General features: G+C 54.7%; 8 protein-coding genes across 12 annotated transcripts; 7 read left to right on the top strand and 1 right to left on the bottom strand.

The window, feature by feature from the left end:
• Positions 1-24,097: 24,097 nt before the first annotated feature.
• On the top strand, positions 24,098-30,367 carry Siglec10 (sialic acid binding Ig like lectin 10). 3 transcript variants are annotated; one of them, XM_047529432.1, is made up of 11 exons: positions 24,098-24,408; positions 24,485-24,865; positions 24,996-25,286; positions 25,525-25,572; positions 25,684-25,947; positions 26,169-26,216; positions 26,298-26,555; positions 26,627-26,911; positions 27,002-27,092; positions 27,173-27,281; positions 27,495-29,489. In XM_047529432.1, the coding sequence occupies exons 1-11, from the start codon at positions 24,327-24,329 to the stop codon at positions 27,534-27,536; spliced, it is 1,899 nt and encodes a 632-aa protein (XP_047385388.1). In that variant the 5' UTR covers positions 24,098-24,326; the 3' UTR covers positions 27,537-29,489. The 3 variants fall into 3 exon arrangements, with proteins under 3 accessions (XP_047385388.1, XP_047385386.1, XP_047385387.1); XM_047529430.1 differs by lacking the exon at positions 27,495-29,489 and adding an exon at positions 29,527-30,367 and having other exon boundaries at positions 24,100-24,408; XM_047529431.1 differs by lacking the exon at positions 27,495-29,489 and adding an exon at positions 29,527-30,366 and having other exon boundaries at positions 24,100-24,408; positions 24,996-25,280.
• Positions 30,368-41,767: 11,400 nt separating this feature from the next.
• C16H19orf84 (chromosome 16 C19orf84 homolog) lies at positions 41,768-43,601 on the top strand. Of its 2 annotated transcripts, none has more exons than XM_047529454.1 (2): positions 41,768-41,864; positions 42,583-43,601. In XM_047529454.1, exons 1-2 carry the CDS (start codon positions 41,827-41,829, stop codon positions 43,082-43,084), a joined length of 540 nt encoding a protein of 179 aa, XP_047385410.1. In that variant the 5' UTR covers positions 41,768-41,826; the 3' UTR covers positions 43,085-43,601. The 2 variants fall into 2 exon arrangements, with proteins under 2 accessions (XP_047385410.1, XP_047385408.1); XM_047529452.1 differs by having other exon boundaries at positions 41,782-41,864; positions 42,577-43,601.
• A 263-nt stretch (positions 43,602-43,864) lies between these two features.
• Lim2 (lens intrinsic membrane protein 2) lies at positions 43,865-48,167 on the top strand. Its single transcript, XM_047529455.1, has 5 exons — positions 43,865-43,958; positions 44,204-44,384; positions 46,314-46,463; positions 47,534-47,668; positions 47,875-48,167. Exons 2-5 carry the CDS (start codon positions 44,210-44,212, stop codon positions 47,934-47,936), a joined length of 522 nt encoding a protein of 173 aa, XP_047385411.1. The 5' UTR covers positions 43,865-43,958; positions 44,204-44,209; the 3' UTR covers positions 47,937-48,167.
• A 3,503-nt stretch (positions 48,168-51,670) lies between these two features.
• Nkg7 (natural killer cell granule protein 7) lies at positions 51,671-52,782 on the top strand. The gene is made up of 4 exons (XM_047529456.1): positions 51,671-52,053; positions 52,127-52,273; positions 52,356-52,490; positions 52,588-52,782. Exons 1-4 carry the CDS (start codon positions 51,897-51,899, stop codon positions 52,644-52,646), a joined length of 498 nt encoding a protein of 165 aa, XP_047385412.1. The 5' UTR covers positions 51,671-51,896; the 3' UTR covers positions 52,647-52,782.
• Positions 52,783-55,040: 2,258 nt separating this feature from the next.
• Cldnd2 (claudin domain containing 2) lies at positions 55,041-56,414 on the top strand. Its single transcript, XM_047529457.1, has 4 exons — positions 55,041-55,209; positions 55,572-55,712; positions 55,954-56,073; positions 56,315-56,414. Exons 1-4 carry the CDS (start codon positions 55,041-55,043, stop codon positions 56,386-56,388), a joined length of 504 nt encoding a protein of 167 aa, XP_047385413.1. The 3' UTR covers positions 56,389-56,414.
• A 638-nt stretch (positions 56,415-57,052) lies between these two features.
• Etfb (electron transfer flavoprotein subunit beta) lies at positions 57,053-68,774 on the top strand. The gene is made up of 6 exons (XM_047529451.1): positions 57,053-57,200; positions 63,578-63,736; positions 63,846-64,004; positions 65,840-65,902; positions 67,653-67,811; positions 68,562-68,774. The coding sequence occupies exons 1-6, from the start codon at positions 57,144-57,146 to the stop codon at positions 68,730-68,732; spliced, it is 768 nt and encodes a 255-aa protein (XP_047385407.1). The 5' UTR covers positions 57,053-57,143; the 3' UTR covers positions 68,733-68,774.
• Positions 68,775-70,709: 1,935 nt separating this feature from the next.
• On the top strand, positions 70,710-79,266 carry Vsig10l (V-set and immunoglobulin domain containing 10 like). Of its 2 annotated transcripts, none has more exons than XM_047529428.1 (11): positions 70,710-70,969; positions 71,371-71,510; positions 71,596-72,453; positions 72,869-73,162; positions 73,292-73,576; positions 74,215-74,469; positions 75,123-75,401; positions 75,749-76,045; positions 77,661-77,774; positions 78,001-78,155; positions 78,631-79,266. In XM_047529428.1, exons 2-11 carry the CDS (start codon positions 71,471-71,473, stop codon positions 78,700-78,702), a joined length of 2,649 nt encoding a protein of 882 aa, XP_047385384.1. In that variant the 5' UTR covers positions 70,710-70,969; positions 71,371-71,470; the 3' UTR covers positions 78,703-79,266. The 2 variants fall into 2 exon arrangements, with proteins under 2 accessions (XP_047385384.1, XP_047385385.1); XM_047529429.1 differs by having other exon boundaries at positions 70,710-71,115.
• Positions 79,267-80,069: 803 nt separating this feature from the next.
• Positions 80,070-98,985, bottom strand: Iglon5 (IgLON family member 5). Its single transcript, XM_047529450.1, has 8 exons — positions 98,799-98,985; positions 91,004-91,082; positions 87,089-87,321; positions 85,164-85,283; positions 83,752-83,886; positions 83,443-83,563; positions 82,782-82,936; positions 80,070-81,540 (listed from the first exon to the last, which is right to left on the bottom strand). The coding sequence occupies exons 1-8, from the start codon at positions 98,875-98,877 to the stop codon at positions 81,452-81,454; spliced, it is 1,011 nt and encodes a 336-aa protein (XP_047385406.1). The 5' UTR covers positions 98,878-98,985; the 3' UTR covers positions 80,070-81,451.
• Positions 98,986-105,668: the final 6,683 nt, after the last annotated feature.

The following is a 105,668-nucleotide window of genomic DNA, read 5'->3' as shown; positions in this document are numbered from 1 at the left end:
GGGCCTCCATGTCCGTGCCCGGGACTCCCTTCCAGCGCCGTCCTCTCCCTGCCTCTGGAGACTCACCTCACCCTCTGGGCCAGGCTGCTGGCACCTGGGACTTCACAGGTACAGACCCTGCTCCTGACAGGCAGCTCCACCCCTTCCTGCCTCTGCAAGTCCTGGTCATCCTTCAGCTGCATCTAGAGTCTGGCTCGTGTGTGTGTGTGTGTGTGTGTGTGTGTGTGTGAGTGTGTGTATGTGTGTGTGTGTATGTGTGTGTATGTGTGTGTATGTGTGTGTGTGTGTATGTGTGTGTATGTGTGTGTGTCTGTGTGTGTGTATGTGTGTATGTGTGTGTGTATGTGTGTGTATGTGTGTATGTGTGTGTGTGTATGTGTGTGTATGTGTGTGTATTTGTGTGTGTGTATGTGTGTGTATGTGTGTGTGTGTCTGTGTGTGTGTATTTGTGTATGTGTGTGTGTGTATGTGTGTGTATGTGTGTATGTGTGTGTGTATGTGTGTGTGTGTGTGTGTGTGTGTGTGTATGTGTGTTGTCTGTGGTTCCTGTGAGGTTTCGTGGGGTAGTGTTCACACTGCTCATGGGCCTGGGTAACAGGTTGAGCTCCACCTGCCCCAGGGTTTCCGTGGAGGCTGAGCACACTGGCATCCCAACCTGCCCCCAGCAGCTGTCCTTCTAGAGGTGGCAGCAACAGAAACAAAGAGAGAGATCTAGTAAGGTGGGCACGTTGGTACTGATGCGTGTTTGTGGGAGGCCTGTGCAGGGAGAGGAGCTGGTGGCTGGGAGCCGGCTCTGCTGCCGAGGCCTGTGGGGTGGTGTTGGGGCAAAGACGGCCGTGGGCGAGGAAGCAGGCCAGTGTTCTGAGGAAGGGACCCGGGACGGGGGACAGGGAGCGGGGCTGCCCCGGCTGGGAGGCAGAGGCCACCCCTGTGCTCTGTGACGTGACTGGAGCAGAGGAGGCGGGAGGTGCCCTGCAGGCCGAGGCCAGGACCCAGGGCCTGTGAGGACAGCAGGGCCCGGGACACCTTGACTCTAGCAGGACCCCAGGCTGCCCTGGTCAGCATGAGCCAGAGCGGGTCCTGCTGCAACAGCAAAGGGAAGGGGCCACTGCAGCCTCCTATGGGGAGCTGAGGGAGGCGGGCCAGGCAGGGGCGTCTGGGGTTCGCTGGGGAGCACAGGAAGGTCCAGCAGATGCTGTCAGTGGGGAGAAGGGCAGGGACTTGGCAGAGCGCTTCCCTGAGCCACCGAGGGGTGCGGCCTGGCCCACAGAGGAGCAGGGCTGTGGGAGAAGCTGGGTTCTGAGACGCGCCCTGGCCCTGGAAGGGATGCGGAAGGGAGCCGTCCACACCCGGGGACAGAGGACAGAATCCAGCCCATGGATGTCACAGTGTGTCGCTGGGAACAGCAGGTCACCCAGGCAGGGGGAGAGGAAGCACAGTCGCCATGGTGACCTCCTCAGCAGCAGCGCTGTGTGACAGCTCTCATCATTTATGCGGATGCCTTTGACATTTTCAAGAAATGCTTCCAGCTTCATGAGGCCCAATTGACAAATAAAACTGGTAGAGACTCCCGTCCGACGTGGCTTCTGTGAACTTCCGCCTCTGTGCTTTCTGATGTCACCGTGACTGATGTTACTATTTATGGACAATAGCAGTCGTCTGCTGGCCGCGGTCAGCACTGAGCTTGCACACACTGCACGTGGCGTCTGAGCCAGGGACGCGCCTGAGCTGCCTCGGCAGCACCCGCCCCTCTGGGCATCCAGCTGCACATCTGTGCTCGTGCACAGCCTGCCTTGGACCCGCCGCGTCTGCCGGGTGTGCCTGGGGTGGAGCACCGCGAGGGCCTCTCCTCCAGCGTGGGAACACGCCGCACGTGCTGCTGACTGGTCCCCGGGCACCCCAGCTCAGGACTCCTTCCAACAACCGCAGCCCTGCCCCTCGGACAGCCTCTCGCCTGCCGCCCCCAGCCCTGGCCACCACCCTGCCCTCTTGCATCTGAGTGTGAATTTGTCACATCACATGTACAAGGACACATGGGATGATTGGCTCCTATTTCTGGCTTATTTCACTTAACACCACGTCATCCAAGCTTGTGCCTGTTTTTGAAAATGGCAGGTTTCCTTCCTTTCCCAGGCTGTATAGGATCATGCTGAGTGTCGTGTGCCTGTGTGTGAGTATGTGTGTGTTTGCATGAGCATGTGTGTACATATCTGTGCGCATGTGCACATGTACAGGTGTGTGCATGTTTGTCCTGTGTGCGTGTGCAGGCATGCAAGTGTGCATGTTTGTGCATGTGTGTGCCTGTATGTTTGTGTGTGTATGCATGTGTGTGCACATGTATGTCAGTGTACATGTGTGTATGTTCATGTGCATGCACGTGTGTGCACATGTGCCTCTCTGCACGTGTGTGCGATTGTGTGTGTGCATGTGTGTGTGTGTGTGTGCGCGTGTGCTTCACTTCTCTGCAAACGCCCGCCCACTGGTGGCCATCCAGGCTGGTTCCGTGCCTCGGCTATGGTGGACAGTGCAGCGATGGAGGTGGGGCGCGGGCGTCTCTGACACGCTGGTTCCTTTGCTGTGGCCCTTGACCCCCAGCAGAGGGACTGAATGCTGCGGTGGCTCCAGCCTCAGCGCTGGCGCTGTGCCCTGCACCACGACGGCTCTCCTGAGTGACACTGCCACAGACAGGCTCCTCCCTCCGTGTCTGCACCTACACTGGGCTCTTTCTTTCTGACACTGGCTGTCCTAGCAGGGGTGTGGGGACAACGCGCTGTGCCTTTGATTTGCGTTTTCCTGAGGATCAGTGACGTGGACTGCTTAAACACGTCTGCAGTTCCCCTGAATCCTCTTCAGTGAACTGTCTTCAGTCTGTCCATCTTGAACAGGTGGTTTCTGGCTGGAGCCTCTGTGTTCCTCATGTACTCTGGATGTTAAGCCCTGATCCAAGATGTGTGCACGTTCCTCCGTATGTGACCCTCCCCTTCCCTCCTCGTCGTCACCTGCCTGGTAACTTCCTTGGTGGTGCAGAGACTCCTCACTGTGCTGCAAGCCCATCTCTCCTTCTCAGTTTCTGTCCATGCTTTTGGGGTCACCCAGGAAACAATCCCACCGCCAGGGCCAAGGTCATGGAGCTGTCCCTGTACTTCCTCCGGTGTTGTTCACAGCTCAGGCCTCCCATTGGGCCTTTCCTCTGTCTGATGCCCTTCTTCATGTGCAGGATCCTGAGTGTCAGCACTTTGAGTGGAGCGTTGGGGAAGGTGTGGAGACCTCACTGGAGAGAGTTCAGGAACTCCTGGAGGGAGGGAGCGGCGTGGGAGTGCAAGGCATCCTTGGAGAAGTTTGGTTGGAAGCGGGACAGAAATGGCTCTGGGAACGGACGGCTTTGCTTGGCTCCTTCTCCACACCCTCCAGAGCAGCCCATTGGTCTGAGATGGCCAGGGGCCCAATTCCCACCTGTCTCTGCAGAGCTCGGGTGGGGTTCACCCCCTGCTTGTCCCAGGTTGTCAGTCTGGACCCCTGAGTGCTGCACCCAGTCTCTGCCTCTGGGTGCATGGCCTCCTCCCCACCATGTGTGCCTCATCTCCCACAGAGAGACCCTGGAGACTGGGTTAGGAACCCACTGGACAATCCTGATGACCCCACTACTCACCACCTTCCCTGAGTCACGGCTGCACACCCCTCACCTAGCAGGGTGACATCTACAGATTCAGTGGCCAAGGCCTGGGACTCTTGGGAGGCTCCCTCAGTCCACAGCCCTGTCCTGTGACCATCTGTCCCTGAGGAGGCCCCGTCTGTCCCCTGAGCTTGGCCCTGCTCGTCACCTTGGCTGGGTTCTTCCTACCCCAACACACCAGTGTGCTCCTGGTGTGCACCTCGTGCTGGGGAAGAGGGACCCGCTGTGCTGGAGGGCACATTCCAGGGGACAGGAAAAGTGACACGAGAGGAAACACCTGGACTAGGGTGTCTTGTGTCCAGAACAGACCAAGGAAGACACTGGGGGCTGGGCTGTGGCTCAGTGTGGCTCAGGAGGGTAGCATAACACGGGTGGGACACTGGGGGCTGGCCTCAAGGAAGGACCCAGAAACAAAGTCACCTGCAAAGAGACCAAGGAGCAAAGCAGGTCCCCACGTGACTGAAACACGGTCACTCCAGGAGGAAGGACCACACGGCTGCATTGACACAATGGGGAGAGCACTCGGCACGTTTCTCCAGGATGTACAAATGGTGGCTGAGCACGTGGGCACACGCAGCAGCAGCTGTCACCAGGGAAATGCCACCCAATCCTCCCACGGAGCGTCACACTGCCCCTGTTAGATGTGTGCCCCAGAAAGACACAACGAGAGATGCTGCTGCTCATTCCGAGGGTTCCTGTTCTAAAAATGGGAAATGCACGTGAGGAGGAGGACGTGGGGACCTGGAGGGCTTGTGCCCTGCTGCCGAGGAGGAGGAAGGGAGAAGCTGCAAGGAGAGCAGTGTGGGTTCCTCAAAAGAAGCCACAGCGGATGCCATCGCCCAGCGGGTCCACCTCTGGCCCCACACTGAGGCCCCACAAAACCTGCATCCTCCACGGTCAGCCCAGCAGCCCTCACAACAGCTAAGGAGGAAGCAGCTCAAGTGTCCATCAACCAGCACAGGGACAGACCCGCCCTAGACCTGCAGAGGAGGGCGGCTCAGCTCACGCCTCAGCTGGGTGCACCCTGCACGCAGGACGCCAGTCACAGAGGACAAGCACCGTCCTCCTCTGAGGTGGGGCGCCTGGAGCGGGAGAGTCACAGACAAAGGAGCAGCGGTGTTTCCCGGGCAGGGCCAGGAAAGGCGCCTCTCATGGGCACAGAGCCCCAGGTCCTGGGGAGAGGGAAGCATCCTGGGATCACGGTGTGGATGGATGACCCCGTGTCACCTCCTGGTGCACCTACAGTGATCTCGCAGCCCGTTTCCCTGTGTGTTTTACCATAAGAGTGAAGAGGGGCGGGCGCGTGGCCAGCCGCCTCACTGGAGGAGAAAATGCAGCGGCCAGTCAACGCGGGAACCCCTGCTCCACAGCCTTCGCCTTGTGAAGCTCCAGAGGCAGCCAGGTGTGTGCAGTGCCATTCCACGGGAAAAAGGAGGGACAGTGGAGCAGGAAGGGAACGAAGGGATCGAGTCATGCTGTGCATCTCCATGAAAACAGCACCTGAATTCCACGTTCATGGGCATCAACAAGATTCCCCTTAAAAGAACAGGAAGTGGACAGAAGCCCAGGGGGGAGAGGGAGGGCTCAGGGGAGGAGGAGGAGGGAGGGACACAGCACTGGGAACTGAAATGGAGCCGACAGCATCCTGCACAGACCACCGTGTGCAGGTGAACCCCGCTCTCAGGCACAACCGTGACGCACTAACACACACCTCACAAAGGAAAGAAGAAAGGTAAAAAGGAAGTGATTTTAAGACCATCCTGACCACACCCAATGTGAAGGGGATCTGAGGCAAGCAGAGCTCACTGAGGCGTCAGTGGGGAAACCAGAGGTCCCACCACGCTGGGGAGGAGTCTGGACCTGTCACCTGAAGGTGAACTCACACTCGCCACGGGATCAGGAGAACAGCTCCTAAGTCCTTACCCGAGTGAAGTGTGAACTCACCTCCACACAAACAGTGGCACGTCCATGTGTTTTGTGTTTCCAGCAGCTTCCTTTCATAGTCACAGAGCCTGACCACTGGTGTCACCTGGTGTCACTGTCACCTGGAGGATGTGTAGAAGAGGCGTCCATGGGAGTGCGGGGGCTGGTCCGTGATGACAGGAGCAGGCATGGACACATGGCCAAGCCGCCATGACGCTGGAACACGTGCTGCCAGGAAGTGAAGCCAGATTGGAGCCCCGGCTGGGTGAGGAGGAGGCCACGCCAGCCGGGCCATGTCACCTTGTGCGTGTGATCCACTGGGCTGTCTGAAAACCTGACGTCCCTCGAGGACCCTTACCACTGAGGTGCAGACTAATGTGGAAGGGCCAATGTGCGTGACAGCACGTCCCCAAATCACCCAGTGCACGCCCAACAGGCAGCACTCTTGGGAGAAGCTCCTTCCTGCTGGTTGAGAAGCCCTGCTCCCTCTCTGTGCCACCTGAGGTCACCTCAGGCTTCCTGTCCTAGATGCTGGGCACAACTCTGTGCTCACCTTGTTAAACATACCCATCATGCTACCAAGACACCTGGCAGACTCACCAGCACCCACAGCTCTGGAGCCGGCAGCCTGAGGCCTAGGGCTCCTGCATGGGTGTCCCAGGAGGGATCCAGGTGGCCTGCCTCTTGTGATCTCTCCGCAGTGCAGAGCGCTCCCTGCGGGTTTGCACAGTGAATGAGTCCATAAGTGGATAGATGCCACCTTCACTCCTCCTAGGACCCCTGTTCAGTCCCAGACTCTTCCAGGCCCTAGGAACCCTATATCTGTTATGGTGCCAGGGCAGGTGTCCCCCATGGAGCCACGGGTCCAGGTTCTGGCACCCCGCGAAGAACTGAGCAAGAACTGAGAGGCTGGCAGGCGAGGCGGAGGCGCGATGAAAGGCACACTCACACCCTGGGCGAGCAGAGAGGGCTGAGCTGTAAGTAGCTCAAGGTCCTGCCTACACAGTGGCACTTGCTTTTATTGGGCTGTGCTAGCGTGCCTCTGGGGTTCATCTTGATTGACAGCTAAATTTTAAATAGTTTCTTTTTCAATTGCCCAGATGTAAGTTTCTTCATCCCCTAAAATGCTAATGATATGTCAACAAGCAACAATTTAACTTTAGATCAGTCCCTTGGGCTAGCGCCTTGCCAACAGTCAGGGACTTTCCCTTCAAGGTCTTGAATTCCCTTTGCAAGAGTTCACCCTCGCCCTTTAACCACAAGATGGCCCACTTCCCTCCCAGGAAGGGGCTTAGGTGGAGTGCCAAGAGGGCTCTGGGAGGAGCTGAGAGCCCTAAAGGGTGGTCCTTCCCCTTAGGATCTTCTGCCTAACATTTCTTATGGGGGAAGCTGAGGGGCTGGAGATCTCTTCTTCCATATTTGCTTCCAGCTGACAGTGGGACACTGTCCCTACCTGGTTGGGATTCATGAAACTCCCTCCCTCACTGGTTTAGTGTACTGGGGACGGGATCTGTAGCTTGTTGTTCCAGAGGTTTGTATCTGGTATCCCATGTGGACTATCATTTGTGGGGAGCACTGTTGACGTGGGAAGAAATGCATTTTCTTAGTGATTTTAATAGTATCCAAACAACAAACTCAGAAGGAGCATGGAAAGGGGTCCTGCCAAGGGTAACAACCAATACACCCAGTTCTACATTTTTGACCATGAAATCCCCATGACTCCAAAGCCGCTGTTGGATTCTGCAGACACCATCTGGTGCTTTCTTGCTGTATCTCTAACAAGCCCAGATTGGTGTGCATAAAAGCAGCATTCTTCCTCCAAGAAGACACATCATCTGTCTCATTTTGAAGGATAGTTATGCTCTGTGCTATTTCCTATAGACTACCAGAGAGATCTTTGGACAAACCCTGAGGATGAGAGAGAGAGAGGTAGCCAGTCCTCCCATCCCTGTGCCCACCCCAGTGGCTGCCCTCAGTGCTACTAGGAGAGGAATTGGTTGTAGAGCCCCTTCTGCTCTAAGGATGCTATTAAAGGTGAGACTGATTATTAGGGGCTCTGTTCATATCTGGTCTAGATATACTAGCACAAAACAAAAATGCAGATTAAGTCTATTCACATAAAAGAGGTTAGGAAAATTTGTAGGTCTGTAAGATTAGGCGCAAATTGACTCAGGACAGACTGTGACTCTGTTAGAGTCCTTTGTGGTAGTTATTAGCAGCCTCTCCCACGGAAGCCACTGTCATCATGACAACCTCCCAGAGTGATTCCCTCTTGGGAGGGCTGAACGCATACATCTCAATTCACTCAGAAGAACCACTGTCTTTTCTTTCAAATGTCCATTATGACTGTGTCTTGGTTACACTTTCCTTCTGGGTGTTTAAGACCAAGTGGTCAAAAATAGACCTTTTCCTATCTCCTATTAGGTCAGCTGAAATTCCTCAGGGTCACTATTGGGAACACCATAAATGGCCTCTTGGATCCTTTAGTTTTTTTTTTCTACCAATCTGTGCCATCTGCCGGGGTAGGTCAGGTTTTTTCTGACCACATGTGGCTTCTCTTGGAAGCATCAGGGACATTTCCCTAACCAGAATGTACACTGGTTGGCTTTCTGTTCTCCGGGGTCCTCATGATTCCCCTGATCAAGAGGAGGTTGAGTGACTCACTGGAGCTGCAGGCCCTTAGAGAGGCCCGGTCATTCACTGGATCCTGGTTGACCTTACAGGGTAAGGGCCAAAATATTGGCTGCTTTTTCTTGGGCCCTTTTACTTCATTGGCTTTGGTCTCCAAGTTTTGGTTTTAAACATCCAGTAGGCCAGTTTCACCAGTCTTGAAGTGGAGTGATGGTTTTGACTTCAAGGTTTATAATCGCAGTTACCATCTAACTATGGCTAGTACTAGGCTCATGGAAGTCAGCACTATAGCCTATCTGTCCTACAGGTGATGGCTTATTATCTTACAGGCAAGAGTTTCAAAGTGAAAGTAACGAAAGCAAGAACTTATCTAGTTTGTATAATAGCTTTAAATCCAGAAATATAATTTTCATAATATTGAAGCCAGAACTGGGGACAGGCAGTTAGTGTAGAAATAGGGGGTCGGGTCAAATCGAGGAAATGAAGCCATGAAAGCCATCTGCCTCTGGAAGTTGGAGATTGCCCCTGGGAGAATGGAATGTCAAGGATCTCTGGAGATCGTTGATTACCAAATTTACCTGCCCTTATCAAGGACTGCAAGCAAGGAGCTGCTAATTAATGCCCCCTGGGTCCTTGCCTGGCTGAATCACTTTGGCCCTCCCCTGCCCCATCCACTTCTCACTTTTTACATCTCACCTGCAAAACCAGGCCTAGTCATGTAGGCAGGAAGGAGAGATAAAGGGAGTAGAGAACTGGAGAACAAAAGAGACCTTAACCTATGAAAGATAGGGTGTGCTCACTTCTTGGGACTTTAGAACATCAGCCATGGCCCCCTTCTCCCTCCTAGGAGAAGTCTATACTATTACCTTTAAATAAAGCCTTGGCGTGCTTCTCTAGTGTTCAAACTTCAACATTAGAGGGAGCAGAACTCATCACCAGTAAATGGTGGTATCAATATTACTAATGTAATTTTGGTTTCTATTTAGCCTCTGTAAAGACTCATAAATTTATCAACTCAATCACATATGAAATCCTTTATAAATTGAGAAAACAGGGTTAATGATCAGAAATAGATTTATTATCTGATGCTAAGACTAAATAGCTTTCATGTTCATAACTTTCAAATAATGCTTGGACAAACCCATTTAGTTCTCAGATGTATACATATCTCTAGTCATGTATGCTTAGGGCATCAATAACCTAAAATAATAGTTGTTTGTTTAATCAAAGTTATAAAGAAATCATTTAAAAATTCAAAGTAGCTATGATTCCCTAATTCCTTTGAGACTTAGTTACCCTAAGTCATAACACCTAATACACACAAGAATTTATCTTGATAGACAGGAGAGATTGATGTTCTAAGAGATCTTCATTGTTTTAAGAGGAATATATTTTGGTTTTTATACCAGTACATCAAAATTTGATCTCAGAAAAATCCTTAAATAACTTTAAATGTGAAAACAGTTGAAACCTTTGGCACTTCTTACACAGAATCACATTTGTTAGAGTCTGAACTGTGAATAACCCTGCTTTGAGTGAAGACCCAGAAACAGAGCAATCAAAATGGTCAAAATGGTTTTTCATTTACCAACAATATATAAAACACATTTAGAAGAACCAAATATTTCTTTTGGAGTTTAAGAATCCAGAACGCTTGAATTTATATTTAGCAATTGATGCTCTGTATTTTAACTTTACAAATTAATCAGATGTCTCCTTTAACAAACAGATTTATAAAGATCAATCTCATTTATATTAAATCTAATTTGCCCATTTTTAACTGTTAACTTTAGGTTACTAATGAAAACCAAAATATCAGTTTAGACTTGTTAACATTTGTTAACATTTTTCCTGATGAAAACAAACCTTAAAAGCAATGGACATTATAAACATTTTATAGAAACCAACACACTCTTGCTTGGTTGACCACCTAGAAAAACTTGGGTTAGTAATTTCAAAGACATCTATTTTTAACTTTTTAGCCAATTTAAATTAACCTTCTTATGAAGGGCTGTATTTGAGTCATAAAAGTCACCTGGATCAAGTTCTTTGAATTTATGAGGATTCATTTACTTATAAGCCAATTTGGGGGCCATGAAAATGATACACAGTTTGTAGACAGAACATGCAATACACAGGTGTGCACAACTGTGCCAAAAAGCAGACAGGAGATATTACATGAACTGTCAGATTTGACTCCCTGTGAATTAAAACAGAGCATGTCACAGATGTCCTCTGTGTGAGGATAGATTATAGAGTAGAGGACATGGACCAGGGAAGCCTGGACAGTTGGGGAGGGCTGAGGCAGGGTCTACCCATCATGGCTGGACACTGAATCAATGGTGTAGGTGGTCACTTGTCCACCCACAAGGCAGATCCATGTCAACAAAAAGGGATGATTTCTTTCCTTTTCCAGTGTATTTGAGAATTAACCCTTGATTAATTGACCTCTGAATAAAAATGGTAGGGGAAAAAATAGGGCCTAAAAAATTCCGGTTAGACAAAATGAAACAAATCAGAACCAACAAAGTACCAGTTCATCTGAAGATGAATTCACTAGAAAAACCATGAGCTCACAAAAGACAGGCATTTTTTTGTTTGTTTAAGAAATGGTCATAATGATTCTAGTAAAGGAGCATATAGAACATCTGTATCAGACCAGAGTGCACTTCGAATCAGACTAGGGTCAACCCAGATATCTAAAGAATGTGGGAGCACATTAGGTCCGGGGAGAGGGTGGATCTCAGGAAAATGTGCTGAAGGAAAAGAAAACTCCTTCTCTGTGCAGTTATCATTGAGAGAGGAACTGAGAGAGAGAGAGAGAGAGAGAGAGAGAGCGCACAGAGTGCAGAGTCCCAGGTACAGGAAAGGAGAAAACAGGCATGTCACACAGTGGCTTGGACTTGAAAGTGACACTTTTTCCTCTGGTGGGTGATATGGACAGGGCTATTGGTATCCCCAAGAGACAAGAGAGCATCCATAATATCTGGATTTGGGGTGGTTGCTCAGCCCCCAAGAGGTCCTGTCTGCATAGAGGTGGGGTTTGGCATAAAGCCATGAAGGTTTGGACGTAGGAGACGTCTGACCACTTGTTCTGTTGATACCGCCGTTTACCGGTGACAAGTTCTGCTCCTTCTAATGTTGAAGATTGAACACTAGAGAAGCACGCCAAGGCAAGCACATTAAGCAGGTTTTATTTAAAGGTAATAATACAGACTTCTCCCTGCAGGAAGAAGGGGGCCATGGCTGATGTTCTAAAGTTCCAAGAAGTGAGCGCACCCTACATCTTTTATAGGTTAAAGTCTCTTTTGTTCTCCAGTTCTCTCCCCCCTTATCTCTCCTTACTGCCTACACGACTAGGCCTGGTTTTGCATTAAGTGAGAAGCCATGGGCAAGGGGAGGGCCAAGGTGATTCAGGCAGGTAAGGGCCCAGGGGGCATTAATTAGCAGCTCCTTGCTTGCAGTCCTTGATAAGGGCAGGTAAATTTGGTAATCAATGGGCTCCAGAGATCCTTGACATTCCATTCTCCCAGGTGCAGTCTCCAACTTCCAGAGGCAGATGGCTTCATGGCTTCATTTCCTCGAATTGACCTGATTCCCTATTTCTACACTAACTACCTGTCCTTAATTCTGGCTTCACTGTCTCCCACAGAAGAGGTCTAGCTGCAGGACGGTGTGATAATTTTGACTTCCACTCAGGGGCTATTATTCTGAATTCCCTAGCTTGTATTGGGGCCGTTCAATGGCATCCCAGTCACCCAGATCCTGTTTTGGAAACAACTACAGTTAATATTCCCCATTCCTTACAGGGAAAGAATTTTGGGTGAACATCACAGAAGGGACAGTAGGTGTTTTGGAGGTGATACCCACAAGCAAGGCCAGGGGAGACTGGCAGAGAGGGAGTGAAGGCTTGCAGAAGGCAGTAGAAGGAGGCTGAGAAGGGAGTGGGGGTCCTGCAGGGAGGCCCCAAGCAGGCAGAGTGACAGGGTTCAGCTAATTTCCTTTTAGAAAAACCGAGGGGTGGGGGCGATTGGACGATTGTACAACGTGTAGGCGTTGGTGAGCTTCCTCTTATTTCCGGCGCAGATTAAGTCTGTGACTCACGACCAGGAGTGGCTGAGAAGTGGAGACTCATCAGGAGGTAAAAAGGAAAACACAATGAAACTCAAAATCCCAAGTCAGGCAAACGCGCAGCAGAGAATGAACTTACCAATCTTGGCTGGTACCTCTGCTCGCCTCCTGGCTGGCTTGCCAGTAATATTACTGGCTCACGGGTAGGGAAACCCAGGTGGTCCCAGGTCCAAGTTCTTGGTGTCCAAAGCAAAGAATTGAGGGGTATTGAGAGGCTGGCAGGTCAGGCAGAAGTTTATTACAAGTGAAAGTGACACTCTGGGAGGGCAGGCGGGCTGAGCTGAGAAGTTCAAAGCGCCATCCGCACTGTGGAGCTCGCTTTTATTGGGCTGAGCTAATTCCCCGCCTTCTCCCCTGGATGGATCTGGTGTTGATTGGCACCTTGACTGACAACTGAATTTCACACAATTTCTTTTCCTCTGCCCACACGTAAGTTTCTTTCCCCACGGGAAAATGCACAGAGCTGGAGAAAACCTCAGTGCTAATGATTTTAGTTTAAAAAGTTAACTTTGTCAGTTCCTTGGGCTACTGCGCATGCCCAAGATTGGGGACTCTTCCTTTCACGGTCTTGAATTCCTCTTTAGGCGGTCCAGCTTCCTCCTTTTAACTGCGAAATGACCTCATTTCCTCTCACAGGAAGGGGCTTCAGATGGAGTGTGGTGAGGGTCCTGAGTGGAGCTGAGAGCCCTAAAGGGTGGTCCTTACCCATGCCTGATCTCCCACCAACCCACAGGGGTACAGATGAGGCTGTACCTCTCTCCAGTAGGCAGGAGGTAACCCACCTGGTACAAACAATGGTGCACAGAAACACACCTCAGAACGGGAGAACCTCAGAACCTGTGTCCAGCTACTCCAGAAATGCACCCAAGACAGAGGCAGGACGAAGCCTCTGTGCCTTCTCTGCTCAGGCTTAGGGTTTCCAACAGCTGGAGTCCTGGCCATGAGATTCCCAGCCCCTCTGTGCACAGGGGATAGGTACAAGTGGATATGAGTCTGAGGTTCCTTTCCTGAGAACAGGCAAGGAATCTGGCTCCTCCCCAACTGCCTTGGGTCCTGTCAGCTTCCCCTACAATGCCTGCTACTTCACTCTGAGGTTACTAGGGGACAAGGATAGCGGGTCAGCTTTGGATCATTTAGTTTGCACTAGTGGACACGTCCTTTAACTCGCCCTACAAACTGGCTCTCTGGGAGAGGCATTGTCTCTGTGGTCTGCAAGGCGCTGACGTCAGAACCTCAGAAGTGCATGGCTAACACTCCTAAACACCCTTCATCTGGGGCTTCTCCATCTCTCTGATGGCACCCCTGTCTCCACAGCCCAACCAGAGACCGGGCCCTTTTCCACCCGCGTCCCCCATCCCTCCTCCTCAGCCCATAAGCACCAGAGTGTGTCCGTTCTTCTAAATCAGCCTGAGGCCCCCACTCCCTGGGAGCCAGCTCCGCTCCCCCTCCTGTCCTGCCACAGCCCATGCCTCACAGGCCTCCTCCCAGCACATCAGCATGACCCGCACACAACGTCATCGTCCCACCACCCAAGGTTGAAAAGCACTGCTTCTCCAGGCTGCGGAAGAGGAGCCTCCAAGCAGCGTGGCCTGGCCTTGGGGGCAGGAAAGACAGGGCCACCTTCAGTGCTGCACTCCACCACGCTGGCCCTTCCCTGTCCTCAAGTCCACCAAACCTTCTGTGCCTCAGAATTCAGCTCGGCGGCCCTGACAGAGACAGACCCCATCAACCTGCCCAGCCCTGCTCCTCCTTTCAGCCCTGACCGCCAGTGGCTGAAGTGGACGCCACCATGAGGGTTTGCCCACAGGGTCAGCCGCCGCCTGTGACATCACCCGTCCCTTCAAGTTCTCGGTGCTTGACCTCCTCTGCGTTTTCACAGCTTTGAAGTTGACATGAATTCATCCCAATTCTCGTCCATTTGCAGCAGAAGAGGGGCATGAACTGAAACCTACTTTCGCGGACTGCAGTGCCAAGAGGGCCTGCGCAGGGCGTGGGAGAGGAGGCCACGCAAGGGGCAGCACAGGTGCAGGGACGCCCTGGGGGGAGCTGGGCTCAGGGCCTCCAGAAGCAGCAGGTTTGCTAAGGGTGGCACTCTGCACGCCCGGCGGCCCCAGCACAGAGCTACCCGCCTCCCGCTCACAGGTGAGTGGACACTGAAGATGACTGACTCCCAGACGTCACAGCCACCCACAGGTGTCATAGGTGACACCACTGTGGTTCCCTGGGAAACCTCAGAAATGAATTGCCAGGGACTGAAACAGCCAACTCTGCATTTTCAAGCGAGGACACACCCTCATTTTGGCTTCTGGAGGTTTGTCTTTGGTGCCTCTGAGGCGGCCAGGTGGAGACGGGAAGTGCCTGGTGAGAGGCTGGAGCTCGGGCGAGGGGTCCAGTGGACATAGAGTCAGGTCCGAGAGGGACGAAGCCAAAAGAAGAGAAGCGGCGACAGGAAAGCCCTGGAGCCCTGTGCCCGGGAGTGGGGACATGAGGTGGAAGCAGCAAGCGGCGCGGAGGTAGCTCCCGGGGGAGCAGCGGAAGGAGCGCAGAGCCAGGAGCGCAGCGCCGGGAGGCGGAGCTTCGAGAAGGGGCGGAGAAGGGGGCGTGGGCGCGGCCAGGTCCAGTGAATGTCCGGGTCTGAGAAAGCGCCTCTAACCTGGGGCTTCACAGCGCCTCTGGACAAAGCAGGTCGCAGCCTGCGGGGGAGGAAACCGCTGTGGACTGGAAAGCGTCCAGCGGGGAAGGGAGGAGAGGAAGTGGGGACCGTGGGTGTCCAGGGCGCTTCTGAGAAAGGCTGCTGGGAGTCCAGAGCCCAGAACTCGGCCTGCAGCAGAGGAAGGCTGCGTCTGCAAGCCTCTGCCTCCCCGGAGCACCGCTGAGTCTCCCAGGCCGCATGGGCTCCTCACACCTGGCGGTAGCTGCATTCCCACGGCCTCCCCATCTGAGCTCCACAAGGACAGGACTCCTGTGGTCCCCCTGTCCCCTGTCCTCTGCAGGTGTCTCCATTGACAATCACGTGCTTATTAGAAATCCGTGTTCGTCCCCCTCAGACTCTGACGCCACAGGCTCACCCCTGCGTTGCCCGCTCCTGTGCTCTCAGTGCTGGGCACAGAGGGTCCAGGGATCTGGGTTGCCTTCGTGATCGGTGGATGCACCTCTCTGAGTTAGTTTCTCTGTACGATGGGCAGAACAGTGGGGTCTCCACAAGGTCTTGTGAATGCCGAGCAGCATTGGAAAGCAGCTAGGGATTCCTGTGTCTCCAGGCATTAGGCAACCTCAGGGAGGGAAGGAAGGGCACGGGAGGGTCCTGCCAGCCCCTCCACCTCCTGCAGCCCTGCCCTGCTGTGACCCTCTCTCCTCTCCACACAGGGGTGCCGGCAGGAGCCCCAGCTGCCTCGCCCTGCTGAGTCCTCAAGCTACTCAGAAGTGGCCTCCAGCTTGGTGTTGGAGCCAGAACCCAATTATGCCTCCCTCAGCTTTCACCGGGCCTCCCTTGGCCTTCAAGGGCCGAATCCTCCGGAGGACACCTCCACCCAGTACTCAGAGATCAGGATCCGGTGAGGAACCCACAGGATGCATATCCTTCTGGGGACCCAGAGGCTGATGACGGGAGACTTGACACCCCAGAGGCAGTGGGTTTGTAAACCGCCCATTTGAGTTTCCTGCTGTAATTACATTTTCTGAGACTTTGCCACCAGAGACCTGGATCAATTCTGTGTTCCCTCCTTGACTAACAGTGTGACACAGACAAGCCACTTTGTCCCTCCAGGTATCAGCTTCCAGGTCTGCAAGTGGTGTAACAGTGGCAGACACCTGTGGGAGCCCATGAATGTGCCTCCTGGTCCTTCCCAGCGGCATTGGTCCAGAGGCCCTGTGAGCACAGACACTGGGTCAGCAGCACAGCCTCCCTCGCTGTCCCCGCCCTGCCAGGGTTGCTCGCCCCACTTGACCTGCACCAATTCCCTCCCCTCCAAAAACTACCTTCTCCCCATCTCCCCTCTCCTACTAGGATTTCCCAAATCATTTATGTCCTGCTACAGGCACAATTGCATGCTAGCGTTTAGAGAACTTTCTAGAACTCAGAGCTGACCATAGGCAGCCGAAAACCTTGCCCTTCAGAATGAGCTCAAAGGCAGAGAAGATGGAAGCAGGAGCTCCTGTCCTTCTAAAAATCCCAGTTATAACAATGAGAGCTAGTTTAAGACCCAACAGCCCCAAATTCACCAAGCAGCACCCAAGCCATGACAGGGTAAAGCTTCATGCCATAAATTCATAAGAACCATTGAATAAGTGGTGGATGCTGGTGGTGTGTGAAAAGCACCCGCTGCCTAGGCGCCACTCCCCGGTCCTCAGAAGGGGCAGCGGGTCAGGCTTCTGATCGGGCTGAGGCAGCCTGTGACCAGCGTGACTTCACTGCTGGAAAACTGGAAGGGGCTGTGAGACCTCTGCTCCCGAGAAGTTGGCGTCGACCCTTTTCCCCCTGCTCCTCCCGCTGTAGAGCAGCCATGAACCTGGAAATGGTGCAAGAGACAGAAGAGCTCTGGGAAGTGGGGAGAGGCCAGCTGGCTTGGAACCCCAGGCTGGAGGAGCAACATGGGAGCAGAGCATCTTCTGCTTTCCAGCCGCCACCACCCAACGGTGAGGGTGAGGGTGGGTTAGCCAGGGACATCTCCAGTGACCGGGTGGGAGTGGCATGCTGTCTTGGGACACCCTTGGTAGGAAGCATTCATCACTCACAGTGGCCTTTAGAGCACTTGCAAGACCTTGGGAGGAATAAGTTCCACTGTCAGTGAGCAGCCCCATCGCCGCGGAGAACACCCGCGGGGCTTCCTCCTCTCTCTCCATCTGAGTTTATGTCCACTTTTCCCCTCAGAGGTGTCCCCTCTCTGTGTTCTCTCACATTTCTTTGGAGATCCCCAGTCCCTTGCTAGGTGGTCTCAAACACCACAAGGCTCCACCCCAGTGTCTGCCCAGATGCTTCCTGCACTTTCTCTCTAGCCCAGGCCGTCCTGAGTCCCGGGGTCCTGAAGGGGCAGGAAGTCTGGTGCTGCTGACAGGACTCTGAGACCTGGATACGGGAACACGTGCCCACCTCCCCCCATGTGCACCTCTCTCTCTGGTCCTCGCCTGCTTGGGGCGCCCACACGGGGCCAGCTTCCCCCTCACCCCTGGCCTCTCCGGATCTGCTGCACCAGGAGGCTGGGCACTGTCCCTGATGTCAGAGCACAGCTCAGACCAGGCAACGGGCACATGCACAGAGGCACACGTGGGTTTCCTCATTTATTCTATCAAAGGACGATGTTCCCCCAAGATGGGTAACATCATGACTGTCACACAGAGAGAAAGGTAACACATTGAAGATTTTATTTCACCCACTGCTGAGAGAACCACAAAGAACAGAAAGAACACAAAATTTTCGATAGGAGTTGTGAATGAATTATGAAACCAGTTCACTGTGGGATCCAAGAACCTCCAAGAGACAGAGTGTAGCAGCATGTTCTGGGCAGGAATGGTTTGCTTTCCTGTTATCTCTACATTACAGCATCATAAAATAGACAAAGGCACAAAATGCTAGAATCAGATCACTGTGGAAGGGGATGCTCTGTAGAAAACGTACTCTTCCCATCTTATTTTGCATTTCTAAATTTCCTTATGATTCTTAAAGTACCTATTGAGCATCTAATGTATACCACACATTTTTTTCTTGGAATGATTCAGCACTAAGTTGATCAAATGTTATTCTGGTTGGTGACAAGAAGGTTGGAGTAAAACAAAATAGGAAATATATTACGGGGAATGAGGGATGGACTGGACTCTTCAACCAGTTGTCCATGGATCTCATCCCTGAGCAACTAATATTTTCAAAGCACACACATAACACAGCAATCATGCAGATGCATACACAGTCCACACAAGCACACACGCACAGACCACAGACAGACACACAATTCAGATATGCACATACAGAGACCCTATAGCACACACCTCAAAGATACATACACACACATAAACGGGTACACCTCAAAATTCACACTTATTCCTCATGCACACACACACATACACAGACTGGGAGGGGACGGCCCAGGGCCAGGGCCTCCCCTGGCACCACTGCTTCACAAGCCGGCTCTCGGGCCTGGTCTGAGGAGTTCACAGAAGAGATCCTGGGGAAGGGAGGCCGTGGGTTAGGGAACCAGGGCCACCTGGCCACAGCAGTTCCTCTCCTGTGGTCGTTCAGCCTTCTGAGCTCGTTCCCGCCTTGCTGTGGTGCTTCCCCTCAAGGCGTCCTCCCTTCTGTGCCCACCTCCACGATGCTGCAGCTGCTGCGCTGCTGTGGGCAGGTGAGTGGGTGCGGGAGAGAAGCTGTGGGCTGTGCAGAAACTCCCTCTTTTCTCCAAGGATCCCTGGCTCAGGACCCCAGATACCTGCTGGGAGTACCGGTCAGGGACGGTGCAGAAGGGTCTGTGTCCCCGTGCCCTGCAGGTCCTCCTACCCCTGGTCATCTTCAAGGACTACCTCTGTCACTGGATGCTGGTTCCATGCAGGGACTGATACAAACCAGGACTCTCCAGCGGCCACAAACAACCCAGGGGGCCGAGTATAGGAGGCGGCCCAGGGTCGATGCCACCTGCTCAGGGTCCTGCAGACCAACAACTGCCCCCTGGACTCAGGGACACACAGAGGCGCCATGGTGGTTCATGCTTCCTTTGGGGGGAGAAGGGGTACACTGTGAGATACGGTTACAAAGAGAACCATCTCTCTGTGCATGTGGTGGTTAAGGAATGAGGTCACTTGGGGGGACGTGAGTGTCCCCATGGAGGACTGGATCCTCTGCTCCTCATCCTGAGGGAGACCGAGGGTTCGAGAGGGTGGGGGTTGTCTGTAGGAGGCTGACGGGCCTGGGGCAGAGGCTTTGGGGGACACTTGGGGTCCCCGCCAGGGCTTGGGTGTCTCTCTCTCTCCTGCCAAGCTCTGATACAGACCCCTGATAGCCACATCCCAGGGACCCTGAAATCTGGCTACCCCTGGAACATAACCTGTGCAGTGCCACGGGTCTGTAGGAGGGGGACACCCCACCTTCTCCTGGATCAGGGTGACCCTCACTTCTCCTTGGGCCTGAGGACGCCCCACTCCCCGGTGCTCAGCCACACATCAGGGCCACATGACCACAGCACCAACCTCACCTGTCATGTGATCTCCCTGGAGCTGAGGTGATGGTGGAGAGAACTGTCCAGCTAAATGTGTCCTGTGAGCACCAGGCCAGGAGGCCCAGGCCCCTGGAGGCAGGGCTGTCTGGGTAAGGGGACATAGAGCCTGGGATATGGGGGGACTGTTCCTGGAGGCCGGGCTGGGTCCCGTGGCCTTCTGATGACCACCCAACATGCTGAAGGTGGTCAGTTACTACTCCCTGTTCCAGACACTCCACAGAACTGTCCCCCTGTGTGTTCTGGGGCAGCAGCACAGATAGGAGAGGCCTCATCCCCCGGGGGCTGTGAATTCCTAGCTGACAGTTCCCTTTCCCCTCCAGTTGCTGGCTCTGCTCACCTCCTCCTCTCCCTCTCTGTGGCTTTCTCTTTCCCTGCGCCCGCCCCTTGCCATCCCCTCTCCCAGAAATGTACAAGCTCCCACAGCTGGGCCTGGGTCCCTGTCTGCTGTCTGCATGACCCTGCCCCACAGGGGCAGCTCTGGCCAGTGCAGTCTGCTCTGAGCACACCCTTGTCTGTCCCGGGAGTCACCCGCGTGAGTGCCCTGAGTCAGTATCCTGGAAATCTCTTGAGACATCCCTATCTCACCAAATGGTTACTGTCAATCAGTCTGTTTCGCAAACTTGACTTCTGGGAAAAGTCTCAAGCTTCCCCTTCCTCCATCCACATGTCCACGGCCCCACGGAGGCCTCGGGCCTCTCTTATCTGGACCAGCACCAGCCTCCTCTCTGGCCTGCTACCCCTTATTTGCCACTCTCCAGCCGGTCAACATTTGGACACCATGGGGATCTCTCTCTAACCCAGATATGACCCTGTTTCTTCCCTACTTGGAACCCTCCATGGCTCCCAGTGCCCCTCAGGAAAGGGGTCAATGGCACCACCTATCTCTGTATCGCCCCCTGGTCAGACTTGCGTCGGTAACTCCACTCCATGGTTGTGGACTTCAACATCCTCTCCTGGACCCCACACCCCTGTCATGTTTTGCAGGGTACTGGGGATTGACCCCAGGGGCACTTAACCACTGAACTACATCCCCAGTCCTTTTTATCTTTTATTTTGAGACAGGGTCTTACTAAGTTGCTGAGGCTGGCCTTGAACTTGCAACCCTCCTGCCTCCGCCTCCAGAGTCGCTGGGATCACAGGCAGGCACCTCTCGCCTGGCCTCCCCTCCTGCCTTGCTGCAGCCCCTCCACATACTTCCCTGCCCCTACCCAGGGTCTGCATGCAGCCTCCTCGCCCCTCACCAGGTCTTCTCCCTGCTTGCCCTCGCAGTGCTGGCACAGAGGGGCTGCTTTCCATTCCTGCCTCCGAGGGAGCGAAGGGCCCCTCAGCCCTGCCCCTTTCTCAGTCTCCCTAGTCCCAGAGGTCCTGGGCGATGCCACCACATTGCGAGTCAGTTGGGCCAGTCCCTGTGCCTGGTCTGCGCAGCCGACAGCAACTCCCCACCGTGCTGAGCTGGACCTGGGGAGGCCTCACCCTGAGCACCTCTCAGCCCTTGGATCCTGGGGTCCTGAACAGCCTGCCCCAGGGGGTCATAGGCGATGAATTCACCTGCTGCACCCACTGGGCTCCCACCACATGTCCCTGAGCCGGGCTGTGCAGGGTGAGCATAAGTGGGAGACCCGCATTCAGAGGTGGGGCACAGGCAGGGCTGAGGTGTGGACCAGGAGCCTCAGGCCTCTGTGCCCCTCCCCTGGTCCCTCCTGTTCCTGCCCCCAAATCTCGGGGGAGCAGCAGGGTTCCTGGCCTCTAATCCTCACCCTGCTCAGGGGGTCCTCATGGCAGTTGGCTTCACTTGGATCCACTACACCAGGTGAGCAGACACTTCTCAAGCTGTCCTGGGGCTTCGGGGTGTCCCTGGGTGTTTTCCCAGAGCAAACCTTCCACAGCACCAGTCTCTTGTCTCAGAATGACTTCCTCACAGGTTCTGGGGTTCCCAGGGAAGCAGGAGAGACTGAGGTCTGGCTGCAGAGCCCCAATGGGTGGAGAGGATCCACCAGGCCACCACGTCCCAAGACGCCCCTGCCCAGCTCTGTGGAGCTTGGAGCTCTTGTGTGACTTGGCCCTGAGTCCTCTCCAGAGACAGCACCTCCTCACCCTCACCTCGGGCCACAGGAATCGTCCTCACGGTTCTGAAGGAAAGGCTGGGGGATGTGGCTCAGTGGTAGAGCACCAGCCTCGCTGGGCGAGACCCTGGTTCCAACCCCAGCACTGCCAAAAATAAAGAAATGGGAGGGGAGTAAGGACACAGTTGTGTTTTTTAACTAATGTGATTTAGAGTCCACATATAATTTTGCTTCTCAATATTTGATGTGGTTTTGATAAGCCCACAGTGCGAGTCCATATATTTATCTATCCCAGAATATCTTGTTTTGATTGTAACCATCAAGTTTTAAAGAGTATTTTAGAAAATAAAAAATAAATTTCCGTTTGCTTATCCACACAGTAACCATTCTGACTGCTCTTCATTCACTGCGTACACCCAAACGCCTCCAACGAACGCCTCGTCTTCCTTTTGCCTGAAGGTCCTGTGTTATTTCCTATAGCGCAGGTATGCTGCGGTGAACGCTCTCAGCCGTAGTTTCACAGGAAGTGTGCCCACTTACATTTGCTATGGAAAGACATTTTTATTGGAATTGAAATGTATTTGGAATAGTAGGCTAGCAGTTTTTCCATTCATACCTTAAATTCTTTTGACCCGACTGAAGTCCCATGAGAATTCTGCTGTAACCTTCCATCTTTTCTTGTGTGTGTGTGTGTGTGTGTGTGTGTGTGTGTGTGTGGTGTTGGGGATTGAAGTCAGGACCTTGAACCTGCTAAGAAAGCACTCAAGCATCTCCAGCTCTGCTTGTTTTTTTGTTTTTTTTGTTTTGTTTTGTTTTGGTTTTTTTTGAGAGTTTCACTATGTTGCTGAGGCTAGCCTTGGACTTGTGATCCTCCTGCCTCGGCCTCCTGAGTAGTTGGAATCACAGACGTGTGCCACGAGGTCCAGTTAATTTGTTCTCTACTTCTTCTCTGCTTGTAGTTTCTCTTTTTCTCTCACTGGTTTTAATATTTTCTCTTTATCACTGAAGTTCAATTAGTTGATTTCAATTATTTGATGTGTCTGTATGGGGAGGCGTGTGTGTGAGAGAGAGATAAAAGAGACAGGTTATCCCGTTTAGAATTAATCAAATGTCTTAGGCCTGTGGGCTTATGGTTTTCAGATTTGTGGAAACTGAAGGCAGCACTTATGTAAATGTATTCTTCTGTTCCTCTTCTCTCTGAATGTCCTACACTGGGAGTTTGTTGTGACTGCCTGCTTGGTTTTGTCATATTCCTTTAAAGAGCACTGGTCTTTTTTCTTGAAGGCAGTGAAGTTACTTGCATGACAGACTGGTCTTTTAAGTTTCGTTAATTTTTAGCTTTTCTTATGATAGATCTGATCATCTTATTCTAGGGCTAATGTACGCCCTTCTGGACTTTCTCTTGAATCTGTATGTTCAAGAGGTATTCTCATTGAGTCCAGAAATAAACCCATAAGCTTAAGATCTACTGATTTTCAATAAGGGTACAAATTTCATGGAAAATAATAATCTCTTCTAAAAAATAGTGCTGGGACAACTGGACAGACACATGAATAAGAATAAAGTTAGAGCCAGGTGCAGCAGCACACGTGTAGTCCCCGTGACTCTGGAGACTGAGGCAGGAGGATCACACGTTCGAGGCCAGTCTCAGCAACTTAGTGAGGCTCTAAGAAACTTGACAAGACCCGGCCTCAAAATAAAAAATAGAAAGGGCTGAGCATATGGCTCAGTATTAAAGCACCCCTGGGTTCAATCCCAGAAGGAGGAAGAGGAGGAGGAGAGGGAAGAGGAAGAATAAGAATTACTTTTGTTCAGCAGATCCTTGTGGGGTTTCCCCTGTGCACCCACAGGCGGCACAGTGCCTGGTGCACGAGGGCTGGGTGGATGGGCATTGAGTCTCCACGTGACCCAAACAGGGCGGTGGGACAGCTCCAGGAGTGTTCCTTCCACTGGCTCAGCCCCCTGCCCTGTGCCCCTGTGTTGACCAGTGCCCCCAGCATGGGCCCAGCTCTGGGTCTGGGAGCTCTAATCACAATGGGGATTACCCATTGGTGACAACTGTCTGCCAGAAGAGGAAGGGGAGATGGGGAAGTGGACAGAAGCCCGGTGGGGGCAGGAGGGTCAGTGGTCACCCGGGAGGATAAAGGGGAGGACTGACATCAGTCCAGGGTTGCAAGATTGAAGAAACCCCAAAAAGCAAGACGTCTAGTCAGATTTGAATTTCAGATAGGCCCAAAAGAAAAAATCAGCATAAGTAGATATATTCTTATACAAAAAAATTAAAAAGATTATTCATATTCTAGCCGGAAAGTCAATTTACCAGGTGTCTGTCTTATCTGGCGGGACCAGCCCCCTCCTCCTCTGCACCCCACCACCAGGACCCCTAGGACAGCTGCTCACCAAGCACTTTCACTTCTGCTTGCTCAGTGACCCAGGGCCCAATGGGGCACCTCCACTCCCCTGACACACCTACAGCCAGGCCCCAGCCAGACATGGCCTTGCCCTCCCCCATCCCGCGGGCCCCCAGGTCAGACAGATCCCCACCAAAGATGAGACGAGTGGGCAAGGTAGGAGGGGGACGGAGGAGCTGAGCCCCACGGCCGCCCTGGTAATGGGCTGCTCGTTTCACGCTTCAATCCCCAGCTGAGCTTCCGCCCGAGCTTCCCCTTCTGCTCTACGCGGATAGCACAGCACCAGGGGAGAATGAGCCACCTCAGGCAGGTCCCAGGGCCTCCCAAGGCCAAGATGCTCCTCCTGCTGTCCCTGCCGTCCTTGCTGTTGGGTGGTGAGTGGCAGGGGACCCGAGGGACCCGGTTGGGGTTGGGGCTGGGGTTACAAGTTGAGCCTCTGTCTCCCCTCAGGGTCCCAGGCTCAGCAAAAGTACTGGCTGCGGGTGCCTGAGTCGGTCACGGTGCAGCGGGGCCTGTGCGCGCTGGTGTCCTGCTCCTTCTCCTACCCCCGGGACAGTCGCTGGACTGCCTCTTTCTCAGTTCATGGATACTGGTTCAGAGAAGGGGCCAACACAGACAGACAGGATCCAGTGGCCACAAGCAAGCCGGGTCAGAGGGTGCAGAGTAGGACCCGGGACCGCTTCCAGCTCGTGGGGGATCCCAGCAAAGACGACTGTTCCCTGATGATCACGGACGCGCGGTGGGAGGACGAGGCAGGCTACTTCTTCCGGGTGGAGAGAGGACCCTCAGTGAAATATAATTTCCTGAAAGGGTTCTCTCTGAAAGTGACAGGTACGGGATGCGGTGGGGACCCCCTGCCTCTCACGCTGGGCATGAACTGCGGGGAACGGGCCCGGGACCTGAGCGGAGTGGGCTCTCGGGGACACACTCCGGAGTCCTAGGATTGGCCCCCTCTCCCCAGGCCTAACTCAGAAGCCAGATGTCTTCCTCCCTGCGACCCTGGAGCCCGGCCGGCCCGTGCCCGTTCTCTGTGTGTTTGACCTGGCCTTTGAGCGATGCCCCGCCCCTTCTTTCTCCTGGAGCACTACTGCCTTCTACTCCCAAGGAAAAGGGCCGCCAGCCTCCCACTTCTCCACGCTCAGCCTCACCCCAGAGCTCCACGACCACGGCACTGCGCTCACCTGTCAAGTGGTCTTCCCCAGACAGGGTGTGAGCACACAGAGGACCGTCCAACTGAGTGTGGCCCGTGAGTGTGAGTTTGGACACTCTGGGGTTAGGTGGAGAAGCCTTCAGATCCAGGGTTGGAAGAGTTCACAGAGAAGGAGGTGTGGAGTTCCAGCTGTGGCTTGGCCCTGGGAGGGGCTGGGGGCTTTGGTGGTGCTTGGTCACTTGTCCTTGTGGGAAGGGTCATACTTTCTCTTCCAAGGAAGTCCTTTCTCATTGTGAGGAACAAAACATCCCCCTGAAGTCAGCTCCCCCTCTTGTTGCAGATGCCCCTAAAGAACCTGTCATCCAAGTTTTCCGCGACCAGGCATCAGGTACTGAGGGCCCGCCTGGCTGGCCTGGATCAGTCCTCTCTGGGAAAAGAAGAGGCTTGCGGGAAGGGGAGGCCTTTCTGCAGCTCTGTCTCCGTCTCTGTCTCTGTCCAGTCCCAGAGTCCCAGGGAAACGTCTCGTATCTGGAAGTCCAGAAAGGCCAGTTCCTGCGGCTCCTCTGTGCTGCCGACAGCCATCCCCCTGCCACACTGAGCTGGGTCCTGGAGGACCGAGTCCTCTCCTGGTCCTGCTCCTCGGGTCCCAGAACCCTGGAGCTGGAGCTGCCCACCGTGAGACCTGGGGACTCTGGGCGCTACACCTGCCGAGCAGAGAACGGGCTGGGCTCCCAGCGTGGCACCCTGGACCTCTCTGTGCAGTGTGAGTGTGACCAGAAGGGTCTGGGTCTGGGAGGGGAGCTGAGGAGGAGCCTGGGACCCCAGGACGCTGGCACCAGGCTCCTGGCCTGCTGGACCACTGGGTAGTCAGAGTCGGGGACCCAGCAGGCGATTCTCCCCTCCCATCACTGCAGTCTCCTGGGGTGGATCCTCTGCCCAGAGGGGAGCTCCAGCCCACCTGGAGCTGATCCGTCTCCATTGCAGATCCTCCGGAGGACCTGAGAGTGACAGTTTCCCAAGAAAACAGGACAGGTAGGAAGGCAGAGAGGAAGCAGGGGCCCTCGGTGCCCCGTTGATGGAGCCACAGGTCAGTCCTGCCTCTTCCTTCCCTAGTCCTGGAAGTCATCCGGAACGGCACGTCCCTCCCGGTCCTGGAAGGCCAGAGCCTGCGCCTGGTCTGTGTGGCCCACAGCCACCCCCCAGCCAGGCTGAGCTGGACCTGGGGGCCGCAGACCCTGAGCCCTGAGTGGCCCTCCGACCCCGGGGTCCTGGAGCTGCCCTGGGTGCAGACAGAGCACGAAGGAGAATTCACCTGCCACGCCCGCAGCCCGCTGGGCGCCCAGCACATCTCCCTGAGCCTCTCTGTGCACTGTGAGTGGGCGACGGCAGGCCTGGGGCCGGGGCGAGGTGGCACCTGCTGACCCTTCTCTCGCTCTCCACAGACCCCCCGCGGCTGCTGGGACCCTCCTGCTCCTGGGAGGCCCGGGCTCTGCGCTGCAGCTGCTCCTCCCGCGCCTGGCCCGCCCCCTCCCTGCACTGGCGGCTGGGGGAGGGGCTGCTGGAGGGGAACAGCAGCAATGCCTCCCTCAGGGTCACCTCCAGCTCCGCGGGGCCCTGGGCCAACAGCTCCCTGAGCCTCCATGAGGGGGTCAGCTCTGGCCTCAGGCTCAGCTGCGAGGCCCAGAACGCCCACGGCACCCAGAGCGCCACCCTCCTGCTGCTGCCAGGTCAGGGGCAGGTGGCTGGGCGGGGCAGGCGCAGGGGCTGGGGTGCTGGGAGGGCCTGGGAACCCGAGCAGCCCGCCTCTCCCTGTGCAGACGAGACGCCTGGACCCACGGCATTCTCCCGCGGAGTGTTTCTGGGCATCGGCGTCACGGCTGTCCTTTCCCTCTGCCTCGTCCTGGTCATGTGAGTGGGAGGGGCACCGGGGCCAGGGCTGGGGAAAGGGCAGAGCAACAGCGCGTGCCATGCCGGGGTCGCTTCCGCAGCGTGAAGACTCTGAGGAAGGCGCGGCCGCGGGCGGAGGCGGGGCCCCGGGTCTCCCGCAGCAGCACCATCCTGGAGTACATCAACCTGGGCCCCAAGGCCGGCCCCCGGGTGAGTGGCCACGCTACTGCCCGTCGTTTCTGCCTTTGATCTAGCGTTTCCTTCTTGTCCTGCCCATATCCTTCCCTGTCCTGCCCCCGCCTTTGCCTTCAAGGTGGACAAAGAATCAAGTGTTGGATTCAAGTTCACCTCCCCAGCCTTCATTTCTGCCTCTGCCCCCTCAGAGCTGGTTTGAGGATTAGAACACAGGCACTTTCTCCACAGGCCCCGGTTACTCCCTTACCGTCATCAAGAACAGCTACGTAATCATTTTTAATGTCATTGAGAGTTTGTCTCTGAAGTCAACCTGCCTGGGCTCAAATCCTGCTTCCGTTGCTCTGTGTTTTTGAACAAGTTACTTAACTTCTCTGTGCCTCAACTTCCTGAACTGTAACATGGGGACAACTTAGTGTCTACCTCTTAGGATTATTGCGGGTATTAAATATAGTTCACCTGTAGAATGTCAAGAAGAGAACTTGGTCCCCAGCAAATGCCAGATGTAATTAGGAGCCGGCATCTATCTGCCCACGATCCCCAAACCTCCCTCTCCAGGTTTCTCCCCCATGCTCCACACCCACCCGCCATGCAGCATCTCCAAGGGGATGTCTGGTGGGCCTCTCACACCCAGCCCCCGCCACAGCCAATTCGGACCAACTCTACCTTTTATGCCTCTCCCTCCAGCCCCTCAGCAAACCCTACCACACCTACCCAGCCAGGCCCAAAGCCCTGCACCCTTCCACGCCTCTTCTCCACTCCCCACCACCAACCCATCAGCAAGTCCCCCCAGTGCACACCCAGCCCACCGCCACAGCCGCCCTCTGCAGGCCCACTCCACGCACTCTGTCCCCCGCTGGGACTCCCACCCCACAAAATACCACGCAGCATCGAGAGGAACTAACTCCTGAAGTATGCAACAGGTTGGATGGATCTTAGGAACAACAACAAAAAAAATCGTGAAAAGGGCCAGTCTCATTCAATATCCATCTCACTGTCAAATGATGAAATTACAGAGGTGCAGAACAGGTGAGGAACAGGGGTGAGGCGGGGAGCGGGACTCTAAAGGACCGCGAAGGAGCACGCTGGTGATGTGCAGTCCTCGTCTCCACCGCAGCGCTCACGCGGGCCTACCTGTGTGCACTAGTCTGTGGGGCCGCCATCACAAGACCCCAGAAGGGGCAGCCTAAACAACAGAAATCTGTCCTGTCACACTTCCGGAGGTTGGAAGTCCCCAATAAGGTGTAGGCAGGGCTGGTCTCTCCTGAGGACCCTCCTCCTCCCCTGGTCTTCCCTCCGTGTGCATCTGTGATCAGCAGTCATAAGGGACTAGGGCCCATCATACTACCTCATTTTACCTTAAATACCTCTTTAAAGACCCTGTCTCCAAACACAGTCCCATTCTGAGATATCAGGACTTCAGCATATGACCTTGGGGGAGACTCGTGCAGCCCACAGCCCCTGCCAGGTGATACCATTGCACAGAACTCTCCGCACACCTTATACCAAGGTCAGCTTCCTCGTCTGGAGGTTCCCCCACAGCTACGCAAGATGCAACCACTGGGAAAACCAGGCAGAGGGCAGAGGGGCCCTCCTCGTGCTATCTTTGCAACTTCCTTATATTATCTTTTAATATATAAGATAAAAAGTTAAAGGCATAAATCAAAACATCTCACTTTCCTGTTGAAACCTCCAGTGACTTCCAGTCAGACTCCGAGTAAGGCCAAGAGCTCGCCAGGGCATGCAAGGCCCTTGCTGACCTGGCTCCCACCTGTCTCCCCAGCCTCACCTGCTTTACCCACTGGGCTGACTGGCTCCTCTTCACGCACGTACACCACTCTCTGCCCAGGTCCTCCAGACCCGCCCACGTTGTTACAAATGGCAGGGTTCCTTCCCTTTATGGCCAAGTAAGATGATTGTATCTGCCACGTTTTCTCCACCCGTGCATCCGTCGTGGACTCGCAGGTTGACTCCTTTCTCGGCTGTTGATGAACACAGCTGCGAACCCGGAGCGCAGGCCTGTCTTTAGGATGATGCTTCCACTTCCTGGATGCTCTGAGAGTGACCCCACCTTCCTTTCCGCTGCCTTCTCCCTCTGCTTGAATCTCTCATAGATTCATTATTACATTTTTGTTCACCGAGTGTTTGTTCTGGCCCCCAAGATGGAACTGGGGCTCGGGAGGGCAGGACCCCACGTCCCTGACCCCTTCCTTGTCAGTGCCTGGCGCGAGGGAGGTCTGAGTACTTGTCCTTGTTCTCTCAGGCGCGGGATCGGAAGGTCATGCCAAGCAACTCTTCTAGGATCCCCTCTCCAGATGCTTACTCCCCAGGACCAAAGAAGGATCAAAAGGAGCTGCATTCTGTTCCCCCGGGTTACCCAGAGCCCAGGTGGTCCACTCCAGCCCTGGACCCCAAGAACAGCCCCGAGGAGCTCCACTATGCTGCTCTCACCTTCCCAGGCCTCAGACAGTGGGCCACCCAGGTGCCCAAAGACACCCACACAGATTACGAAGAAATCAAGTTCCACTGAGGACTCTTGGGCTTCAGGATTAGGACCTCAGCTGGGGAGAAAGGTCGGCAATAAAGAGGCTCAAGGAACAGGGTATTCAGACTCTTATTTCCAAAGAAATCCTCCACGGCTGGGTCACTCCATCTCAGACCAGTCTTTTGGAAAGAGCTTAACAAATCTATCCCGAGTGGTCTTCTCTGAATACAGTGTTTTGAGAAGCAAAGTAGAGAGTTTTTCATCTACACATAGGTACCATCCTGGCTAAGGGCCTTGGAGGGCCTTGGAGGTCACTGCTAGGACTTGGATGGGGTTTGAGCCTGTGTCCTTCAAGGGCACATGCACTGGAAGCTGGATGGCCACTGGGGTCCTGTTGAGGGGGTGGAACCTGCAAGGGGGGGCCCAGGGGAAGGTGGTCAGATGTGGAGCTTCACCTACCTTGCATTAATGCCTACCTTGCAGAGTGGATTTGTTCTCAAGAGAAGAGCTTACAAGTCTAACTTTCTCCACTCTCCGCCTTCCTGTCTTGCCACATGCCCTGCCTCTCTCACCCCCACCATGGTGCCAGCCACCATGTTGGGATGTAGCCACAGGGCCTTTACCAAAGCTGAGAGGTACCCGAACCATACCCTTGAACCTCCAGAACTACTGCCCAGCACATTGTAAGTCAGTCACTTACAGTTGAATCCTTCAGTAAAAACTGCGTAAGACAGAAAGTATCTTTGTTGTGAGGATATCTGAGACTCAGAGAAGTAAATTAGTTTGTCTGAAGCCACACAGGAGCCACTAGCGGAAACAGGAGCCCAGATCATGGCTCTGGCTCCAAATCCACAGCTTTCCCCGCCATTTTAATATCTCTCCTGAAGGGGGCACTCCTGAGTCAAAAGCTGCTCAGAAAGCCCCAGGCCAGACAGCTCCTTAATTAAGTCAACAAGGTCAAGATGCTAAACAGTAGGGAAAGGATAATAAAAGAAGACATCTAATTTCCAAAATCAACCACTTAGATGGAGAGGAAAAGTTGGTCTGGGATTCATGAACGTTTTCCAAGTATAGGTAGAGGAACCATGTCAGTCAATGATCTTTGTGTTGTAAAAACATCCACTCCAGTCAGAACCTCTTAAATCCAGAGCTATGTATTTGTGAAAATTTGTATAATAGTGGTTAACATAGATTGACCACTTACTATCTTCCAAGCACTGCTGTTCAGTGATTATATTATCCAATTTAATACTTGCAAAAAACTTTAAAGGGATTTTTGACCAAAGACTAGGGAAATTTCCCTTTATCTTACCAAGTCCCAACTAACTGATTCTTTTTATTTAAAAAAAAAAAAAAAAAAAAAAAAAAGCAAGAAAAGGGTCGGAACTTTAAGAAAAAGGTATTGGTCCAGAATCTATTTCAAAACCTCTTAACATTCGATAGTACCTAAGATAACATTCGATAGTAATCAGCATTTTTTGGCACTGGTTTCTGAGCCATTACTTATAAAAGAGTTTGTTGTATAATTGTTTATCTTTCTAAGAAGTAAAGCCCCACCACCCACTCTCTCTGAGGGAGGGGAAAAAGAGAAGATAACTCTGCCAGCCCCACAGACATAGCTTGTCACTACTTCCTCCCTAGATGAGGTGACCAGACGACCTTTGTTATATCTGAGATGATTGACAGTCCATAATTGACAGTCTCGTGGACAGTCCTGTGCTCAGCCACACTCCTCATCTCATTAGAGCCAAAACATATTTACTAATATTAATATTACAAAGAAGTTAATGGGTAAAAATTCTTATAAAGTCACAAGAAAACTGAAGAACAACTCATAATTTTATTCAGTAGTCATAGCTCATTTAAAAAGACCCTCTTGGGCTGGGGAGGTGGCTCAGTGGTAGAGTGCTTGCCTAGCATGCGTGAGGCACTGGGTTCAATCCTCAGCACCACATAAAAGTAAATAAATAAATAAAGGTATTGAATCCATCTACAGCTATAAGGAAAATTAAAAAAAAAAAAAAAGACCCTCTTAATCTGGTGTGCACCTTGGGAGGCTGAGGCAGGAGGATTACAAGTTTGAGGCCAGCCTCAGCAAATTAGTGAATCCCTAAGTATCTTAGACTTAGACCCTATCTCAAAATTTTAAAAATACGAAGGGGGATGTGGTTCAGTGGTTAAGTGCCCTGGGTTCAATTCCCATTACAAAAAAACAAAACAAAACAAAACAAAACAAAAACCTCTTGGTGGTTCCAAGCTCTACAGAGGACAGTTTAATAAACCAATCTTGTTCCCAGGTAAAGATCCCTGTTGCAAACAACAACAAAAGCTTCATGATTAATTTTCCAAGAGTCCTTGTATACGTTTATTATTATTTCTCTATCTTACAGATGAGCATACTGAGACATGAAAGATGGCAACCCATTAGTAAAATTCATCCTAGGAAATTTGACTCTGGCGCTATGTTGGTCTCCTCTGAATTGTTGTCCAGAAGTACCTGCTACCGTGGTGTGGAAGCCAGGCACAGTAGCCCACACCTGTAATCCAAGCAACTTGGGAATCTGAGGCAGAAAGATCACAAGTTCAAAGCCAGCCTCCAAAAATTATCAAGGCCCTCAGCAATTTAGAGACCATAACCAAAGTAGCTACAGGACTGAAGTTGATCGCCAGAAGCCAGTGCACGTAGAGTAACAGCATGATAGAGGCATCCTATGGGGTCACCCATGCAACCACCTCATTTTATAGATGAGGCTAAAAAGGGACAAGCTCTTGCTAAATTAAGGTCATGCAACTGAACAGCAGCACTGGGTTTCAGCCTCGTATAGACCTTACAGTGGGTGATCACTGCAGGTTGAGCAGTTCCCTTTAACTAAGCTTGGCGACAGCTGGGTGCCGGAGGGTCTTGAGGAAAAGGGGAATTTTCCACAAGCCTCAAAAAGGATGAGGCTTCTCTTCTCCATCTACCATTGAATCCTGCCATGACAGCAATTCTTGATCACCTGTTTGACCTTGGAAATTGCAAGATTGTGTTGCTAGAACAAGTTTGGCCAGGGGTCAGGAACTTCAAAATATCTGTGTTAAGGTCCTGACTTCTACAGTAATGGCTTGGGACTTGGAGGAGTACCGGCATTTGGCCAAGTCTCCTGGGGAAGGCAATGTTGTATAAATAGGGGAAAAAAACAACACCAGGCTTGCAGTCAGAAGACCCAGCTTCAACTTTGGGAACTGTCAGATACACTTTTAAACCAATTAATCAAGAACATTAGCTCTAGGAAATATAAGAACAAAACAGTTCTGCTTTGCTAATCTCTGATCCAATCATGCTGTGAAAAACGTTTTCTCATCCCTTAACAATGTCTTAGACATTGTGTCTCCGGTCACATTCTGATTACTAAAACTCTGCCCGAGCCAGGCATAGTGGCACATACCTATAACCCCAATGACTTGGGAGGCTGAGGCAGGAGGATCACAAATTCAAGGCCAGCCTCAGCAACTTAACCAGACCTGAGCAACTTAGCAAGACCCTGTATCAAAAAAAAAAAAAAAAAAAAAAAAAAAAAAGAAAGGGCTAGGAATGTGGCTCAGTGGCTAAGCAGCCTTGGGTTCAATCCCCAGTACCAAAAAATAAAATAAAACTCAGCCTGATCATAAATCTTAACCTCAAATTTAGCTTAAATCCCATCACCTCTCCTCCGTGTCTGGAATAGGTTCCAACCACACCTGACCCCAGGAGAAGACAGGTAGAACATTGGCTCTAAGATCCTTTTTTGCCATTCCCACTTCATGACCTTGTTTCTCAAGGTATTAGGGCCCAAAGGAGGGACAGCTATGGGACAAGTGACTCTTGGCCTATCTGGCCACAGCTGTGGTCTCTGATGGCCAAAGCTGCTCTGTGGCTAAAGCCAGCTGGCCCTCTGCAGGGTGGGTATCCAAACACTGGTTCTCACAGAGCAGAAGTGTAAGGACCTGGGTAGGCCCGGTGAGGTTTCAATTCCTCTGTTGCTTGACCTGAGAGTTGTGATCCCCTCCTTCCACACCTCTCCAGCTGCACTGCTGGCTTGGAACTTGGCTTCTTGCTACCTTTTGGCATGAGAGAGATTCTCTCTAGACAGCTGAAGCTTGGTGCCCACTCAACCCACTATACGCTGCCTGCATCTCCCCTAAATTTTGTGTTGAAAACCTAACCCTTAGTGTAGGTTGGGCATGGTGGCATACACCTGTAATCCCAGTGGCTGAGGTGGAAGGATTTCAAGTTTGAGGCCTGCTTCAGCATCTTAGGGAGGCCCTAAGCAACCTAGTGAGAACCTGTCTCAAAATAAAAAGGGCTGGGGATATGGATCAGTGGTTAAGCACACCTGGGTTCAATCGCCAGTACCCACCACCTAAAAAAAAAAAAAAAAAAAAAAGAAAAGAAAAAAGAAAGAAAGAATGAATGAATGAATGAAAGAAAGAAAGAAAAAAAAAAATCCTAACCCCTAATGTGACAGAATTCAAAGGTGATCAGGTCCTGCAGGTGGGGACTTCATAAATGGGATCAGTGCTCTCATTAAAGAAACCCCAGAGTGCTTGCCCCTTCCACCAGGCAGTCACAGTGAGAAAGCACATCTGTGAACCAGGAAGTGGGTCCACAACACACATGTGACCTGCCTGCCCCTTGATCTTGGGCTTCCAGCCACCAGCACTAAGAAAGAAATTCTGTCATGCATGAGTTCCCCAGATCGTGGTATCCTGTCAAACCGATCGACCACTTCTGAAGCAAGAAAACGCAAAGTCGGTCAACACTTGTCCCGCTCTAGGAGAGCGGAACAGAACATCTGCAACCCTCACAGTGGACCTGGGGAGACAGAAAAGACCCCTCCCCAGTGGAGAGTCCCACCCCTGCACCAACAGCCTCCAGCTCTAGAGGGCGCCATGGCTACTTCTCCTGTCTCAAAGGGCTCTCTCTGACCCTGGCCCATAGCACTCACCAGGTCCACACCCGAGCGTCCTCCCACACAGCTCCTCAGCCGCCCCAAGGCACTGCCTCTTCTCATCACGCTGCCATCTCCCACAGACCCTCATGCTCCAACTCTTAGGGACAACTTTCACCTGTCCCTCACTCCCCACACCAACAACCCCGGCTATTTTTTTCTCCTAAATATCAGGTGGAGCTGCGTCCTCTCTACCTGCCCTGTGACAGCTGATCCTGATGTCCAGGTTCTGCCACTTGAACTGTGAGTGTGTATAAGTCGATGTCAAAAGGCATGGGTGCCCACGGGCCATGGGTTGCTCAGTAAGAAAAGGCTTCGCGCTGGGCCCAGGACATACTCTGATTCTGCCGTGTTCTCACATCACAGTAACAGAGAGGAGTGTTATTAGCCAGCCCCACAGTGAAACTGAAGCTCAGAGAGGCTCAGTAACTTGTCCCAAGTGACATGGCTTTTCAGGGGCAGAGTCAGTGTGACATCACTCAACATGCCAGTTGAATTTCACGCCCCTGATCTTAATGCTTTCCTGCTTTCTCTCTCACTATTGCTGATTTCTAAATTGTCTTGACCTTCCAAAATGACTTTCAGATGATTTTTCTAAATAGCTAACCAATTGTGATGCTCCCGCTGCTTAAAAAATTGTCTACAGGCTCTCCACTGCCTAATAGAGCACAGTTGAAGCAACACCCCCTCCCGCCGCTCCACACACAGCAGTAATAGAGGCCCTGCCTAAGCTGGCCCTATCACTCCGTTGAACCTTCAGACATATCATTTCTTCTTTCTTTTTTTTCTTTGCAGTGCTGGGGACCAGACCCAGAGCTCTGCCACTGAGCTACACACCAATCCCAGACATATTTTTTATTTTCCTGAGTTTGCACATATTCTTTCTTGTACCTGGAATGGCCTGGGAAGTTCCTACATCCTACAAGATCCAGCTCAAAATCGGCCTAGTCAAAATGAATTTATGTTGCCAGGTGTGATGGTACACTCCCATAACCACAGAGATTTGGGAGACTGGACAGGAGGATCATAAATTCAAGGCCAGCCTGGGCAACTTAGCAAGTCCCTGTTTCAAAATAAAAATTTTAAAAGGGCCAGTAGAGTGTTTGCCTAGCATAAGCAAGGCCCTGAGTGGAATTTCCAGTACCAAAAAAAAAAAAAAAAAAAAACTCAGAACAGTGGTTGCCTGTGAAGGGGGTTGGCAGGAAATGACTCAGGAAAGAGAACTTCCTGGTGATACCAATTCTTAGTATCTTGACAGGATAGCATGTGAGGGGGACACTTATCAAATGATGTACGTAAGATTTGTGCATTTCATGGGGAAAGTCTGGTGAACAGGTGCTACGCTGCAGTTTCATAGGAGAAATGAGTTTGGGTGTGTTATTGCATGGTAGGGGGCATATCAGTAACAATAATGTACTGTATATTTAAAAAAAACTAGGAGAAAGGATTTTGAATGTTTTCACTACAATGAAATAAATATTTGATAATTTGTTTACTCTGATTTGAATATTACACAACATATACATGTTTAGAAACAGCACATAGTACTCCATAAATATGTGCAATTTTTATGTGTCAACCGAAGAAATAAAAATGAATTTAAAAATTTAAAAACAATAAAGATTTCTGCATTGCATTGTAAACTACTTCAAAAGAAACAGCTGGTGCTAATGATACATGTGCTGCAGTAGAGACTGTAACTTACTTTGAAATTTATCAAAAAAGTCAGAGAGTGGTGTATGGATAAAGCAACGGTCAGACTGACAGAAAATAATGCAAGTTTAATACAATGTTTCTTACAGAACTCAGGTGGTGGGTGTATCTTTATTCACTGTAAAATTCCCTCGGCTTTCCCATGTTTGGAGGTGATTAAATCAAGAAAGTTCCCCACATGAAGGAAATTGGAATGTTTACAAAAGAGGCCCTAAAGGACTGCCTTACCCTTCTGCCAGAGAAAGCACAGACAGAAAGTAACGCCGATTATCCAGAAAGCAAACCTTCTCCAGCCATGGAATCCACCATCCCCGTCTTGAACTTCTGAGCCTCCACAATTGTGGGAAACACATTTCTGTTGTTTATAAATTACTCCGTTTTTGGTATTTTGTTATAACCGCCCAAACCACAGACTAAGACGCTGGCTCCTACTCCTAGTAGTCTGCATGATTTCCCGGGTACTCGGAGGAGGCTAGGACTAGAAAGAGCCGGGAGGGGGATGAAGGAGAACTCCCAGGACAAAGTCCGAAGGTGACCCCTGCATCTTGAAAGGGTTGAGAAGGGAGCAGCGAGGCGAGAGCCTCCAGAACGTGGGAAATTCTAGGGAAGATAGGCAAGGACAAGAGACCGGGAGGAGAGAGAGGACGAAAGCGTAGAGTGGCAGTGAGAGGCTGCCCCCAAGATCGAGAGGACCTGTCCAGGTGGTTCTCCGGAGGGGTCGAAAGAGTGGGGAAGGCTAAAGAGAAGAAGAGCTCCGGGGTATCCTGGCGGGGCCGGAGGGATTGCTTGAGCCCCTCTGGAATGGAAAGGCCCTGAAGGTCGAATCTTGGAAATCTGAAGGTCAAAGGCTGGTGAAAGGGCAATGAGAAAAATCAGTTGATCCTAAGAGGTGAATAGGCAATGGCCCTCCCGACGACCCACCTCCCTCAAGAGTTTAGCTTGGCCTCTCCGGGCCTGCCTGTATCCCAAGGATGCCGCCGTGGCCCGCCCAGAGCGACTGCAAAGGCCCAAACAAAGATGCTTCCAAAAGGCGCGGAAAGATGCTAGCCAATCAGAGGGCGGAGCGAGGCCGCCGATCAGAAAGGCAGTCCTACCAGGGCTAGGGCGCCGGCTTGCCTCTAAACCCGGGGCGGGTACTCCCAAGCGACTCCTCCCCGCTCTCCGGCCAATCAGGGATGAGACGGGGGCGTGGCTAGCACTGCGTACGTAACAGGAGTGGGCGGGACTATAAGCAAGCGCTGCCTCGTTTCCTGGCAAATCCGCAGCCTGCCCTACCCAGCCGCACCGGTCGATCTGTCCCTTTTCAGAATTTACTGTCATTTTCGGAAGCTGCCTTTTACCGGCATTTCTTAAAGTGACCCGAGGTCCAGCCTCCGCTCTCGTAGCCGGGCAAGGGCGGGGAGCGAACCTTAAAGGGCCAAGTACGGGGTAAACGAAAATGGACCTTTGGTTCCAAGTGGAGTCGACCCTGATCACATGTATAGGAGAAGCAATAAAAAACCAGTGCCATTAAGAACCGGACACCAAGTGCTATCTCGCGAAGAAACCTACTGAGCTTAAACAGCTTGCTCGAGGTCACACACTTGTAAGTGTGGAGCCGAGATTCAAGCTCTTATTTCTGAGCCTTGTATAGGAATAAAATGCTTCTTTGGCAAATGAGGTATCCAGGTGGATAGACCCAGACTTGAAATCTGGAGATCCGGTTTTCATCCATTTCCAGGACAAAGGAAGTCAAGCCTCATGATAAAAATCTTTCTACTCCAACCACTCGGTGTCATCTGGCAAGGGGTTAGGTCACCCTGGTACCTGGATCTTCTTATCCTTAAAATGGGATGCAGTGAACTTTTAGTTTTAAAAATTCACATTAAAAGGGGCTGCCAGGCTGAAACTGCATTATCTTTGATTCCTCTTACCCACCCGGCAGTCCAGCAGCACATTCTAATATCCCTTCCTTCAAATACACCTCAAATCCATTTCCATCTCTCCATCTCCAGTACCCTCGCCCTCCTTGGAACTGCCTCCACACCTCTCCTAGAGGACAGCAGCATCCTCCCTAGACTTTCTGCTTCCACCACAATCTGTTCTCCAAATTTCATGAAAGTGCTCTTAAACGAAGCAGGTGCAGGGATGCACACCTGTAATCCCAGTGACTCAGAAGGCTGTGGTAGGAGATCACAAGTTTGAGGCCAGCCTGGGTAACTTAACCAGACCCTGTCTCAAAATAAAAAGGGCTGGAGCTGGGGGTGTGGCTCAGTAGTAGAGTGTCTCTGGGTTCAATCCCAGTACGCAAAAACAAACAAACAAAAATAGCCAAGTTATATCATACCTCTGCTTACAAATGTTCAGTTTTTCAATACTCTTACCATTTAAAAAATAGAGGGGCTGGGGATGTAACTCAGTGGTATAGCACTTGTCTCGCATGCATGAGGCCCTGCATTCAATCCTTAGCATCACAAAAAGAAGAAAAAGGAAAAAGCCCAAAATATTCATTGCTGCCTATAAGATCCTATACAATCTGACTGCATCTTGGGTCTCCATTAAAAGCACAGACTTTAGGTCCAGGTTTCTGGGTTCAAATTCCATCTGGGCCACATAGTACCTCTGTGACTTTGGGCACGTTACTTTACCTCCCTGAGGTACAGTTTGGTCATCTGTGAAATAAAGATTAAGTGAGTTCATACTATGCATTAAGACAGATCTAACACACATAGACCAATGATACAAAGTAGAAAACACAGAGACAAACCCACACATCTTGGGTCATCTGATCCTCGACAAAGATGTCAAAAACAGACATTGGAAGGAAAGCTTTTTAAACGAATGGTGCTGGGACAACTGGTGGTAGAAGAATAAAACTAGACCCTTATCTCTCACACTACACAAAAATCAACTCAAAATGGATCAAAGACCTAGGAATTAGAAACTACGTAACTGCTAGAATTCTGAAAATGGAAGGTCAACACTTCAGCACCTAGGCATAGGCAATGGCTTTCTCAATAGGATCCCTAAAAGCTTGGGAAATAATATCAAGAGTAAATAAATGGGATGGTATCAAATTTTAAACAATTCTGCACAGCAAAGGAAACAATTTGGGATGTGAAGAAATAATCTACAGAATGGAAGAAAATCTTTGCTAGTTACTCTTCCGACAGAGGATTAATATCTAGAATATATAGAGAACTCAAAAAGCTTGACACCAAAAAGTCAAAAACCTAATTAATAAATGTACAAGTGAATTAAACAGACACTTCTCAAAGGAAGAAATACAAATAATCAGCAAATATATGAGAAAATGTTCAATATCATTAGCAATTAGGGAAATGCAAATCAAAACTACATTGAACTTTCATCTTAAACCAGTCAGAATGGCAGTCATCAAGAATACAAATAATAAATGTGCAGAGGATGTGAAGAAAAAAGAACACTTTTACACTGTTGGTGGGAATATAAATTAGTACAACCACTATGGAAATAAGTACTAGTCTCAAAAGACTAGGCGTGGAACCACCATATGACCCAGCTAGACCACTCCTCAGTATTTATCCTGAAGAATTAAAGTCATCATATTACAGTGATACATGCATACCCATGTTTATAGCAGCACAATTCACAATAGCCAAACCATGGAACCAGTCTAGATGTCCATCAATGGAAGAATGGATAAAGAAAATGTAGCATATACACACAATGGAGTTTTATGCAGCCATAAAGAAAAATTAAATTATGGAATTTGCAGGAAAATGGATGTCCATTATGTTAAGCAAAAAGTCAAACTCATATGTAGAAGATAGAAAGGAAAAAGGAAAAGAAAGATGGGGGCAGAACTCATGAAAATAAAAGGGAGATCAGTAGAGGAAAGAGACCAAGGGGTGGGAGGGAGAGAAAGAAGGGGGAAGTGCTGGGGGATAAAATCATATATGTTGCTATATTGTGTATTGTGTGAGTGTACTAATACAACAAATTCCATCAGTATGTACAAAGGATGCACCAATAAAAGTGGGGAAAAAGGTTTGTACAAGATAATTTTAGGGGCTGGGGTTGTGGCTCAGTAGTAGAGCATTTGCCTAACACATCTGAGGCACTGAGATCTCTCCCCAGCACCACATAACACTAAATAAACCAAATAAACGAATTGTGTCCATCTGCAAGTAAAAATTTAAAACGAAACATAATTCTAGGCATCAACAATAAAGACTAAGACACGTAAGAAAATTTCCATTTAAAAAAATAACTGACTTAGTACTCTGCAAAACTGCTAAGGTTGTGAACACCAAGACTGAGATCACAGGCGTAAAAATTGGCAAAATCTAAGGTGTTGCGTTTACTCAATGTCATGTCTGTTTTTTAGTTGTGACAAATGTACCATGCCAATATAAGATGATAACATTTGAAGCTGGGTGAGGCACTCCGTATTATCTTCGTAACATTTTTGTAAATATAAAAGAATTCCAAGGTAAAACGTTTATTTAAAAAAAAAAAATCCTTCCTTCTAGCTCACTCTTTTCCAGTCCTGCAAATGCTATCCTGGCTCTCCCCTCCATCAGGAACCCCCAACCTCCGGGTCTTCTGGTGCCTTCCTACCGCAGCACTACCTCAGTACCATATCTAAACATCGCCGTGCCCTGATTTTACATCTTCAGGTAATTATTTTTACAAAAAATGTACTATTTATGTCTTGTCCTTCTCTCTCACAAGCATGCCATTTCTGGAGTAGTGGCCACATCTATTTTGTCCCCAGCTCTCAGCCAGGAGCCCAGCACCCAGCAGGAACTGAATGAATAAATCTTAAATGCACGGAGAGAATGACGATTACTTCTCAATAAAATACTACCAGGACAACCCACAATGAGTCCATTTCATTGACTCGACTGACGTCTGCTCAGACTGTGTGTAGGGCTTTGCCCACGCAGTAGTACGAGATACCACCAGAGCCTCTCAAGAACCTGGGTGCTAACATGAGCCCGAGTTCTCAGATGGGGAAACTGAGGCAAAGAGAAGAGGAAGACCTAAGGTCACAAAGTTAGTCAGAGACCGCACAGAATGGAATCCAGAGCCCTGAGCGGCTAAGGTTACCACCATCTAGTATCCCCTTGGCCCGGGGAGTGTCCAAATGTCCAGTGTTCCCTAAAATGTCCAGGTAGTTCTCAAGAATTGTCCTGAGGGCACAGGCAGAAACAGAGAGGGAGAAGAGGGGAGGGCCCCGAGTCTGCGGGAGGAGGGGGCTGTGCGCACGCGAGAAACTAGATCCGGGGGTCCCGCACCGCTCCGCGCCCTGCGAGCGCCGCCCCAGCTCTGCGTTCGGCCGGAGCCCCGCCTCCTCCTTCCCAGGCCCCTCCCCTCCGTCCCAGGGCTTGGAAGGATCTAGGCGAAGTTGCTAGAAGAGCCTCCCGTGAAGATGGAAAAGCTAAAGAACGGAGCAGCTGGATCCGACGGGTGAGAGACAAAGACCCCCAAGAAAGCGATAGCGACCCAGAGAGAAGAGGGGTCCGAGAAAGTCGGAAGGGTTGGGGCTGAACAGACCCGGAGCGAGTATCAGGTGTGGCGCCGTGGTGCCGGGAGCGTGTAGGGTACAGCCTCACAGAAACAGGATCTAGGGGATCTTGGCGACAGTGTCGAGCCAAATACTTAGAAATGGGGAGAGGGCTAGAAATAGATATTCGTCAAAGAATTTCCAAGAAGGTACCTGGAGACTTGAAGGTGTTTGTGCAGCTATAAGGCTGAGAAAAAATAAGTGTCCACATTTATTGAGCACCACCAGGCTCAGCCTTAAATACTCTCCTTTGATCCCGCTGAAGTTCTCCCACCTCGCTTCAGTGCTGGGCATTGAACCCAGGGACTCTGGCATGCTAGGCCAGTGCTCTACCACTGAGCTATATCCCCAGCCCTCCAGTGCCATCTTTGATATGTGAAATGCAGGTTCAAATGGGAAGCATCGTGAGGGAGGCAACCTTGAGTCAGAACTGAGTATTCATGGCAGAGTTGTGCCCCTCTCTGTAAGGAAAGAGCGGGAACAAAGAGAAAGAATTGGGGCGGGGTGTGAGGAAGTCAGAGGTGGACTCCTGGTGGTACAGAGGCTGCCGCCCAGCCATAGGAGGAAGCCTGCAGAGATGGTGAGACACACTGACCTGTCTTCTTGTCCTCCTAGGAACAGCCTGCCCAACCTGTCACCTGGGACTGAGGGGTGGCCCCCTGTGCCCATCCCAGCCCTGCCACCCTCGATCCTGGGCACCCCAGACCCAGCCCACCTGGGGCTTCCTGAGCAGGTGGCCTCTGTTACTGTCCCCATCCGCTTGGATGCCCTCTCCTACCTCCTGCACAGTGCCCTGATGGGGGCCTACAGCCTCCAGAAGTCCTTCCCCTCTTGCTCCTGCACCCCTCAGGCATGCCACACGCAGCCAGGCATAGCCAAGAGGCCACCCAGGGGGCGTGGAGGGTGGGAAGTTCGCAGGCCTGCCCGGGGCCAGGGCCATTCAAGATGGGGCCTTGGGAGAGCTGAGCAGCCAGAAAGGGACAGGGCAGGGGGCCCTTGGGCTGGTCCCAAGACCCCACCGATGACATCTTCATCACCACCCACCCGGCTGGTCCAGGATGGGAAGAAGGAGCCACCTCTGGACCCGACACCTGCTGCAGAGGACTGGGAGACAGAGTATTAGGACCCAGGGAAGTGTCCAGCACTTGGTCACCCACGTTTTTTTTCCTGGAGCCCAGAGTGACCTTAGCCCTTAGCATCCTATTAAAAACCTCCTGCCCCTAAACCTGTGAGCCTCATGGTGAATCTGGGACCTGTCTTAGGCTCCCAAGTCAGGAAAAGCCCTGAACCTGGACCTCACATCCATGCCTGGATCCATGCCTGCCCGCTGCATGGCCTCTGTCCCACCCACTGCACATCCCCAACTACAGCTGCAACCCTGAGCTCACTCTCAGCACCCAGGGCTCCTCCAACATTCCCAGGCCATTCCGAGTTCCATAACCCTTCCCACCTGCCTCTCCACTCCTCCATACCTGTCCCCAGGCCTACTCCTTCCCACCCCTGTCCCCAGCCCCAGCCTGTTCTCGGTCTTCCTTCCCAGCCCCATGCCCTGTGTGCCCCCTGCCCCTGTTTAACTCCATCCACAGACATCTGTACCCCAGCACTGTTCCCTGCTGCTCAGGGTGGGTGCCCTGCTTGAACAATAAACGGAAGACTGTGCTTCGTCTCAGTATATTGTGTACGCATGCAGCTCAGGCTAGCCCTGTGGGTGCTGTGAGAGGAGTAGGGTCCAGGGAGGGCACAGAGAGTGGCTAGTGGGGCCAGGGGCTGCTGGAGTGGGAGCCACCTGGATCCCTGCTTCAGCAAATTCTATTCGGGGCCTCTGCCACCTCTGCACTTCTGCCTGCTGGAAGCTGCTGGGCCATGGGGCCATTGTGTAGGGAGGCTTAAGGGATTTGGGGGATGCACGGGGCAGAGGGACCGGCACCCTGGCTCGGCTCAGTGTGCACAGAGGGGCTGTGGCAGAAGAAGGGCTCGGAGCAGGCTCTGCCGCTCAGGTAGGCATCGGGCATGGGACCTGCAGCCCCATCCCCCCGGACCCAGGGGCCTGAGCTCCCAGCCCCCTCCTCCCCTGGGACCCAGGAATCCAGGTCCCCCATCTGCTTCTCTCCAGGAGCCCACACTCCACCTTCCTTCCCACAGGACTCAGGGGTCCCAGGCCCCAGCCCCTCCACCCCAAGTCCCTTCCTCCACCAGCACCCAGGAGCTCAGCTCCCAGCCCCATCTCTCCCCTTCCCTACAGATCACCATGTACAGCTTCATGGGTGGCGGCCTCTTCTGTGCGTGGGTGGGGACCATCCTCCTGGTGGTGGCCACGGCAACAGATCACTGGATGCAGTACCGGCTGTCAGGGTCCTTCGCCCACCAGGGCCTGTGGCGATACTGCCTGGGCAACAAGTGTTACCTGCAGACGGAGAGCATCGGTGAGCCCTGGGCCAGAGCCACACGGTGGGGAGTTCCAGAGCGAGAGCCTCAGGGCTTAGAGGGAAAGGGCCCACCAACCAAGGCCACTTGGCATGGAAAGGGCAGAATCAGGATTTCAGGATTGTTTTCCGGCTGCAGGAACAGGATATACTAGTTTGAAGGTTAGGCTGGGGAGGTGGCATTTCCTGAAACAAAAAGGTGCCAGGCACAGCAGTTGGAGCTGCGGTTGCCTGAACAGCATTTTATAAATAGGTGCTATGAGTTGGGCAGAGTAGTGGTGCAGCCTGTCATCCCAGAGGCTTGGGAGGCTGAGGTAGGAGGATGGCGAGCCCAAAGCCAGCCTCAGCAAATGAGCAAGACCCTGTCTAAAAATAAAAAAGGGTTGGGGATTGTAGCTCAGTGGTTATGCACCCCTAGGTTCAATCCTTGGTACCAATAATAATAAAACAAATATCTACTATGGACCAGTAACCATGTTATGGCCCGGGAGGCACAGAAGCTGTATGTGTGCTGAATACTGGATGATGTACTTTTCATTACTTACTGCATGCCAGGCCATGTTTTATATACACACATACAGAGAGATGTATAGTATATTACATGGAATATATAGTCCTCCATATCAATAAATTATATAATGTATATTATGCATACCAAATGGTCTCAATATATTGCATTTGATATATTTGTAATATATACAATATAATAAATAATAGCATATCATGTATAATATATCACAATAGTTAATATATTACTTAACTAATACTATATTGTGCATTACTAATAGTGGTAATAGTAGCAGCCTGTATTTATTGGGTGCTTACTGTGTCCTATGTGCTAGTCTTAGCACTTTACAGGGGTTAAGTCCCTGCTGTCTCCCTGCAACACCGGGAGGGCAGAGTGGGGATGTGTGAATAGAGAGCTTTGACCTTGAACAGTCACACTGAGGGGCTGCGAGGAGGAGCGCATCCTTGCCAAATCCTCCAGTGCAGGGAGATTCCGCAGACCCCTCACTGACTCAGCCTCGGGAGGGGTGGCCCAGGGCCCATTGCTGGGGGACATGCTGAGGTGGGGAGTGGTGGGAAGCGATGTCACGACTGCCAGCTCCGCAGACTCATCTGCCTGACGCCACACATGCTTCTCGCTTGTGACCGACCCCTTGTGACCCCTCCCTTCCCTCCTGCTTCAGAGGGGGACCTCCCGGAGGGACCTCCGTGCCAGGCTTGGTGGGGGCTGTCAGTTCATTCGACATGCTTACAGCCTGAGACCAGGGACCATTACTTCCATGGATTCTCGGGTGTCTACTGAAACAGCTGACTTGACTTGCTCATCAGCTGTAATCTGCTCCCAAAATGGAGGAGCAGGAGCGCTTGATCCAGCCCACTCTGCGTGGAAGATGAGGCATGGGAGGCAGTACTAGGACTCTGGTAGCAAACCCTGTCTTCAGAGAGCTGAGAACGTGGTGGGAAGAGACAGTCGTGGTGAACCAGGGGACAGCAAATGAATAGGGCTTCCCGGAGATGAGCCAGGGCCCAGGGACGTGGAAAAGAGCCCTGTGAGAGGGAGCGGAGATGGCCGAGCAGGAGGGCGGGGAGGATCCGTGCTCATTCATTCGTTCAACAAACGTTTCTCCAGACCCGTGTGCAAACCAAACCTGTGCTGAGGTTGTTCATGGCGAGAATCAACACAGTCCTGGTCCTCAGGGAGAAATCACAACCCTGAGCAGCGGATGAGTGCCATGCCCAGGAGGCGAAGGAGGCTTCTCTGAGGAGCTCTTGAGAGATGGGCTTTGGAGGATGAGTGGGAGCTTGCCAGGTGAAAAGGAAGGCGTTTGCAGAGAAGCCGAGGGGAGCTGAGTGGGCTGCCCCAGAGGGTGAGGCGTGCACCCCACTAGAGCAGCATGGGAGTGACCCGGGGTGTTCCCACAGCCTACTGGAATGCCACCCGGGCCTTCATGATCCTCTCTGCGCTGTGCGCCACCTCCGGCATCGTCATGGGCATCCTGGCCTTCGCGCAGCAATCCGCCTTCACCCGCCTGTCCCGACCCTTCTCGGCGGGCATCATGTTTTTCGCCTCCAGTGAGTGTGCCCGCCCCCCTCCCGTGTGCGCATTCTCAAACCTGCCCCCTGATCTCGACCCCTTCCCCAAACCAGATGCTTTTTTAACAGTCCCCCTCGACTGAGAACGCTCGTTTCTAATTCCAGTATCATCATCTGACGCCAAGCCGTGCACTTTAATTCCGGCCTAACCCCCCAGAGTTAGCGTCAGACTCCACAGGTTAGGGTCACAGCCCCCAGCCGCGGCTGCAAGGAGGGTCCTCAGGCCAACCGCACTTCTGACCAGCTGACAACAAATTCAGGGGTCCCTGAGGCCCACTTGGGTTCAAAAGTGTATTAGAGGGAGGAGCAGCACATGCTTGTGATCCCCGTGACTGGGGAGGAAGAGGCAGGAGGATCACAAGTTCAAGGCCAGCCTGGGCAACTTAGCCAGACCCTGTCACAAAATTAAAATTTAAATAGGTGGGTGGGAGCTGCGGATGCAGCTCAGTGGTAGAGGACCCTGGGTTCAATCCCCAGGACCGCAAAAAAAAAAAAAAAAAAATCTGTATATATTGGGGTAACTCATAGAACTCAGGAAAGTGCTCTGCTTACAGCAGGACCAGGCAGATGAGAGGACACGGGTGCATTTGCATCCGTTTCAGTTTCCTTACACAGGCTTGCTTGACAGAAGCGCTGGCCGTGGGTGGAGCCTGACTTCCAGCTGCCCACCCTGCTGCTCCCCAGGGGTCGTGTTGACCAAGGAGCTGGGTCAGAGCTCCCGCCCCAGTTTCACATAGGCCTTCCTGGTGACCAGCTTCCTAAGTCATCTCAGGGATGGATGCAAACTCCAGTGTGGCCCCTGGGGACTCAGGAATGACAATGTTCTGTAAATCAGGGACTTTCAGGGATTAAACCTCCCTCCCAACCTCCCTCTGAACGCCCCACCCACCAAATCCTCCAGATACCTTCACCCTCACTGTCCAACCCAAGAGCAGCCTTCTCCCTGCCCCGTCCTGCCTTCCCTGGCCTCTGCCCCGCCCCCAGAAGCAGCCCCCTGTCCACCCCATGCCCCATCCTCCAGGGCCGTCCTCACCACCTTCTCTCCCCAGCCCTCTTCGTGCTGTTGGCCTTGGCCATTTACACGGGAGTCACGGTCAGCTTCCTAGGACGCCGCTTTGGGGACTGGCGCTTCTCCTGGTCGTACATCCTGGGCTGGGTGGCCCTGCTCATGACCTTCTTTGCAGGTACCGAGGCACTGGGTGGGACGGTTAAAGTCTGGGGGGCACTCTGGGGGGCAAGATGACAGGGTGTCCCCCATGCACCCCACAGCACTAATCTGCAGGCAGATCCAGGCTTGAGGGGCCTAGGGGCTGTGGCCACCGAGGGAAGGAGGGAAGGAGCGTGGGGGCTTAGGAGGGGCCTGAGGGTCCACTGGGATCCCTTCTCGCAGGGATCTTCTACATGTGTGCCTACCGCATGCACGAGTGCCGGCGCCTGTCCACGCCCCGCTGAGCCCGACGGCTGCCCAGTTAAAATGAGGTCGCTGGAGAGGAGGGGGGTCTGGGGACCTGAAATCCTGGTTCCTGGGGGGATGAGGGAAGTTAGTCCCAGACTGTGGGCAGGGGCCCCTGACTCCTGTGTCCTGAGGAGGAAGGAGAAAGAACAGGGTCTGGTGGCAGGGAGTGGAGGAGACCCAGGTCCCAACCTGCCAGGCGGTTGTTAGAGAAACAGAACATGCTTTAGAGCGGCATTTTGGGGTCTAATAAAACTGATGTGAAACTATCGCAGTGTGAATCTTTGGAGGTGGAAGAGTGTCGTGGGTGGGTGTGAGGTGGGGGTGCTCCATTTCCAGAATGGGGCCCTCTCCATTTCGTAGGGTTGGGGACAGAGATAAATCCAGGGTCCCACCCAGGAGTTAGGCCAGTTCACCCTCTAGGAATGGATGTGTCCGATAATAGGATAAATGAAAAGATGAGAGAGAAAACAGCCTCCCTGCCCAGCCACCCCCAGTTCCTGGGGTCTCCCTAGTTTCCTCTCCCCTCCTGGCAGGGGCCCCTCCAACTAGAAACACCACACTCTGAGCTTGCACTGTTCATGACCTTGACGGCTCTTCATTCACTCGTTCATTAGCTCATTCAATAAACAGATGCCAACCACAGGAGACCTACTGATGCCTATCAAGAGATAATAAGACTAGTTAGCAAGGTGGATTCTAATAATAAGAATATTTATTACAGCCTATGCTAATAAATGTTATATGAATAGAAGCTTATTCCCTAACATATTATTTATTGGGTACTCCTCAAAAAAACAATACTGTATTTATAGAGGCTTCCTCTGATAATAATGGCAGCTGAGGCCTTCTGTAATAATAATGTATTGGGGCCTGTGTACGCAGAATACTGAGACTTATTCCAGTAACCATATTTATAAGGGCTTACTTGGGCAATAATAATGATATAATTATAACTCCAGAATCAGATCTCCGGCTACTTACTCAACATTTCCACTTGAAAAGAAGAGACATCTCAAATGTCACAGGTCTAAAAATAAGTTCCTGATCTTTCTCTCTCTCTCTCTCTCTCTCTCTCTCTCTCTCTCTCTCTCTCTCCCATAAGTGCTCCTCTCTTGGTCTCCCCTTCTTAGAAAATGAAAATTCCATTTTTATCCAGCTGCTCAAGACAAAAACATTGTTGATCACCAATCCTTTTTTTTTTTGTACCAGGGATTGAACCCAGGAACACTTAACCACTGAGCACACCCCCAGCCCTTTTTATGTGTATTTTGAGATAGGGTCTCATAAGTTGTTGAGGCTGGCCTCAAACTTGAGATCATCCTGCCTAAGACTCCGGAGTTGCTGGGATTACAGGTGTCGGCCACCACACCCAGCTCTTAGTCCCTTCTTTCTGTCACATCCAACATCTGATCTATGAGCAAATAATGTTGGCTCTACCTTTAAAAATGTATCTGTATTTTGGCTCCTTCTTGTTCATCCACAGTTCCCACCTGGTGCAAGGCTGCATCATCTCCCCCCTGACAATGCCACAGCCTCCCAGGCAGCCTCCTGCTCCTGGCCTCTCCTCTGCAACCCCTGCAGAATCTACTGTGCACAGCATTCATGTGCAGTTTTGTGAAAACACAATTCAAATCACATCATTCCTCTGCCCCAAGTCCTCGGGCGCCAGCATTCACTTCTTTAGCTGGACATATGATATAATGTAGGTTCGTGGATGATCAGGGTCCTGTATGCCTTGTGCGATGCTATATTCCCAACTTTAGGCCCCTAAGTCAGTAAGATCTTATTCCTGCCTGAGGCTTCTTGACATCTGAAAAACACATGTGGAAGGTAGCGGAAGGGGAGACACTTTGGATCATGCCAAATAAAGGAGGTTCTTGGAATTGGGGTAGAGGTGTGAGGGTGGGGGGAGGGTCTTGGATGGGAGGGAGCCTTGGGGCTTGAGACGGGGGCATCTGCTCTGAAGACAGAATCAATACCAACAGAGTGAAGAGCAGCTCTCTGTGTGGCCGGGTGGGCCTCAGGGTTGAGCAGATCCTCACAGGAGACTCCTGAGTGACCCTGCTGGGTGGGTGTTCTGTAGTGACTGGGGGCTACGAAGAAGTTCCCGAGCCTGAAGAGGTGGGAAAGGGCTGGAGAAAGCTGGAGACTCAGAAAAACTGGCAGCCCTTGGACAAGACTAATAGAGAGCCACGGAAACCAGCAGTTTGGACAGTGTGGACGAGCACGGAACTCAGACGCACTCTCAGGAAGGCTTCGGAACAGGCCTGGTTTCCCCTCTGGCCCACCTCCACCCCGGACCAACCTCCTTGAGAAAGCAGATGGGAGCTGTGGGGCAGCTCCAGTCAAGGCCAGGTTTGGCTCTCCTGCCTTTGCGCTCTTCCTGCTCACCTCCATCTGCCAGCACAGCCTCCAGGTGTGTGTGCCCAGGCCTGGGCCCAGCCTCGGACACCCACGTGTATGGGGACATGCTGGGGCCAGGTGCAACTCACCTGTGTGCGCACGCGGGCCTGGGTGTCGGGGCGCCCACTTGGGGAAATGAGAAACGGGGAGTGGGCTTGGACCTGGAGGTGAGATGAAGATGGGGGCCGGGAGGGGAGTGGGTGTGTGTCGGGGCTGGAGTGAGGATAGGGTTAAGTTTGAGGATGAGGATGAGGTGGGTTTGGAGTGGGACTGGGGTCAAGCATGAAGAGGGGCTGGGTTTGGGGTGGGGCTGAGTTCGGGGCTAGAACTGGGGTTAGGTTGGGGTCAGTGTCACAGATTGCCTCTGAACTCACCACCCGCCCGTGGCCCGGGCTTCCTGAAGCCTGTCAGACTGCTCCTCGCCAGAGCCCTGTCCAAGAATGTGTGTGTGCGGTGGCCCTACTGCCTGTGGTGACCTTGACCCACCTCTGGGGGCCTGTCCTCGTTCTCAGGAGCAGCCACTTGCCTCGCTGATGGGGCTCTGAGCGTGGGAAGGGGGCCTGGGACATTTCTGGTCCATCGTCATGACCAGCATCCTCCTCCAGGCCATTCCTCACTTCATGGGGACCAGGTTTTCTCGGGCCTTCCACCCAGGCAGTGACACTTTCGCCTCCCAGGTGAGGTGTTGCCCAGGACCCAATGTGGAGGCTGAAGGGCTTCTGCCCTGACCTGTCCCCCCCACTGTCCAGGCACCTGCCAACGGGGCCCCCTGCTGAAGGCCCCACCACCAAGCAGAGCTGCCTCTCATTTATCGGATGAGGACGTGGGCAGGTCTTCCTCTCCACAAGCCTTTCAGAATCCTAGCTCTCCACTCCATTTGCCTTCCCTGGGTATAAATTTCAGCCCTGGACCTGAAGTCTGAGCTCTGGTCCATTCTTCCCTCCCTTGGACCCTGAGTTCTAGCCCCGCTAGTCCCTTCCTTTGGTGGAGACCCTGGAGTTGGGGCCCTCCTTGCCCAGAATAGGAGGTTACAAAACCACAGGAAAGCATGACAAGTCCCCAACTGTCCCCTCCAGCCACAACTCCCCTCCTATTTAACTCACACCAGAGCCTAATTGGCCTCCTGTCACCTCCTCTGGGCCCCCGAGTCTCTCTTTCTCACCCCTTCCAGGAAGCTATCTCTGGTGTTGAGGGTTCCACAGTATAGAATCTGCGACAAAGACGCAAGTTGTAAGCCACCAGCTAAACCACGGATGCTCTGACACCCCCAGTGCCCTCCCTCCACACACTTCAGGAGGGAACCCAGTGGTGCAGGGAAGGGCGGGCTTGGTTGTATGTGCAACTCAGGAAGAGTCAGCTGATGGGAACTGTGAGAAAACAGCCGGCCTCCTCTGAGGTTGCACAAGGCTCCGAGTGGCTCCTGCTGCTTGCTGGCTTCTTAGGGAGCTCAGAGGACCCAGGAGTTTGGGTGCATAGCTCCTCCTCTCTCCAAGTCAGCAGCCTGGTCCGCAACCTTTTCATCCCCTGGAACGCAGAAACCCAGCACTCGCCCCATGGAGCCCTGCCGGTCCCTGGCCTTGCTTGCTGCCTCCCTGGGCCTGATAGCCTCCCTAGTTGCTCTGAGCACCAATTTTTGGTTTGTGGCCATGGGACCCACTTTCTCAGCTCACTCAGGCCTCTGGTCAACAGAGCTTCAGGATCCAGTAGCAGGTAAGGGGAGAGGCTCTCTTGCGGGAGGATGGCCAGTGGGGAATGGACACTCAGAAGTCCCATCTTCAAACAGGTTATATCCACGTGACACAGACCTTCTGCATCCTGGCTGCTCTCTGGGGCCTGATTTCTGTGGGCTTCCTGGTCCTGTCCTGCATCCCTTCTTTGTCTGTCCCAGGCCGCGGCACTCTGGTCTCAACCACCGCATCCTTTGCTGCAGGTATTCTGGGCTGGGCTTGGGCATCAGAGGCTGTGAGTTCCTCCAGAGGGCTGAGCCATCTCTCTCTGCTCCTTGCTCCCAGTTCTCTCCATGGTGGTGGCCATGGCCGTGTACACAGGAGAGAGATGGGTCCAGCCTCAACATCCCCAGATCCAGACCTTCTTCTCCTGGTCCTTCTACCTGGGCTGGGTCTCAGTGGTCTTGTGGCTTTGTGCAGGTAACCAACCAGCCCTAGGGAGCTGGGGGAGGGTCCAGCTGGGGACAGCAAGGGTGCAGGGCAGGAGGAAGTGCTTACATCTCTCTGGCAACCCCAGGTGTCCTGAGTCTGAGAGCTCACTGTAATGCCCGGCAGTCTGACTATGAAACCTTGTGAGTGGAAGGCAAGGATACCAGGACGAGCTGGGGTGCTCTTCTCTGAAGGTGCCATCAGAAGCTGCAGGAATGAATGCCTGACTGCCTCATCCCTCCGTCCCTGCCTTTCCCCTTCAGTCATTCAATAAAAGTTTGCTGAGAAATGATTATCCCAAAATTAATTCAGTCAAGACAGAAGCCAGCTACACCCTGGCTCCATGGTGGGTGACAGTGTGTCCAGGGAGGGTGAGAGCTGGCCAGACCTGCCTGCAGGGTGCTTTTGCCCTAAGTGGGTACAGGCTCAATATGTCCCCTGTTTGTCTCTTCCTTTCTTCCTCTAGTACTTTCCTTTTCTTTCTTTTTTTCCTGGTACTGGGGATTGAACCCAGGGTTCGCCACCAAGCTCAGCTATTTCTTCTTTTGAGACAGGGCCTCACTAAGCTGCTCAGACTGGCCTGGAAGTTTTGACCCGCCTGCCTCGGCCTCCTGAGTTGCTGCGATTATAGGTGTGCACCTCTGCGCCTGGCTCCAGTGCTTTTCTTTCTCCCTGTTTCTTTCTCTTTTCTTCTGTGTCCTTTTCCCTTTAGCTAACTTCCCCCCTTCTCTCTCCTTTGCTGGGCCATACTGGGGACACTGACATAAGCCAGACCCAGTTCCTGCCCAACAAGGGCTCAAAGTGGGAAGAGGGGAGGCAGTGAAAGACCAAGTAGTTGATACAGGCCAGAGAGCAGCCAGAGGCTAAGGAAGGCAAGGAACAAGATACCCTGGCCGGGCTGGGTGAAGTGGCGCACGCCTGCAACCCCAGCTACTCTGGAGCCGGAGGCAGGAGGATCATAAGTGCAAGCCTAGCCTGGGAAACTCAGCAAGACCATCTCAAAATAAAATTTAAAAAGGAGCTGGGGATGTAGCTCCATGGTAGAATGTTTGGTAGCATGTGCAAGGCCCTGGGTTTACCCCTGGGAGGAAGCCGGTGAGGAAGGGAAGAGGAGCCCTATGGGAGAAGTGCAGAGATGAACTTTTTTGGGGGAAAAGGCATTTAGGAACTTCTTGGAGGCCAAGGGGAGGTAATCTCTAGGCAGAGGGACTCAGAGATGCAGGCAATAGAAAGTCCAGAAGTTTTCAGGGGATGGAGAACCATATTCTGTGGCCAGAATGTGGAATGGGGTTGTGGGGGGATAGATGACAGAGAAACATGTGGGATCTGCAGGGATCTGGGCTTTCTCCTGAGGATGATGGGGGTTAGGATAAAATTGTGAGCAAGGGAGGGACAGTGTTCCTAAGTGCCAGAAAGATGCATCTGGAGACACGGAAGCGAGGCCAGGAGCAGGAGACAGGCAATGCCACAGATGGGAGAGGGTGAGGTCTGAGCTGGATCAGGGCCCCAGATGGAAAAGAGGCCATGACCCAGACAGATTCAGGGACCAGGACAGTGCCCAGGGCTCTGCCTGATGAACTGGGTGGGATGGTGGGCACATCCCAAGTTTGGTGGAAACCTCTGAGCTCTATTGGGATGTGGTTGAGAGTGGGGTCCCGGGGGACAGCCAGGAGCCAGTGAGGACTGGCATCTGGGTCTCAGAAGATGTTGGAGATGGATTTTGGGTTGTTCTCAGAACATCAGGTGTTAGCTGGGGGAGAGAAGAGGCCCACCTGGAAAGAGGTTCAGGGTGAAGCCTCAGGGTACAGCAGCATCGACAAGGGCAGGGAGGAGGAGTCAGAGTCCGGAGCCTGCATGGGGCCTGAGAGGACAGTTGGAGAGCTGCTGTGGACCCAAGTTCATGGTCACCCTGAATGTGAAGGGAAGAGAAATTTCTAGAAGGACCTGATCTCCCATGTGGTGGCTCTCAAGCTTCCCTACCCCCAGACCTGTGGTCTGACTGAGCTACCATTCTGTGAGAGCTGTTGGCCAGTGTGTGAAAATGTGTGGAGTGGGGTTATCCCTTTAAATGGCTGCTGAGGGAGGGAGTTCTGGAACTCTGGCTGCCTCACAGAGACCCAGTCTCCCTTCCCCCACCCTGCTGGGTTCTGAGTCTAAGAAGCCCCAGGGAGCTGAGTGTGAGTCACTTGGGTGGGAAGGACACTGGGCTGGCTGAAGGGGCATTCCACCTGTGGAGGGAGGTCCCTGGGAAGTTAGGTTCTGGAGCAGAGCTGTGAGGCCTAGGGTGAAGGTCTCAGGGGCCTCCATGGGGAGGTCTCCAAGTCCCTAGTAGGAAGGCTGGGACATGGACGAATGAGGGTCTGAGGGGAGGGGCAGAGTTACTATGGGAAGGACCCGGGGTATGGGGGATCTGAAGGAAGGGGGTCTACAGGTTCCCAGAAGTGGGGGCCCCAGGCTGGGGTGCTGGGCACATCCTGAAGTGGGGGCCTCTGGGGTGTGGCCAATCCTGCCTGTGCGGTCCTTGGCAGCAGCCTCCGTGGCATGGGGGTGAAGCGGAGCCTTCAGAGCGGGGGCACTTTGCTCAGCATCTTGGCCAACGTCCTCACCGTGCTGTCCACTGCCACCAACTACTGGATCCGCCACCACCAGGGCCACAGTGGCCTGTGGCAGGAATGTATCAATAACATCTGCTCCAACATCCCCTGCCAGAGTGAGGCCCGCCCTCCCAGATGTCAGACCACACTTGCAAGCCCACAAGATAGCCCCCACTCTCAGACACAATAGCTGGGCCCATGACGAGGTGCCCCGGTCCCCGCCCCTTTCACTCCAGGCCCAGATCCAGCTGCCTTCCATGACTCAGGCCACTGTGGACCCCCACTTGTGGACTACACCATGATATTAACTGCCCATCCCGACGTGACCTCTAGGTCCCCAACCAAAGTTCTGACTCGGGTCGGGAAACCTGGGCTCTCGGCGGGTGGACGTGGTGGCCAGGACAGCTCCACCTTGCGACCAAAGCTGTCGCGGGAGGGGTAGCTGCCGCTCGGGGCTGATGCGGCCCACTCTCCTCAGCCACACTGGCCGTAACCGCGGCGTGCATGGTGCTGACCGCTGGCTTCGGCGTCGTGGCCATGGTGATGGGGATGCGGATTACATGCCACAAGGGCGAGCCGCTGCGGGCCCGGACTACGATCGCCTTACTCTTCCTTAGCGGTGAGAGGCAGCAGCCACCAGCAGAGGGGGGACCTGGGAGTGACTAAAGGGCTTGAGCTGGGCGAGAATCTCCAAGTGACGGTATTTGGAGGGGGAGGAATTAAAGGGGCAGGACTCGAGGCGGGGCTTCGAGGATGGCGGGCGTGGTCACGGACTGGGCGGTTCTTAGGGGTGTGGCCTGGGTGGCGCCTGGGTGTAAACCCACCCCGCCAGGCTTACCTGGCGGGCGGGCGTGGCCCAGGGCTGCTGCTGCTGATCGCCTTGGTAGGCTACACGGTGAAGAATGAATGGAAGGACGACGTCTTCTTCTCCTGGTCCTATTTTTTGGGATGGCTGGCTTTACCCTTCTATATTCTCGCGGGTAACCTGGACAGTGGGATGAGGGTGGCGGAGACTGCCTACAGGACCCCCAACCCCCGAGACTCCCCAGCCACTCTCCCGGGAAACCCCACAGTGACTTCCAAACGCGCTCCACTCCATACTCCCGCAGATCCAGCACAGACGCCCTGGAACCCCAAATACCAGTCCCCCGGGCCCGCCTGGTCATCTGCCCCAGGGCCCACCTTCCTCCACCCGCCCTGTGCTCCCCTCCCTCCCGCCAGGCTTCTGCTTTCTGCTGGCGGACATGATCTTGCAAAGCACCGATGCCATCAGTGGATTTCCCGTGTGCCTGTGACCGCGTCTGCCTGGGACAGAATAAAGGAAGGACTTTTAGCGCCGTGGCTCCACGTGAATTTCTGGGGGACACGGGGCCATGAACATGAAGAGGACGGGAAACACGGACATGGGGTCACTGACATGGGGGTATAGAAGCTCAGGGAGGACTTGAGAATACGACCTACAGGGAATGTGGAAGCGGAGGAGGGGACATGAATATGGAAACACGAACCTGGAATGGACACAGGGGAATGGAGCCATGAGGGGACGTGGGCGCATGGAAAGGGTGTGGCAACAACACCGAAGGAAAGTGGAGACGGGTGGACGCAGATATGGAGGGGACGGGAAGCGCCGGCAAGGAGAGAACGCGGCCGCACTCGGGGGCACTCCGAGGCGTAGATCAAGGGCACGGCGATTTGGAGAGGAGGAAGAAGGGAGATCTGGCGGGGAAGAGAGTATCCGGGGACAGCTGGAAGAGTTCAGAGGAGCCGGAGGACGTCCTCGCAGCGCAACCTTTCCCCCAGTTCCCCGCCACGCCCCCTTCACCAAGGCCTTTTCCCCTCCAGCCCCAGGTCCCGCCTCTCTCCTTAGGCTCAGCTTCCCATTGGCCTCCTCCCTCCGGCCCTCTGATTGGTTCTCTATCGGGGCGGGGAAATAAGACCGGGAGGGTTGACTGGCTGGCCGCGAGGCGCGCAGGCGCAGAGAGAAACGAGGGCGGTGTCGGACGGAGGGGCCGCGGGTGCCGGCTGACCCAGCAGTGGCTGCGGCGGGAAGATGGCGGAGCTGCGCGCGCTCGTGGGTGTCAAGAGGGTCATCGACTTCGCGGTGAAGGTGACCGGTACCCCTTCTCCCACCTCCCTGAGCCCCGCGGCCTTGCGCTTCCGGGGTCGCGAGCGCACACTGTGTGGGAATCTTCTCACAGCCTCTGATCTCTGCCGCTCTTCCCCAGCGTCAAAGTCACACCTGGGGGCAAAGATCAGGGGCTGCGGAGTTCTGACATCCACCCCTTTCAAGTCACGGACCATTTCCTTTTCCTCGCTCTGGACTCACTTTCCAAATAACTGTGCAAAGCGAGTTACTTTATTTCTTACTGTAGGAGCCACAGTCGCTTTTTAACACACGGAGAAACTGAGGCACAAAGAGGTCATTCAGCTAGAAGGTGCAGAGCCGAGAATCCTGCCCAGGCCCTCCGATTCCGCACTCGGACTCGTGTATCGCGCACGAGCCGAGCTTTCACCCAATAGGCTCCATTCCCTGCTCGATTACAGTACACCAAATGTACTATGACCCCATCAGGCAGGGCGCCATGGGACACAGGAACATTCACCCTCATAGCCACAGGGTGAGAGAGGAAGCTCTAGCTAGGAAAGGAGGGAGAAGTGTGTGTGTTAGAGAGGAAAGTTCAAAGGGCCAACCTGACTGACCTGGGGGAGTGACTCACTTAAGCGGGTTGGGGTGGGCAGCATCCCTAAGGACCAGGCTTGTCCCCAGAGGGAAGCTGGTATGGGCAGAGATGAATCAGACATGGCCCCTCAGTCCACTTTCTCTCAATGCTTGATCTAAAATGGTGACCATCAGGTCATACCTGCTGACCATCAGACTGGGAGCTCACCTGTGTCCCCAAGCATTGTCTGGCACAGGGCCTGGTATCCCAGAGGCCTTAGGGTGGGTGCAACTGGGCCATTGATAGTGCCCCTGCCAGCTTGGGGAGTGGCATGGGAGGGTATTTATCAGAACAGCTGACATTAAGTGAGTACTTACCATGTGCCCAGAGGCATTCTGAGCCCTTCTCAGAGATGCACCCATTCAGTCCTAACCCCTTTCTGTATCCTCTGTTACTAATCCCAGGGGACAGACAAGAAACTAGTCCTGTGGAGGTTTTGTTACTTGCCAGATCACCCAGCTAGTAGTGGCAGAGTTAGGATGGAAACCCAGGCAGGTCCTGCTCCACACTCTGCTGTGCCTGTCTCTACTCAGCAGCCACTTGGCCTGATGACACCTCGGGCAGCACAGGAAAGGGTGTTGCCCCCAGCCTGTTTTCAGACATGCTGTCTTGAGGTCCTGGAACCTGACTTCTGATTTCCTCCTACCTCTGCCTGTTCCTCAGTGCCCCTCATTTGGACTCCTGTGGACCCCTGAGCCTCATTGCCCTGCCCCAGCCTTGGTCTCCCTGGCCTGAGCTATTGGGATCAGCTCCGTCTCCCTCACCGTGTTTGACTCAGCTCTGGTCCCAGCACAGAGACTGGCACAGGGGTACCTGTGATGTGTTTGGTGAGAGAATAGACAGCAAAGTGTGAATGCAGAATTGTATCAGTTCTCTTCCTTTCCTAAGGGTCAGTGCCACTTCCCCTCCCTATCCTGTCTGGATGGGTGTGATTATGGCCCTTTTGGAAACAAACAAATGATTCAGACACTGCTAGCCACCTCATCATTGGGCCAGACCAATCCCCAAGCCCATTCCTACCCCTTGCCTCCCACAGCCCATCTTCTCAGCCCTGTGTCCCCTGCCCCATTGTCTCCTTTCCATCCTCATGGCTCCCACTGTGCAGGCCTCATCTTATCTGGCTGCAGCATCAGCCTCCCCCTTTCCCCCAATTTGGTCTTTCCCTTCCAGCCCATCTTCTCCCAGTCTTAGGGGACTTTCTGCATCCAGGACTAACCTTGCTTATGGCCCTTCTGTGGCTCCCTAGTACCTTCAGGATAAATTCTTGGCTGTTCAGCTGGCATTCAAGACCTTCAGGGCCTGGTTCAGCTATCTCTGTCCCCTCTGGACCCTCCCTCACCACTTCTGCTTCCACAACTCCAGTCTGTTCCTCCTCTCCTGATAGACCAGGCTACTTCTTCACTGGGGCCTTTGCCAATGCTCTGCCTTCTCCCTTGGTGCCCTTCCCGCTCCACCTGCCACCCTCCACCTTCACCTTCCTATCCCTCTCCTGTCCTGCTCCATTTCTTTCTTTCTTTCTTTTGGTACCAGGGGCACTCACCCACTGAGCCACATCCCCAGGCTTTTTTTTTTTTATGTTAATAATTTGATGCTAAGTTGCTTAGGGCCTCGCTGAGTTGCTGAGGCTGGTTTTGAACTTGCAATCCTGCTGCCTCAGCCTCCCAAGTCTGTTCTGCTTCATTCTGATCCATTAATAATATCAAAAGTTTGTCAACCTCCAGGAAGCCTCCCATCCTACCCTAGGCTACCTTTGTGGGTCCTTGGGCACTCCTGTAGTCCCCTGGGCATGGTCACTGGCTTTCCTCATGCTGGACTATGATCCTCCGTTTGCCCTCCTCCCCAGACTGGCAGCTACCCATGGGGACGACAGGTCTAACTAACCCATCTGTTTCCTGCATCGCTCAGTTACCTCAGCTCCTTCAAGTCTTTACTCAAAGATCAATTTCTCTGTGTGGTCTTCCCTGATCCCCTCAGAATTACAGCCCCCTCTTTGCTGTACCCACCCCCATACTCTTTATATTTATTACTTTAGCATTTTGTCCACTCTGGAACTTGGAGTTTGGTGTATTTGCTGTGGCACAGTCTTGGCAGGTGTACTACTCAAATGCTTCAGAGACTTGACTCCCAGATCAGCTTCTTGGTCCACTTCCTGCTGCGTACCCTTGAGGAAGTTACTTACCACTATGGACCTCATTTCCCCCTCTGTACAATGGGGATAATGGTAGTACCTGTTTGATTGGTCATAGTGAAGATGGAGTACGCTCTTAGAACAGCACCTGACACAGTTCGTGTTGACTGGCACGCAGTGGCTACTGTCACTACTGGTAGTGTATTTACACTTATTCAAAATATAACCCATGTTCTGCTCAGCGTGTGTGTGTATGTAGGCTATTAATAGCCAATTGGCAACCATTGATCCCCAGCCCTGGCCACAAAGCCAATGGAGTTTAACCCTCAAGGCCTCTTTTAGGGGCCCAGGAGTGGTGAAGCTGGGGCAATTTTATATTCATAATTTGGGCTTCATTTTATATTTATTGACTGTGGTACTGGGGATTGAATCCAGTAGCTCTACTACTGAGCTACATCTACAGCCCATTCTTTTTTTTGAGACAGGGTATTGCTAAGTTGCCCAGGCTAGCCTCAAACTTGCAATCCTCCTGCCTCAGCCTCCTGAGTCACTCTGAGGCCTCAAACAATGCTACGCAGGTGCACTACCACTGAGCTACATTCCCATCTGGGACTCATTTTCTTAGAGGATCCAAAAGGATAGGAACTTGAGGCCCAGAGAGCCTGTTTCCAACTTGGGCCCACCAGCCCACCCTCTCCCACTTCCTGGTGAGATTGCACCTTGGCTTCCTACTTCCCTCCACTCCCCACACTGTGCCTTCTGCCTCCTCCTCCGCCAGGGCACACAGGCCCCCTCCTCAGGATCTTCTCCATCTGCCCCAACTCCCTTGTCGGTCCAAAGCCCCAACTGTAGCAGGGCTTGCTAGCGATGGTCCCCACATGGCCTTGCTGTGCTGCTTGCTCTGTGTCCCAGGTCATGCCCTTTCCTACCATGCTTGACAGCAGAGGCTAGAAGACAGAACCAAATGAGTCCTTGCACTGTGTCCAGGCTCGGGAGGAGCCATGGAACCACACAGTCTAAACCCCTGTCACATGTGGTGGCACAAACCTGAAGGCTGACTCTCTAAGGTCAACTCAACCTCTTTTTCCCCACCCTGTTCCAAGACAACCTTGGGGTCAGACCCCTAGTCCTGCCACCTCCTTGCCACGTGACCTTGGGCAAGACACTTTGCCTCTGTACCTTAGTTTCCCTGCTCTAAAATGAGTCTGGTAATGGCAGTGACCAACCTCCCAGGAGGGCAGGACAGGGACATGAGTTAATGCATGTGGACACTTGGGGCATTGCCTACAAGGAATGTGGTCATGGCTGTTTTTGTTGAAGATCAGTACATTGGCCCCCTTAAGAGAAGGCCTAGAAAAATACTGCTGAATCTTCTGCCTCGGGTTCTCAAACACCTTTACTTAAAACAACACAAGGCCTCAACTCTTCCGTCTTTCCACAGAGCTCCAGGGCCTGTCAGTTCCACCTTCAAAATCCTCTCCAATCCATCCACCTCTCCATCTCCACTGTCACGGAGGTCATAGCCACTGTCTTCTCTTAAGCCGGTGCCTAACAGCTGCTCAACTGTCTCTTGTCACCTTTCAGTTTCCTCTAAGAATTCAGAATGACCTTGTGAAAACTCCAGTTGATCCGGCCGCCCCTTTGCCCTGCCCTGTGGTCTATGGGACCAAGGCCCAGCTCCTCGCCTGCCTCCCAGGCCTGCCTGATTGTATTTGTCGCCTGTGGCTGCGGTGGCAGATGGGACCACAAGCTATTCCCTTACAGTCCTGGAGGCCCCAAGTCCAAAACCAGTTTCCTGGGTTAAAATCAAGGTGTCCACAGAGCTGCATTCCTCTGGAGGATCCAGCAGAGCCCATTCCTCACCTTTTCCAGCTTTTGGAGACCACCTCCTGCCTTGGTGGGAGGCCCTTCCTCCATCTGCAAAGCCAGCAGTGGGGCATTTTCTGGCCTTTCTCTGACTCAGACACTCACTCAGCACCCTCTTTCACTTCCAAGGACCCTTGTGATCACATCTGGGTCCACCCAAGTAATCCAGGCTAACATCCCATCTCAAAGCCCTGAATTTGGTCCTATCCATAAAGAGCCTTTTGCCATATAAAATCTCATTCACAGGTTCCAGGACATGGACAACTTTGGAAGATCATTACTGTACCTGTCACAATGATCCAGCCCCTGCTGGCCTCTCTAGCCTGATGGTGTTCTGCTTCCCATTTGGCCACACTAGTCTCCTTTGACTTTACAAATCCTCCCTGCACCTTCCTACCTCAGGGCCTTGACACCTGCTCCTGCCACTCCTGGATCCCTTGTCCCTTGCACTCCACCGAGTCAGCCTTATTCATCTTTCAGATCACAGCCCAAGTACCTCTGCTCCAGTGTGGCCTTCCCTAGGTCAGTCCCATCACCCTCTCTTACCTCCCTGGACGTGGCAATGTCAGGAGATACAACGGGCCCGGGTACACGTGACAGACCCCTGCTGACTGACCGCGTGACCCTCAGCCAGATGCTTCAACTTGGAGCCTCAGTTTCCTCATCTGCACAGGGGATGATGACAGCTCCCCCCGCTCTGGGCTGTGGCCAGGATGCGGGTGTTAGGGTATGCGCAGCTGCTGAGAGGAGGGCTCCTGTGCTGCACGGTGGCCAGTAATGTCTGACTGCACGCAAGAGGACCAGCTGGCCGGGACATGGCCCCGAGGAGCCCAGCCCAAACCCTGGACTGAGGAGGACTGCTTACTTTCAAGTAGAGCCTGTGCAGATGTGACGTAGTCACAGATCTTGATTTCCTGGGGTGTCCAGGGGGCCCAAATGTCATCTCGAGAGTCCTTGTGCTAGAGCGGCTGAGGGATGACTGACTCACAGAGAAGGCCGCCTGCAGACAGGAGATGAAGTGAGGTGGCGCAGGGACCTGGAAGGGCAGGGAGCAGGTTCTCCCTGGGGCCTCCAGAGCGCCGTGCCCTCCCTGCCTCCGCCTTGATCTCAGGCTGGTCTTGGACTTCTGGCCTGCAGAACTGGGAGCTCCCAGTTCACACTGCAGCCCTGCTCCCTGTCCTGGTGCACAGCAGTGACCCAGAGTGCCATGCAGGCAGCACGTGGCCCCGCTCAGTGCGGATGAGCCATGTGGGGAGAGGGGCGAGCGGGCCTCTCTGGCCACTGGCCTCGCCTTCAGTGCTGGTGTTCTCTAGATGGGGTGGAGACTACACGTGTGTGATAAAATGTAGAAGAGTGGGACGTGTCGTAGGGGTGTGCGTGGCAAGGGTGAGTGATGTCTGCAGAACGTGGCACTGGGGTGTTTGCGTGCAGCATGCGGGTGGGCCTTTCTGACCTCGGGGTGTCGAGGATGCAGCTCTCCCTGTGGGCAAAAGCAAACAAAGCGTGAGAAACACTCTGCCAGGCCCGAGGACCAGAGGCACAGTAGTGATGATCATGTGGGGTGTCCCCGGTGCTCAGGAAGGTCTGAATGAGGGACGGTCACCTGTCCTCACCTGCAAATTCTAACCCTGCCTTGGAGCTGTGTGTGCCTCCTGTACAAGGAGCCCCTGCCCCTTCCTGGGCACTGTTGTCCCCATCTAGCCCATGAGAGGGTTGGTGCCCAGGTCCTAGCCTGCTTCCGTAACCTTGCCCTTCCCTCCTGCGGGGCAGATTCGGGTGAAGCCCGACAAGTCGGGCGTGGTCACCGACGGTGTGAAACACTCCATGAACCCCTTCTGCGAGATCGCAGTGGAGGAAGCTGTGCGGCTCAAGGAGAAGAAGCTGGTGAAGGAGGTGATCGCTGTCAGCTGTGGCCCCTCACAGTGCCAGGTGTGCAGGGTCGTTGGGAGGGGCCTGGACCCCTGTGTCTGAGGGAGGAGGGTCTTGGGTCCAGGTTCCTAGGTTCTACTTGTGACACTAGTCTCTCTGTCCCTGGCAGGAGACCATCCGCACAGCTCTGGCCATGGGAGCAGATCGAGGCATCCACGTGGAGGTGCCAGCTGCGGAGGCGGAGCGCTTGGGTCCCCTGCAGGTGGCCCGGGTCCTGGCCAAGCTGGCTGAGAAGGAGAAGGTGAATCTGGTGCTGCTGGGTAAGCAGGTCAGTGTGACCAGCTCTTCCCCAGTCCCCAGACTCAGGATGGGGGTGGGAGATGAGTCTGCTGGTGGCCCGGGAGTTCACACATTCTGGGTGGAGCAGCTTGGCACTGGGCCATCTCCCTGACAGAGCTGGAGCAGAGGAGGGCAGGTCACTCTGGGTGTCCTGCAGATCCCTCGGAGCCCTCTAGAGTGAGGCAGAAGCTCCAGACACGGAGGTTTGGGCACCGGAGTGAGAACGAGGCCAAGGAGGAGTAAGGCGAGGCCAGTGGGAGTGAGGGAGGGACAGGGAGGGGTGGCGCCCACTCTGGCGTGGTAAGGGGGGGAACCCCAGAAGATTCCGTGACCGTGAAGGGAGAATGACAGCCAGGGACATCTGGGGGACACACAGATACAGCCTCAGGAGAAGGGCCCAGGCTTGACACAGCCTTGGGCCTTTTGTAGGGGCACTGGGGAGCTGTGGGGGCCTGTGAGCAGCAGGGAGTGGGACCAGCTTGATGCAGAAAGACCCGAGGAGTGTGCTGGGGGCCCACGCTCAGCTGAGGCCCGAGAGCATTCAGCTCATCCATTCCCTCAGGGTCCCAGGGACATGGCTTTCCTTCTGGTAGCTTCCTCATCTACCCCTTTGACACACACCTGGTGGCCTTACCCCGGGGAGGTGGGGAGCAGAGCTGGAGAGCAAGGGCAGCGGGGAGTAGGAAAGAGGGCTGGGGTGTGGCTGCTGAGAAGGAAGGTCAGAGGCTGAGGTGAAGCTGGGCACAGAGGCGACAAGGCACGGAGGCTGGAGATGGAGCTGGGCTCCCGGAGGGGAGGGACGGGGTAGCCCTGGGAAGAAGAGGAGGCAGACAGGTCCTGCCAGCCCTGTGGAAATCCATGGAGAACAGACAGCTGACCCACAAAGAGAGGAGGCAGAGTGCAAATGAGGCAGAGGCCATCTGAGAAGCTCTGCCCAGGTTCCAGGTCCGTTCCCGGGCACGTGTTGGCAATCTGCTCTGTTGAAGCCTGTGCGTTTTCTGTGGATCTCACTCAGTTCCTGGGGCCAGGGCCTCGAGTTAGGGAGATGCTGGATGAACTGGTCAAGGTGCTTTGATCCAGGCAGCTGAATCGCACCTCCGACCAGCCTTAGCCAAATAGCCAGTCTCTTAGCTTGTGTAACTCACGTCGGTGCAGCTTGATCCAGGGTCACCTATTAGTGCTCGGCTCTGTTCCTCTGCCTCTGCTTCCGTCTGCGTCTCCAGCTCACATCCCACTAAGTGACCCCAGCAGAAAGAAGAGAGCCTCTTCCCCAAGTGCTCCAGAGAGTTCCCTGGGCTGACTCCTCACTGGCCCAGCTTGAGACATGTGCCCGTGCCCGAACCAGTCACAGGGGCCGGGGATAGATGGCTCTCCTTGGCCCAGATCTTGCCTGTCCAACTTCCCGTGGTGGCTGGCTCGGGGCCAGGCTCCTAGAGGCTCTGTGAGTATCTGTGCAGAGGGCAAGGTTTTAGCACCGAATGCTGGGTGATGCCCGTGTTCCTGGATAAGTGCGTGTTTACCTCTGGACCCACGTGAGGGGACTGTTCTAGACCAGGAGCCAGCACACCATGGCCCACAACATAGCCTGTTTATTTTATGAATACAGTTTTGTTGGAATACCCACACACATTCATTTACATATTACCTGTCCCTGCTTGTGCGATGCACAGGCAGAGTTGAGTGGTTGTGACAGAGACTGTAAGATTCACAAAGCCTAAAATGTTTACAAATATAGGAAAAGTTTGCTGACCCCTGTTCTAGACAGAGGCCCGAATGGGCATGAGAGGCTCCGCTGATCGTCAGTCTTCTCTCTCTCTTCACTAGGCCATCGATGATGACTGTAACCAGACAGGGCAAATGACAGCTGGACTTCTGGACTGGCCACAGGTGAGACTGGGTTGGGGAGCACAGCTGAGGGCCTCATCCCTCAAGCTCAGCTTGCCTCAGGACCTTTGCCCTTGCCATTCCCTCCTCCTCGGACACTGTCTGCTCAGATAGCTGCATGGCTTCCTCACTCCCCGCCTTTGGGTCTCTGCTGTCCATACTACATGAAATACTCAGTTCCCCTCGTCCCTGTCTCTAGTTCCCATCTGTGGCAGTACCATACAAGTGAAAACGGCAAAGTACTTCTAACTTTCTCACAGCCACATTAAAAATGTAAAAAGAAACAGACAAGCCAGGCACAGTGGCGGACACCTGTAACCCAGCAGCTCAGAAGCTGGGGCAGGAGGACAGCAAGTTCCAGCCCAGCCTGGGCAACTGAGTGAGACCCTGTCTCAAAATAAAAAATAAAAAGGACTGGGAGTGTGGGATATAGCTCAGGGGTAAATTATCTCTGGTTCAATTTCCAGGATCAATAACAGAAAAGAAACACATGACATATTCTGATGTTTTATATAACCCCATCGTATGTATAATACTATCATTTCTACACATAACCAATGTAAGAATACTGAGATATTTTACATTCTTTTTTGTTCCAAATCTTCAAAATCCAGGGTGTATCTTACATTTGCACCACATTTCAATCCAGGTGCTAAATGTTCATCAGAAATACTTAATTTGAATTCCTAGCACGCAGTGGAAAAAGTAGGTCCACATGCCCACATGTTCCAAGAAGACTGAGGTTTCCCAGTAGCTGCGCGAGGCCTCAGGGCCTTCACGCAGCTCTGCTGAGACCTTGCGCTCACAGTGACCTGCACACGTCTAAAGCGTACAGTTTGACAGGTTTTGACACTGGATGCACACCTCTCCACACTCGTGATAATGAATCAAATGTCAGTTTTTAAATTAAAATTAATTAAATGAAATCCGAAGTTCCATTCCTCAGCTATACTAGCTGCATTTCTCAGGTTCTGTAGCCCCTGTGGCCAGTGTGACCAGATGGAACAGCACAGGTCTTGACCATCCCCCTGTGAGCAGCCCCTGAAGCCTCCTCCTCCCTGGTCACTGGCCATCCTCCTTGCTGAAGTACATGCTCCCAAGGCCAGGGGCCATTGGTGTATTCACAGTGTGTCCCCAGAGCCTGCCCCACAGGGGCACTGGAGAGGCTGCTTCTGTGACACCCAGACTGTCACCTGAAGATGGATCCAGTGCGTGAGTGAAGGAGAGAGCAGGCTGACTGAGCAGAGGTGTGCGGGTCTGTCAGCCAGCAGGGGAGGAAAGGTGGATTCAGGACTGAGGGACAAAATGGCCACCGCCGAGGATAGGGTCCCAGAGGGCCATTTAAGGTCCAGAGTGAGCTCACTGTGTTCTGCTTGGGGCCTGGTGGAGGGATCTCATGGAGCCCCTGGGGCACTGGTTGCCCGTTTCTGGATTTGGGGTGACAGGCTTGTTATTCATCTGAGGCATGATGGCTTAACACACGAGAACTACCTGGAACACAGCTCAGCACGTGGTACATACTCACTGTCGTTAAGGTCGGGAGACCTAGGGGCAGGTCCAGGGGAAGCAGACGCCCTCCCTGGACTTTTGAGGCCCCTTCTGTGGCTCCCTCCCTGGTTGCGCCCTGTGGGTCAGTGTGGGTCACTGTCTTCTTCCCTGACTGCTTGGCAGCACCGTGGCGCACCCTGCTGACGACCGCACTCCTCCCGGCTTAGACTAAGCTTGCCTGCTCTCCCACACCCTCCCTTCCCAGGGCACGTTTGCCTCCCAAGTGACTCTAGAGGGGGACAAGTTGAAAGTGGAGCGGGAGATTGACGGAGGCCTGGAAACCATACGCCTGAAGCTGCCGGCTGTGGTGACCGCTGACCTGAGACTCAACGAGCCCCGCTACGCCACACTGCCCAACATCATGGTGAGCACTTGGCCAGCGGGTCACTGAGGGCCTGGGAATGGTGCCTCTGTCATGGTCGGATGGAAGAGGGAAGGACCCCAGGGACCACTCACCCAGAGGAAGGGATCACCTGGTCATCATGGCTAAGAGTGGGTTCTCTTGTTATCTCTGCTAGTGGTGAGGTGGCCACTGGGCTGTTCTGGGTTGCATTGTTGTCCCCACCAATAGAAAGATTCACTCGGCAACAGAAAAGGTCCTCCTTGTCGTTCCAGCCAGTGGAAAATGTTCACTGGGCTATCTTGGCCAAAGAAAGAGGATCCTTGCAGTCATCTTGGTTCACTAGGGAAGTTATCATGTAGGCCATCTTGGCTAACAAGGAGGGCTCATGGGGTCTCTTAGCCAGCAGGACAAGTTCCCTGTGTCATCTCAGCCGATAGAGAAAGCTCAGGGCATCATCTCAGCCAATAGGAAGGGTTCCACCCGTCATCCCACCTAAAGTCCATTGAACCATTATTGCCAAAAGGACGGGTATCGTGGGTGCCTTATGGCTGTGCAGGGCTCCCCAGGGTGGCTCATGGAGAGTGCTGCAGGAGTCGAGCCTCCCAGGAACTGCCACCCAGACGAGGCCCAGGAGAGGGTGTGTGTGCCGACCTGCAGGGCGCGGAGGTCCAGTCACTAGGAACGGGTCTGCAGCTGGAGCTGCCCTGGGCCAGGCTGGGGGAGGCGGAGCGAGGACTGCGGCAGCCCCTGAGCCAAAGTTCCCATGTGCAGAAAGCCAAGAAGAAGAAGATCGAAGTGATCAAGGCCGGGGACCTGGGTGTGGACCTGACTTCCAAGATTTCTGTGGTCAGCGTGGAGGACCCACCTCAGCGCACGGCCGGTGTCAAGGTGGAGACCACTGAGGACCTGGTGGCCAAGCTGAGGGAGGTGGGGCGGATTTGAGCCCTCTCACTGAAAATCAGCAATAAAACCATGACCTCTTAATGCCTGTCTCTTACCTCATTCCCTGGAGCCTGCTCTCTGATGCATTCAACAAACATTTACTTAAAGCTCCTGTGTCCCCGGCCCTGTGCTGAGCGATTCAGGAGGCCAGGTGAGTCATGTACAGTCCCTGCCCTTGAGATGCCTTGGTCCTGAAGAGACACACTGGCAAAGGCAGCTGTAATACAGGGTGACGGGTGCTGGATGCAGAGACACCTAGCTGGGACACTCGGCCTGCCTGTGGGGTCAGAGAGGCTTCCCAGGGAAATAACATCCAAGCTGAGTGTTGAAGGAATTTATCAGCAAGGTCCGTGAGGACTCTGATCTGCAGAGTGCTCACTGGGCCTCCTGGTCCCAGACCCCTGTGGAGACTTGGGACACAAAAAGGATTGATAATGGAGGCTCTGGCTCTGCCAGCAAAAGCTCATTCAGGGATAAAGAGCCCAGGGCTTACAGTCAGGTTTATTGCTTTCAAATCCTCACTCTCACCTTTACCTGCTCCGAAGCCTTGGGTGAATTACTTCCTGTCTGAGCTTCAGTTTCCTCACCTAGCGGGCCCAAAGATGTGGTAACAGCATGGGGTCTTGGTTGAGGGTTTGGGTTCTGGATCCCAAGACCTGGGTTCAAATCCCTGCTAGGACCAGTGTCTGGCTCCAGGGGGACCGGAGGGAGGCACCACTCCCTGAGACGGGGTTTCTTCTTTCGTTGGATAGAATTACTAATACCTTGTTCTGTTTCCCCCGCCCCCCGCCCCTACCACACATAACAAACCCCGAAACTTGGTGGCTCAAAACAGACAGTTCATTCTGCTTACGAATCTGAAGTTTGGACAGACTCAGCAGCTCTCAACTCCATGCAGCATCAGCCAGGGTGGCTCAAATGGGACCAGGCCGGCTGGGACTCCTGACCCAAGATGACTGTTGCCTGGGCCTCAGCCAAGGCTGTGACCAAGGGCCTCGTCCATGGGGCCCTTGCAGCATGGCGCCTGGGTTCCAAGAGGGAGCATTCTGTGTGGTACAGGAAGTGGAACTAGCCAGGCTCTAGAAGCAGGAAGTGGCCCCAGTTCACTTTCTCTGCACCTTCTTTTCTTTCTTTTCTCTTGGTAGTGGGTATTGTAGCTCAGGGGGCTTTGCCACTGAGCTACATCCCCAGCCCTTTTTATTTTATTTTGGGACAGGGTTTCACTAAGTTGCTGAGGCTGGCCTTGAACTTAAACACCTCTTTCCTCAGGCTCCTGAGTCACTGGGATTACAGATGTGGGCCGCCACGCCAGGTTCTCTGACTTCTCTTGATCTAGCAATGACAGAGCCTACTCAGATCCAAGGGGGAAGGATCATAGACCTCACTTCTTAATGGCAGGAGGGTCAAATTTGCACCACTTTAAGCTACAAAGCATACATCATGGAGTTTAAAGAAAAAAAAAAACCTTAGGTAGCACTTCTAAAACCACACCTGACACAGAAAATGCTCAACAAGTATTATTGTCATGATTATTATCAGCATGGCAAGGATTATGCCAGGTCTCAGAGGACTGGGAGCTGAACCCAGTATGGGGTGGTAGGAAAGCTTTGGGAAGTAATGAGCCTTCTGACCAGCCTGGGCCCAAGTCCAGCTTCTTTCTCGGGCTGTGCAACCTCTTGCAGGTCCCTTGTCCTCTCTGAGCCATAGTTTCCTGGTCTGTAAAGTGAGGATAAAGACTCCAAGCTCAGTGGGCATTTAGTAGGGTTCAGCTCAATATGCATGGGAAGAATTCAGCATGGTTCCTGGCACAACATAAATGGTAATTATTATCATGGTAATTCTTAATAAGGTAGGACCTGAAGGACAAGTCGTGGTTTGCCAGATTGAAGGGGTGTGGGGAGTGAGTGATAGCATTCCAGGTAGAGGAAATAACACAGGCGAAGACTGGGAGGTGAGGAGTGGCATGGGCCTGGTGGCAGCTTCAGAGTGGGTGCTGGACTGGGGAGGAGTGGCTGGGTCTGCCGAGGAGCTTGGACATCTCCAGAGGGCACCGGGGAGCCAGGCAGGGCTGAAAGCAGGGGAGAGCAGCGTCAGTTCTGGGTGCAGAAAGACCCTCAGGTGGACTGGAGGGGACAGTTAGAAAGGACAGGACTTCCTGCACTGGGACCTGGGCAGTGAGATTCAAGATGGAACCATCCTGGAGGTGGAGAACCAGGGAAGATGCTGCGTAGAGGCAGGTGCGGGACTTGTGAGGCCTGGAGGATGCAGAAATCCACTCTGTGGGTCTCTGGAGAGGCGGGCAGCAACCAGAGACTTGAGAGGAACAGGGAGCAGAGGCCAGAGGCTGGGGAGGAGGAAGCCAGCCCAGGGGAGGCCATCAGAGGTGAGGCTCTCCAGCAGGTCACCTCTTTCCTCTGGAAGCCTTCCTGGATTTGCCCCATGTTTGCTACCTCCTTTCCAGCTGGGACTTGGTTCTCTCCCCCTTCCCCTGGGGCTAGGGCATGCAGGGGTCAGGCTGGGTCCCCACAGGCATGGCCAGCCTATAGGGACAAGTAGGGTGGGGTGGGTGGCTCAGCCACCAGTTCGGCCTGAGGGACCCTGGCACCTCCTGCTGGGTCTGGTTCCCTTCCCCGCCCAGGAAGTAAGCTACCAGTCCTGTTGGACTTGTCCAACCCGGGAGGGACTGATGCAGGCCCTGGGTCTCCCTCCACTGTCCTCTTGGGGGTGCGGCCAGCACCATGGACACCCTGCAAGCTCTGCCGCTCTTCCTCCTCCTGGGTAAGTTCCTGTCTTGACCCCCTCCCCACCAGGCCCCTTCCTAGCAGCCTCTCCCAATGCCCATGCTTCCTACCCTCCTTTGCAGTCTCTCAGGTAAGGATCCTTGCCCTCGGAGCCACTTCTGGACTTCAGCAAACCAACTTTACCTCTGCCTCCTCCTTGGACTCAGCTGGCTCCTCCCATGGACTTGGTTCGAAAGTTCCCCCTATCAAACCCCCCAGCCAGAACTCTCCAGATCAGTCTCTGGGTTCACAAGCCTCTGCTGAAATTCCAGATTCCAACTGGTTTCCTGAGGCCCTAAATTCAAATGATGTGTCTGGATCCATTTGGTCAAATGTTTCCACTGAGGGTCAACATTTGAGCCCCCATCCCATCTTCTCTGAGATTCCTGGTTCAGAAGTGTTTCCTGATAGGTTGGATTCCCCAGTTCCTGCCAAAGGTCCTGTGCCTTCCTTCTCTGATAGGACCACAGCTTCAAACATTGCTGCTCAAATTCCTGATACCCAAGTGCCTGTTGAGGCCCCAGATTCAAAACTCCCCACTGAGAATCTGGACCTTGAATTCTCTGCCCAGAGCTCCCAATCCCAAGTTCCTTCAGAGACCTACTCTGCAGCAAATTTCCCCCAGCAGGTTGGGGGGCCTCTTGCTGTGCTGGTGGGGACTACCATCCGACTCCCCCTGGCTCCAGCTCCCAGCCCTGGGCCCCCTGCCCCTCTGGTGGTTTGGCGAAGAAGCTCCAAGGTGCTGGCAGCTGGGGGCTTGGGGCCAGGGGCTCCTCTGATCAGCCTGGACCCTGCACACAGAGACCGCCTGAGATTCGACCAGGCCAGAGGTGGGCTGGAACTTGTCTCTGCCCAGTTGGATGATGCTGGGGTCTACACCGCTGAGGTCATCAGGGGTGGGGTCTCCCGGCAGATTCAGGAGTTCACGGTCAGTGTGTATGGTAAGTGGGCCCTGGAGTCATGAGCACAGACTGCTCTGAGACATTTGGTACACCATTACTGTTCCAACGATCTTACTCCCGAGAGGGACAGGGGCCAAGACAGAGGTGCTGAGGAAAGTTGGACCTGGATCAAATCTGGGACAGGGAGGACCTGGACCCCTGGATCTGAAGAAGGAGGACTGGGGCCTGGACTCCTGGCTCTGAGGGAGGAGGGACTGGGGACTGAACCCCTGTGTTGGAAGGAGGAGATAGCTGACCCAAAATCACGGGACAAGAAGAGGAAAGGGAAAGGATGGATACCCAGACTCCTGGGTCTAAGAGGAGGCAGTGGTGGGTGGCGAAGTTCTGAGTACAAGGGAGTGGGTGCTGGGGTCCTGGCTCCTGGACGGATCCTAAGGGCATTGTCTTTCTTCAGAGCCCATACCCAAGCTGTCTGTGCAGCCAGAGACCCCAGAGACGGAGGAGGGGGCGGCCGAGCTCAGGCTGCGCTGTGTGGGCTGGAAACCAGGCCATGGGCAGCTGAGCTGGACCAGGGACGGCCGCACCCTGAAGGCCACGGACCCTGAAGGAGCAGAGTCGTCCCGGATTCGCGCAAAGGGCGACCAGCTGCTCATCGCTCGCCCTGTGCGTAGCGACAACGCGCGGTACACCTGCCGTGTCCGCAGCCCCTTTGGCCACGCGGAGGCTGCGGCCAACGTCAGCGTCTCCTGTGAGTGGGGCTGCCCTGAGTCGGTCAGGAGAAAGTCTGGAACCCCTGGAGAGAACAGGGCTAGTGGGCTAGTCTCGGGAGTCCTGGAGGAGCCCGGGGGAGCCCAATCCCGACTCTCTCTTCCCCCAGACGGTCCGGATCCGCCGGTCATCACGGTCTCCTCGGATCGCGATGCCGCCCCGGACCTGTATGTCACCGCGGGCAGCAACGTGACCTTGCGCTGCACCGCCGCCTCGCGGCCGCCGGCCGACATCACGTGGAGCCTGGCGGACCCGGCCGAGGCCGCAGTGCCCGCGGGGCCGCGCCTCCTGCTGCCCGCCGTCGGGCCAGGCCACGCGGGCGCCTACGCCTGCCTCGCCGCGAACCCGCGCACCGGCCGCCGCCGCCGCTCGCTGCTCAACCTTACGGTGGCAGGTGAGAGAGGCTGGGGTGCCACAGCAGGGTGGGCGGGGTCTGCGAGGGGTAAAGACCCCGCGTGCATGGGGCGGGGCCCGCTGTGGGGGCGGGGGCGGAGATTGCCGGTGGAAGGGGCGGGGACGTCAAGGAGAAAGGGCGGAACCAGCAAGGCGAGACGGCGACCGCGGAATTAAATGGCAGAGTGGGATTAGAAAGGGAAGGGACCAAGTTGCCTGGGCCAGCAAGTGGGTCCAGCGAAGAGAGAAGTTACCAGGTAAAGGAGGTGGAGTCACACGACAAGGGGGCGGGGTCCACGCGAGAGGGCGGAGCTTCCTAAGAAAAGGTGAGGCTTCTCGCGGAGTAATCGAGGAGGGGTAACCTGGCCGAAGGAGGAGCTAGAAGGGAAAGGGCTGGGTTACCTTTGGAAGGACTCAGTGTGTGAAGTTGCAGTTTTAGGAAGGGGGCGGTCAGGGAGCTGCGCGCTTAGCGCAGCGGGGAATTACTGGGAACAGGGAGCGGAGTCAGCCAGAGAAAGGGACGGGATTAGCACCCATGAGGCGGACTAGGGGAAGAAGGGGTGGGGTCTGAGCGCGGAGAGGCGGGGCTAGAGACGAAGAGGAGACTGACTCCATCCTTGATCTCTGCTTCCTTGGCAGATCTGCCCCTGGGGTCCCCACAGTGCTCAGTAGAAGGAGGTCCCGGAGACCGTAGCCTCCGCTTCCGCTGCTCGTGGCCGGGCGGGGTCCCTGCAGCCTCCCTGCAGTTCCAAGGTCTCCCCCGCGGCGTGCACGCAGGACCCGAGCCCTCTGAGCTTCTGGCGGTGGTTCCCGCCCACCCCCGGCTCAGTGGAGTCCCCATCGTCTGCCTTGCTCACCACCTGGTGGCCTCGCGCACCTGCACTGTCACTCCGGGTGAGAGAGGCAGGGCTTTGATGTTTGCATAGGAGAAAGGGAACTTTCCTTTGATCCTTTGGGACTATGTAGCGGGAAGAATCTCCCTTTATTCCAGCAAAGGGCGGAACTTCACTTTCTTTGAAACTAAAGGAGCAACAAAGTTTTTCCTGTACCTCAGGGTGGGGAGGAGGCAGGGACAGGGTTTTTCCCCTAGTCCCAGAAACAGGGCAGTTCCCATATTTAGGAAGACCAATCTTTTACTTTTATTTTTTCAAAATTTTGAATAACTGAGCATAATAGGCTTCCCAGTACAGGGCCTGATCTATGGCATGTGTTAAGTGTTTGCTGAGGAAATCAGATATTGAATGAGGGAGTGAATGGGCAGCTTCGCCACAGTGCTGGATTCACCACTATTTGGTTTAACAAAGGACACAGGACTTATTATTCCAGTCCTGTCTTGACTCCCCTCACCCCCCACACCAGTACTGCGGATTGAACCCAGGGTACTCTATCGCTGAGCTATATCCCCAGCCCTTTTTATTTTTTTGTTTTGAGACAGATCTATCTAAGTTGCCCAGGTTGGTCTGGAACTCCAGAGTTGCTGGGATTACAGACAGGCCGCAGCACACCATGCAGGTCTTTACTCTTAACTGGGCTTCTGCTACCTACAGAGGCCCCTAGGGAGGTACTGCTACATCAGCTGGTGGAAGAGACACGGTCAGGGGAGGCAGAGGTGGCCCTGGAGGCCTCTGGCTGTCCCCCACCCTCACGAGCATCCTGGGCCAGGGAAGGAAGGCCCCTGGCTCCAGGAGGCGGGGGTCGCCTGCAACTCAGCCAAGATGGGCGAAGGCTTCTCATTAGCAACTTCAGCCTGAATTTGGACCTGGGAAATTACTCCGTGTTCTGCAGTGGAGCGCTGGGTACTGGGGTCGACCAGATTACCCTTATTGGTGAGCCCCGCCCATTCCAAGAATCTGCCAATTCAAGTCTCCCAGCTCCTTTCTCAGATCCAGGAGTATAGTCCTAAACCCTCCTCCCTCAGCCCTGGGGTGCAGGCCCCAGCCTTCCTCCCTCAGACCCAGGAGTCCAGCCCCAGCCCTCCTCCCTGAGGCCCAGGAGGTCAGTTCCCAGCCCTCTTCCCCCAGAAGCAGAAAGCTGGGTCCTTAGCTCCTTCCTCTTTCCAGATCCAGGAATGTAATTCTCCAGACCCTCCAGCCCTGGGATCTAGGAGTCCAGTCCCCTTTCCTTCTCCTCTCTAGATCCCAAGAATCCAGCCACCCCTTCCCCTCATCCCCAGGCCCCTCCATCTCCTCATGGAGGCTACAGAGAGCCCGGGATGCTGCAGTGCTGACTTGGGATGTGGAGCGCGGGGCCCTGATCAGCAGCTTTGTGATCCAGGCACAGACAGAGGGACCTGAACTGGGCAGAGCCACAACCTACGATGACTGGGTCTCCCTGCTCATCCTGGGGTCTCAGGAGCGCTCAGCTGTACTGCCCCTCCCTCCTTGGACCCCCAGGGCCTGGACCTTGCGCATCCTGCCCATGCTGGGGTCCCAGCCAGGGACTCCATCCCAAAGTCGCGTCTATCAGGCAGGTGAGTTGGGCACCTTCTCCTGGACTTCCTCTTAGAACTCTGACCAGCCATTCTCAGTCTGGGCAGTGGCTCCTCTTCCCCGTCCTAGGGCCGCCTAACAACATGCCATGACCTGGGTGGCTTGTAACAGCCGGCATTTATTCTCCCACAGCTCCCAGGGCCGGAAGTCTGAGATCGAGGTGTCACCAGAGCCACGATCCCTCTGACGCTCTGGTAGAATCCTTCCTTGCCTCTTTCTGGCTTCAGGTGGTGGTATCCATTCTTGGTGTCTCTTGGCTTGGAGCCATGTCTCTCCAATCTCTACCTCCAGCTTCCTGTGGCCTTCCCCTCCTCGTGTGTCTCTGTTCTCTTCCACCTGAACATTAATTATATTGGATAGGGTCCACCCTCATCTTGACTTGATTACATCTTCTTTGGGACCTCAGTACAAAACGAGGTCACATTCACAGGTACAGAGGGCTAAAATTTCAATACATCTTTTTCAGGTGATACAATTCAACTTCTAAGTATTGCTGTGTCTTGGAATTTAGCAGTTGGACCAGTATTTCTCCCCAGTGAGAGCCTGTCCACTCTTATGGCCTTCAATATCAATGCTCAGATGACTCCCAGATGTCACAGCCCAACCCTGACTTCTCTTTCAACTCCAGACCTTGAAAAGGCATCTCCCTACTTGACATCTTCCCTTTGGATGTCTAATTGGCATCTCAAATATCACAAGTCTAAACTAGACCTCTTGATGTTTCCACCCCCCAAACTGCATCCCCCAAACATGCAATCTCAGTGCTGGTGAATGGCACCACCCCATGCCCAATCCACCCCCTGACAATCCAATTAGGTCAGTTCTCCTTGCAAAGTGCCTTTCCAGTCCATTCTCTTCTTTCCACCTTCACTCTAATGCTTTGGTCAAGCATAGCACTCTCTCTTGCCTGGACAGCCACAGCTGAATATCTGGCTGTCTTTATACTCTCTCTTGTTCTCCTATAATCCGTTCTCCACAGAGAGGCCAACATGCAAATCAGATCATGATGTTGCTGTACTTACACCCACACCTTCCAGGAGTTCTGCAGGACTCTCCAGGATCTAATTTCATCTCGGCCTAGCTCCCTTCCATCCACCCTACCCTGTACTGAACACAGAAGGCTCTTCCGGACTCTGAACTTTTGCATTTTCTGTTCCCTCCTCCTAGAACCCCTCCCCAGGTTTAGCGTGACTAACTCTTAATTCTTCAGATCTCTGCTCAGCTGTTACTTCCTTAGTGACCTTAATTCATCACCCTTGCTAAACTTCATTTCCCCTCCCATTTTTTTATCATGTTTTTTTTTTCTTCTTAGTCCAGTCTGTGGCTGTTATTTGTTGCTCATTTATTTCTGTTCCCCTCCTAGAATTAATCCCCATGAAGACAGGTATCTTGGCCAGTGAATCCTCACCACATGGCCGAATTGCCAGGCACAGGGTAGTCAATCGTTCAGTCAACATTAAATGAATTGAGAGTGTTGGGGTCCCAAGTTCCTACCACCTGAGGGGCAGAGTGCAAGAGGGCTGGGTTCCGGAATCTTCACACGAAGGATGAGTCATTGGATTGGAAACTTTTCTCTCTTCCGTTTGTCTCTTCCAGGCCCCACCTTGGGCTCCGGCGCCATTGCTGGCATCGTCCTGGGCTCCCTATTAGGTTTGGCGCTGCTGGTTGCTCTCCTTCTTCTGTGCATCTGCTGCCTGAGGCGCTTTCAGGGTGAGTGAGGAACCTGCACAGGAGGCGTTCTAGGCCGAGGGAAGGTGACTAGAAAAAGGGAGACCTAATTGAACCAATCAGCGGCAGTCCTAGCATGTCCCACCTTCCTACCTCCATATCATTAAAAGTAAGGTCCCGCCTCTCACCCCAGCTCCATTGCTATTGGCTGGGTCAGCATGTTGGGGTAGCCAATCATGTGTTCCTATTTATCTGCCTCTTCTTTCAGCAAAGCCTCCAAAGAAAAAGAAGCATCCCCCAGCCTTGGCTCCTGTGGTCCTCTCTCCAGAAAAGAAGATGCAGAGTGTGACTCCAGCACAGAACCCACAGCCACTGCCCTTCAAAGTCCCTCTGAAGGACTCTAACCAAATGGGGGCATGCCAAGTGAGTACAGCTGCCCCCATTTCCTTCCAGAATGGGGGCGGAGCTTGTTTCATACTCAGGGAGATAACAGTTCCTCAGTTTCCCTCTCCAACTTTATTTGTTGGCTTACAAAGTTGACAAAACCTTGATTCTTTAAAAAAAAAAGTTGGACAGGACTTTCTGTCCAACTATTATGTATATTAAAAAGTGTGCATTCCAGTACCTTCTCTAAAGAAGAGGTAAATGAGACCTCCTTTTATTTTCCATAAAAATTGGGCAAGACGTCCATTTTTCTCCCTGAGGCAAATGGAATTTCCGTGTTTCCCATAAAATCTGGGTTACTGCAAGTTTTAACTCCTTCACGGGTGCTCAGATATTGGGCAGGAGGCACAGCTAGTTTTTGAAAAGTTTGGGTTAGGCTGGAAAAGCAAGGTGGGTGAGCCGTGTCATGCCCAGGGTACCTCCTAAGATCACCCCTACTTTGCTTCTCTTCCAGGCCACCAGCCCCAGTCCAGTCAACTGTCCAGGTGGGAAACCAAGGACCATTCGGGCAGCCACGCAGGTGTGATCAGAGTCAGTGTAACTCTCTGCACGGGATATTTGGGGGCAAGGCTCCTGTTTTGTCCCAGCAGCAAGTAGGGCCTGCTATGACTGAGGGCAGGACCCTGAAAGTGGACTCCCTGTCTCGTAGCAGAGAAGACTTAACCTGTATTTGTAAAACGAGGAACTGAACTCCTGGGAGGCCCTGCAGATCTGAAATGTGGTTTTCACATGCTCAGAGGCTCTGGTGCAGTCAGGCAGGGCGGGTGTGTCCCTCTGAGCTGGAGGGGAGCCTGGCCCGGTTCTCTGAGAAGGTCCCCTATCTACACTTTGCCAGGCCACACCCCTTCCAGCTCCCAGACTTCTTTATAAAATGGATCAGATCGTGCCCCCTCCTCTCTTTAGACCGTCCATGGCTACCTGCTGCCCTTTAGATTTTATCTGAGCTCCTCATCTGGACCTTCAAGGCCTTGTGGTTGGCCTGTGAGCCTTTGTCACCTCTTCCCAGGATTACCCCTGCTCCCAGCATCTCTCAGCCACATCTTTTCCCTCCAGGTCTTTGTTCCTAGAATTCACTGTCTGGGCACTTCTCTTTCCCCGTGTGGTTCATTTATCAACTCTCGGGCAGCCGCTACCATCGGACACCTTTCCCCTTACCTCCCCTTTGGTCATGGGTCAAGTCCCAAAGTCCCTGAACTTTCCCCTCCTCATACAAACATAATTACGCGTCGCTCAGATTCCACCTCTAAACTGAGAACCTCGTGGAGGCACAAACCACACGTTATCTCAGCACTTAGCACAGAGTCTGGCACACAGCAGGCCATCAATAAATTATTTATTGACTGATAGATGTTTTGGCACCAGCGAAGGGCTGGGCTTGCTGCTGCTGTCATCTACATGTCAGCAATCTCATGGAGAATTAGGGGTACACCAGTGGGGATTCTCTTGGCTGCAGGTAACAAGATAAATGGGGCAAGACATGCGAGGTAGTTGGCTCGCATGCAGGCCATGCATCCTGGAGCCGGGTACCCAGCAGAAAAGCACACTCCTCATGATCTACCCCACCTCTCGCTAGCCCGACTGGGCTGTGTGCCCATCTCTGAGCCACTTGTGGTGGGAAATGGGCTCTGCTGAGTGGCTTAAGCCGATTAGGGGCCACTGCTGTGATGGGCCAATTTCCAACTCCACAAAGAGAAAGTGGGGGGTGGTAATGATGCAGGGGAGCCACCACCAAAGGACCACGACCCTGTGCCCTCCACTCCCAACTCCTTAATGACACCAAGAGCAGCAGGCAGAGACTTTGGAAAAAGGCGTTTATTGGTGTGGTGGTCTCAACACTCCCCATGAATCGGAACACACGGCCCCCAGGGCCCCCCGCCCCCCTCCCAGCAGCCCTCCCCTCCCCACCCCATCCCCCGGACCCTGGGAATGGAAGACAATGTGGGATGGGGCCCACGCCCCCGTCTGAGGTACAGTCACTGCCCCTTGCTCCCCCGCCCCTCTCTGTCCTCTCCTCCACCAAGCTCTGGGTGGTGTGGTTTGGGGTGGGTGGGTGGGTGGCTACAGAGGGTCTCCAGGGAGTCGGAGCTGGTGACGTGGCGTCTTTTCTGGGCTCAGGATGTCTGCGAGGCCTCTCCCCCACTCTGTGGTGTGGTATACCAGGGTGGAGTGTCTGACAGTCAGAGCCGAGGCCACAGCCTCTCAGCATCCCTTCCTGACAACAGGGGCCCACCAGGGATCTACAGCTGGTCACCAGCTATAGACAGCTGGAGCCAGGGGGCTATTGCTGGTCGCAGTCGCTGGTGTGTGGGTGCGTGTGTCTGAGTGTGTGAGGACGGTCTGGTAAGCCTTTGGGAGGTACAGTCCTGGAGGCCAGGGAGTGAGAAGCCAGGAAGCCCACACCTGTGGGCCAGCTGCAGGGCCGGGGGCAGCTGGTTGGTACTGCAGGTGGCCAAGGGGAGTGGTGGCGGGGGTGGGGCAAAGCACTGAGGCGGACGGGCGACTACTGTCACCAGCCTGACAGTTGGATGGAAGCACCGAAAGGCCCAGGAGGGGGCCAGAAAGTCCAGGGTGGGGAGGGACAGGGCAAGTGGAAGGTCTCAGGCCACTGAGCCAGTGATGGGGCCTCTGGCTACAGGCAGCAGGTGGCGCAGCAGGGGAGGAACATGCCAAGACAGAGTCCTCACCTCTTCCTAAAGGCTGAACAACTGCTTGACAGGGAGCAGCAACACCCCGCCCAGCTCCAGACCTGCCTGTGTGACAGTGGGGGGGGGGGGGGGGGCACGCGCAGGAAAGCCTGGCCGTTCTCTCACAGTTTCACTGAGGAGCACCCGTCATACCTACCTCCAGCCAGAGGTGAGAGGCAGCAGGGGTGGGCAGAGGACACGGGGGTGGCAGCGGGGGAGGACGGCTGGTGCCCTCCCCCAGCCTCTCCCCCACACACACCTACACATACATGCGGGCTCACACTCACACACCCACCCACACACGAGCCCGTTGACAGCCTGAGCTAAGAGAGGGGTGTGGGGTGGCGGGGGTGGGTCACAACTGGAAACGTGAACGGGTGGCGAGAATGGCTGTAGAAAGATGCATAATTTTGCGTTATCCCTCACAGTGATGGGTTCTCTAAAGATCCTCCTCCTCCTCCTCCTCCTCTTCCTCTCTTCCTTCTCGGTGGCTGAGAGCTCTTCTGCCCCCTCGAGACCCACGGCGCTGGCTCCCCCTTTTCCTCTTCTCTTGGCCCGAGGCCCCCTGCAGGGGGAGGCGCTGGGCTGCACCTACAGCCTCCACCACAGCCAGCCCAGGGCAGAGAGCAGGGTCAGCGGCCCCGGGGGCCTCGGGGCTGAGTTCTCCAGGGATCCTGGGCCTAAGGGAAGAGGAAGGGTCATGGAAGGAGGCAGCAACAGGGAGGCCCCTGCGTGTCCCTCCAGGTGCTTTGTCGGAACCCGTCCCTGAGGGTCTCTTTTAAGCCACCTCTCAGGGGGCCTTTCTGAGACTTTTCTGTTTTTTGAGCCTTAGCATGCTCTCAGATCTTCTCCACTCCTTCCCACTGTTTAAGCCCTGTCCTTCTGTCTTATGGATTCTGTCTGTCCAGCATTTCCACCAATTGTCTCATCCTCAGCATGGGCAAAATTGTTTTCTGGACTTTTCTGCCTTGGGCTGGCCACCCTCCCCCTCCCCCTTTAATACTTGTGCATATCGATATTTCAGCACTGCGTCTCCATCCACCCAGCGGCTCAAGCGGAAGCCTCAGGAGCCTGTGACTCAGCTTCTCTCTTACCTCAGCATTGCACATCCAGTCTGGCAACTAGCCCATGGGTGCCACAGCCAAAGCAACTCTGGAGAGCGGCTTCGTGCTATCCATCCACCAGCTCCGGAGCTCTATAGCTGCCCCACCCTGGGCTCCCTGCCTCCATCTCACAGCCAAAGCGATCGTCTTTAGAATCCTCAACCAATGTCACTCCCTGCTTAACTGCCTCCAGTGCTCTTGCCTGCTGTACAATAAGCCCAAACTCCTTAGTAACCTGGCTGCGAGGCGAGATCTACTTTCCTCTTTTGCCACAGATTCCATGCAACTTCTCTGCCACGCCAAGCTGTCCTCACTGTACCTTTGCATATGCTGTTCCCCTGCCTGCAAAGCTTTTCCAGCCGATGTGCGCACGGCTGACTTCTTATCATTCTGGTCTCAGTTTTATGTTGCCCCTCAGGGAAGCTTGACTCTGATGACCTTGGGTAACACCTGCCACCTCTAATCCTATCCGTTTATTGCCAGCTTTTCTTGATATCCAAAATAATGTTTTGTTCATGTATTTGTTTGCTTATTTATCTACGTGTCCATTTAATAAATGCTTTTCAACTACTACTAGGCCATGAGCTCGGCGAGTACCCAAATCTTGTCTCTTTTCTGCACTGCTGTGTCCCCAGCACCTGGCCCTTCGTGGGCGCTCAATCAGTATTGATCGAGTGGATCGGTTTCTTTACTCAGTCGCGTTGCTCAAGTCTCAGGGTTCCCCTTTCCTAAATGTGGGGCCAGTCAGGGGGTGGGTCCCCGGGTCTCCGCCTCCCCTCCCCGCCTCCCCGCCTCCCCGCCGCCGCGCGCAGACGCACGCAAGAGTCGCATGGAGGCGCTGGACGCTCCGAGCCGGTTGGCTGCGCGGCACGTGTAGTTGCCGTAATGCCGGGCGCTCACGTTGGCGAAGAGAAGCATCGAGCGGGTGCGCTCCGTCTGCACCTTCAGGCCCTCGGCCGTGCCACTGCTCAGCCTGCCGGGGACGGGATCAGGGTTGGGACGGGCCCTCCTGGGGGCAGCGCCCAGTTCCCCGACTCGGCCTCCACTGTCCCCCGGGGTCCCGGCGTTCTGCCGCGACCCCCAGCATCGGGCTCTAGCTCTCTAGCGCCTCAGGGATCCCTTCTCCAAGCACGTCGCCCCTGAGGGACACTGGACTCTCCCCGTGTGCGCCACAATCGCCAATCCCTACGGGCTCTCAAATTCAGTCCCAGTGGTCCCCTTGCCCACCAGATCCTCAGCATCGACTCCCGACCCCAGACCTTCTCCTTCAATAGTCCGGGAGGCGAGGCTCCAGCATTCATCCTGGGACCCAAGTTAGTCTCCCTGGGCTCAGCAGACCCCATAACCTAGAAGCTGGACCCTCACTTCTTAGGAGACAGAACTCTGCCTCTCCACCCCCCGCACCCCGGCCCTGCCATCCAAGGGTCTGAGGACCTCCCCCTTCCTCCTCTCCACGGCCGGCCCTGGGGCTGTCCTCACAGTCTGTCATCCTTGTACCACTGGAAGTCCGCAGGCGGCACGGCCATGGCTTCGCAGCGCAGGAGGGCTGCCCGGCCCAGGGCGGTGCGCGCGCTGGTCACGTCCGTAATGGTCGGGGGATCTGGCGAGGGTGTAGGGTCAGCTAATTCTAGCAGCATGGGGACTCTGGGGTCCTGCTCCAGCAGCCTCCTCCCTCTGACCCGGGAGCCCCGCCCAGCTTCCTCCTCCAACTTACAGACCAATCCTCCCCAGGGACCTAAGGCCCACCCACTTTCGTGCCCAGTGCCTGGAGTAGGGGTGGGGGCTCACAGTTGACTGTGACCAGTACACGGCGGCTGTCGGGCGCCGAGTTAACCCCGTTGTGAGTCACGCACTCGTATTCCCCGGCCTGGCCCCTCTGGATGTCGGAAATCTCCAAGATTTCGCCCTCCGAAGTGAAGCCGTCTGTAGGGGAGGGAGCAGGAGGGGGCGGGGCCGGACACAAACACTTAACACGGGACAACACGGGCACAACACGGACACACATCAGCGGGGCGGGCACAGCAAGGCCTGGAGTGCCCGGGTCAGTAGGAGCCGGGAGGGGCCTGAGGGGTTAGGGAGAATGAGGATAGGGACTTGGGGACTGGAACCCAGAGGGGAGGGTCTTGGAATTTGAGGATTCAGAAGATCCAAAGGGATCTGGGATCTAATGACTCAGATCATGGTGTTCAGAGGATCCAGTGGGGTGGAAGATTCCAGGATCTTGGCTCTTGGGACTCAGAAGGATCCAGGAAATACAGGGGGAGGAATCCAGAATTCTGAGATCTAGTTCTTGGGGTCCAGGGAATTGAGATCTGATGATTGGAATCAGTTATCCAGATATCTGGATCTCATGATAGATCTGCCATCCCAGAAGACCCTCTAGGAGTTAGGGAATCCAGGGATTCAGGATCTCAAGATCAGGATTGTGGGGTTCAGAAGACACAGTGGGGCAGGATCCAGGGATCTGAAGCTTAGTAACTGGGTTCTGGGATCTCAGGGGATCCAGGGATTAGGACCTAGCAATTTGCACCATGGGTCTCCACAGCCCCAGTGAGTGAGGATCCCGGGATCTGAATCTGGTGGTGGAGATCCAGGTAAAGGGCTGGTGGGTGATGTGTGGGCCCAAGGCTGTCATGTTCGGAGGGAGGCCGAGTGGTTCTCAGGGCTCGTTGAAATAGACTGTGGGGTGAGGATGGAGGGACTCCTGGTCTCCTCTTGGTGTGGGAAGGGGCCTGAGAATGTGCATTTCTGGCAAGTTCCCAGAGGATGCTGATGCTGGGGTCTGGGTACCACATTTTGAAACCACTAGCTAGAGCACTGAGCCGAAGAGAGGTGGCAGTGTGACTGGGAGGTGGGAGTGGCCAGGACCCAGGCTGCAGCCTGGCTTAGGGCATCTGGAGGTGGGAAGCTGAATCCAGGAGAATCAGTGAGCAGGTGGGGAGAAGCCAGGGCCACGGCTCGGTGGGGGTCTTTGAAGGTACTGGGCCAGACTGGGCAGCAAGTGGGAAGCCAGTACTGGGGTCTGGTGAGGAAATAACTGGAGATCAGGCTGGGAGGGGACATCAAGACATCAGAAGGGCTGGGGGGTGGTCAGAATGAGGGAGAAGGGGGGGTCTGGGAGTTCAGCTAGGAATATGAGGAATGAGGGGCCCAGACTGCAGAACTGGGGAAGGGGTTTGGGTCAGGGGTGGGGTCCTCACCTCGGAGCTGCCTCCAGGTGACTGTGGGCTCTGGTCGCCCCACAGCCAGGCAGAGCAGGTTGACGTTGCCCCCCTCATTGACTGTCACGGGGGAAGAGATGTTCACAATGCGGGCAGGGACTGTGGGCAGCAGGAGAGGCCAGTGTGAGGCGTGTTGCACTCCTGGGGGTCCAGCCCAGCCTCCTCCCTCAGACCCAGGGGTGCAGGCCCAGCCTCCTCCCTCAGACCCAGGGGCCCAGGCCCAGCCTCCTCCCTCAGACCCAGGGGCCCAGGCCCAGCCTCCTCCCTCAGACCCAGGGGCCCAGGCCCAGCCTCCTCCCTCAGACCCAGGTGTCCAGGCCCAGCCTCCTCCCTCAGACCCAGGGGTCCAGGCCCAGCCTCCTCCCTCAGACCCAGGGGTCCAGGCCCAGCCCTCCTCCCTCAGACCCAGGGGTCCAGGCCCAGCCTCCTCCCTCAGACCCAGGGGTCCAGGCCCAGCCCTCCTCCCTCAGACCCAGGGGTCCAGCCCAGCCTCCTCCCTCAGGCCCTCTGACGCCTCCTTCTGTCTCCCCACTTGCCTCCTTGCCTCTTCTCAGCAGTCTCTGCCTGGCCCCATGTCTGATTACTGGCTTTCTCTGTCTGACTTTTTTGCTATCATCCTAACTTTATCTTCTGGTCTGATTTCCTCCCTCCCTGACTCTACTGGTTCCACTTTTGTTTGTTTGTCATTATAATTATAATTTTTTTGAGTATGTTGGATTGAACCCAGGGGTACTCTCCCTCTGGACCACATCCCCAGCCTTTTTTATATTTTATTTTGAGACAAGGTCTGACTAAGTTGCTGGGCTGGCTGGGACTCACAATTCTCCTGCCTCAGCAACTCAGGTTGCTGGGATCCTAGGCATGTGCCACCTTGCCTGGCTACTTCTATTTTTTATTATTTTAAAATTAACTTATTTAATAAATACACACATGGTGCTTCCTGTGTGGTAGACTGTGTGCTAACTGCTTCACCAAAATCCCGTCACTGGACCCCCACTCTGCTCTGGGTGGGCGTCACCCTGTCGCACCAGTTCTAATACCCGTGGGTCTTACTTCCCCTCCTCCCTTTGCTCACTCTCTCATCAGGACTGGCTTTGTGACGCAGGGAAGCAGTTTAATTGGCAGACGGTTTTTTCTTTTCTTGTAAAGAGTAAAACACAGGTGGCCCTTCTGACTGGGGTGGCCCTACACTGCATGAGTGCCAGTTCTGGGGCCAGGAGGCGGAGCCCGAGGCCTCCTCTTACAGGTGGGTCCCTTGCAGGAGGGTGTTGGCACTGAGGTTGGAACCTGGACAGTCTGGCTCCTGAGCTGGGTCTTGTCAGGACTCCCTGTCTCTGGGGTCTTGTCCCTCCATGTGCTCGCTGCCTTCCAGACCACTTCTGCTGGCCAGTGAAGCAGCCTCCTGGGCTTGTGCCTCCCACCCTGCGGTGGGCCCTTGCAGCCCGAGGCCTGGTACTGTGAATTCTGTGTAGTGGCCACAAGGAACTTGCTGCTACACACCTGGCTCATTCTGCCCCTGGCCCCTGGGTATGAGCTCTGTGCCCAGCCAAAGCTTTCAGCTCAGCCATCCTGGGAGTCCTCCCTGTGCCCCTCCCAGGGAAATCAGCTCCCCGGGGATAGGGACAGTCCACCATTGCGCACCCGCAGGTTGGAACAGCCCGCACGGGGTGCGCCCTCTGTAGATGGGCTCCACAGATGCCTCTGAGCTCTCCTGCTCCAGAAACCGTCTCAGGGAACTGTGGGCATGACTTCCCCTTCTGCCTGGCTGAAACCCGTGAGGGCAGGGTGGTGTCTGTCTTCCACTTGGATGTGTCCCCACCCCCACCACAATGCAGCCTGTCACTGTGTCCCCTCGCCCCATGCTCCTCACCCCACCTGCTCCCTGGGGCCCTGGCCAGGCTCACCATGGACAATGAGGTAGACCTGAGTGGTGTACGGCTGGTGGCGGGTCTGGAAGGAGCAGGTGTAGAGGCCCTCGTCCCCGAGCCCCACCTGGGTGATGAGGATGGAGAACTCTTCCGGCGTGTGGATGAGCAGCCGCACCCGAGGGTCACTGGTCCAGCGGTCATTGCCAGCGTACAGGATGTTGGAGCGGTTCAGCCAGGCCACGCGGGTCACGTGCTCGTCGATGAAGCAGCTGCAGGGGTGAGGGTGGGGAAGGGGTTTCTCTGCTGACCCTGCTGTGCATGCTGGCAGGTGGCAGCTGGGCCTCAGAGAGCTGATGTGCTGATGTCAAGTGTCAGAGACCCAGAGGGGCACAGGCTCCCTGGGAAGAGGGGTAAAGAGACCTAGAGAGAGACCGAGTCCAGGAGAGGGGGAGACAGAGACCGGGAGAGAGAGAGAGAGAGAGAGGACAGACTGGGGGCAGACAGGCAGAGACCCAGAGAGAGGGAAGAGACCCAGGGAAGGGAATAGAGACCCAGAAGGATGGAGACAGAGACCCAGAAAAAGAGGGACAGAAACCTAGAGAGAGGGGCAGAGACCCAGGGAGAGGGACAGAGACTCAGGGAGAGGGACAGAGATCCAGGGAGAGGGACAGAGATCCAGAAAAAGAGGGACAGAGACACAGAGAGGAACAGAGATCCAGGGAGAGGGACAGAGACCCAGAGAGAGGGGCAGAGACCCAGGGAGAGGGACAGAGACCCAGAGAGGAACAGAGATCCAGGGAGAGGGACAGAGGGGCAGAGACCCAGGGAGAGGGGCAGAGACCCAGGGAGAGGGACAGAGATCCAGGAAAAGAGGGACAAAGACCCAGAGAGAGGGGCAGAGATCCAGGGAGAGGGACAGAGATCCAGAAAAAGAGGGACAGAGACCCAGAGAGAGGGGCAGAGACCCAGGGAGAGGGACAGAGATCCAGAAAAAGAGGGACAGAGACCCAGAGAGAGGGGCAGAGACCCAGAAAAAGAGGGACAGAGACCCAGAGAGAGGGGCAGAGACCCAGGGAGAGGGACAGAGATCCAGAAAAAGAGGGACAGAGACCCAGAGAGAGGGGCAGAGACCCAGAAAAAGAGGGACAGAGACCCAGAGAGAGGGGCAGAGACCCAGGGAGAGGGACAGAGATCCAGAAAAAGAGGGTCAGAGACCCAGAGAGAGGAACAGAGATCCAGGGAGAGGGACAGAGACCCAGAGAGGAACAGAGATCCAGGGAGAGGGACAGAGACCCAGAGAGGAACAGAGATCCAGGGAGAGGGACAGAGACCCAGAGAGGAACAGAGATCCAGGGAGAGGGACAGAGGGGCAGAGACCCAGGGAGAGGGGCAGAGACCCAGGGAGAGGGGCAGAGACCCAGGGAGAGGGACAGAGATCCAGAAAAAGAGGGACAGAGACCCAGAGAGAGGGGCAGAGATCCAGGGAGAGGGACAGAGACCCAGAGAGAGGGGCAGAGACCCAGGGAGAGGAACAGAGACCCAGGGAGAGGGACAGAGATCCAGAAAAAGAGGGACAGAGACCCAGAGAGAGGAACAGAGATCCAGGGAGAGGGACAGAGATCCAGAAAAAGAGGGACAGAGATCCAGAGAGAGGGGCAGAGACCCAGGGAGAGGGACAGAGATCCAGAAAAAGAGGGACAGAGACCCAGAGAGAGGGGCAGAGACCCAGGGAGAGGGACAGAGACCCAGAAAAAGAGGGACAGAGACCCAGAGAGAGGAACAGAGATCCAGGGAGAGGGACAGAGACCCAGAGAGGAACAGAGATCCAGGGAGAGGGACAGAGGGGCAGAGACCCAGGGAGAGGGGCAGAGACCCAGGGAGAGGGACAGAGATCCAGAGAGAGGAACAGAGATCCAGGGAGAAGGGCAGAGACCCAGGGAGAGGGGCAGAAACCCAGAAAAAGAGGGTCAGAGACCCAGAGAGAGGAACAGAGATCCAGGGAGAGGGACAGAGACCCAGAGAGGAACAGAGATCCAGGGAGAGGGACAGAGACCCAGAGAGGAACAGAGATCCAGGGAGAGGCACAGAGACCCAGAGAGGAACAGAGATCCAGGGAGAGGGACAGAGGGGCAGAGACCCAGGGAGAGGGGCAGAGACCCAGGGAGAGGGGCAGAGACCCAGGGAGAGGGACAGAGATCCAGGGAGAGGGACAGAGACCCAGAGAGGAACAGAGATCCAGGGAGAGGGACAGAGACCCAGAGAGAGGGGCAGAGACCCAGGGAGAGGGACAGAGACCCAGAGAGGAACAGAGACCCAGGGAGAGGGACAGAGGCCCAGAGAGGAACAGAGATCCAGGGAGAGGGACAGAGGGGCAGAGACCCAGGGAGAGGGACAGAGATCCAGAGAGAGGAACAGAGACCCAGGGAGAGGGACAGAGACCCAGAGAGGAACAGAGATCCAGGGAGAGGGACAGAGGGACAGAGATCCAGGGAAGGGAACAGAGACCCAGAAGGACAGGGACAGAGACCCAGGGAGAGGGGCAGAGATCCAGGGAAGGGAACAGAGACCCAGAAGGACAGGGACAGAGACCCAGGGAGAGGGACAGAGATACAGGGAGAGGAAAGAGGGGCAGAGACCCAGAGAGAGGGGCAGGGATCCAGGGAGAGGGACAGAGATCCAGGGAGAGGGACAGAGACCCAGGGAGAGGGACAGAGATTCAGGAAGAGGGACAGAGGGACAGAGACCCAGGGAGAGGGGCAGAGACCCAGGGAGAGGGACAGAGATCCAGAAAAAGAGGGACAGAGACCCAGAGAGAGGGGCAGGGATCCAGGGAGAGGGACAGAGATCCAGGGAGAGGGACAGAGACCCAGGGAGAGGGACAGAGATTCAGGAAGAGGGACAGAGGGACAGAGACCCAGGGAGAGGGGCAGAGACCCAGAAAAAGAGGGGTAGAGACCCAGAGAAAGGGACAGAGATCCAGGAAGAGGGACAGAGGGACAGAGACCCAGGGAGAGGGGCAGAGACCCAGGGAGAGGGACAGAGATTCAGGAAGAGGGACAGAGATCCAGGGAGAGGGACAGAGACCCAGGGAGAGGGGCAGAGACCCAGAAAAAGAGGGGTAGAGACCCAGAGAAAGGGACAGAGATCCAGGAAAAGGGACAGAGGGACAGAGACCCAGGGAGAGGGGCAGAGACCCAGGGAGAGGGACAGAGATCCAGGGAGAGGAGCAGGGACCCAGAGAGAGGGACAGAGATCCAGGGAGAGGGACAGAGACCCAGAGAGGAACAGAGATCCAGAGAGAGGAACAGAGATCCAGAGAGAGGAACAGAGATCCAGAGAGAGGGACAGAGACCCAGAGAGAGGGGCAGGGATCCAGGGAGAGGGACAGAGATCCAGAGAGAGGGACAGAGACTCAGAGAGGAACAGAGATCCAGAGAGAGGGACAGAGACCCAGAAAAAGAGGGGCAGAGACTCAGAGAGAGGAACAGAGATCCAGGGAGAGAGACAGAGACCCAGAGAGAGGGATAGAGATCCAGGGAGAGGGACAGAGACCCAGAGAGAGGGACAGAGATCCAGAGAAGGAAACAGAGACCCAGAAAGATGGGGCCAGAGATCCAGAAAAAGAGGGACAGAGACCTAGAGAGAGGGGACAGGGACCCACGTGAAGCGAGGAGAGACCTGGTGAGGCAGTGACCCGCTCTTATTTAGGTCGGCCACAATGCAGTCTCTACGCCCGGGGCGCATGACCTGGACGTGGTAAGCTCAGGCGCCACACTCCTCTGACAGACAGGGACCCAGGCCCTGGAGTGGAAGTGGGCTCAGAGTCCACGTTCCTTACGGCCTGATGGGGATGGCGTGGCCCAGGCTCTCCCTGCCAGGATCGCCCCACCTGGTGCACCGCCCTAGGTGAGGGACGAAGGACCCCGATTCCTGACTCCCACGCGGGGGTACCTGAGGGTGGCGTTGTCGCCTTCGCACACGGTGTAGTTGTCCGCAGGGGAGCTGAACTCCAGGCTCTGGGACAGCAGCCCTGTGGAAGAGGGGGCCGCTTAGCCCTGGCAGTGGGGGAGGTGGGCGTGGCACGTGGGTGCACACCCTGGGGACAGAGAGCATCTACCCGCCTCCACTTGCACTCCCAGATGACCTAAACCCGGCAGACGCACAGACACACCCACACGCACCTTCTCCTGGGCCTGACTGACAGACAGATGGGGACACGCAAGCACACACCTCCAGACAGAGGCAACACCCAACATGGCACACACACAGATACACGGATGCATGGGCACACACGCACATGCATGCAGAGATGTGTGCACACAATAAACACGTTACAGATGTGCGTATGCGGACACACACCCGCACAGTTTCACGAGCACATAGAAAATACATTCACAGTGCACAGGGACATCCACGCGCACAGATTCATGATTACACAGACACATGTGCATGTGCACAGATGGGACAGCGTATACATTTACACATGCAGAGGCACTGCATCACAGATACAGGCACGTGGACCCAGCACTTGTGTAGACACACATGCAGAGATGCATGCATGCTTGCACACACACACACACACATGTGCACACATTCACACAGATTCACAGGCTGGTGAATGCACAGGATATTAAACACACAAACATACACACATAAGGAATACGTGTGCACGAATATACACACGTGCACAGATCCACGTGCACACAGACCCACACACATACTGACACACATGAGTTCAGAAGTACGAGGCAGGCATACGGAGCCAGCATGCACCACTCAACACGGACGTTTCCGCACACAGACATGCAGACACACACCTGTAGGCTTGGTGCATGGCCACACACGAACCTTCGCACACACACACCTGCGGCTGTGCTCACAGGCACACGCCCATGCCCGCCTGCACACTCCAGCGCGGCCCACAGGCCCCATCAGACCCCCCATTCATCTCTCTGTGGACCGTGGCCAGTCAGCTGGACCCGGGCCAGGGAGTGGGGGCTGGGCGGGCGGAGGCGGTGGAGACAGCATGGGGCAGAGAGGGAGGGAGGCCGCTGGATGACCTTGGGCGCCAGAGCAGAGGGCCCTGTGCGGCTGCCCTGCCCCCAGTCTGGGAAGAGGAGCTAATTAATCTAATGAATTAATTGCCTGAGCTGCCCCGATGACTCCCAGGGGCCCTCTCCATCAGCAGCCCCTCAGGACGGGGCCGGACAGAGCCAAGTGCAGCTGGCGGGCCCTGGGCTTGGGCCTGGGCCCTGCAGCCCCTCAGCCCCGGCTCACCAGGCCAGGCATGCTTTAAGAACCCAGGCTGGAGGGAGGGCCTGGTCCTCACCGTGCTCAGCCCTGCTCACGACAGGAGGGACACACACAGAGTCACCAGGGCCTGGGAAGGACGCAGAGCCACAGCAGGCCAGGAGATGGTCCCAGCTCTTCAGTCACACACAAGGCTATGGCCCTGCTCACAGGAACCAGCACAGAGTCACACTGACACCCACGGCCCCAGACGCACGCCAGCAGGTCAGCTGGAAAAGGCAGCTCTTTCCCAGGAGCAGTCAGACTGGGCACTCAGTCACCGAGGGACAGTTCCAGTCAAGCAGCACCTGCAGACTAAGTCACCCCTGCCAATGCCACTGGTTCCACAGAGTTCCTCCCGTACCAACGGAGCTGCCAAGTCCACATTCGGTTACAGACTACCCAGGGGTGTGACCCACGCACACCGGCCTGGCCCGTCACACTGGCATCACTGGCCCAAGGTGACGCTCCTCCAGCCCCACTCTGAAAGGCCCGGGGTCAGACTTCCACAAAGCTAACCCTGGGCAGGCACACAACTGCACTGTCTCTTCCCCTCAGTCACAAAAGGCCGCCCCGGGCTGAGGATCAGGTGCACAAAGTCATGCTGTCACCTAAGATCAGATCACGCAAGGCCACACACAGCCACACCGGGAGTCGCACACAAAGAGATACACCTGGACCAAAAGGCGATCATGGATCTCACCATCAGTTTTCTGAAACAGTCACCGGTGGGCACCAAGATCCTTGGCCAAGACAGACAGACAGACGGACCTTGCCCCCCAGGACCTGCATCCTCGACCAGGGTTCCCCAGCCTCAGTCCTGCTGACGGTCAGGCCGGACTGTCCTGTGCACTGCAGGGTGTTTGGACCTCCCGCTCTGGACCCATAGTGCTCCCCACCCCACAAGCAACTCCCTAGGGGGAGATCACACCGCAGTGTCCCACCCAGACGTGCCCCAAAGACCGGAAGGCCTGAAGCTAAAAGGGGAGCTGTCCAAGGTGCCGCTCCAGGTTCAGTGGATACAGGGAGAGCCACCCAGATGGGCCAAACCCACAAACCAGGGCCCTGGATGGGGAATGGGGCCCTGCAGAGACGAGCAGAACATACGGACAGACGGACACACATACTCCCACCACGGGTGTATGTCCACGCCCAGGGCTGACTGCACCCCTCCCGGGGCCCCCACTCAGGACCCCTCAGTCTGTGTCTATGTGGAACCCTGGTGTCACTCTCTGGCCTTGTGTCCCCTGGCTCCTGTGGTCCAATTCTGTACAGTCCTCTTCTCCACGTTCACTGTCCCATTGAAACCTTCTTCTCCAGGGTTCCCAGTGCCAAGGGGCCTCCCAGATTTGCCAGGGGAGCTCCTATCCTGCTCCCAGATCACATGTGCCTTGGAAGGAAGTTGTCTGTCTCGGAGCCTGGCCCGTGGGCAGTCCCAGGAAATGAGTGATAAGCAAATCCAGCCCTCAAGCAGGCCTTTGGTCCTAGTCCTTGTCTATGAATACAGATATCCCAGGTCTTTGCATCTGTCTCACAAAACCCCCAAACTCTGGGATCAGGAGACCACCTCTGTGCTGTGTGGCCTAGGACAAGTCCCTTCCCCTCTCTGGGCTGTACTCAATGGGGGTAGGGGTCAGCCACTCATTTGTTCAGGGCTGAGCTTCTTCAGAGTCCACAGCTCACTCTGTCCATGGGTCTGGTTCCTCCCCTGTCAGGGCCCTGATCACCCTGGGTTGTGTCCTGTCTGTTGTCCTCACCAGATGGGCGCTCCTCTGGGTTCCAGCATGGCCCGGCTCGCCTGGTCCTCAGGAGGCCTCAGGAGACGCTTACTATCTCACAGGCCAGCGTCTCGTTCCCACAGTGCAGGGTACCTCCACTAGAGCTCGGAGCACACTGTGCTGTCAGACTTCCCCAGCAGACTAGCAGTTCCTTGAGGGTAGAGCCTGGCTCTGACTCAGGTCGGTGTCCCTAGCATCTCCCAGCAAGGGACCTGGCCCACTGGAGGCCCTGGTGAATGAATGACTATAAATGGATTCTGTGACACCTTCAACCCTTGAACTCCTATTCATGCCTCAAGACACCAACATAAATGCCCCTTCCTTCAGGAGAATCTTTCTGACTGCTCAAGGCAAAGTCCGTGCCCCCTCTTCTGGGCACCCTGTGACTCGGCTGAGATGGTGTTCATGGTCCCTCCCTCTCCTGACCAGCAGTTCCCTGAAGACCTGACTCTTGACTGTGTCCCCCAGGGCTGGGGCTGGGTAAGAACTGGGAAGGATTTGTGAGAGAGAATGGAAGGTCCTCAGAGGCTGGAGAGCAGACCCCATGGGGCCTGAACTGGGAAACCAAACGTCTGCCCCACCGTTTTGGCCTGGTGACCCCCTGGTCAACCTGAGCCTCCTCAGTTTACCCAAATGAAAAAATGAAAAAAATAAGAGTTCTCCACAAGGGTCTGGGTGAGGGATTCCCTGTGACCGGGCGTGGCACGCAGAGGGCCACAGACGCCAGCCTCTTCCGCAGCAGCACGCCTTTTTTATCCATGGCTGCTGGGACTGCACCCAGGGGCGCTCTACCACTGAGCTGTATCCCCAGTTCTTTTTTATTTTTTATTTTGAGACAGGGTGTCGCCGATTGCTGAGGCTGGCCTTGAACTGGTGATCCTCCTGCCTCAGCCTCCCGATTTGCTGGAATTACGGGCGTGGGCCACTCTGCCTGGCCAGCACCTTCCTTCTGAAGAAACGTTTATGGCTGTTCCTGGGCTGGCGCTGGTCTTTCTAGATGGGCCGGCAGGGCCGCGTCTGGGCTGCTGATGGCCCTGTGTCATCAGGTCCCACCACTGCCAGCGCCTGCTCCCACGACCCAGCATAGCTCCCCAGGGGGGCCAAGATAACAGAGCGGGGTGCTGGAGGACCCCATTCAAATCCAGGCTTGCCAGTCTCTTCACTTCTCTGAGACTCAGTTTCCCCACCTGTAAGTGGGAACAGTAATTGGGCCTCCCTCTCGGGGATGCGGGTGGATTAAAAGAGGAAATTCAAGGGGAGGGTGTAGGGCGGCTGGGGCTGGCCCAGGGCTGGCAACCAGCTGTCCTGTCCGGGAGCTGGCTGTTAGGAAGACCAAACTGCAGGCACCAGGAGGCCTGGGGGACAGTGGGATCACACAGGATTCCTGCCCTGAGGGACTTACAGTCCACACAGTCCAGGCTGGCAGGCTTCACACCTGTGTGATAAATCCAGGAATGAAGGTCACAGACAGGCGAGTTCCCTTAAGAAAGGGACTTCTAAGAGCCGAGTGACCCTGAGTTGGAGGTAAGACTCAGGCAAAGCTGGACCCCTCCAGTGGCTCTGGTAGGAATGCTCTGATCCCACAGTCCTAGAAGCCACCGGCTGGGGGAACCTGGGGCCCAGGCAGTGTGTGTGAGCTTGTGTGAGTCCTGGGGACAAGGAGACCCAGGATCTGGCTGCGGAGGGCCGTGAGAAGGGGCTGGGCCTGGTGCAGCTGGCACCAGGAGCCCCCAGACGCCCCCGTCTGCTCACCCGGGAAGCCTGCAGGCCTCTGCACTGGGGAGGCCCAGGAGTCCAGATGATGGGCACAGCGACCTGGAACTGAAAGCTGCAGGTTGGCTGCCACCTCACCATGGGTCCTCACCACAGGGCCTTTGCCTCTGCCGTCCCCAGGACCTGTTCAAGGCTGACTTCTCCTCTTCTGAAATCAGGCCACTCTCACCTGCCGAGTCTCGGCTTCCTCCGCCACCCAACTCCTGCCCCAAGTCACCCCTGCCTTTTCTGTGCCACTTCCACTCTCTGAAATGGCCTATTTGCTTGTCTGGGAGGTTTTGCTGCTGTTTTCTGACCCTGGCCTGCTCACAGCCATGTGTACCTCTGAGTGCCGGGGACAGCGACGTCAGGCTCCATGAGCACTTCCACAACGAACTGCGGAAGCAGAGCCCACAATTCAGTCCAGCTGGGAGCTCAGAAGTCCCATGGACAGCTGGTCAGGGGCAGCGCCAGGACTCGACCTTCCTGTCCTCTCCTTGGTTATTGTCACCCCACCAGCTGCCCGTGGGGTAAAACAACCCCAACCACACTACAGCTGCCTTTTGATTTTGTTGAATCGTTTCAGGATACGGTGCAGCTACTTTTGTGAATGAAAATGTTCACCTGAGGATGTGCATGTGTGTGTGTGTGTGTGTGTGTGTGTGTGTGGGCATAAAAGATTTAGAAAAAAATTAAAAATAGATTAATATTTATGGATGCCTTGGAGTTTTTGTTAAGTGGAAATAAGCCAGTTGAAGAGAAATGGGCTTATTTTGTTTCTATTTTGGGGGGAAAAACAAAACAAAACAAAACATCACCCAACCAATCAGTCTTCTTACACTGACCTGCGTGTTGAGTCTGAGCTTGTGTCAGGGAGAGAAGCCGCTGCTCGCCCAGGATCCAGGAGGGCGGGTGTGAGCAGGCCAGGCTGGGGCACCGTGGGGTTTGCTCTTATATCTGTTGCAAAGTGCACTGTTCTACTCACGTGCCGCTTGGAACTTGGAAAATATGATAAAAGAGGAGAAGGCACTATTGTGCATATCTTACCACTGCCCACCGGTGGGTGGGCTGGGTGCCTGTCCAGCACCTAACTGTCATGGCTCACCCCACCCCATCATCTCTTGTCTTCCGATCTCAGATGGGGAACCTAAGACCACACATGGGACAGGAACTGGCCAAGGTCACAGGCTACCCCTGGCTCTGCTAGTGCTCCCCGCCAGGATGTGTGCAGGGCAATGATTTCTGGGGTGTTGAAGACAGAAAGTGGAAGATAGGAAGTCACCTGGAGAGTAAAGGAGGAAGGGGAGGAAGGGAGGAGAAGGGAGTCGGGGAGGAAGAGGCAGCAAGAAGGGAAAAATGAACCAGAGGTAAAGGAGGACTGAGGGATGAGCGAGGGAGCCAGGAAGAGGAGGGACTCGAGTGTGGGGTGACCATGGGGAACAGTTTGAGAGTCAGAGAGACAGATGTGACAGCCAAGACCAGCAGAAATGAGACAAAGACCCAGAGACAGAAACGGATGGAATGTCACCACCAAATAACAGACAGGACAGGTGTCTCTGGAAATGGCCAAGACACAGAGACCCAAAGAGACGGGTGACAGGGACAGAGAGGAACACAGCGGTGGTCAGCAAGTCAGACAACTGTCAGCCTTCTGTACGCCAGGGACCGGTGCTGACCTGATCCCGTGTGGGGACGAGGTGTCCTGTCTGGATGAGGCTGTGTCTGGGTGTCTGCAGGAGCCGCTTGGGGCTGGGTGCTGTGGCAGTGTTTGTGCGGCTGTGCGCGTCTGGCAGGCAGGCTGAGAGAGGCTGCCTCTCTGATGCTGCTGAGGTCACTGTGTTGGGGTTTCTTGTCCATGACTCTAACCCTCGTTGGGTCAAGGCCTGGGGGAATCCTCCAGAAGCACTGGACCAGCACAGTTCCCTGCCTCCCAAGCACCGCCTAGCAGCCTCCCACTCTTCCCTTCCCCTTGGGGACATCTCCTTAGCTATCCCCTCCCAGCCAGGCCCGCTGGGGAGACACAGGGTCCAGTCACACACCCTCCACCAGGACTCCCTCAAGCTCAGCTGGAGACCCTCCCTCAGGCCCTGTCTCTGCTGGCAGGGTTGAGCTTAACCCTGTGACCCGCATTAACGCTTCCCCCTCTCCTCTACCAGTGGGTCCCTGTCCTTCATCTGTCCATCTGGCATGCTCTGTCCAGTCCCCCAAATTCAGACATTCATCAGAGCTTTGGAATCAGTCCCCTGCGCAGCACCCCAACTACCTGGATCCCAGTACCATTCCCCCACATAACTGCAACACCCCAAACGCGGACACTTTCTCTCAACCCAGAAGACCCAACTGGGATATTTCAGCTCCTTCCTCCCTTTTCCCGGCCCTGGGATTTAGGTCTGTGGACACTGTGTCCCCTCCTATACTGACCCTGGGAAGATATCCATCCCCCCATTTCTGCCCAGAGACGCATGCCCCAGCCCCCAGGCAAGAGCTCCCTCAGGGACCCTCTCCAGCCAGAGACAAGACCCTTGACCCGCATCATTCCCCACGTAGCACCCCAACTCAGTTCGCCGACAAAGCTCGGGGACCCCTGCTCCAGTGTCAAGCCCCCTCCCTAATCCTGAGGCGCACGCTCGGGGCCCCCAGGCCCGGACAAGGTGTCCGCGACCCCGGTGCTGGCTGGCGAGGAGAAGCGGACCTCGGCCCCTGGGCCCAGGATCCAGCCCCGGGACACGATCCCCCAGCCCGGGGCGCGGATCGGGACTTGCGAGGACCCCCTTCCCGGCCAGGGAACGCAACCCCCGCGGCGGGCCCAGACCTCGGCGTCCAGTGCTCCCCTCCCGGCCCGGGGACGCAGACCCGCACCCCTGTCCCATCCCCCGCCCCGGACCCTGGCGTCCCGGCCGAGCCCCCCGCCCCCGGCGCTGCGGTACCTCGGCTGATGACGGCCAGGCCGGCCAGGGCGGCGGCGGCGAGGAGCCGGAGCCGGGCCCCGGGCGCAGGGGGGGGCATCGCGGCAGCGGCGGCGCGGAGGGGGAGGGGAGGGGGGGGCCGGTCCGGGGCGCGCGAGGCCTGGGGGAGAGGGGGAGGGGGAGGGGGACCCCGCCTGCGGCTGCACCGGCCCGGGGGGCGGCGGGGGCGGGGGGAGGGGGCTGGGGGGGCGCGACGAGGCGGCCGGAGCTGCAGCAGACCCGGGGAGGGGGGCGGCGCTGACGGGCAGGGAGACCGGCCAATCAGGGAAGGCGGGGGGCCGCGGAGGCGGGGCCGAGGGGGGGTTGCTTGTTGGAGGGAGAGGCCTTTGTTACTGCGGCCCGGCCCCCACCCCGCCCGCCCTGGGCGCCCCGTCCTCGCTCCAACGCCCGGGTCTGAGACACTTCCTAAACCCGGCTCCCTCCTTCAGGTTCCAGTCTCCTCCTCTCTCAGACCCAGGGGTCCAGCCCAGCCTCCTCCCTCAGAACCAGGGGTCCAGCCCAGCCTTCTCCCTCAGACCCAGGGGTCCAGCCCAGCCTCCTCCCTCAGACCCAGGGGTCCAGCCCAGCCTCCTCCCTCAGACCCAGGGGTCCAGACACCAGCCCTCCTCCCTCAGATCCAGGGGTCCAGCCCAGCCTCCTCCCTCAGACCCAGGGGTCCAGCCCAGCCTCCTCCCTCAGTCCCAGGGGTCCAGACACCAGTCCTCCTCCCTCAGATCCAGGGGTCCAGCCCAGCCTCCTCCCTCAGACCCAGGGGTCCAACCCAGCCTCCTCCCTCAGACCCAGGGGTCCAGACACCAGCCCTCCTCCCTCAGACCCAGGGGTCCAGCCCAGCCTCCTCCCTCAGATCCAGGGGTCCAGCCCAGCCTCCTCCCTCAGTCCCAGGGGTCCAGACACCAGCCCTCCTCCCTCAGATCCAGGGGTCCAGCCCAGCCTCCTCCCTCAGACCCAGGGGTCCAGACACCAGCCCTCCTCCCTCAGTCCCAGGGGTCCAGGCCCCAGCTCCCTCCCTCAGACCCAGGGGTCCAGGCCCAGCCTCCTCCCTCAGACCCAGGGGTCCAGCCTCAGCTCCCCCCCTCAGTCCCAGGGGCCCAGGACCCTATTCTCTTCCCTCAGACCCAGGGGTCCAGGCCCAGCCTCCTCCCTCAGACCCAGAGGTCCAGGCCCAGCCTCCTCCCTCAGACCCAGAGGTCCAGGCCCAGCCTCCTCCCTCAGACCCAGGGGTCCAGGCCCCAGCTCCCTCCCTCAGACCCAGGGGTCCAGGCCCAGCCCTCCTCCCTCAGACCCAGGGGGGCCAGGACCAGACTCCTCTCTCAGAGCCAGGGGGCCACAGTTCAGCTCCTCCACTTACTTTCATGAATAACTTAAACATTAATTTGGGGTGAAGTTTTTCTTCCCTCCATTCCTATCCTCATCCAGAGGATTATAGGGAAATGGGGAGGGACCTCGGAAGCTGATCTTGAAAGTGGGAGTCGCTGGAGAAGATGACCCAGGGTTGAGACCAAAGCATCTGATCTCCATGCTTTCAGCAGCGTGGTTGTAGGTCCTTGGACAAGTCAGTCCTCTTCCCAGACCTCAGTGTTTTCAACTGCAAACCCTGATTTCCCACAGTTACTGAGAAGAATGAGACACCCTGGAGCAGCCGCTGGCTCAGAACCCGCAGCCAGTTCCTTCTTCCCCTTCCCACTTTGCATCCTGCATTAGGGCATTGGTCTTTGTGGCACCCCGTGTGGGCGTCAGGCACCTGCTCACCTGTGACCAGCCTGGGGGCCCCTGAAGAAGGCCTCTCCAAAGTCAGATGGTGAAGGACAAACCAGAGTGTGCAGAGCCGCATCGCCTGGGCTCAAGTCCCAGATCCCGCTAGTTGGCTGTGTGTCTGTGGACAGGTAGCCCTGCCCTTCTGTGCCTGAGCCTTCTAACCTAGACAGGGAGGGTAACAGTAGTTGTACTTTCAGAGCTGGGAGATGGGGCCACCAGACTTCTAAGACTCAGGACTCTTGGCATAGGCCATAAGAGAAGCCAATGAGTTCTTAATGCAGGCAGATGGCAGACACTTAGTAAGGGGCCGGAATCAATACGGGGTGAGAGGAAGGACAGCCCAGGACAGAGGTGAGGAGCACAGACTGCAGAGGTCAGCTCCCTGTCCCCCTCACCCGGCTCTCCATCAGTGCAGACTGCTTGCGTTCCTGGGAGTGATTCAGCGCACGCTGGCTCTGCTGTCCCCAAGTGTCTGCAGCCTGGAGCAACCTTTCCTCCCTGCTGTGCCTGTTGAACACCCTCTTGGCCTTCAGGGTTTCACTCGCCTCCACGTGTATTTCTGTCCATGCCTCTGTCCTTCCCAAGTGACCCGGCCCTCCCAGGCCTGAGTATGCCTTCTCCCAAACACTTAGAACCATAGTGTTTTGCATTTGGAATGTTTGCATACACTTTACTGGTGGAGCATCCCTAATCTTAAAATTTGAAATAGGAAATGCTCCCCAATCCCAAGCTTTAGGAATGTCCTGTCAGGACTCAAAAAGTTTTGGATTCAAGAGCATTTGGGGCTTGAGATTTTCAGATTAGGGATGTTTAATCTTTCATACCACCTGACTACTGCCTCTCAGTTCCAAAGCCACCCTTTATTATCTGCTCAGCACAAAAGGAGCTGCAGACTAACTATATTTCCTTTGCAGCAAAGGAACCAGAGCAACACTAGGAGGAGCAGGGTTCCTTGTGGTTTTGATTTTTATGTGGGCTGCTTTTTGCTCCTGTCTTGAGGTTGCTGGTGACAGGTCTAGAGTACATTCAGTGGCCTTCCCTCTAGATGGTTTTCTAGTCTGTCCCAGACATGGGCCTCCTGGCTTCAGCCTGCCTGTCCTGTGGAGGGCTCTTCTGCCTTTTAGCATCTATGGAACAGCTCTGGCCTGGGAAACCCAGAAAACCTCCCCACCATCTGTGGGTCACAGCTGAACCATCCTCAGTGAGGGCTGAATCTGCACCTAGAGGAGGAGAGTCCTTTTCCAGGTTAGCTCCTTCTTTGGGCACCCTCCCTGAGTCCTAGGGCATCCTTTCCAGTTATTCTTTACCCCTTTATAGAGGATCACCTGTTCCTTAGATTACACTTTCTGTGTTCAAATGAGAACACTTGGCAGGGTAAGTGGCTAATCTTTCTGTGCCTCAGTCTCTCCTTCTAAAAAATTGGGCTTATTAATAACTCCCACTTCATGGAGTTGCTGGGGGAACTCAAGGAGTTGCCTGATACATGGAAAGCACTTGTCTCAGCACCTGGCTCTGGGTTGGGTAAGGGCCATGAAGGCTTGCCACTGGCCTATCTCTAGTCCACAGGCCCCCTCCCCATCTGTTTTAGTTCCTGTGGCTGCTGTAACAAATTATCACATATCTGGTGGCTGAAAACAATTCACATTTATTCTCTTGCAATTCTGGAGGTCAGAAGTCCAAGAGCAAGTGTTAACAGGGCCACATTCCCTCAGAGGCATTAAGGGGAGAATCCATTCCCTGCCTTCCATGTCTGGTGGCTGCCAGGTTCCTTGGCTTGCTTCTGAATTCACCCAGTTTCTGGGTATATTCACATGGCCTTCTATCCTCTGTCTGAGCTCACATCTCCCTCTGCCTCTCAGGAGGACACTGTGATTGCATTTAGGATACAACTCAATAATCTAGGATAATCTCATCTCAAAATCCTTATCTTTATCACATTTTAATTTTTATTTTTATTCATGTTATTACATCTTTTAAAGTAAAATTCGTAAGTTCCAGGGGTGCAGACCTGATGTCCTTGAGGAACCATTGTTCAGCCCAGCACACCACATCCCTCCCCCATCCTCTGCTTGCCTGCTCTGTGCCCCAGGGTGACGTCGACCACCTCTGCAAGCTCCCTTGCCCTTCCTCCTCAAGGCTGGCTTGGCCACAGGAGGCACAGACAGCATGCTGGCAGGTGGCTGGGGAATACACTCCTCTGGGCCGCCGCCCGGCTTCTGTTCTTGGTTCTGGCAGTGGTACCCTCGACCTCCTCAGGCAGCCCCTCTTCCGTGATCCAGGTCCTCATGCAGGCTGCAACCTCGCTGCTTCTCCCCACTGTTCCTCCAGGACTCAGCCGAGTCTGGCACGCACCCCTCCCTCCTGTTGCTGGAACCCGGGAGCCTTCCCATCCCTGGGGCAGACAGACCCTGACTTATGATGGCTCAACTTACTCTTTTTTTGACTCAGGAGAAACTGTGCTTTGAGTTTTGAATCTGACTTTCTCCTGGGCTAGCCACAGGCTGTGTGGGACGTTCACGATGCCCGCAGGGCCAGCTCCCCGTCAGGCCTGCAGTCCCGCCGTGAGCAACAGGCACCTTACCGTGCTCCATGCCGTTCAGCTGGATGCTCAGTCCATGTATTGGCTGCATTTTCAATTTATGATATTTTCAACTTGCCATGGGTTTATTGTGAAGTGACCCCACTTTAGGTTGGGGACCTTCTGTATCTGTAACCCTGTGCACAACTATAAGTGGTGCCTTTATTAGAAAGTCTGTTTAAGAGATCCCACTGCAAGGGGCTGTCTCTTCCCCACCAGGACCCTGCCGACCTAGCACCATTAGTGGCTTCTGCTGTTACTCACTGAGTGTGCTCCTTTGTGCTAGGGCTTTACAAGGTCTGGGTGGAGGCCAGAAGCCCCTGACGGACAATGCTTAGAAGGCTCGAGAGTGTAAAAAGATGCTCAATTTCACAGCAAATAGGCAAAGGAAAAATCTTGATGGCCACAGACACTATTTCTTCATCTATTGGATGGGCAATAAAAAGAGCCTGGTTACACAGGAGATTGGCACTGCCAGTTATTGACGGGAATGACGTCGGCTCTCTTTCTGTGGAGGACAATTTGGCTGATCCATGAAAATGATGTACTTGTGCTTTGACCTGGAAAGTCCACACCCAGAGTTATCCCACAGAGGTCTCTCATGCCTGCCCAAAGGCAAATGGACGAGGATCACCAGCCCAGGGTGGTTCGTCCCATGGTCTGCCCGAACACCCCTCACCAGGAAGGGCTGCTCAGGCACACTGTCACACATCCATGCCATGGGTGTCATGGTCCATTTGTGTGGCTATAACAAAATACCTGATGCTGGGTAAAGTATAAAGAAAGAAGTTTATTTGGCTCATGATTTTGATGGCGTGACCACCCAAACAGCGCGGCTTCTGACAGGGACCCCCGGGGTAAAACACGGTGGTGGCATCACATGGAGGGAGCACATTGGAGGGAACCCACATGGCCAGAGAGCAAGCAAGAGGCCAGGGAGGGGTCAGGGCCACTCAAGAACCCAGTCTCCTGAGAACCCATCCAGCTCCACAGGAGACCCAACCCACTCCCTGGAGAAGCACATTAGTCCCTCCAGAGGGTGGTGCCACCGCCATCATTCCAGGGCACGCCCGACTAGGCTCCTGTGACCGTCCCACCACCTCAGGACAGCCTCACTGGGGCCTGGGCTTCTCGCACGTGAACCTTTGTGGGACAAACTGCATCCAGAGGATGCTGATCTGCAGCCGGCTGGAGGGCTGGTTCTGAAGACGCTGAGCACAAGACACCGTGTGGGATGACACCCACAGGCTTGCCTGTGCCTCAGATCCCGAGCCTGGGCCTCTCCACCTGGGCGCTGTGGACACCGGGGCTGGAAGGTCCTCGGTGGTGGGGCATCTGCGGCCTCACTGAGGCTGGACGCCAGCCGCAGCCTTTCTCCTGCCGTTGGAACCAAAAGAAATCCCCCGTGAGGGCAGCTCCCAGCGGAGCACAAGGCACAGGGACAGTGCTGCCTCGCGAGGGGACCGAGGCAGGAGTCTGGCTTCTCATGGTCACCCCTTTTGTAACTAGCTTGTACCAAATCTCTCCACAAACAACTCATTGAAACCGAGCTGGAGTTGAAGGGAGAGCAGGAGGTGCTGGGAGCGGCCACCCCGAGTGCGAGTCCCTGGGAACCGCCACCTCCCTCCAGGGGACCCTTCCATTGGCTTCTTCAGCTCTTGCTGCCTGGGTCCTCCTCACCTGGGTCCTCTGCCTGTCACCTCCACATAGAGTCCTTCCATGGCTGGGCAAGGACCCCTCTGTTCCCCACCTCACCCTGACCCCTCACAAATTCCCTTAGGTCCATTAATAATTTCCGCCTGCTCAGTGTCTTCCTCGTCAGGGGCTGGTCGGTCCCCGAGGGCAGGGGCCATGTCCGCCTCACTCAGAGCTCCGTCCTCAGGGCCTGGCACAAAGCAGGCACTCAAAGTGTTTTTGAAAGGATAAACAAGCCCCCACTGTTGACTGACTAAATGCCCCTCATCCTCAAGGGCTCCCCTCCTGACTGTTCCCAGGACAGGATCAGGCATGACACACATGCTAGGACACTCTCCGTCTGCGCCACGCCCCTGGTGCGAGAAAGGCAGTGGAAGACATTCGGTGGATGTGGTCATCCACGGGCTGGATGGCGTGGTGGGGTTCTATCAGTCCGGCTCCTAACTTCTCTCAGTCTCCGCCTTCCCCATAGGACGGGGCTAACCATGGTGCCCAGCTCCCCGGGCTGCGGAATCCAGTGGCATGGTAGTCTATTGTGCGTGTTGGCCTGGCTGAGCAAGAGTCCCCAGTTATTCCATCAAACACTAAAAAGGTGTTGCCCTGAAGGTATTTGTGGAAGTGACTGATGTTTCTGATCAACTGACTTCACCACACGTACTCGTGGTGCACAACGTGATGTTTTGATGCACATTTACACACTGAGCTGATGGCTGCAGTCAGGCAAATCAACACAGCGCGCCTCTCACAGTTTCCTTTGTTGTCGTCTTCCTAATCCGATGACTGTAGGTGAAGGTTATCTGTGG

This window comes from Sciurus carolinensis, chromosome 16, assembly GCF_902686445.1.
Source record: "Sciurus carolinensis chromosome 16, mSciCar1.2, whole genome shotgun sequence".
Classification (NCBI taxonomy): Eukaryota; Metazoa; Chordata; class Mammalia; order Rodentia; family Sciuridae; genus Sciurus; species Sciurus carolinensis.
The sequence above is the reverse complement of the archived record's forward strand: the minus strand, read 5'-3'. Positions and strand labels throughout refer to the sequence as shown.

Coding starts and splice junctions, on each gene's coding strand:
- Etfb (XM_047529451.1), top strand. CDS start 57,144: ATGGCGGAGCTGCGCGCGCTCGTGGGTGTCAAGAGGGTCATCGACTTC. Junction 64,005..65,839: donor TGGTGCTGCTGGGTAAGCAG/GTCAGTGTGACC, acceptor TCTCTTCACTAG/GCCATCGATGATGACTGTAA. Junction 65,903..67,652: donor GACTTCTGGACTGGCCACAG/GTGAGACTGGGT, acceptor CTCCCTTCCCAG/GGCACGTTTGCCTCCCAAGT.
- Lim2 (XM_047529455.1), top strand. CDS start 44,210: ATGTACAGCTTCATGGGTGGCGGCCTCTTCTGTGCGTGGGTGGGGACC. Junction 44,385..46,313: donor CCTGCAGACGGAGAGCATCG/GTGAGCCCTGGG, acceptor GTGTTCCCACAG/CCTACTGGAATGCCACCCGG. Junction 46,464..47,533: donor CATCATGTTTTTCGCCTCCA/GTGAGTGTGCCC, acceptor TTCTCTCCCCAG/CCCTCTTCGTGCTGTTGGCC.
- C16H19orf84 (XM_047529452.1), top strand. CDS start 41,827: ATGGAAAAGCTAAAGAACGGAGCAGCTGGATCCGACGG. Junction 41,865..42,576: donor GGAGCAGCTGGATCCGACGG/GTGAGAGACAAA, acceptor TTGTCCTCCTAG/GAACAGCCTGCCCAACCTGT.
- Siglec10 (XM_047529430.1), top strand. CDS start 24,327: ATGAGCCACCTCAGGCAGGTCCCAGGGCCTCCCAAGGCCAAGATGCTC. Junction 26,217..26,297: donor TTCCCAAGAAAACAGGACAG/GTAGGAAGGCAG, acceptor TTCCTTCCCTAG/TCCTGGAAGTCATCCGGAAC. Junction 27,282..29,526: donor GCCCCAAGGCCGGCCCCCGG/GTGAGTGGCCAC, acceptor TTGTTCTCTCAG/GCGCGGGATCGGAAGGTCAT.
- Vsig10l (XM_047529428.1), top strand. CDS start 71,471: ATGGACACCCTGCAAGCTCTGCCGCTCTTCCTCCTCCTGG. Junction 73,577..74,214: donor GCTCAACCTTACGGTGGCAG/GTGAGAGAGGCT, acceptor CTTCCTTGGCAG/ATCTGCCCCTGGGGTCCCCA. Junction 74,470..75,122: donor CACCTGCACTGTCACTCCGG/GTGAGAGAGGCA, acceptor TGCTACCTACAG/AGGCCCCTAGGGAGGTACTG.
- Cldnd2 (XM_047529457.1), top strand. CDS start 55,041: ATGGGGGTGAAGCGGAGCCTTCAGAGCGGGGGCACTTTGCTCAGCATC. Junction 55,713..55,953: donor CGCCTTACTCTTCCTTAGCG/GTGAGAGGCAGC, acceptor GGCGTGGCCCAG/GGCTGCTGCTGCTGATCGCC. Junction 56,074..56,314: donor ACCCTTCTATATTCTCGCGG/GTAACCTGGACA, acceptor CCCTCCCGCCAG/GCTTCTGCTTTCTGCTGGCG.
- Iglon5 (XM_047529450.1), bottom strand. CDS start 98,877: ATGCCCCCCCCTGCGCCCGGGGCCCGGCTCCGGCTCCTCGCCGCCGCC. Junction 87,322..91,003: donor GGCGACAACGCCACCCTCAG/GTACCCCCGCGT, acceptor TCACCCCTGCAG/CTGCTTCATCGACGAGCACG. Junction 82,937..83,442: donor TGGTACAAGGATGACAGACT/GTGAGGACAGCC, acceptor CGTCCCCGGCAG/GCTGAGCAGTGGCACGGCCG.
- Nkg7 (XM_047529456.1), top strand. CDS start 51,897: ATGGAGCCCTGCCGGTCCCTGGCCTTGCTTGCTGCCTCCCTGGGCCTG. Junction 52,054..52,126: donor GCTTCAGGATCCAGTAGCAG/GTAAGGGGAGAG, acceptor ATCTTCAAACAG/GTTATATCCACGTGACACAG. Junction 52,491..52,587: donor GGTCTTGTGGCTTTGTGCAG/GTAACCAACCAG, acceptor TGGCAACCCCAG/GTGTCCTGAGTCTGAGAGCT.